Below are 144,179 nucleotides of genomic sequence, written 5' to 3' on the forward strand. Positions count from 1 at the left end.
CTTTTCTTCACCTCACTCAGTGTCTTATAAGACTGTGTACTTGATCCTCTGCTCTTCTTTATGTACACCTCCTCTCTTTGCGAACTCATTGACTCCTTCAGCCTCCACCACCACCTTTACACAGATGGCACCAAAATCTACCTTTTCCTATTTCTCACTTTCTTTCCTATCCAATGTGTCTAAATGCCTCTTGGGCCATCTCCACTTGGATGACCCAAAGCTTCCTGATACTTAACATGTCCAAATCTGAGCTCATTATCTTTCACCAGAGCCGTAACCAGGCCTCTTTGTGAGGAAACTGGAAAAAAAATAGATAGACCTTAAAATCAAACTGCCAGCCGCCCGGCGTATCCAAGATGGCGGCCGGCACCCAACTCCTCCTAATTTTTAACTCTGCCCTCTGTCCCTGCAGCGTCTGAGGTCATGATGATGCTGGGAGCAGAGGAGCAGAGAAGTACGCACAGGTGGTGAGGAAGTAATTTGCACCCCACCAGACCAGAGAAAATGTCACAAATGGAGAACATTTGGCAGATTGAATAATGACCTTATGTATGAGTTGGGCATTTATGAAGGAGGCACAGATCAAAGACATTGCATGGGGTATGTAAAGGATTTTATACTTGATAATCACAAACTGACTGCCTTACAATATCATTGAATGTGCTGCTATCATGGAGGGGAGGGGGGAATGTATGCTGCTATTATGGAAGGGGGATGTATGCTGCTATTATGGAGGGGGGATGTGTGCTGCATGCTGCTATTATGGAGGGGGAGATGTGTGCTGCATGCTGCTATGCTTTATTAGGCAAGGGGGGGTATGCTGCCATAATGTGTGAGGGAGGTGGGGATGTATTAATATAATATGTGATATGAGGGTAGAGAGGCTGGGTATCTTAGTACATGGGTGGGAGGTAGGCTATTAATTTAATATTGACGTTTAGTTGGGGGCTAATTATTTAATGGGTACTATTTTATTTGTGGGGTGTTGTTGGGTCAATTTAATTTATTGATGGGGCTTTTTTAATTTAATAGTGGGGTCTATTATTTAAGGTGAGGTGACGGGACCTTTAATTTAACGCTGGGGTGGTTTGGGGCTATTAATTAACTATGGGGCTGAGTTTGGTGAGGAGGGCTATTTATTAAATGTGAATATAAATTATTTAATTCCGGGATGGATGTGGGAAATGGTTATATTTATTAAATGTAAATGCTATTTAATTTATTGCTGTGGCTGTTTGGAGGGAGGGAAATATGTTTATTTATTAAATAGGAATACTATTATTTTAATGTTGGGGCTAATTATTAGTTTTCTATATTTCATGCACCCATTTTTTTTTCAAAATAGGGCCCGTAACATTCCAGGATCCAGATACTTCCTCTGCACTGAGGCCATGCTGTGCTGTCCCTGGATATCTTATGGTAAGTAATTTTTCAGAATCTACAGTTACACACACTGAGCACGCACACACAGGTACAGATACTGGGCACACATGCACTGGTACATACACTGGACACACTTACAGTGACAGACACTCTGGGCACACACACATACAGTCTTTTGATGAGACTGAAGAAGATAATGAGGGGGTTTAATGAATATGAATGAAATTAATTTATGATGTGGGGATTAATGATTAAACTGGATGCGGGAGTTAATGTTGATAGGTTTTTTTTGATGGTCCTGGAGTTAACAATTTTGAAGAGGGGTTCACTCTGATTAGGGGGATGGTATTGTGAGCCAGTCACAAAAAAATGCTCTTTGTATTATATGGGGTCACTAGGATGGTATTTGTATTGCGGTCACAAGAATGCTCTCTGTATTGTATAGCGGTTATAGGAATGCTCTCTGTAAGGTATGGCAGACACTTGGATGCTCTTTATATTGTATGTGTGTGTATATGTGTTTATTTATTTAGTGTGATGGTGATAAGGGGGCACAGTGTGATAAAGATGGCTCCATGGCACAGTGCGATAAAGGGGAAACTGTGATGGAGGACACAGTGTGATGGAGGGGAAGTGTGATACAGATGGTACCATTACAATTATGTTTCAATTTGTTTTAGTGAGTTTTATTTCAATAAGCAATTCATTTTTTATACAGCTAGCATGTGACGGCTGCATTTAAAGCACTTTGATTCTATGGAGGCTCATTACATAAAGATCCTCACAAAGCCAGAACGTGAAGAATGGGGAGGGAGGGGGTTTCAGTGCAGTCTAGAACTTGTAAAATGTTAGCCATGCCCCCACAGTAGGTAGACCACGCCCACTCGGCGATTGTCACTCCCACTTAGATGGGGGGCGCCGGTGCCCTGTCTCGACCAGGGCACTAAAATGTCTAGTTACGGCACTGTCTTTCACCCTGCTAATGTCACTACCCCCTCCACATTTCTCTCACAGTTGACAACATCACTCTCATCCCTGTCCCAGTGTCCCTTGCCTTGGTGTCATGCTTGACTAGGCCCCGCTTAACTCCTCACATCCAGGAGGCCTGTCCTCACGCTCACTAAACTTCTTAGGATTTCTCCAGCATGGATGTCACGAGCCTCGGCGGTACTCACAGCCGCCGTGGCTCGCTTCCTGCCTGCCCCAGTGTCACGGCCGTCACCATGACGACCGGGACGTCACTTTCCCTTCCTACCCGGCCGTCGCCAAGGCAACGGCCGGACGCCTGTCACATAGCGCTGCGTCCCGGCGCTGTTGGAAGCCGGGCGCATGCGCAAAAGATGACACAGCCTGTGGGCTAATTAGGGGACTAGTTACAGGCATTAGCCTGCATCTGTGTGCACCTATCAGGGACTAGCCCTGATTGGTCTGGTGCTATGTTTCTCATTAGTCTGCAGGGGTGCATGTAAGTTTTGATTGGGCCAACTGTGTATTTAAGGCAATGAGGTCTGCTGCCTCATTGCCGGTTATAGCGTTCTGTCCTCAGTTCTGCTACCTGCTTGTGCTCCCTGTTTGGTTATTATTACCATTGATTGACTACCCGTGTTTGACCTCTGCTTGTTCCTGGACCTTTGAACCCTCGCTTCTGACCCTGACCATTTGCCTGAACTCCGGATTTTGCTCCTTTCGCTTGTGAACCTGACCTTTCGCCTGTCCCTGGATTTCGTACCTGTGCTAGTGTCCTTATGACCTTGGATCTCTTCCTCACTTCAGCCTGCCAATCACTCCACTCCTGGGTTCTCCTTTAAGTCAGTATACGTTACTCGACCCTCGGTCGGCCCGCAGCCAAGTCTGTCCCACCACTAGGGGCTCCAGCGAATACCAGGCTTTCAGAGTAGTCCCCGAGTTTCACTGTACTGGCGTGGGAGTTCCTAACATTATAACCGGCCAAGGAAGATTGGTGTCATACGGCCATGGACAACGATGAGTCGAACCTGTCTCCAGCCCAGATTCTGGCAAATCAGATACAGGCAATTTCCCAAGTGGTGCAGAATTTATCCCAGCGCCTGGTAGTCCAAGAAGGGGCTTCCAGAGACCTGCAGCTCCAGCAAGTCCCCGCTGGTGACACACCGGAGCCTAAGATGAACTTGCCTGACCGATTCTATGGAAGCAGGTCAGCCTTCCGTAATTTCAAAGAGAGCTGCAAGTTGTACTTTAGTCTGAAACCACGTTCCTCTGGTTCTGAACAACAAAGGGTAGGGATCATCATCTCTCTACTCCAGGGTGACCCTCAGTCTTGGGCCTTCTCCTTGCCTTCAACAAGCCCAGCCTTGCAGTCCGTGGATGCCTTTTTCCAAGCTCTGGGGTTATTGTACGATGACCCAGACAGGGTAGCCTCAGCTGAGTCTCATCTCCGAACGTTAAGGCAAGGACGTCGCTCCGCGGAAGAGTATTGTGCGGAATTTCGGCGATGGTCCACTGATAGTGCCTGGAACGATCCAGCATTGCGAAGTCAATTTCGCTTAGTACTTACCGAGCAGATTAAGGATTCCTTAGTCCAGTATCCGATATCCGACACACTGGAGAAGTTGATGCAACTCGTTATAAAAATTGATCGTCGGATCAGAGAAAGGAAGACTGAACGGGAGTCCTCTGCTCCTATGGATGTTTTCGCTAGCTTCGATAACACCTTGCCCGATTCCTCTGAACCCATGCAGTTGGACGATTACCGCTTGCCTCCGGAGGAACGCTCCAGAAGACGCTCACTAGGCCTGTGTATGTATTGTGGTCAACCAGGCCACTTAGTTCGTTCATGTCCCAACAAGCCGGGAAACTCCAAAGCCTAAGTGCAGGTGAAGAGGTGTGCTTGGGTCTTCAGATTACCTCTTCAGAAAATTCTTTATTAGTCCCTGGACGTCTAACTTTCCGTGGGAGATCCATGGACCTGAAAGCCTTTCTTGATAGTGGTGCGGCTGGTAATTTCCTGGATATACATTTGGCTCAGACGCTTGATATTCCGCATATCTAGTTAGGATCAAGCATCACCACATGTGGTTTGGATGGTAACCCCTTGCCTGGGGGGAGGATTCTCGCTAGGACTCCAATGTTTCGGTTGTCTGTAGGAGCCCTCCACACGGAGGAACTCTCCTTCTATCTTATTACTTGTTCCTCTGCTCCTTTGATATTGGGGTATCCCTGGCTTCACAGTCATAATCCCCTTATTGACTGGAAAAGTGGAGATTATTCGTTGGAGTTCCGAGTGTTCCACGTCTTGCTTGACCCTGCCGCTTAGAATCCTACAGCCTAGTCCAGACTTTTTGCCGGTACCCTACCAGGACTTCACTGATGTGTTCTGCAAAAAGAAAGCTGATTCCCTTCCACCACATCGAGAATATGACTGCGCCATTGATTTAGTCCCGGGTTCCAAGTTGCCCAAAGGGCGGTTATACTCCTTGTCCATTCCGGAGACTCAGGCCATGGAGCTATACGTAGAGGAAAACCTGAAAAAGGGATTCATACGTCCTTCTAAATCTCCCGTAGGAGCAGGTTGCTTTTTCGTGTCAAAAAAAGATGGCAGTCTTAGACCTTGCATTGATTTCCGTGGACTGAATAACATCACTATTAAGAATATGTACCCGTTACCGTTGATTTCGGTCTTGTTTGATCAATTAAAATCTGCCACTATATTTTCGAAGATTGACCTCAGAGGGGCTTACAATCTTATTCGAATCAAGAAAGGGGATGAGTGGAAGACCGCTTTCAATACCCAGTCGGGACATTATGAATATCTCGTGATGCCATTCGGGTTATGCAACGCTCTGGCGGTTTTCCAGGACCTGATCAACGATGTTTTGCGAGAGTTCCTGGGTGAAACAGTAGTTGTATATCTGGATGATATTTTAATCTACTCTGAGTCTTTACTTCAGCACCATCAGCATGTTCGCCAAGTTCTGTTGAAATTACGGGAACATCACCTATATGCAAAAAGGGAGAAATGCGAATTCGAGGTGGCCACAGTGTCATTCCTCCTCATCAGGATTCGCAATGGACCCTGCCAAAGTTTGAGCAATCCAGGATTGGGTCCTCCCTACTAATCTGAAGGCGATCCAGAGATTCCTCGGATTCGAAAATTATTACCGTAGGTTTATTGATTCTTTTTCCTCGTTAGTGGCTCCTATCACTGCCCTCACTTGAAAGGGAGCTAACCCAGCAAAGTGGCCTTCGGAGGCATTGGCGAGTTTCTCGGCACTCAAAGCTGCTTTAATTTCTGCTCCAGTGCTGAGACATCCTGATCCGGAACTTCTGTTCATTGTAGAGGTGGACGCTTCAGATATCGGTGCTGGCGCCATCCTTTCTCAGAAAGACCCAAGGAGCAAAAAGTTACATCCCTGTGCATTTTTCTCTAGAAAATTTCTATCTGCCGAATGTAATTATGATGTCGGCAATCGTGAATTGTTGGCCATTAAGTTGGCACTGGAGGAATGGCGACATTGGTTAGAGGGAGCTACTCATACCATTACCATCTTCACGGACCATAAAAAACCTCCAATACATCCAGACCGCTAAAACCCTGAATCCTAGGCAGGCCCGCTGGGCCTTATTTTTCACCAGATTTAAGTTCATTATTACATTCCGTCCAGGTTCTAAAAATACTAAGGCCAATTCCTTGTCCCGAAGTTTTTTGGCCCATCATCCTCAGTCTCCGGACCCGTTGTCTATTGTTCCTACAACTGCTGTTCATCTTGGACTCACCCAGGATCTAGGAGCAACTATCCGGCCCTTCCAGAGAATCTCTCCAGTTCAGAAACCGGTCAACAAATTATTTGTCCCCGTCCATTTAAGGAAATCTGTTCTCATTGAAGGCCACAACAACTGCTCTGCTGGCCATCCGGGAATCCGTAGGACTATTGAGGTTCTTTCTCGTTGGTTGTGGTGGCCCACTTTGTCAGACGATGTGGAGAATTATGTTCGGGCTTGTCCTGAATGTGCTAAAAACAAAACGGATAGGAATCGTCCTTCTGGGCTATTGTTACCCTTGCCGGCGCCGAGCAGGCCTTGGACCCATTTGTCGATGGATTTCATTGTCGACCTACCAGTATCCGCAGGACATAACACCATCCTGGTAGTTGTGGATCGGTTCAGTAAGATGGCACATTTTATATCATTGCCCAAGTTACCGGATGCCAGGACCTTGGCCACCTTGTTTTTGACGCATATTTTTCGTCTTCATGGGACTCCTGAAGATATCGTATCAGATCGAGGATCCCAGTTTATTGCCCGGTTTTGGAAAGCCTTTTGTAACTCCATCAGGATCTCTATCAGTCTGTCCTCAGTGTATCATCCCCAGTCGAATGGACAGGCAGAGAGGACGAACCAGGCTCTGGAACAGTTTCTGCGCATCTATGTGTCTAAATTCCACGATAACTGGTCCTCTCTCTTGCCCTGGGCAGAATTCGCGTACAATAATTCTTGCCATTCCACTATTCATACATCCCCGTTTTTCTGCAACTTCGGGTTTCACCCAAAATCCAACTCATTCTCTACTACTGTTCCCTGCGGGGATTCCGGAATGCCTGCTTTTACGTCCAGGCTGAGGTCCATCTGGAAAAAGGTGCACGCTGCACTAGGTCAAGCTTCCCGAAAATCCAAGGTCTTCGCTGACCGTCACCGTAGACCTTGTTCATTAAAAGTGGGGGATCAGGTTTGGTTATCCACACGGAACATCAAGTTGCGGCAACCTTGTAGGAAGCTGGGGCCCTGATACATTGGACTGTTTCCAATTGAGAGGAAAATTAATCCAGTGGCATTTAGATTAAAACTACCAACCTCCTTAAAAATACCTGCGACCTTTCATTGTTCGCTTCTGAAGAAAGTGGCTGCTCCCAGCAAGTTTAATCGGTCTCTCTCTAACAGGCCCAGGCCTCTGATGGTGAACGGAGACCACGAATATATTATTGAAAAAATCCTTGACTCAAGGAAGGTTCAAGGCCAAGTTCAATTCCTCGTACATTGGAAGGGTTATGGCCCTGAGGAGCGTTCTTGGATACCGCAGAGACGTCTGCACCCTGGAAGACTCATTAAAGAATTTTTTAGGAAGTTTCCCACTAAGCCTGGATGTCGGGGTTCCTTAACCCCTCCTCAAGGGGGGGGGTACTGTCACGAGCCGCGGCGGTACTCACAGCCGACGCAGCTCGCTTCCTGCCTGCCCCAGTGTCCCGGCTGTCACCATGATGACCGGGACGTCACTTCCCCTTCCTACCCGGCCGTCGCCAAGGCAACGGCCGGACGCCTGTCACATAGCGCTGCGTCCCGGCGCTGTTGGAAGCCGGGCGCATGCGCAAAAGATGACTCAGCCTGTGGACTAATTAGGGGACTAGTTACAGGCATTAGCCTGCATCTGTGTGCACCTATCAGGGACTAGCCCTGATTGGTCTGGTGCTATGTTTCTCATTAGTCTGCAGGGGTGCATGTAAGTTTTGATTGGGCCAACTGTGTATTTAAGGCAATGAGGTCTGCTGCCTCATTGCCGGTTATAGCGTTCTGTCCTCAGTTCTGCTACCTGCTTGTGCTCCCTGTTTGGTTATTATTACCATTGATTGACTACCCGTGTTTGACCTCTGCTTGTTCCTAGACCTTTGAACCCACGCTTCTGACCCTGACCATTTGCCTGAACTCCGGATTTTGCTCCTTTCGCTTGTGCACCTGACCTTTCGCCTGTCCCTGGATTTCGTACCTGTGCTAGTGTCCTTTTGACCTTGGATCTCTTCCTCACTTCGGCCTGCCAATCACTCCACTCCTGGGTTCTCTTTTAAGTCAGTATACGTTACTCGACCCTCGGTCAGCCCGCAGCCAAGTCTGTCCCCACCACTAGGGGCTCCAGCGAATACCGGGCCTTCAGAGTAGTCCCCGAGTTTCACTGTACTGGCTTGGGAGTTCCTAACAATGGAACAGAATGCTTTGTACACACATTCATATGACAGAAGGCTTCTTGTAGACTATTTTGTCATTCATTTTTGTAGCTTCTGCCTTTCGAGTACACATAAAGGTGTGTGAGGTAATAAGTAAAATGAATGTTACTGTACACTGGATAATAAATTTATATTGATTAGTATATACAGATCATGTGTGTGTGTGTGTGTGTGTGTGTGTGTATATGTATATATGGATTAGTAATGTCTCTTCACTATTAAGCGTCTCTGTACTCAGAGATTCAGGGAACAAAGCTTCTTATTCCCACTATATACTAAATATAGTAGCGGTTTAGTGGACCTCTTCTGTCTATAATAAGAATCAGTTTTACTACTTGGTTGTTGTTTTTAATTCGTTTTTTTTAATATTAATGAATATTTTATTATGCAAAATTGAGCCATCCCCTTCCTATGCCTCTTCTCTTTTATTAATAAATATTTTATCATGCATGTTTAATCCACCCCCTGCCTCCCTATTTAAATTACCTTGTCATTTCTCTGCATCTCCTGCTTCTTGATGTGATGTAGTAGGGCTCTCAGTCACTGGTAGACTGGGAGCCACTACATCATCGTAAATGGGGGGGGGGGGGGGGGGGGAGTTAAATTCAAGGGGATATGGGAGGCAGGTCACTGCAGCCATCTCTAGAGGGCCTACACCATACCACCCTGATGGCAGACTTGCCTACCTGGCACTTCATTTGTGGCCACATAAGTGTTGTAACATGCAATAGTTAGTGACCAGGGAAGGGAGTAATCCATACAAATTCGAGACCACTGTGACTGTCAAAGTTTACAAAACAAATTTTATTATTTTTAATTAAAATGTGTAATAAAGCTATTATTTACTCCCCAGTATTATTTACTCCTCTTTTTTATAATTGTTTTTTATTATTTGCAATACCTTTTTTTAATAATAGTTTCTATGAATCCCAGGAACTGTTTTCTGACTTTGTATCTTTCCAAATTGTAATCCTCTATTCCTGGCCCAACATCATATAGCTATACTTATCTGAAGCTCCAGTCATTCATAGATCATGTGAACTATTACATCATGTGAACTTGACTCCAATCTCAAACTGTAATCCTAATGGGGGTGCTAGGTGCATTCTGAAGTGACATCGCAGCTCTGTATGTAATGATTGTGGCAGAAAACTACATCAAACTAACATTGATAACAGTAGCACTGAACAGTAACTGCTTGCGCTGTGACATCATCACCAAGCTGCATGTAACTTGATTGAATCAGCTAGTGTTGGAACCCTAACTTCACACCAGTAACAATTTCAGAGAAGGAAACACAGAATGAAGTTTGAAATGGAAGTGGGGCCAGGGTAGACAATTCTAGAGCTGTTTAGCAATCTCTGTTACCCAGAGGGTGCCTGTCTGTGTTTTATCTTATACACTAAAGGCCAGAGGTATCAAGTTGTATTGACAAATATATAAATGTATATTTTGGTCAAATAGAATTAATGAAAGTCACTAGTTTGAAAGTGAACATGAAGCGCTATGGAATCTGCTGGCGCTATATAAATAAATGTTGATGATGATGATGTCCTTTGAGATATTGGAGACTGCTTATAGTTGTATTAATTGGCTAGAAGCAAACTGTCTGCTGTTTGTACTAATACCATGCCTCTATTTACTGCCCCATGTCAGTGTAACTGCAAATGGATTTCATGTTCTGCACTCCTACTAATATTTTTATATAAAGCAGCTTGTTGTCTTCTTTTTAGGACTGCATATTTAACTGACTACATTTCTGTGTGAGTCATGTATAATACAAAAGGACTTTGCGTATCCTGATTTCAGCTATAGCCATGCATTAAAGTGGCCACCTCTAGCTTTTACAACCCCCCTGAGAAGCGGAAATGCCTTATTTCCCACATAGCTGTAAAGGGCACAAAGTGAAGAATGTTTATATACAGTTAATGATGTGCAAATTATCTGTGATCTTCAGCTCTACAGTCTAATTAAGGAATTAGCTGAGTTTCCATGGCTATTTAAGTATGTTCAGATTTGTTACACAATTTTAACAGACCAAATTTGTGGGAAAGGAACAAATAAATCCAACATCTTGTTGAAGAAGAGATGTAGCAAAATATATATAGACAAAGGCAGCTACTGAGTTGCAGGATTTCGATAACTTGCTTCCACCATGCTACTTTTTACAGAAAATCAATTTCATGTGCTTAAGCTGCACAGAATATCATCAACATCTTCATCAACATTTATATAGCGCTAGCATATTCCGTAGCGCTTTGCAAGAAACTATTGTGTTATATCTCTGTATGTCAGATTGTTCATTGATTTTCATCTTAAGCATGGTGGATTTCTTTTCTGTCAGGATGAGGGCATAAAATATGATATGATGAAATAGAATATTAAATGTCAGGGCCCAAATAAAATATTACATTGATAAATAGAAGTGACCATGATTGTCCCCTCAGATAAGTTTGTTTCCTTTTTAAAACATTTGGTCAATTAGCCTAATGGAAGGTAATTAGGTTCAGAGTACACTCTGTGAGGAAACTAACTTAAGATATGCAGATCACAAACATCCATTGTTTTTGATCATGTATTCCACTTCCTAATTGACTTCCTTTCAATAGGCATTGTAAAATAACCATTAGGTGTAACTTAGAAAAAGACATATACCTAGGCGAGAATCTTGGAGACAGAAGGCAAAACCAGAAGGCTCTTTATGCAGGTATATAGAAATATGAACTTCCAAGAAAATGCCTTCATATTTTGGGAAATCCATGTACCACTCCATACTAAGGGGCAAAAATCACACCCAGGTTGTGAATTATACTTACTAGCAGTATCAGGGAACAGCTATAATCACATGTCTGTTGGAAAGGTACGTCAGCTTGTTATAATTCCATTCATGTTTGGTATTTAAATGTGTGGGAGATTATGACTGGTGTATTGAAGTGATAGTTATGTCTCTGGGATACAGTTGTGAAAATTTACCAAAGGCCAAAAATTTTGCAATATTTGTGGGAAAATTATAGTGACACCCAGGGGGCATTTCTGACCCCACATTAGCATCAACACTGCCCCTGTGAAGGCTGTCCCATTTCATTTTGCTTAAAAAAACTGTGTTGTGAGGGGGCAAATTGTCAGTCTTTTGGGAAATCAATCATTCATTAATAAGCTATCCATCTTCAAGCCAATTTCCCTTGGCTCAGAATATAATAAAATGTAAGTTATAACTCTGAATTTAATCCCTTTATTTTAAAGTGTTTTTCTTGTGTATGTTATGTCAATTGTTTATTAATTGTTTTTTTTAACCTATAAGCATAGTACTTTTTGTATATTAAATCAAAAGATTTAATAGTTCATGTTCTTTTTGTTCTAAACTAATCCGTTACTTGTTTAAAAGAGAGAGATTGCTTGGCTGGGGTTAACTCTTTAGAAACAAGAGGGTGAAGGGTTAACTGTTTAGCTACCAGAGCACCTTGTGTGTGCAATTGAATAATTGAGTCGTAGGTTTGCTACTGGCCTTTATACATAGCTGGTGGCAGTTGGCGGAGAGGTGTGGAAGTGGGTGTCTGTGTTAAGAAAGGGAGCAGTAAATCTGTAGCCTTAGAGAAAGAGGTGAGTGCGAGATTTGTACTGGAACCCTACGTGTTCCCTTACAGTAAGCTTTTAAGTCACAAGTGCGCAGAGGGCGGTTTGTGACAGATAAAGGGGTTCAGGAGCATATTCCTGACAAAATAGAGGTGATATATTGTATTATTGTTGTAATATATTATAAGATATTAAATCAGGGAGTAGCTAGAGAGGCTTATCCCTGACATTTTCCATAATCAATTACACTTAAGTTCATGTCTCTGTGTCCTTATGAATTTAAGTGTCAGACTTGGTTGTAGAACGCTACATAGTTGAAACTGAAGAGACCATTTGGTTTATGATATCTCTGAGTCAGGGGAGATCTTTTGGTTTATCAAAACTCTGATTAAAGTAAATTGTGATAGGTTAGTTTAAAGGGAGAACCAAGTAAGAGTGTCAGCTCTTCAGAAATAAAATTTGATGATGGCATATTTGTTATGGCAAAGTTAGTCTGTGGGCTAGACAGGGGGCGTTTTAAACATTTTTAAACAGAACAGGTGGTTGTTTTTGATTAACTCTTTGCCACACACACAGGCTCAGGTGAGTGCTAGATCATGACATTGTGAAATAATACTTGGTGTTAAAACATATGCCACCTTTGTGGACATATTTTTTTTAAAAAAAAAAAATATTTATGCGTAAAAGACCCACAACTTCCTCAATATCTATAATTATTGTTTACATACAATCGTTAGAAGATGCCATCTAACATTGTCTTAAATTATCAAAAATTCCTCAGTTGGTTGGTTTGGGGGCTTGCGCAGTAAGGGGATACATAGCATTGTGCCCATGTCCACTGTCATCAGGGTAGCAAAGGTTGTACATTGCAAAAGCTCTTCCTGCTGTACAGTTCAGTGATCTTGGTCCAATGACACAGTATTCGGACACTTTAAAAAACTGAAGGGAAAGGTGAAAGAGGTGGAGGGCCGCATGAGTGGCTCCTCTATTTCTGGCCCAATGTCATGTATACTTGAGTAATTCATAGACCATTCTCTTTGCATTTATATTACTTATTTAAATATTAGCTTTTATGATGCATAAGAACAGTAAATTACTATTCTGCTTTCCTGAACTAATGCAATAATTTTACTGGATAGCATTAAACACAAACTTTTCTGTACAACAACATAAACAAACATCTGTAGATCACATGATAAAATTAAAAAATGATTTAATTATTTTTTTAGCACGTTTGATTGGTACATTGCAAATAAAGTCAAATGTTCATGTTGCCTACATATAAAATACCAACCATGCATAGAAGAAATCCCTACTCTTGTAAAATATTAAAACTTGTTTTATGTATTGCCAACTTTATTAAGATTAAAAAGTACAGAGAACACATTTAAATCTGTGCGTTTGAATAAACCTGAGACAGCCCTAAGGCTGTTTGGGGTTTTTCATTAATTTTGCTTTATTATTACATTTGAGAACAAGTGAGATAGAGTAGAACTCTGTTGCCAAATATTTTTAAAAAAGGATAACATGCATTTAAGGATAAAATTAGGTTTCAGGTTGAATATTGTAAGTAAATTCTGGACCAAAAACGATTAGTTAGCGTTAGTCCAAATGTACCTTTGTGACAAAACAGGATAGGTAAAAACTTCAGTATATACAATCTCTGAGTTCCGCTTTTGCTTGCAATGACATGCCACATTGCATTTGAAAAGTCAGGATTCTGCGTTTTACACATTTATAGTCTCTAAACAGAGCTGGCATGTCAATTTATTCTGCTCTGTGGTGTGCCTCGGGTGTAATAAGAAGAAATCCAACAATGTCTGCCATATTTTCTGTTGTTGCCCAGCTTTATTTTAGTCCGACAGCAGGAGTGTGTTGGAAAGAACAGTGTAGTTGCAAGTACGAGCAAGACATTGGGGGACTTGATGCATGGTCTGTATGCTGGACCCCAGGTAAGAAACTCATATAAGGGATCAGCACTCACACTAACTTGAAGAATGCTGTAAACTGAAGAAACTGCTTGGATTAAAGGGTATCCCACAGCAAAAATATTTTAGGGCACTAACCAACTGTCAGGATCTGTCTTGCTTCCCCTGCAGCATCGTCAGGATGCTGCTTTATCTCAGAAGCTCCTACCTCTGGGATTTATTGGACTTTGTTACTGTGCTCATTGACTGTTTATCTTAGCTACCAGAGGTGCTGCTATTGTGTTTGTTCTAGGAGTTACCTTGCTACATTAATTAATCACCAGCATGTGACTGTCTCTCTACTTATACCTGCCACTCCCAGTATACCATGCTGGTCATTGTTGTAATATGTTGCTCCTCCTTGCTGTGCTTTTCCTTGCTATGCTCCTGATTCATCTGTTCCTTGGGATTTCTACAAACTACCTGTTCATCTGCATAAACCATGTTCCTGTTATTTGATTTCTGCATCCCCCTGCATTCCCTGTTCTATATCTACAGTTTGTACCATACTGCATTTTCTGGAAACATATCTGCCATAAATATTGTGTATTTCACCATATTCTGGGTTCCTTAGCTGTAATTTTCTGCAATGAAGCTGGACAGTATGACCAGCCCATGTGAAAGTTTCTGTTTCAGATTTTTATTCCTGGGACTTTTTCTGCAATTGTTTTTATTCACTTTCTCCTGCAAATGTATGCCTTACAAATCACTGAACTACCTCAGCTACAGACTCTACAAACAGATATAATTTTATTACGATCTCCGCTGACTCAGTTTTCTGCCTTACTTATGGACCCACTAAGGAGACTGTTCGATTTTGTTTCTCAGTGGCGTTATATAAATAAATGGTGATGATAATGATGATGATAAAACATAATTTTCACACATATAAATCAAAATCTTATCTTAAAGCCACAAGAAACTATGATTTTTCAGATAACAAATAAATGCAATTTTAACTTCAGCACGTAAATAGATAAACACAAGACAAAAACAATCCACAAATATTACTAAAAATATCACTGTCCCAAAAATCCATCATGGTGGATAGGTCATAGTTATAGGGGCGTATTCAATTGTGAGCGTTAACGCTGAAAAACGAGCGCTCAAAAAATATTACCAATTATACGGTAATATTGCGCACGAAAAGCGTTAGGCGTATTCAATTGTTAGCGTTAACGCTAACAAACGAGCGCTCAAAAAATCTTAGCGTTAATACAGTAATTACTCGCGGAATTTCAGCTCGAAATTCCGCAAGTAATTACCGTATTAACGCTAAGATTTTTTGAGCGCTCGTTTGTTAGCGTTAACGCTAACAATTGAATACGCCCCATAATGTCTATTTTTAACCAATAGTCCTTTGAAAAATTAAAAAAAGCTTTAAAAAAAAAAAAAAGAGGTCTAATTCTGTATAGCGCAATTTAACTTTTCTATATCCAAAATGTCCCAAGCATATATATATTTTCAGATACCACAGTCCTTATTAGCTATCCCGGATGACATTCTTATTGGTAAATTAAGTCTCATCATGTTTCCTGATGTTTTATGCCTGGATCTTCCTATGTCAAACTCCGATAGTTACAATGGCTGATTTGAAAAGATTGCTCCTTTAAGTATAAAGCCAAATATTCCCTGTATCACCTGTGGAACACATAGGGTGCTTACTGGTCTGTTGCTTCAGTGCTCTATGGGGAAAACATTAACACACCCTGTTGAAAAAGAATATTGAATGGAGATAATTATAAATATTCATATAAAAATACATGGAGATACTTTCCCGTAAAAATAAACTCCACTTAACGATGAGATGCTGAGGCGCAGCATCACAACCTCCATTCAGCTCTGCATCAGTATCATATGCACCAGGTTTACGTCACGCTTATTTACACATATTTTTACTCAGAGGGAATACAACAAATTTATATATACATCAAGCGCTCACATTAATCCATAGAACACAAGATCTTTCTTCACAGCCAAGTGTTATACATTCAACTTCCACAAAATTTTCTAGTGGGGGAATAGCTATAACAGACTGAAAATAAAAAGTACATAGTGTAGTCTGTATCATCAAGAACAAACAATATACATCATAAGTGACAAATGAATCAGGAGATAATTCTTCAAAGCGAGAGAACGAACTCTTGTCCAGATGATATACATCTATCACCAATGCAAAATAACCTTCACGTGATGATATGGAGGCTTAATCCCCCTAGGAAATGTGCTTATAGGAGGATTTCTTGTTATGGTCCTATCAATAACATCGTTCAGTGCTCCTGGATGTCCTAACTTGCAGAATCCAAAATCCATGGAAATCTTCTGAGCTGCAGATATACCAACAGGATGCTGAGTCCAGCAGACGCCTAAACCTCAACGTTGGAGTTCTTCCCAGGATCAAATCAAAAGAAAGACAACCCAGCATCCTTGGCTCTTTCCAATCTACCATGAAGATTTCTCCTGCTCCACGGGCTGGGTCATGGGTGGCCTTAGATAGTGGGATCCGCTGAGAGTGGCTGTCTGCTGTTAAAAGGGGCTGTTCATCGGCGCACGGAGGATTGTCGGGGGGGGGTTTCCCCCATGCTTTTTTGATGTAGCAGGAACAGTGAACGTAGTTTAATATCTGATACTAAGATTTCTGGACTGTGTAGTGGAGTGGCCCCGGTACCCAATTTGGTACTGGGGCCACAATACCTCCTTTATCTGTCTAAATTCCACTGCACAGATGGCGGACACCGGATGCACGTCTAACACCAACATAGCTGTTAAGGCCGCAGTTATCCGCTTTGCCATAGGATGACTACTGTCGTACTTCGTGCTCATGGCAAATGACTGTTGGACGGTCACATAATGCCAAAAAAAGAGTAGCAAGATGGAATTGTCCTTGGGCCCTCCCACCCACATGTTGTTGAAATAGGACATGCGCACTTTAACAAACCAATCATTTCAGTGACAGAGCCTACAAAACTGTGGCTGAAATGATTGGTTTGTTTGGGCCCCCACACAAAAAAAGCTGTTCATCTCTCCCTGTACAAACTAAACTGGCTCTACTGAGGCAAGATGTCGTCCTCATCCTCATCCTCTGATTCCTTGCCCCCTTCAGTGTGTACTTCCTCATCCTCACACATTATCAATTCGTCCCCGCTGGACTCCACAACCACAGGTCCCTATGTAGTCTCTGGAGGGCAGTGCTGTTCTTGATTGAGGAATTGATAATTCATTTTTATGAACATAATTTTTTCAACGTTTTGCGGAAGCAACCTCCTTCGCCGCTCACTGACCAGGTTCCCCGCTGCACTAAAAACTCTTTCCAAGTACACACTGGAGGGGGGACAACTCAGGTAAAATAGAGCCAGTTTGTACAGGGGCTTCCAAACTGGCTTTTTATCCTGCTAGTAAGAATATGGACTGTCTGACATGTCTACTTGGATGGTGTCAGCAAAGTAATCCTCCACCATTTTTTCAATTGTGACAGCATCCAATGCAGCGACAGTAGACATGTCTGCAATGGTTGGCAGGTCCTTCAGTCCGGACCAGATGTTCTCAGCATCCCCGCCAGCTAGGAAAACTGAGCTTTTTCCTCGCAGCCACAGGTGTTGAAGAAAATGGAGGAGCTGTTGGCATGTCACGGTCCTCTTCAGAGGACAATCTCCTGACCAGCAGGTCTTTGCACCTCTGTAGACTTGTGTCCGCCGGAAACAGAGACACAACATACGCTTTAAATCGAGGATCCAGCACGGTGGCCAGAATGTATTCCTCTGACTTTAAAAGAGTGACCACTCTCGGATCCTGGCAAACCCTATGAAGGGCTTCATCCACAAGAGCTACATGCTTGGTGGAATCGCAATGCTTTAACAGCTCCTCCATCACTTTCTCCAGCTGCTTCTGTAACAGCCTGATCAGGGGAATCACCTGACTCAAGCTGGCAGTGTCGGAACTGACTTCTCGTGTGGCAAGTTCAAATGGCTGGAGAACCTCGCACAACACGGAAATCAGTCTCCAATGCGCTTGACTCAGGTGCATCCCCACTTCTTTTCCTATGTCGTAGGTGGCTGTGTAGGCTTGAATGGCCTTTTGCTGCTCCTCCATCCTCTGCAGCATATAGAGGGTGGAGTTCCAGCGCGTCACAACCTCTTGTTTGAGGTGATGGCAGGGCAGGTTCAGCCTTTTTTGATGTTGCTCGAGTCTGCGGTAGGCACTGGCAGAATGCCGAAAGTGTCCAGCAATTTTACGGGCCACCGCAAGCATCTCCTGCACACCCCTGTCACTCTTCAGGTAATGCTGCACCACCAAATTAACGGTGTGGGCAAAACATGGGACGTGCTGGAAATTGCCCATATGTGATGCCCGCACAATGTTACTGGTGTTGTCTGACACCACAAATCCCCAGGAGAGTCTAAGTGGGGTAAGCCACTGCGAGATAATTTCCCTCAGGTTCTCTAAGAGGATGTCAGCGTTGTGCCACTTATTAAAACCGGTGATACACAACGTTGCCTGCCTTGGAACGAGCAGCCGTTGTGGAGATGCTGCTACTGATGCAGCTGCTGCTTTTGCTGCTGAAACCAATGCATCTACCCAGTGGGCTGTCACAGTCATGTAGTCCTTCGTTTGCCCTGAACCACTTGTCCACATGTCGGTGGTTAGGTGGACAGTGGGTACAACCGCATTTTTCAGAGCACTGAGGACACTTTTCGTACTTCTCTGTAGATCCCGGGTATCGCCTGCCTAGTGAAGTGGAATCTCGACGGGATTTGGTACCGGGGACACAATACCTCCATCAACCGTCTAAATCTTACTCCACTGATGGCGGACACCGGACGCACGTCTAACACCAACATAGCTGTTACAGCCACAGTTATCCGCTTTGCAATAGGGTGACTACTGTCGTACTTTGTGGTCATGGCAAACGACTGTTGGACAGTCAACTGTTTGGTGAAAGACGTATCGTTCTTGCGACTTCCCCTCTGGGAAGATGACCGACTACCAGCAGCAACAGCAGCAGTGGCAGTAGTAGGCGTACCGCTGCAGGATTCCTCGGATGAATCCCGTATTGAAGAGGACTCAGTCTGGCTGGTGACATGGCCTGCAGGACTAAATCTGATGGAGATCGTGGAGGAAGTTGACGAGGAGGGTGTTGCTGGTGTGTATCCAACAGGACCAAGGGATTTAGGTGTCCCTGGACTGCTGACGGTCCTAGCCACAGGTCCTGAACTAAACACTGAATTATGAAGGTTCTTCAGGTGACGTATAAGGGAGGATGTCCCTAGGTGGCCACGATCTTTACCCCTGCTTATTAGAGCTTTACATAAGCTACATATGGCCATACATTTGTTGTCCGGATTGGGATAAAAATAACTCGAGACAGAAGAGGTGGATTTTTTGGTCTTCTGACCAGGCATGACGATGGGCTTTTTCATCCCATGGACAACAACTGTTTCCCCCCCTGGTGGCTCATTTATGATAACCACATCAGCCTCCTCCTCGTCAAGTTCCTCCTCAGCGCCAGCTACATCAATATCCTCCTCCTGGTGTACAACATTCACACCTTCATTAGCCAAATCTGTAAATGGACTGTGGGTGATCCTTCCAGCATATGCAGAGGGCATGCTGCAAATGGTGGAAGGAGCCACCTCTTCCCGTACAGTGATGGGATGGTCAGGCTTCGCAACCACCAACACCCTTTGACTCTCCTTGGGGATTTGTGATGACATTTCTCTAGAAGGCAGAGTTGTTTGCTGTGTTGTTGATGACAGCTTAAGTCTCTTAAATTTTTTAGAGGGGTGGGGAGGAGGAGGGCTTAGATCCTTGGGTGAAGCTGAACCACTAGTCATGAACACGGGCCAGGGCCTAAGCCGTTCCTTGCCACTCCGTGTCGTAAATGGCATATTGGCAAGTTTACGTTTCTCCTCTGATGATTTGAATTTTCTTTTTTTACTAATTGTAGTGAACTTTGGCTTTTTGGATTTTACATGCCCTCTACTAGGAGATTGGGCAGCGCCCTTGGCAGACGACGTTGATGGCATTTCATCGTCTATGTCATGACTGGTGGCAGCAGCTTCAGCATTAGGAGAAAGTGGGTCTTGATCTTTCCCTACTTTATCCTCCAAATTTTTGTTCTCCATTATATGCAGCACAAGAGAGCGTACCCCTAAACCACACACACTTTGGGACTGCTGAAACAGTGAACGTAGTAATATAGATTGCAGTTCCTATTTTTTGGACTGCAGGAACAGTGAACGTATAAATATAAATTGCAGTTCCTATTTTTTGGACTGCTGAAACAGTGAACGTAGTAATATTGATTGCAGTTCCTATTTTTTGGGACTGCAGAAACATTGAACGTAGTAATATTGATTGCAGTTCCTATTTTTTGGAAATGCAGAAACAGTGAACGTAGTAATATAGATTGCAGTTCCTATTTTTTGGACTGCAGAAACAGTGAACGTAGTAATATAGATTGCAGTTCCTATTTTTTGGACTGCTTAAACATTGAACGTAGTAATATAGGGCCTGATTCATTAAGGATCTTAACTTGAGAAACTTCTTATTTCAGTCTCCTGGACAAAACCATGTTAGAATACAAGGGGTGCAAATTAGTATTCTGTTTTGCACATAAGTTAAATACTGACTGCTTTTTCATGTAGCACACAAATACATGATAGCTTATTTGTACACTGATATTTAAAGTTGATATTTGTGTGCTACATGAAAAAACAGTCAGCATTTAACTTATGTGCAAAACAGAATACTAATTTGCACCCCTTGCATTGTAACATGGTTTTGTCCAGGAGACTGAAATAAGAAGTTTCTCAAGTTAAGATCCTTAATGAATCAGGCCCATAGATTGCAGTTCCTATTTTTTGGAAATGCAGAAACAGTGAACGTAGTAATATAGATTGCAGTTCCTATTTTTGGGAAATGCAGAAACAGTGAACGTAGTAATATAGATTGTAGTTCCTATTTTTTGGACTGCTTAAACAGTGAACGTAGTAATATAGATTGCAGTTCCTATTTTTTGGAAATGCAGAAACAGTGAACGTAGTAATATAGATTGCAGTTCCTATTTTTGGGAAATGCAGAAACAGTGAACGTAGTAATATAGATTGCAGTTCCTATTTTTTGGACTGCAGAAACAGTGAACGTAGTAATATAGATTGCAGTTCCTATTTTTTGGAAATGCAGAAACAGTGAACGTTGTAATATAGATTGCAGTTCCTATTTTTTGGAAATGCAGAAACAGTGAACGTAGTAATATAGATTGCAGTTCCTATTTTTTGGACTGCAGAAACAGTGAACGTAGTAATATAGATTGCAGTTCCTATTTTTTGGACTGCTTAAACAGTGAACGTAGTAATATAGATTGCAGTTCCTATTTTTTGGAAATGCAGAAACAGTGAACGTAGTAATATAGATTGCAGTTCCTATTTTTTGGAACTGCAGGAATATATTGCGCTAGAATATTTTTTATACTTTTTAAATTCCTTAGTATTTATTGTGATAATCTACTCTTAAATTAAACTAAGGATGATATTTGAAGTCACCTTGGACTTATATGACCTACTTAATATCAACTGTTGTCTAGTGACTATAGATGGTTCTGGAAATTCTCTTTGACTTCTAATATCCTTACATTTTACATTAGGGGACATATTAGCCTAAACATAAAATAACTGAGTATTGCACACACTGCACATTTTTAAACTTGTGTAATGTAAATATAATATGTATTTTACATTTAAGATGTAGTTGTTTATTAAAATAAGTGGATATAATGAGAACTATTATAGTACAGTACAGTACATTTAGCAAATATTTGCGTAAGATATTATGCACTATCTATAGACTAGATTATTTCTTATCACTAAGCTCCATGTTAGGGATTATACTAAGGGTGGAAAGTTATATAGGACAGTATGCATGAAGTGTGAGAGTCACTCAAACCCATCTTCAATGATCAGCAGGTAATAAGCCATGATAATACTAGTGACAGGTGATAAGTGTTTAAAATCATCAGCTATTTATATCTTTTATGTCTAAACTTCAGTAGCACTGCCATGAAGATTAAATGTATTAGCAATATTACTATAAATTTCAAAATACATTCCTATGGGAATCAATAATATCCTTCTTTTAATTGCAATGCACTATAATTATGTTTAAATTATCTCTAACACCCACTATTCAGAAGAGGCACTGATTCTTATTCTGTAGGTTGCATCCCAAAAATGCTGTTTGGGTTTGATTCCGAACAGGGTCCTATCTGTGGGGAGTTTGTATGTTCTCCCCATCTTTACCTAAGTTTCCTGTAAGTGTTTCGGATTCCTCATGCACTCCAAAATTCTACTGGTAGGTTAAGTGGCTTCTGACAAATATTTATCCTAGTGTATGTTCATGTGTGTTCATGTGGTAGGGTATGTGGATTGTAAGCTCCAATGGGACTGAAGCAGTGAATGATTAAATACTCTATAAAGTGCTACTTAATATGCAGGTGCTATATAAATAAAGTTTAATAAATAAATAATTGTATAATATCAACTAATAAAGTAATGATATAACAATATTTGAGTTTTAACTCTCTAAACTTCAACATTTTTGTTTTAAAAAAGAAATAATATAATTATTCATTAGTCAACAACATTTGTCGTATTAAGCTGGGATACCTCAGGGACAGTGACTGCAGACGTCTGACTTGTTTAAGGTTCTAGTCCACCATGTGCAGGCACTTCTGGGAGATCAGGCGTGTAGAAACGCCTTCCCTTACCTGCTTCTGGTTAGTCAGACTGCTGTTGGAAACATGTTTCATTAATGCTTCCGTTTGAAGTACACTTCTTTAGAGTGGCTGCTAATATATTTCTGCACTGAACTGTTTTTTCATGACAACATCTTAATGGGTATTGTCATATATATTGAAAATGATAAACATGGTTTATCAACTTACACCTTCCCACAATGTCTGTATGTGTTGTGCAAAGGATCCATAATCCCATGATAGACAGCCAAAAAACCCTGGGGGTATATTTACTGAACTACGGGTTTGAAAAAGTGGAGATGTTGCCTATAGAGACCAATCAGATTCTAGTTATCATTTATTTAATATATTCTACAAAATGACAGCTACATCCTGATTGGTAGCTATAGGCAACATCTCCACTCAAACCCACAGTTTAGTAAACATACTCCCTGGACTGAAATTTGCTCTTTGTGGGCCTCCTTTAGAGTTAGGGGCAAAGCAAAACAAAATGACCAAATTTGCTCCTGGACAAACCATGTTGAGATGCAAGGGGTGCAAATGCATTTATTTTTTTATTTCTGTGTGCAGGGAAAATACTGGCTGTTTTTGCATGTCGCACACATATACTGGGTTGCTTTAAATTTAAACTGCAATTAAGAGTTGTGCAAGAATATGCCCCCTCCCAAGTCTAAATTTGTCTGCACATTTTAAATTTGTTCCTCCTGCAGTGCAACATGGTTTTGCCAAGGTGCAAACCTGTTCCTTTTTTTTGCTTTACTCCTGACTCTAAATGAGGTCCTGTGTGTGTGCAGAGTGCAAACTATGGTCGGAGTTAAAAAAAAAAAGAGACATACATTTTAGTAGTGTGCGTACTCTGATATTACCACTAATGCATGTAATACAGTAAGGCAAAACACAATCTTAAAATATTTTTATATATATATATATATATATATATATATATAACATCAGTTGCATCTGGATTAATATTTGATAAGCCATTAGAGCTCAGTTTTGTGATGGCCAAGAATATTGTAAATAAGAGTAAGAATTGTGTTGTTCAATGATTGTGTTTCCCATTGGCACTATAAGGCACCATATAATTACAATACAGAAACATTCCCGCTCACTGACTGACTCTGGGCTTGAATGCTGAATATGGTCCTTTTTCAGCCACTGGGCCACTGTGCAATGGCTCTAAAAGCACTATATATATATATATATATTTTACCCTTAGTATACCCCACTTGGGGGTAAATGTATTAACCTGCGGGTTCTACAACACCCGCGAGTTCGGCATCTTCGGCGTTTATATTTAAAGCGGCGCTGCCTTGTAAAGGGAAACTTCCCTTTACAAGGCAGCGCCGCTTTAAATATAAACGCCGAAGACGCCGAACTCGCGGGTGTTGAAAAACCCGCAGGTTAATACATTTACCCCTTGGTCATTGTTTGGACTTGTGGAAAGGTCACATCCTAGTGTGGAAGAGTTGCAAGGAGATAAACCTGGCTCTATTTCATATTCTTGACATTTTATTGTATTCTATATAGCTGCCAATTTAAACAATCAAATATCATGTTTAATGCCTGGTAGAATACATTTATTTATTTTATACAAATAGATCATTGTGGATGTAGGGCCATGAAGCTCTGCAGAGATGAGAGGGGAAGTAAAAGTGACTTAAGGCAGTAAAAAATAATGTGTCAACTTTGCATTACCCCTCCTATTAATAATGACCTCTATATTTAATCCCATTCAAAAAAGAATCTTCAATATTAATTGTATTTACCTTATAGACCAGACACGTAGGTCATGGTCAATTTAGCTGGTGAATACAATGCACAACACTATCACATCTGCTTAGGGTTGAGTCCACCAGCACTGTCAGATACAGTATGCCGTGAGTCAAAATTAGGTATTAGTGGGAGCCCAGTGTTTTATCATTCCTATTTCATGATGTGAATTTATTTATATACACCAATACTATCCCTTCTTTGGTGGACAGTCCCTATTTTAGACACATTTCCCTCAGTTCCACTCTATATTGTTTTGTTCCTCATTTGTATCTGCTGTACAATCTCTGCGTATGAACTCCTTCATAGGCTCCCAGAAGAGTATTGTCATTGACCCTGAATATTTTAACATGTTTCAATGCTTTTGTGGAGTTCATAGCTGTGTGTAGAAGTCTGTGAGGAGAACAAACTGATATTGCTCATAGGTGAAATACAGACACCTCATTGGCCAGGTAAAAAACAAAAATTAATTGCAAATCTTAAGCTTCTCTCAGACATTCGAAATATTGGGAGGTATGTATTTATATGTTAAACAAAAACAGTTAATTTCATATTACATCATCCTCCTAAGTTTACCATATGCACCGCATATTATGAAAGATACTTGAGCTGGCGCACATTAACATGATTGAAAACTTAATTTCGGTCATTGGTAAATAGCGTTACTGAGCACTCCCCATACACTGTTTTGGGGGGTGCTCAGTAAAAGGAAGAGAGATGCAAAGCAGCAGATATCTATGATATCTGCTGCGATGCTGTGATAATAAATCTGAAATTTCCGGTTAATTTAGGTTTGATAAATAGGCCTAGAAAATAGAGTGTGGGGGATCCGCGCTATCCGCGTGATGGATGAAAATAGGCAGCCGGGGGAACAGATAGAAGGAATGGTCTCGACCCCTAGGAATAAACAACAATGGATTCCCCAGCGCAAGAGAGGGATACAAAGGATAATGTAAATAAGAAGCAATATAGAAATAACAAATATGTAAGTTGTAAAATCAGTAATGGATAACAATATTGGGCTAAACGTGGACTTACTCTTAAAAACAGGCAGGCATCTCTAAAGGATGTGGTATCCGTATGTATGCATAGGGCTGGTTACTGATTGCATATATCCTCACAATCCAATATAGCAACCGCCAATCAAACGGTGCTGTTAAAACAATATCACAATAAAAACAAAAACAAAAGGCCACGAGTCTGGGAAGGTTGGGTAGTGCACTTACCTCCCTCCCCAGATGGTGTGTTCAGATATTCTATGCAAAGATCCTCCTTCCAGATAGCGATCCCGCTCCTGGCCGGTGTGTGCTTCTAACGATGTACCAGGAAGCAACCTCAAAGTCTCTGTATGCAAATATTCACAACGCCATAGTCGGTAGGACAATACCAAAAGTATATCCAGGCAGTGAGAAACTGATGTTGTCTATATAGGGGTCTAACTTCTAGGTAGCGATCCCGCTCCTAGACGTGGTGTAGATCTCATGACAAAGCCAGAAAAACAAACTCAGGGTCCGCGCATGCGCGTATAGGACCATCGGCGATGGTATAAAGTTTGAAGATGTGTCAGTGTGCTATTTCCATATAAAGGGCTTGATAAATAGGCCCCATAGAGCGATTTTAGCATCTCTATCTGACATTAATAAAACATGTCAAATGATTCACACATTAAGAGATTTCTATCATTCACGTCACATCTTGCATTTCTAATTTTGACAATACATTTGCCTTTCCTTAATACTTCACCCCTCAGCAAATAGATCCATCCCTAAATAAAATAACCCCAATTCTTCACCCTTTCCATTCTCAACTGTTAACATCATGTTTTTAAAGTTAATTGAAGCTTTTATAGCTGACAATAATCTCAACCTATACTGGAAACAGCCCTCTCCTGACAGATGTGTAGAATCACTTCTGCATCACACTCCCCTGAATCCCCCGATTCACTATAATGTGCTATATATGAAGAAACATTGTAGTGGAATCAAGTACCATGATACAGGAAAATATTTTTTATGCATATACATTATGGCAACAAGTAAAAGGCTACATTTGTATAGAGTATATTTTTCTTTTAAAAATAATAATAATTTTTACAAAAATGTCAAAAAATAACTTTCTCCTATAATAACTGGTCTCCATTAAAACATACAGATGATGATGATAATGAGAATAATAGGAATAATAATAATAATACAAATCTGTTAGATTATTTTTAATTAAGAACTGAAAATAAGTTTACTGAGCTTCAGCATTTGAGCAACTATTGTATATCTATTTTTAAAATACTTCTCTGTATCCAGGTTAACAAGACAAACTCCAATTTTGAGTAGAACTTTATTCAATTCAGTGAAATTTTTCTGGCCTCAATTACACATTTCTGGCCACTTGCTTATGTCTGCTCTAATTCCTATACCACACAGCGTCTTAGCCTGTCAGGTTGAATTACATGTTCATGTGTATTTTATTTTAATTCAATAGCATGATGTACTCATTACACTTACATTTCCGGTTTGATAAACATTTATTTTCTAACCGTAAAATCTATGAACTCCATGAGAGTTTGTTAGGTATGGGTAAGATACCTGCTACATCCATGGATTTTGTGCAACAATGATATCCCCCCTTCAAACATTTTTCTTTCAATTCCATTTTTTTTACTTTGGTGTACCTCTGGTGTCTTCATTGTATAGATACTGTTACATTTAATAGTCATTTAGAATATTTTTCCTATTAGCCTCTATACTCTTCAGTCTACAGATATAGACAACAGATGGAATCAGGTTTTGCCCCCCTTCTTCTTCCATGGGCAAGTGCAGGGGGATTATAGGGGAGCAAAGCTTCTCTCCCCCTCTGGAACCCTCTCTAGAATAGATTTCTATTATATTACCACTTCAATGCTCAAGCACTTGCAATGTCCCCATTCCCCCCAAGTGGGTGATTTGTAGGGTTTTCATAATGTATTTGCATATGCTGTATGAACTGTAGTATGCAAATACATACTGTCTATATGAGTGTATGCACAATATATTCATATTTCAGTATGAATATTTTGGTAAAAGAAAATTTTAATATCTGCTATAAGAAATCCAATACTTCGACCTGCTATCACCATCCAGCAGCCTGCACTTCTCACCTTGTATAATCATCTCTGGAAATATGCAGCCACACTCTAGAGCTGAACAACAGGATCATTATTCAATGCGGCCATACACATATATTCTGGTATCACTGGGTACATCCACGTGAAATGGGAAGATGGCTAAGTGGTTAGCACTTTTGCCTCACAGCACTGGGGTCATGAGTTCAATTCCCGAACATGGCCTTATCTGTGTGAGATTTGTATGTTCTCCCTGTGTTTGCAAGGATTTCCTCTGGGTGCTCCGGTTTCCTCCCACACTCCAAAAACATACTGGTAAGTTAATTGGCTGCTATCAAATTGACCCTAACCTTTGTGTGTGTGTGTGTTTGTTAGGGAATTTAGACTGTAAGCTCCAATGGGGCAGGGACTGACGTGAGTGAGTTCTCTGTACAGCACTGCGGAATTGGTGGCACTTTATAAATAAATGATGATAATGATGTGTACACATAGGCCAATAGCAGTCATCATCCAACCTAATTTACCAACATGTCTGATAATTGAGATTATCGGTATTGGGAACTGGAGAAAATTTTGAGTCCACAGATTGGGCCAATCATCTTTCAAATTGCCTCCGATATTGCAGCATGTATCAGCAGCATTGCATCTACATAATTTATCTGGTCCTATTGTAAAGATAATTGGAGATATTTTTATTCACTATGGCACAAAGGGTGAGTGTCTGAAAGAACCTGTCAGACGCCGTCCCCGCGCACACAATAGGTGCCGGGGACGGTCACCTTCTGTTCTCTCTGGCCATCCTGTTGCTAGGCAACGGGGCGCTACTTCCGAGATTCGGGCACATGCACTCGAACATCGCGTCTCCGTTGCTATGCAACGGAAACACCTATTAGCGCTTCCTGACCCCCGATACCACGTCCACCAATGAATCCTCATCAACCTGTGTTTAAACCTGACTCTGGCACCACTAGGGTGCCAGAGTATCTAGTGTCCTAGGCTCCAGCACTGTTGTATCCTGCACTCTTGACTATTTGGATTCTTGACCCCAGCTCTGCCTGACAACTCTTTCGTATTCTTCCTTGGCCCCATCCTGATTCTCTGGTTTGACCTTTGGCCTCCTGACTATTCTTTTGCCTTATCCTTCGGTACCTGTCTCTGCCTGCTCGGATTGGACCCTGGTTTGTATGACTTCGATAGTTCACCACTCCTTGCTGGTAGCTACCTGGGAGGGCCGCGACCTGCACGTCTCAGCAGCTAAACCCAAATCTCCTTGCAGGGATCTCTGATGAAGACCTGAGATGTGTTTAGACTCCGCGTCTGCAGGGATTCCTGGTGAAGACCTGAGTCGTGTTTAGACTCCGCACCTCCCAATGTAGCAGCGCCAATACCGGCAGGTAAGGCCATCAGAGCAACCCAGCTTGTGACAGAACCAATACAATGCATGCTCATATGACAGCAAGTATGCAAATCTACATATAACCAATAAGAACAGATTGCTCACCATGTCTGGACATTGGTTCCTCCTCCACTCTTGTCATAACTAATATCAAAATACAGGAGCTGTCATTGGCTTTCCAGCTGCTCTATGCCTCTAGGGCCCCAAATGTCAAAAAAGACACATTAGTGGGGCTGCTCCAGTTTATATCTAGGGGCAGGGTCCATAATATGACAGATAGACCTAAAAATGTAAATGTAAAACATACATGAAATATGATATAGAAAAAGCTAATGAATAAAACTAATGTTTACAGTTATAGTTGGAGTTATCCTTTAAAGTCCAGAAGTGACTTTGCTTGACCATAAATGGAATAATACAGAATATACCAAGCCACTTCAATACAATTCAGTCCTAAACACTAGCTGATTGAAAGTCAAAGCTCTTTAAGTTCCAAATGGGATTAACCCCTGAACTTCTGTTAAGCCTGGGGCCCATTAAAAACATATGTTTTTGGTTGTCTGGTCTCTTGGTCTCTATCCATCTGCTTTTTAGCTGTGGTATTCTATAATAAACAAATGTTTATTTGTGTATTTTTATCTACATAGAGCTAAATGTAAGCAAAATTTTACATAAGAAACAGAAATGATATGGTCTGTTATTGTTTTCTCTGGACTGCCGTGGCTTTTTGATGTTTTTAGTGTTAAACATATTCCCTCTATTGACAAACTGTAAGCAGCTGTGGTCTCGCTGCCACACTTCATCTTGAACCTTAGAATGCTTTTTCTAGAACTTAGATTACCAGTGCATTAACAGGATTAGTGGAAGTAGACCCTTATATATCTGTTTCAATGGATTAAACACACCCAAAATACAGCTTTTAGCCTGAGCAGGTATTATGTGAAGGCTGTCTTCCTGTATTTTTATACTGTAAAAGAGTTAACAATAATAGCTCCATATGTAAGCAACAGGTAAGAACCAAAATAAAGGAATTACATGAGTAAACATGTGATACAAAGTATACTGCAAGCAGGTGTTTCAACATGTGTGGTTATTGAGTTAATAAAGTAATAAACATTCCATCATTTTAACATCCATGTATAAAAATACTGAACAAAACCAGTCCCAGTTTTTTGTTTACCATGATTGGAGGAAAAGACCTCAGTGACTATGAAAGAGTGGTGACTACAGGGGTAAGTTTTACAGGAGCTACAGTGATGGAGACTGTTCAACTATCTGATGTCTCTCAAGGAGCAATGCCTAATGTACTGTTGGCATAGATACTTGAAGAAAAGGCATCTTCCGGTAGGGGGAACTATGGATGTGGGGTTGGGGAGTGTTCAGCTTTGGACACCTCAAGACTCTTTTATCCTTCCCCTCACATAGCAAATAGAGGAAATCCCTTCTTACTGGCTGCTGGTAGCCAGATAATGCCACATAATGGCACACAGTGATGTACTAAAAGGCATTATAAAATATACACAAATGTGGGAGCACAATAGGAATGACAAAACTACTCAAATGAGCTTACGCTCTAAACGTCTATTGGACAGGACTGGACAGATCGAACTCTCCTGCACATTGGCCTCCCCCACATAAACAGCTCGGTCTGGCTTCTAGTGGCAGGTTACAAATGGTATAGGGAGATACTGGGCAGACAGTTCTTCTTTGAGACAATTACCTATAAATAAACTGATTTACCAGTTAGACAGACTGACAACTCTTTCCTAGAAATCAAACACCGTAAAACATCTGTATTCCCCTGCAGAGTACTAACAAAATACAATATCAACAGCAATAATAAAATCTTGGTAAAGCTCTCCAATCAGGAAGCAGCATTTGAAATAATGACACCAGGTCTAAGAAGAGCAGATTAAAAAAAATCAGTTAAATATATTTCATGCATAAACTGTAATAACAATAGGCTTCTTGTTTGAGTCATATATTTACATTAGTTAAGCTGAGTGTGTTCACTAGAGTGCACAGTACTTAAGTGAGTATATAATGCAATATCCCATGCTCATTTAGCTAATGAGATGGGCACTTAAACGCAACTATTACTTGTTATCAGTGGTTCACTAGAATAATGTACTTGTAACCAGTTCATTACGTCTCATAAAAGCACAGGATCAAATACAGACTTGCATATTTTGCTTTGGTTCTGTTTGTCATTTTTATCTGATGTAGTTTCTACATTTTGACCATGGTAGATAAATATGTATATTTCAAAAGTTAATCATATATTGTTCATTTTAATGTCTTATATTCCATAAAGGTACACGATCTCACATTATTTTGTAACCATTTACTGTTATTGTAACCTATTACAAAATGAAATGATTTATTTAGGAACAGCACTTAAAAACAGCATTCCTTTCCAGTTCATAACAGTCCACATTATGAGGTTCATAAACATGAGAATCTAGTTTGTGGTCATTTCGTCAAATTGTGTTTAGAGATTTCCCAGATAAGAGGAGCATCATGTTTCCGTGGTACTCCCATTTGCTGCTGCTATTCTGATTGATATATGGCTGCAATGCCTCTTGTCCTTTTGACATTCACGTTACCCCACTCTGTAGTCTTCTGCTTAAACAACAGCTCTAACTTTTGTGTGTTACATACGAGGGGAGGAGATTGGAAGAGAAGTGAACGAAGAGATATAGACGTGAGAGAAGGGAATAGGGATAGAGATTAGAGGGAAAGGGAGATTGAGGAAAACTTGGAGATATGTTGAGATAAGAGAACAGAGAGAGCGAGAGATATTAGCAGAGGGAGGAAATTAAGAAGAGAGAGAAATTAAAGGAGAGGGAGGGAGAGAGATTGACGGAGGAAGGAAATTAAGGAAAGTGTGGGAGAGAGAGAGGATATTAACGATCGAGAAAGAGAGAAAGTAGGAATAGACCCAGAAAGATTTATCGAACCTCACATTTAGATGTTCCACACGTCAAAATGTTCTGACTTCTAAGGTACAGTGTGCATGGAGAAACTGCTTGTAATTCAGATGGCTGCGGGAGATTTGCAACATCTGTTAATTATAAAGTAATATCCAACCTGCTATAATGAGCATGACCACTGCATAGCAGTGAAACGGACAGACCCAGTTCTCCTAGGTCTTTCATTCTCTATATCTTTCAACAAAAGTTTGGAATGCTTCAATGCCTTTTGTTTTCAAAACATGCTCTACATTCAAGGGATTTTCTTGCTCATTTAAATGAGCCTCTTCTTTTATGCTTACATATGTTCTCTGATCTCTTGCACATCGTCTGCCTAGGATATCTGGGATGACTGGAACAATAGGCAAGACTTATTTCAAGCTATGTGTGTCATGCTGTGCCCCTTGTTTTAATTTATACAATAATATTTATATTAATGTTAGGGGAGCTTTGTCATGGATTGAAGTGCACTGGTTATGGATTAGAATGGATTTCATGTGTGCCTTTGATTGGCTGCTGGCTAGGAGGAAATATACAGTGTTTGTGTTGGCAGTACCTCTGAGAAGTATATTTAGTAGTGGACTTAGTTACTGGGGCACAACAAATGTGAAGTGTGAACTAGGCAGCTTGTGTGTAACAGGCTAAGATGCTAAGTTCCAGGTATTGATTTGAGACAAGGAACAAGTGCAGTGCAAGCAAACAAATTGCTGAAATTATTTTTTTTTTTCTTTCTCATAGTGGACTAATACTATACGATTTTTAAAGTATTCCTGGACTACATTTTTTTTCCTCAAACATTTGGATTAAAGATGGGAATAATATACAATTTCTGGGAGACATGTTAAACAAGGTAAGGCAATCTGATTAAAAAAGGCTATTTTGGATGATAATTATTATATTTTAAGTAACAATTAACTGAGGTACATATTAATATTATTGTACTGTGTCTATGTATTAGTGGAAGCAATCAATCAATAACATTTTATGAATATATGTTCACAGCTAAATGGTTGTTCTGAAATCAGAAGTGAGTGAATTAAAAAATGACATGTTACCTGTTCCAATAGCTTGAATTGCAATGTGCAGAATTTCAGTATTTAAGGTAGAGATGAGCGAAATTTTCAAAACTGTTTCCCGAAATATCTGCCTCATTCCCTGTTTGGCAGCAATATGTTGCACATTTTGTTGGCAGAATTTGGCCTTAAGTGTACTCAGTCCTACGCCTACCACACCACAGCAGAATGAATTGACCTTGACTCGCACAGCTCTATTCATGAACTATAAATTTCAAGTAATTCAGACATATAAATACAGTGCAGAATGGCATTCTGTAGAATGAAGAAACAAAAGTGGAACTGGAAAATTGTATTGCGGGATCAATGCACTTCTGTGAAGCAGCCTGTTCTGCCACGGTGCTTAATTTGCTAGAAATTTCAGCGTAATTTTGCTCATCTCCAATGTATAGTTTATTTATGTAGCACCACTGTTGTGCTCATAGCATTGCAAAATAACATGTTACAGACATGGGGAAAAGTGATGCATGTCAGGGAAATGTATATTGCAGCGGCAAGTGAACATAGGAGCTCCTTGTCTAGCAGAGCTTACAGTCACAATGATATATTGGAAAATTATACAGGCACCCTAGACAGAATTATAAATGCTATTTTGAAAACAAGTGCACATGAGTGATCATTCAGTGCTGCAGGTTTATTGTGACAAGTATATTTCAATAAATCAGCTATCAGCACTCACTACTGTAAGAATTTATTTTATTTTTTATTCCATTTTTTGGAGGAGACCCACATGTCACGTTTTACTCAATACTCATGTAAATTAACTTGCATGTCCATTCATATTTTTTTGGTTGTTATGACATTACTGTTATATATGTTTCATCATTATTCATATACACTGACCAATTCAGCTACAATTACTACATGGTTCCACAAAGATTTTTTTTACATTAGTAGACGTGCATGTTCTAATTGTCAGTGTTGTGTTTGTCAAGCACTCCTGTCTTCTGTCATCCAGTTAGGTCCTATGTGCCTGTGGTACATTAGCCAATATAACAAAGCAATAATTTTTCAAGGTATAACAGCAATACCTCAAGGTTATTGAGAAATGCTGAACAGAATAAATACAGAGCTAGTACAATAAGGGCAAATAATGTTTGTTGATAAATACTTTTTGTCTATAAACACAAAAGATGGAAAAGTCTGCTAAGTGTCTCATCTCGGCAGAATGCTTTGTAAATAATAATGTTGAATTCAGACAAAGGCATTAACATTACGGCACTGGCACAATTGGTGCTAAATACTTTGGAGTTTCCATTGGATACTTAAATTCTGATGATCCCCAGATAAAAGGGCAGCTGTAGTTAGATTACTCCTGCCTCCCTGTGGGTGTTCAGCTCTCCTGGATTTTCCACAGTTCTCCAAATGAGTGTTGTCAGAGATTGCTGCCTGGGCTGATTCTGATCAGCTGCTATTTCCTTTTTATGTATGTGAGTGTGTGGAACATATTAACATTTCTGTATAAACATGTGCTATGTTTGGAATCCCTCTCATGCCCCACCTCTAACTGAGCAGAACAATAAAGGAGAAGGTTATGAGTCTTTAGAACAGCTGGCTGTCTGTACATGCCCGACATTGAACCATTCTAATGGGCAGCACTTCAATCACTTCCACTATAGCTGCATGCTTAATGTGCCTCCCAGCCTTGTTTATTTTCTTTGCCTCTTTTACAAGCTTTGGAGAGGTATTAACGATGGAATAATTTACATGGTTTCTTTCATTTTAAAAGACTATTACTGAACTTTGAAACCTTTATTGAAGTTTATAGGTCAAAATCTAACTAAATGGGTTTATGTGTCTTAGGTCGTTAAGGCAAGCACACGCACGCACTAAAGCTTGTGTGGACACACAGAGAGATATACAGGAATAGTCACTTAAACAGGGATATGTATCTATTCAGCTAAATGAAAGTTGGATATGCTCCAATTTTACAGATGAGTCAAATAAATGTATGCATTGGTATTTAAATATCAGGTAGCTTACATCTATTACACATGTTACACAGAAGACTGAAGTTGCCAATAAGGGCTAATATCCTGATATTTTGCATTTGGTTTTTAACAGGCGCTGTTCAGTTCTAATCAGTGATATTTGGAAAAATGACTACAAAAAAAAAATCTTTACTCTGAACAATGTCTGTTAGGCCATTACCCACTGGCATTAAAAATCAAGCTTTTGTTAGCATTTTTTAACGCTAGTTAAACCATATATACAGGTATGAGGATGGAACCCCATATCGACTGTCGCTTGTGCCTTGGTTCAAGAGTGGCACAAGTGCAGTACTATGTTTAAAACACTAGGGGGTATATTTATTAATCTGCAGGTTTGAAAAAGTGGAGATGTTGCCTATAGCAACCAATCAGATTCTAATTATCATTTTCTTTATTTATTTATTTTTTATACTGCATTCTACAAAATGACAACTAGAATCTGATTGGTTGCTATAGGCAACCCAGTTTAGTTAATATGCCACAAGGAGGTCAATATTTTTTATTGACCAACCACAACCTCAGATGTAAGCGCTATAAATCTGTTCCAATGTTGTTCCAATCATGCAGTGTGTATGCACTCACAATCAGGATCTCCATGGAATTTACAGAGTCATGATTTTTTCAGCCGACAGATATGATAGATGAAGAGCACAGATCTGAGGGTAAATCTTTTAAAACATGTATAGTGAGTATGCATGACTTTATTTTCAGTCGTTGGTACAATTGTTGTAGATAACACATTGGTGGGAAAATTCTGTAGTGTGTGCCCAGCCTAACTTGGACCTCCTATATAGCAAATGAGGTACACACTACAGAATTTTCTGACCAATGAGTTATCTACAAAAATTGTACCAATGACTGAAAAAAAAAAAGTCCTGATCATCATGCTGATTCATCTGTACACACTATACATGTTATAAAAGATTTACTCTCAGATCTGTACTCTTCAACTGTCATAAACCATACTTGCCAACTCTCCTGGAATGTCCAGGAGACTCCCGGATTCCAGGTAGGTCTCTCGGACACACGGGAGAGAATAGCAGTCTCCCGCATCTGCCCACTTCCTAGTGAAGTGGGCAGAATTAGATTCAAAGTGCTGCGTTTCTCGGGGAATGGCGGCATTTGGCCCCACCACCCGCTGTAAAATGACACATTTACATCATTACGTCACAGGGCTGGGGACAAAATAGCGTGCTTTGCATAGCCCTGCTCCAGAAACGCCTGCCTCCCCCGGGAAGCTCCCGGATGCTGACTTAAGAAAGTCGGCAAGTATGTCATAAACGTCGGCTGAAAAGATCGTGACTCTGTAAACTCTATGGAGATCCTGATTGTTAGTGCATACACACTGCAGAATTGGAAGGACTTTGGAACGAGATTTATAGTTCTGCTGAACAATCAAATTAAATGATGATCGGTACTTTGGAATGATTGTCGTCCATTGCTCAAGTATGCACACTTATGCGATATGGGCCCAAGCGGTCATTTATCGCTCGATTGACCCAATAGTCGGCTGAAAAACCTGTAGTGTGTACCCAGCCTTACTCGCCGATACACCATTATCTCTAGCCAGAAGCTGCTAGGAGCCAAATGGGCTGAGTATTTAGTGTGAGGAGAGGGAGTCTGTCATTGCTATTCCCATACAGATCACAAGACAGCACTATTTGCTAGATGGGGTAGGCAAGGTTAGAATGATGGCAAGTTCTAAAAAAAAAAAAAAGGGAAATTTACCTTTAAAAGAATGATTGCTTTATTGATAAAACTGTCATTACATCTTACATCTCTGAATAAGAGAGCAGATATTAGATCTACTGTTGGCCTGTGCACAGACTGACATTGCTCCCAAATTATTTAAAACATTGGTAAAGTGACTCTTTTGCTTCCCTATTTGTACTGATCAGCATGCTGATTCATGTGTACACACTAAACACATTTTACAAGATTTACCTTCAGATCTGTGCTCAGCATCAATTATAACCATCGGCTGAAAATATTCTGCAAATTCCATGGAGATCTATGGACACTGTCGGTCATGAGTGCATACACACTGAAGATTTGGAACGATATTGTCCGGTTTAAAAATCAAATGAAACAATACGATACAATGTGCTTTGAAACGATAATCATTCTTCGCTGCGGCGCACACATTAATGCGATATTGGGCCGAATGGTCATTTATTATTTGATTGGCCCGATAGTCAGCTGAAAACACTGTAGCGTGTACCAAGCCTAAGGCAGTGATGGGCAACAGGTGGCCCTCAAAGCCTTCACCTGTCACCCCAGCTCCTTCCTATTTTATTATCAGATTTGGTTGCTATAGCTTGTAACAATTGTTTAAAATGTCTCTTGATATGTTATTACTTATAGCTGTCTCTTTTTTGATTAAATATTTTGTTTTAACTTATTATTGAAATTAAGGGTAATGTGCAGAGCTTTCGAAGGTTATCAGGCTGCCAATGAACTGTATCAGGTTGCTTATCACTGGTATCATCCACAAGGTAAATGAAAAGAATATGTGTATTACGGGGCATTCACAGGATAGTTAAAACTTTTACTTACTGTTTATTGATATACATTAAAAACGTTTGGCACCTAAATTATGTTGTCTTATTTCTTAATTCAAATTTTCATTAAAATCATTAATTAATTGATTTAATTATTTTCCTAATAAAAATTTGAATTAAGAAATAAGACAACATAATTTATGTGACAAATGTATATCAATAAACAGTATGTAAAAGTTTTAACAATAGTGTGAGTGCCCCATAATACACATATTATTTTCTTTTTCCTTGTGGATGATACCAATATAATACATGTGGTGGGTGCAGCTTCCTCTCTAATATCCAGGTTGATATTAATTAAAATATAATATGTATGTGATTACAAAAATGAGTGAGTCAATGAAGGGACAGAGGATTGGCCCAGTGCGATATATATGTTTTTCTGCTTATCACTGGTGTAAGTTATCGAGGTTAAAAGGTGTTTAAACTTTGGTGTAACAGGCAGGACTGCATTCTGCACAAACCCTAGTTATACATTGCTGTACCCTGAATGTTTTCAGTGTTAATGCTGTTCAGTTTAACACTTAAGTGCAGACGGCATGGATGTACTGTAGACAGTAGTAAACATTCATATAATCCTCCAATGGGCTATTCAGAAATGCTGCTGGTAGGGTTCCCATATTTTTTCAACAGATAAGGGTTACACCAATATGACATGAGGTTTGCTTAAATTGGCTTGAGACAGTGTGTTTTTAAGTACAACTGTTTTCAATCCATTATTTGAAATACTAAACAAAGAAAGTTTTGTGTACAATAAAGATACAAATGTAAATGTACATCTAAATAAATCTCAAGAACTGTACATTTACAAAAACAATTATTCTTATATAAAGAAATACATGCCTATGTAAACATATTTAATACCAGTATCTCAAAGTTGGACTAAGATATGTAAAGCATGCCAATAAAATCATTTATAAGTGGCAAGTGTAACTTTAAAACAGTGCACATTATGTAGGATATACATTTTATAGAGCCTTCTGATGCCTGAAGACACTGATGGATCTACTTGGCAGCTTTGCATTTTTCACCCTGTTATTACTATAATGGTAGTGCTAATACAAGCCTGGCAAACTTGTGGCTCTCCAGGTCTTATGAAACTACAAGCTCCAGTATGCTCTGCCAGTTATTGGCTTGTTATCGGCTAGCAAAGCATGCTGGGGCTCGTAGTTTCACAACACCTAGAGAGCCACAGGTTGGCCAAGTCTGCTGTAATAGGTTGCTGTGAAAGTGTTAACATGTTCTCCCTGGATATTGTCTATATCATGGGCCCTTTGCCTTAATTCCTTCTATCATTACACCACTGTAAAACACTTTCAAACTTTGCAATCTTTTCTCTAACTGTGTGTAACTTGTTTGTTTCCTAGTATGTATGGTCCAGAGATGAGTGAAATGACAGCAGAATTTCATGCAAATTGAGTCTTGTGTTGGGGCAGGACATTTTGCAGAGGTACAAAGTTCCAGTGATACAATCTTTAAGTTCCTCTTTTGCTCCGTCATTCCGTGGAATGATTTTCCACAATGTATTTGTAATGTAGCATTTTACTGAATTAATAATCTATAAATAGAGCTGAGACAATGCCGTTCAATTCATTCTGCTATGTGGTGTGTTTAGAATGGGAACACTTAAGGACGATATTCGCTGTTGAAATTTTTGCTACCAAATGCGAAACGTGGCAAATATTTTACAGAACAGTTTTGAAGATTTCACTACTATGGGCACAGAGACAAATCTACTGGGTGCAATTTTTTAGGGACAGATACACTTGAACAAATTGCTATTTAAAAGACTTTACACAATACTTAACAACTTTGGCCTCACTTATGGAGATTAGGCATGACAGTGCAATCGTGTCATTATGACCACACACCCGATCGCTCAGTACCGAGATTTACATCATTGCACATCGGAAAGTCATCAAGCCCGACCAATGCCAGCCCCTCTTCACTGGGCATGGGTGGGACCGGGGAAGGTGTGATGCTCTCTCGGGAGTCTGCAAGAAATTTTCGAAATTAGGGTGTCCCCAAGACATCTCAGTCGAGTAGACAGGTATGCTATAAACATTTTTTTCTACATTCTCAAAACTCACAAATAATTAGGAATAGTCCTTTGTCAATAATTTACATTCACAATAGAGAAGTATGGGGTACATGCATTTTGCAAGCATATAAGAAAAACACTGCAACAAATGGTGTAGAGTTGTTGAATGTTGCACCTACATATATTGGCAAGCAAGACCATGTCCTTTTTGTTTATTATTTTTTTTCACTTTATTTAAATTATTACTTGAGAATGTTATTACGTTTGAGTCTTTAATAGCAGTATCAATCTAGAATGGGTGAATTCTTATGATTATTCATTAAAATCATAGGGAATCAAAAATCATTATACTGTGTGATTTGCTTCTCAAGTTTGCAAAAGTTGGGTTGCGTTCTAAATAGAATGGGGCGGTGGGGTGTCTGGCGCACAGTCAGGTAATGTGGGTAAGTGATAGGGATAGATAAATAATTTTTGCCTCACTTCCTGGCTTGCTGCCTTAGAAGGAAGCCTAGTGGTGGCAAAAATGCTTCTGAGCAGTTGAAGCGCAAATGTTCTAATACTGACCCTACGCGTTTCGTCAACCTCAGGGGTTGCAATTGTGCCAAGGTAAGATTATATTAGGATGTTAATTAAGCAATGACTTTAATTAAACAATAGAGCAATGAAAGCAGACTAGCCTACTTTCCCAGAGTGTGTTGGAAACGTCCGAATTACAGGGAGTCCTCCCAGACTCCCAGGAGAGACGAACCATCACTGGTTTACTGAATACTATATTTTTTTGTTGTATATCTTCAACATATTTTGTTGACATATTGTTTTTTAATTAATACTCTCTGTACAATATTTTGAAATTGGAAATAATTATAGCAAATAGCATCTTCCTTGCAGTGATGAAGTTAGGCTCTCCTCATTTCATAAAAAATTGCAACAAAGGTTCTTCTGCCATAATGCCAAGATTAGCATGTTTGTATAGACATGGCCAATTAGATGACCAATTTGTTTATTTTAGACCAATTGCAACACAGATTGAGTAGGGCTCAAAATGTCCTCTAAGCCGATTTGATCATTGCTCACTGTCAATGGATTAACGTATCCACTAAGCAAATTGCTTGGCTTAAACACTGAACAGTCCAATTTGTCTATCAATTCCAATTTGTCTATTCACATGGTTAATCAAGTTGGTCACAGAGCAGCCTGAGTGCTGCGTGACTAGATTTACCTGTGAATGGTTAGCTTAGTGCTATGGCTCTGCATGACAACTGGTCCTGAAAGTAACATCTTCAACAATATGAAAATCAATGTGGAGGTCAAAAACTGACATAACATGTATTGCAAGTCAGTGTAAATAATATTTCAAAATTTCAACTATACAATACTATGAAACTTCCTAGAAAGATGGAAAAATAATGCACACAATATACTAAAAGATGAAATCAGTTGAGTGGGGGGTTGAAACACATTTTTAGTACAGCAACATTAGAGTTCATTCATAAGCATATTTAAAAAAAAGTGAATCTGCCAAAAAAACAGACACAGAGTGTACTGCAAATCATCCTATTCCAACTAAATCAGTGTGTAACTTATAATTTAAAATCAATGAAGCATATTGTTATTCATGACAAACACTGAACAAGTCATAATGTGTCATCCATTCATCTGTGAAAACAAATAGAATTCAACATAGAATGCTGCATATCGAGCAGCATTGTATATATTAATGCAGACAAGTTGCTGATCTAAAGACACAGTGATGTAAACATCAAAGCAAAATACTGCAGGCACATAGTTGAGTGTTGCTTAAGCATGTCCCTGTGTACTATTGTTGAAGAAACACAATATAGCAAAAGCAAAATATTACAGACTGCTGTGTGCTGTTTAAATGTTCACAAGTAATGTATTAAAGAAACAGTATTTGATGAATACATAAACCCACTGTGGAAATGTAGAAGTGGTGGTATGGAAGATCATCATCATCAAAATGTATATATAAAGCACCAGCAAATCCACTTTAACAGTTTGACAGATTGGTCAAAATGCTACAAAGTTGACACTGGGGAGAGCATTGTGGTTTATGTTAACTCTAATTAAAGTAAATTGTGATAGATAGATAGATAGATAGATAGATAGATAGATAGATAGATAGATAGATAGGTTTTAAGGGAGAACCTAAGGCTTCCTAAATAAGAGTGTCAGCTCTTCACAAAAAACCTTGGTGATGACATAATTGGTAAGGCAAAACTTGTGTGTAGCATACATAGGGAAGGATTTAATCATTTTAGACAGACTGGGTGGTTGTTTTTGATTAACCCTTTATCACACACACGTCACACAGGCTCAGGTGAGTGCTGATCGTGACAAATTGGAAGATGTAAGTGAATGGAATTTGATAGTTCAATAATGAAGGCAGTAGGAGAAGTGCTTGTATAAACTGTATACCAGCCCACTTCAAGCATATATTCTGAAAATCATATTAGTTTCAAAGGTTTTGAAAGTCATTGGGGCATATTCAATTTTCCGTGTTACTCGCAAAAATAACGTGGCGTTCTTATGGTAATTCTAACCCAGATTTCAGTTAGCAGATCCCTGAGCTGAGAGAAGAAAGCAGCTGTTAAAGGTACTGTAATAATGGTAATAGTGCGCAAGCCCCGTTACTTTTGCGAGTAACGCGGAAAATTGAATATGCCCCATAGTTACATAATTAGTGAGATTGTAAAAGTCCATCAAGTTCAACCTATTAATTTAATTTCTACATGTGTTCTTTTATAATTTATTAATATGTTGATCCAACCCCCACAAAAGCATTTGCCAGTTTTTTGACACATTCCTGCGTAACCCCATATTTGGCATTTAGATGGATAAATCACCCCAGCTGCTTAGTTTGTTAATGATACTACATAACTATTGATAACTTTCATTTTAAGAGAAGCACCCAATCCAGTTTTAATTCCGTCCTGTGAGTCTAGCATTACTACTAGTGAATTCCACATTCTAGGTACTCTCACAGTGAGACATCACATTATATGTTGGGAGTGATAATATCCTTTCTTCATGCACAGAGGATTCCCCTTTGGCATCTGAATATTCCTAGAGGTAAAAAAAACTTGTCAGGGACATTTTAATATACCTTTGTTTATCTTCGTAGACATTTAAGGCACCTTTTTTTCTAAAGCAACCCAAATGTGACAAATAGAGGGATGGTTACAGGCATATGTGACAAATAGAGGGATGGTTACAGGCATATGTGACAAATAGAGGGATGGTTACAGGCATATGTGAAAAGTAGAGGAAGGTAGACAGGCATATGTGACAAGTAGATGGAGTGTGACAGCTATATGTGATGAGTAGAGGGAGGGTGACAGCCATATGTGACAAATAGAGGGAGGGTTACAGGCATATGTGACAAATAGAGGGAGGGTGACAGGCTCACAAAGATAACTCTTGGGGGTTCAAGTAATCAACTTGATTACTTGCGTGTAATCTCCATGTGTTTTCTTGATAATTTGTAAAATATTGGAAGAATTCTTAATTATTATTATTATCATTTATTTGTTATGCGCCACAAGGTATCCGCAGCGCTGCACACAGTACTAATAGTAGACTATACAGGGTGAATCTCTAATCTCTTGTAATATAGTTTACAGTGTATGTACGCCTTGCTCACCCTATCTATCTTCTGCACCTTATCCATATCACTCAAATCATTTACCCAGAGATCTTTCAAAATTGTGACCTTCTAATTCTAGTGACTTGTCCTTAAGAAAGTGATTTAATTGCGTTGTACATGAATCCTCCAGTGGGAGGATACTGCCGGCCTATGATTATTCTGGATGATTCATTGTAGCATCTGGTTTTAGGAAAACTATTACAGGTGACATTTTCTTCAGAGTGCTATCATGTAGGTGCGGTGTTTGTTTCTACACAGAGATATTTATGTTTCATACATTGATTTAATTCGGTACATTTATGAAAACTGGTGCACATGAAGAAGGTTTTGTAATGTTTTAATACCCACAGAGCCCAGGGAAAAATAGCTGCCCGGAGAAGCTCCAGGGGCTCACTGAAGGAGTTGTAGCTATAGCGCTCCACTTCCTACCTAGCTGGTAGTGCAACTTTAAAGTGTACCTGTCACCCACAAATAACAGAGACACTCTTTTTGTGCTATGACTTAATATGCATGACAATGAATTCACAAACCACTACCTCATGAATATAAGTCAGGCTCATGAATATTAGTTAATATGATGTCAATGGTTCCTAGCAAATTGTTTTGCTACATAACAGTCCAATCCACAATGTGGAAACTTACATATTGTGTAGATGATAGGTGCATTTTCAGTAGGGGAATCTGTGTTTTTGTTTAGTTATGGATGGGACTACATGAGTTGTCTCATACATATATTTTTTTATAGTTTTCCGGTCTGCTTTTAATATTTCTTCTACCCAAGGAGAGCAATTGAACTTTGTAAACCATACACAGAATTCTGGTCAGCAGAGGATAATGCATACCTCACAATTATCCCTATTTTTACTTCCCAATTCGCGGCCTTCAAAAGGGACGGGGCTTAATGGGACAGTTGATTTTTGCTAGTAAATGGCCACTTGTGGGTGTAATTTGGGTGTAATTAGGTAGAGTTTGGGTGGTGTGGGAACAGGCTTTTCTTGTCATGCTTTGGGGAATCTGAATTTTGGGAGCCATGATAACTTGTCCAACACAACGGTATTTGCAGCAGAAATTTGAAAGGTATGAATATAATGTCTTGGACACAGACCGCAGACATCATTCCTTCCTCTTTCAAACTTTCTAATGTGGACATAACAGCATTGTTGCTTGTAAAACCTATTACCCAGTCTCCTCTTTTAAATAAAAAGTTATTTTTCTGTACAAATTGTATTCTGCAGATGGAAGCTAATAAAATGTGTATTCAACCAAAACCCTTTCCACCATTCATGGGCATTTTTATTTTACGCTAACACCACATCATTTTTAGCAACAGAGACCTGAACTAGCTGTTCTATATTTATTTAAATTTATCTCTCCCTCTATGTTTCCTATTAATCCTTTCATTTGTGTTTTCCACTACTGTTGCTACTAGACTACAATTATTAAGACATTTATCATTTTAACAATGAATGTGTTGATTTTGTTTATTTGCAATTCAAATTTAACATTATTAGTGCCCTTTAGTTGCCTTCATATTTCAGTGAACATGTATGTTAACTATTTGCAGGATGCAACAATGTATATAATTGTATTGAAAGTGTTATGCAAGTGGTATTTTGTCTTGTATAACATGTATAGGGTTAATGTCACCTATGTAGAGGACACAGCTATTTTCTGGGCTTTGTGTGATAACCAGTGAACTGAATATTGCATCAGCCCACAAATGAATTGTCTACACTGTAATTCATCAGACATTAAGGGCCTAAGTCATTAAGGAGAGTAAGGCAAAAAAGGCGTAAATTTTCTCCTGGACAAACCAGTGCTACAAATTTTGCAATTCAAGGGGTGTGACTTTTACACTGAAATTGAAAGTCGATCTAGGACATCCCCAACCCCAACTTTAAATCTGTCCCCACATTTTAAATTTACCACCCTTTCCAATGCAATATGGTTTTGCAAAGGTGCAGAGTTACTTATTTTTTATACTTTGCTCTCTTTAATGACTCAGGCCATATAAGATCATGGTATTAGTTTTGTTATTGTATGTCAGTTATGCACTATCTGTAAGCATAGACTACAATAGTTCAGTAGCATACAAGTGATTTATGAAAGCCTAGACAAAACATATATTGCATTGATTGAAATGAACAGTTGGAAGTCTACCCTGAAATGTCAAAAGCAGACAACATTGATTTTTTTTAATTGAGGTTTTTTTTAACTAATAACACTTTATGTAAAAGTATATTTATTTAGTACGGTATTTTGGCTCTGAGCTAAAATATTCTAAATAAAATAAATAACAGACATGCTTATTTAAAGCATTGCTTCAAACCTTCAACTGTATTGGGAGGTGTGGCTAAAGACTTTGAGTAATCAATTTTGAAATTAGAAAGTTTCCCAAACTTTTGGAATTCCTGGACCAGATTTGGGTATGAAATCACAGGATTAGTGACCATTGCTAAATGGTCATCCACAAACAGTGCCAGTTGGAGGTCAACCTCACCTACCTGAATATTTTATTTCTTTTATATTGCACATAAAACAGGAAACTGATGGAGTGTTTCAATTCTGTTTCTAAAACACATTTTAATTATGTACTGCATGTAATTTTCACCAATTCTTACAGTTTCAAGGTTACTTTTTTTGCACAAAAACATGTTACTACCATAGCGTTTTAGTTTAAAATTTTCACATATTGTGTAAACATCTAAAAATGACTTTAGAGGTACAGAAGTCTGCACAGACCAATTGATAGGGTTAGACAAATTGAGGATGAAATATAAATTAGCTGCCCAAACGCACCAATTTTTTACTAGAGTGCAAACAAGAGATTTCATTTTCAGGGACATGATTATTTAAATAAGGTACAGGGGTAGAGAAGGTGCATTTAAAGAGGAATTGCCCGATTTGCAGGAAGTAACACAGTTTTTTTCTCACCACAAGAGGCCTTGGTTTCTCTAGTGTAATTCCCGTACTTATAACGGGATGCACTTTGCACCAGCCATTTGCACTTCTGTGGGGAAACCCATTTGTACACAAAAGTGCAATCTGCTGTAAAGACAGTCTCAATAGCCACACACACTCATAATTATTTTAAGCCAAAAGTGAGGCAAAACCATGCAGTATTTTAAAAAAAAATCATAAAAGCTTAAAAATAAATAAATAGTGTTTTCGCAAAGTGGTAGTAGGATGGACTTTGCGGTAACACATATTTTTTTTCTACCCTTCGTATTTTCTGATTTATCCAGCAAGCTGCAAGACACATTACAAAATGCTTTTATGGGAAATTGACCCTAGTCTGTCTGTGTGTGTGTGTTAGGGAATTTAGACTGTGAGCCCCAATGGGACAGGGACTGATGTGAATGAGTTCTCTGTACAGCGCTGCAGAATTAGTGGCGCTATATAAATAAATGGTAATAATAATTGTGAAGTGGACTAAAACTTGAAGTGAGCTGCATTATGCTCCATGGTGTTCCTCTCCAACTTGGTTTATACATTACTATTGTGGCTTATGCATTGTTCTGGCTTTTAATGGTCACCACTTGGTTTCCATTTATGCATATTGGCACATAACCATGACCTGAATATAGCTGTGACCTCTGCATGGCAAACACACCTCATGACAAGTAATCTTGGCTTGTTTATAATTAGCTGAGGGTATTGCTTCATAGCCTCCTATGCTTTAGGCAAATTTTGTGTATTATTCATCCCAGCTATTCAAGAGTTGTGTCACTGGAACAAGACCACTGCACTATATATATTAGAATACATACAATACTAATGTGGAATAAATAATCTCAAAACAACGCACAGAAAAAAAAAACATTAAGCAATTAATGTTACCTGTCAATAATATAGTAATTTATGTTTATTAATGGACATTTAAAAAAAAAAATAAAAAAATTTTTGTATCATTTTTTTTTTACCTTGGGAAAATATTTACTAGTCTGTCCTTAATGTCTACAGTACATAATGGACATTTTACAGTTTCTCCTGATTGCAGACACATGTTATAGCATGGATATGATACTGCCATCACTAGGACTCAGGACTTAGACTAGCTCTATAGCTGGTGTAAGAGATACAGCACAAAAACAAGTAACTTTGAAACGTCCAGAGCTTGATTCGGACATTGCTTTGTATGCTCAAGCTTGGCACCTCCTTACTGTAAATTGACTACGGCCAAACGCTCCTTCCCAGCCAGGGGAGGCCTGGCAAATTTCAGCCCAAGGGGCAAAATTCGACTCAGCAGCCTATTTTAATGGAAAAAAATGCAGGTGTCCCAGTGACCCAGCCCAAGGTAGCGCACTATGGGACCGGCCCAGGGGGCAGATGCCCTCCTGCCTCCCAGCCCAGCCTGCCCCTGTTCCCAGCATTGTTCCATCCCCAAAATTGTAGACTGTAGTAAGTGTCCTTTGCGTGGGCATGCTCAGACTGATTTTGCATACTATACACTCAAAATTGGCAGATACATGCCATAATCACTCAGGCCCAATGTATCTATATTCTAAACTCCTTACCAGGGCCTGATTAAGGGTTCTGGCCGCCCTAGGCTAATACGGCCGCAGCGCCCCCCCCCCCCCCCCTCCTCCGAATATATAGGTGTATAGGAACACTCCTGAATATGAATGTGCAGGTGTATTCTCCAGCATTCAAATTTAGACAGATTGTGCCATTGTCTCTTACCTGTTCTTGCTCTTCTCTCTTGCAACTTTGTTATCCTCTCGCTGGCTTCTGGAAAGTTGGCATCCTGTTTTGAAAATGCAAAAATGTATTATAATGCAAACCCTGAATGATTAGGCCCTTTAGTTAAAACAAAACACTCCATTATGGCCAGCTAAAAGTACCCCATTGGACAGGCATATATAAGCAATATCTGAATATTTGTTGTCAATCAAATACAAACCTCTACCAGCCCCATCTCACTAATATTTAGTATTCTAGTGATTGCTGAGACCACCCATGTGACCACCACACAATCATGAGATTCTGCCCCCCAAAGCTGCTGTATTTTTTAAATACCCCCTGCAGCCATTTTCCTTAACCACAACCCCCCCACAGCCATTTTCCTTAACCCCTGCTGCAGCCATTTTCTTTACCTCCCATCCTGCATCCATCCCCCTTGCAGCTATTTTCCTTACCTCCACTCTGCTAGCTAGCTATCCCCCCCGTCACATCAAAACTCCCCCAGTCACATATATCAGCCCCCCTCCTCTGCCCTCCTTCATACATATCAACCTCTCTCCCTCCCTATAGATTTTCATGGCAGCCCCCCCCCTCCCACCCTATAGATTTGTATGACAGTCCCCCTCTCCCTCCCTATACATATGCATGACAGTCCCCCCTCTTCCTCCCTATAGATATGCAGGGTAGTCCCCCCCCTCCCTATAGATATGCAGGGTAGTTCCCCCCCCTCTCTATAGATATGCAGGGCAGTTCCCCCCCCCTCCCTATAGATATGCAGGGCAGTTCCCCTCCCCTCCCTATAGATATGCAGGGCAGTTCCCCCCCCCTCCCTATAGATATGCAGGGCAGTTCCCCCCCCCTCCCTATAGATATGCAGGGCAGTTCCCCCCCTCCCTATTGATATGCAGGGCAGTTCCCCCCCCCTCCCTATAGATATGCAGGGCAGTTCCCCCCCTTCCTATAGATATGCAGGGCAGTTCCCCCCCCCTCCCTATAGATATGCAGGGCAGTTCCCCCCCCTCCCTATAGATATGCAGGGCAGTTCCCCCCCTCCCTATAGATATGCAGGGCAGTTCCCCCCCTCCCTATTGATATGCAGGGCAGTTTCCCCCCCCCCTATAGACATGCAGGGCAGTCCCCCCCCTCCCTATAGATATGCAGGGCAGTTCCCCCCCTCCCTATAGATATGCAGGGCAGTTCCCCCCCCTCCCTATAGATATGCAGGGCAGTTCCCCCCCCCTCCCTATAGATATGCAGGGCAGTTCCCCCCCTCCCTATAGATATGCAGGGCAGTTCCCCCCCCCTCCCTATTGATATGCAGGGCAGTTCCCCCCCCCCTCCCTATAGATATGCAGGGCAGTTCCCCCCCCTTCCCTATAGATATGCAGGGCAGTTCCCCCCCTCCCTATAGATATGCAGGGCAGTTTCCCCCCCCTCCCTATAGATATGCAGGGCAGTTCCCCCCCCCCTCCCTATAGATATGCAGGGCAGTTTCCCCCCCCTCCCTATAGATATGCAGGGCAGTCCCCCCCCCTCCCTATAGATATGCAGGGCAGTTCCCCCCCCCTCCCTATAGATATGCAGGGCAGTTCCCCCCCCTCCCTATATATATGCAGGGCAGTTCCCCCCCCCTCCCTATAGATATGCAGGGCAGTTCCCCCCCTCCCTATAGATATGCAGGGCAGTTCCCCCCCCTCCCTATAGATATGCAGGGCAGTTCCCCCCTTCAATTACCTGTAGTTGTGCCAGCGTCGCTCCTCTCCTCAGATCAGCAGATAGGAAGTGAAGACATCCTGCTTCCTGTCTGCTGCACAGCAACAGGCAGCCTGGCGATTGGCTGTGTGTTGCTAACCACTGACCACCATTGTTTTTGATTGTCGAGCCCTCCATCCCCCCGCGGCGACCCCCCCTCCCCCACCCCGAAAAAAAAAATGAGTGAAGAAAAAAAAAAATATATTTTTTTTTTTTAAAAAAATACCCACAGGGCAGCGCCCCCCCGGGACCCAGCGCCCCAGGCTGCAGCCTGGTCAGCCTAGTGGTTGATCAGGCCCTGCTCCTTACACCGTAAGGATCAACCAACCCAATGCATGGACCTAGTCATCTTCTTCAACTGTTTGGCACATTGGAATAGATTTCTCAAACCTTCTAAAAAGGAAGAGTGGAGGTATTAGCCATAGCAACTAATCAGATTCTATTTAACTTTTATCTAGTACATTCTAAAAAAACAGAACAACACAAAAAAACACGTTTCCTTTAAAAAAGTTTGATACATCTAACTCATTACCTATTAGTGTGCATCTAATGGCTCCAGCCTGATCAATGTTTTTTAGTTTGACAGGTGTAAGCGTATGGACTGAGGGGGAACTCAGTATATATAGCATACTTACCTACTCTCCCGCAATTTCCGGTTGGCTCACGAACTACGGGAAGTCAAAAGAGTAGGCAAACCTCCCGGATCCTAAAAAATGCTGATATTCACATTGAATAGCGGGGGCGGGGTTTAATCACGTCATTAAGCCCCCCCTCCTTTTCAATGCCGCCCATTTCGGCATTTTATAGTGGGGGCGGAGCTATGGTGACGCAAAGACGCCCCTCCTAGGCCTGTCTCATAATCTGTCCTCCCGGAGGACAGAGTCATAAAGTCAGCAAGTATGCTATATATACCAAACTCCCTGGTTCATCATGCCATCAGTGTCGCTACAGCTTTAAATACCCACAGAATGCCGGGTGTTTCTAACAGCGGTCACACTTATTGTTTGACATCCACAGCAGCGCAAAGATGTCAGGTATATCAGTCATGAGGACATCAACAGTGATTTCCTCACTTGTGGTAAAGCCTGGGGAAAAGCACTGATTATACTGCATCTAATGCTGCTAGTGTGCTGGGGGAAATCATATCACTCAATATAGTATATAGCTCGTTCTCTGCCTCGGAAATGGTTACTTTCACATACAAATCGAAATCATATTGTATATAGCTCGTTCTCCTGGTTACTTTCACATACAATTTGAAATCATATTGCTGAATATATTACATATATGATTAATGATTAGCTATTTCCTCCATTGTAGATTATAATCTTATCTCTTCTATTTTTTACAAATGTAATAATAAATCTTTTAATTCCAGTTTTCTATTAGTATAGTTCACTGTATCTCGGTTATGTGCCGAATATCTTATAGTGCAGAACACAGTAGTCAATAGTATTAATGTGGGATACAATTGATGTATGAAAGGCTAGACAGAACATATATTGTATTGATTGAAATGAACAGTAGAAAGTCTACCCTGAAAGGTCGAAAGCAGACCACATTGATTTTTTTTTATTGAGTTTTTCTTTAACAAACATTGGCTGGTATTTTCCTTAGAAACCTTGAATGTTTTGCTTCTGAGCTGAAAACATTCTAAACAAATTTACAGCATCGCTGTCAGTCTCTAGACCACATTCTGCTTTAAAAGCGATATAATTAAACTCTAATGATGTCTGTTGTTCCTATGAGTGAAATAATATCCTAGCTATTATGAGGCAAAATTCAACATATATTGAATTTCTTTAACACCTTTGCACTATTTATTATAGCCAAAGGGACAATTAATACTGCTATAAACGGATGTATTTTTTCTTTATTGTTAGTAAAACATATTTACAATACAAAGCACAAACAACATAGATCATTTAGGGATCCAGTATATAATAATTAGTATCAAAACGAGGGGCCTAAAGGAAAAAAGTGATTTAAAGGTAGCTCTACTAGAGAAGGATTTAGTATTTTTGCTGCTATGAAAAAATGTAGTTGGAATAGTGCAAATATTAGCACATGATTCTTTTGAGAAAACTACATTGCTATAAATTCAGGAGCAGTTATATGAAATAAAAAAAAAGCCTGAGGCAGAAATCATACTGGACAGGGATCACATGGAAGCTATATGCATCTCTATCGGTGGTACTCGTTATTCCGAGTCCATTACCGACACCGAGTACATAGACAAAAAAATTCAGATTACTATAACAGCAGTGTGGATTAAATGCAGACTTACCATAAAACAGACTGAGGACATTCCCGACAACACTGCCATCCAGACTGCTAGAAATTGTGAACATAGTGCATGCTGAAATTTCACTTCTAGATCACAAAACAGAGCGACATTGAGATTTCTGAATTTAAAGCAGCAATCGCTGTTACAGTAATTGTAATTTTTTTTCCTGTATACTCGATGTCGGTAATAGACAATGTCAGAATAATCTACCCCACCCAATCTCTATAGGGATATCTAGGTGGCCTCTTACCTTAGATGCCAATTACCGGTTATAGCTTATTGCTCCTTTTCACCACTTACTGCAGGGATAGCTTACTAAACAACAAGGGGAAACAGAGAGAAGGGTAAATATAGAAAGCTAATGAGGCTGAGCCTCTTAGTAAACTGCAAAATTACCGCTGTCCGATTGCTGATCCTGAAAATTGTGCTTATAAAAAGAAGTAATATTGAAAAATTCCTTCAAGTTGTCCACCCTGGTGAATTGGGATGTTAGGGGGCTTGATGGTGTTTTATGACCAGCGAAAACTAAAGGCCTTCTGTCTGTGGGATGAAAATGAGGACTGGGAGAGACTGGGCAGAAGTTACCTCTGGAATTCATAATTCTTCTTACAACTGGCACCAGAGGGGGATAGATAGGGTACTATTCTGGGGGGTGGTATGATACTCTGCCCCATCCAGTTCTTGACATGCCATGGGTGTCTTTGTTTGGCTCATACTTACACTTTCCTCTTCCGGGGCTTACTGGCTATATTCCACTGCGCCCTCTTCTACACAACTTGAACAGAGCAGAACAGAGTAGAGATTAGAGCTGGTTCATTCACAGATCATCGTAATTTCAACTGAAATTAAAAATGGCAGCTTGAGGTCAAACATGTTGATTGAATATGTTAGACATATAGGGCCTGAGTCATTAAGGAAAGCAAAGCAAACAAAGGAGTAAGTTTGCTCCTGGACAAACTATGTTACAATACAAGGGGTACATATTGGTGCATTCTTTTGCATGTAAGAAAAATACTGGCTGCTTTTTCATGTAGCACACAAATACTTGATAGCTTTATTTGTACACTGAAATTTAAAGTTGATCTAGGACATGTCCAATCCCAACTATAAATCTGTCCTCGCATTTTAAATTTACCTCCCCCTCCAATGCAACATGGATTTTCCCAGGTGCAAAGTTACTCCTCTTTTAGGCTTTGCTCTCCTATGGGCTTGAGTCATACTGGCTGCTTTTTCATGTAGCACACAAATACTTGATAGCTTTATTTGTACACTGAAATTTAAAGTTGATCTAGGACCAGGCCCGGCGCTCCCATTAGGCAAGGTTAGGCAGTTGCCTAGGGCGCCGGGCTCTGGAGGGCACCTGGAGGGCACCACAGATTAAAAATTTCTTTAAAGCTGTGCGGCGACAGCCCGCTGACCATACCTTTCACGGCCGCCGCACAGCTTCAGATACATCCACAGGGAGGGGGGGAGGGACTATTGCTCACCACCGCCGCCTGTCTACTCCGTCTCCTCCCCTCCCCTCCACTCACTGACTGACTGTCGGGCGTGACATCATCATCACGGCCCGACAGTGTCAGTGAGTGGAGGGGAGCAGACGGAGCAGAGAGGAGGCAAGTTAAGGTAAGAAAAGACGCACATTTTCAAAATCGGCGCCCCCACCCTGCACACTTACACACTATTTTGTAAGTATGCAGGGTGGGGGCGCCAATTTTGAAAATGTGCCGTGGGGGGCGGCGATTTTGAAAATGTGCCTAGGGCGCCACGGACCCTAGCACCGGCCCTGTCTAGGACATGCCCTACCCCAAATATAAATCTTTCCCCTCATTTTAAATTTACCTCCCCTCCAATGCAACATGGTTTTGCCCAGGTGCAAAGTTACTCCTTGTTTTTGCTTTACTTTCCTTAATGACTCAGGCCCATAGTGAATGCGTTTGATGTTCAAACATCAAACAGGCTTAACAGCGGTTTGAGACCTTTTGATGAGCCTTCTACCAGCTTGAACTGACTTGAAGCTTTCAAAGTTTGAGATTTTCCTGTAGTTTTTCAAACTTTTGCATAGATTTAATGAACTACTTTGTGAACTGTTCTACCTCTTGTAAGTATCTGTGGATCTGGTGCAGGAGACACACAACTAGTCTAAGTTGTGTAACTACACCCACTATAGATAACCACAGATGCAATCTATACCTTATTACAGAGTATTCCATTTCGTAGAAAATTTTTAATTCTGGAATGGAATAGTCAGTGTGGTTTTCAAATATCTAATGTGATAAAAGCATATTTTATACCCAGGGGAGTAAGTGTATAATTCAACAGCACAGTGCAAATAGTCATATCCAGTTAGCACAATTTCAAGTGCATTCTCATTCAGTCAGCTTCCCTGAGATAGTCTGAGGAGGGGCATTTATGCATAGACGCCAACACTTTGCTGCTGTGCCAGGGTATCTAAGCTCATAATACATGATACTGTCTCTGTGGACCTTGGAACACTTCAATGCCCAACATATGGTATTTCTTCAGTTTGATTACACAATACTCTTGAATTTTAAATAGTCATCAATATTCAATGAATACCAACTTATAAAGCTCAAAGTAGTTATACATTGTAAAAGTTACATCTGAGAGAAGAAAAAGAAGGATTTTTATGTAATTGGGCAATATTAAAAAATCAGGTAAATCTCCTTGGGCAAACATTTTCAGATACAAATGTCTAAATCCTGGGACTGTCCCTGTACAAAATTAAGTACAATTGGCAAATATGATTTGTGCACTGGAAAAAGTGCAAATCTGCAGTGCTCCTTTATGTGCTCACTTGTCTGTCTAGACTCTAGAGCTTTTTGAACCACTTCTCAATCTTCAATAAAAGGAATGTACGCTTATATTTTTAGGTTTGCGGATATGAAACATATGCTGGGTGGAAACCTTAAAATGTCACTACAAATGGCATCATATGTGCACTTTAGAGCACTCCATCCTTCATTACATTTTCTCCTACAATAGTGTTCATTGTAGCCTTGTTTGTGTCCAAAATTGATCAGTAAGATGAGGGGACATTGCGACTGTCTTTATTTTATCTTTTTGCGCATTTGAATGTTTTTAATACATTGGTTGAAGTGCACCTATAAATGAGCTATTCCACTAAAGTGCAAACTGGATAATGCAAAATGAGTCATATTAAACATATATATATAGGAACAAAGTTGTGTTTTCCTGTACCTATAACTAGTTAGATAATTCAGGCATTTTGCAGGGAGTATAAGGCTGTGTGCTTACCGGTAAAACAAAGAATGCCTCCCTAGGTGTACCTTCTGGAGCCCCATATCTTATTTAAATAATCGTATACCAAAAATGAAATCTAGTTTGTGCATGTGAATGTAAAATTAAATGCATTCATGCACCTAATTCAATCTTCAAAAATTGTCCCCAGTCCACCCAACTATTTAAAGCAGAGTGCAAACGTTGTCACCCTAACAACCTCAGCCGTCTTTGTCCACAAATCCCCATGTGCTTCCCTGTAAAAATGAAGCACAACAGAAGGCATGTGAGACTGCAAAACCACATTGATACCCTTTCTGACTGCAGACTCGTCTTGAATCACAAATGGGGTGGTACTCTGGTGGTGGCCCCACATACAGGGTCCTGGGGGATAGGTGGTTGGAGACTATTTCAAAAAATGTGTTACTAGAATTCACCTTTCACAATAACTCAGAAATGCAAACAGCAACACAAAGCAATTGTCACAACTTCAAAGGAGCATAAGCAACATATAGGCGTATAGTTTGGCACCAGTAAACCATTAAATTTAAATGAAATAAATGAAGTAAAGACAAGTATAGGAGAATATACTGTATATATTTGAAGAAAATACTTTTAATTTAATGCGGGGGCAGCCCCACTAGGAAAGTATGAAGTATTTTACCCTGACCTTTGTACCTTATTCACAAGGGCAAAAAAGTGTACAAAGACATCTGCTATATGGACAGTGCCATGGCACTTTACAGGCATCACAATACCTGCTTTTACTAATGTTTTTGCAGCTAGTAAAAGAACAGGTATAGAAATGGAAACCATTGGTTCCAATGACTAAATACCCTCTAGAATTTGTACTTGGAATAATGGCCCACCTGGCCTTAGCACAAACACTCAGCTACCATGCTTTGCTAAGGCGTTTGTCATGTGGTGCCACTGCTTCTTAAAGCAATTCTAGTGGATAATCAGCATAAACGAGTCATCATTTATCATGCACTGTCTGGCCGTAAATAATCCTAGTGACATCTTTTCCATTTTTCTTAAATAAACACATTCTAATATTGGTAATGTAATATGGTATCTGTCTTTTTGTTACATGGCATGGCTTTAAGAGGCAAGCAAACATGGACATTTGTAGGCAATCTACAGTCTGTCCCCATACTTTTCTACTTTTACACGTCACCTCTAATTAAACTCTGAAAAATCTTTCACTTGAGCTGAAACAAAACATTTGGAGCATGAAATCATGAGCACATGAGCCTGCAGCGCTTTAAAAATATACAGATATATTTTCTCTTCTACAAGTGATTAGTACTGTTTTGTCTGAATTATTGTTTGAGGGACTGATTAAACCAAATAGTCATTGTCATTTAGAATACATTTAACTTGACACATGTGTAAGGCTGGAATGCATACATTCCTAGAATTCATCCTAGTTAGTTACAGATGTAGCCCCATTCACCTTTACTGGAACTGCGTGAAAAGGAACTAAGGCAGCTGCTTCCCCTACCGCCCACCACTGCTCACTTCCATGTCCCAGAAGAGATTGTGTAGCGCAGGGAAAAAGGGGATAGGTTGCCATTTTAGGTGCTGTAGTAATATGTTTCACATGTGTCCACTATTTACAAAGCTAAGAAAAAAATGTTACCCTGTCACATGCTGTGTAGTGTCAAATCTAGCAGTTTTGTCAATATTGCACATAACTGAACTACAGAAAAACATAATCCTAGCCTAGTCACATTGGCTCCAATACAAAACCATTAAAAGCTTCAGTAAATTAAAATAAAACTTAAATAAATTCCCTTTATGTAGGAAAAAAGTAACATAATATTGGTGACTGTGTACCACTCAAAAGCTTAATTAGGTTTTGGCAAAGACAATTTCGATTTTTAAAAAAAAATAAAAAAAAAAAATCATTAAGGGCTAGATTTACTAAGCTGCGGGTTTGAAAAAGTGGGGATGTTGCCTATAGCAACCAATCAGATCTCAGCTTTCATTTATTTAGTACTATCTACAAAATGACAACTAGAATCTAATTGGTTGCTATAGGCAACATCCCCACTTTTTAAACCCGCAGCTTAGTAAATCTAGCCCTAAATGTGTTAAATGAAAATGACTGCAGAGGTTACACTTAGGACTTCCGCAAGATCGTTTTGCCCACCACTACTATAAAACCACAAAATAAAATAATAATTGGGTGAAAGCAGATATATATTTTTACCTACACTGCAGATTTTCTTAGTACCTCTGTAGTCCTTGTTATTATAGGGAATATAACATTTTTAATAGATACATTTTTGTAGTAAACATTTGAGGTCTTCTGATCTTTGGTGTTTTTTGAAGATACAAACATAGGTCAAAGTGCCAAACATTTTATTTACACATCAAAACGTAATTCATCACGACTAAGTTAAAGCCATAATACATTGTGACTGTAACGTAGACAGCCTGTGTAACTCATCACTTTATGCTTTACATATGCATATGTCATTAAGCAGTGAGTTACATTTTTCATGTGCTCAATACACAATAAACAATTAAACCACATGAAATATTATGTTTTATGTGGAATGCCTGATGCAGTTGCTAAGGTGTCATATTATTAACATGTGGTAAGAACCTCTATCAAACCTTGATGCTGAAAACAGTCCAAAATCTTTATAAACAAAGTTGCAATAAAATAAATAAAAGGTAGTACTATTGTATACGCAGATGGAGCTTAAAGAAAAATCATTAAACAGCTTCAAAGTTCAATAAGGTGCTGGTCTTTAGTATAGATGTTCACTGACCCCCGTGTCCGTGTTCTGGTTTTGGTTTTGGATCTGGATTAACATCGTGTTTTGGTTTTGGCAAAACCGCCCTTGCAAGTTTTGGGTTTGGTTTTAGACCCCGATTTTTTTCTTAAATCCCTATTTTTTTTTTGTGCTAAAATCACACATTTTTGCTTTTTTCCCCCTACCTTATTATTAACCTCAATAACACTAATTTCAAGTAATTTGCAGTTAATTTTGACCACTTCACAGGTCACAATATTATTTTCATACACTTTCAAACAAAGACTGCAGTGACTTGGCTGGATGCTAAGCGACAGAGCAATGATTCAAACACACGGCAGTTCCTACCACATCTAGGAAACATTGGCACAGAGTCAGTAAAGAAAAGTGGTGCAATTAGCAATGGAGCTCTCCTCTTTGTATGTTACCTATATAACACAGTACAATGTGACTGCAGATTTAGAAGACCAAGCCTGCCAGACCTATTATTTCTATTTCAGCAATGACAGTTAGCAATGGAGCAATCGAGCTCTCCTGAATGTCACTGGAGACTTTGAAGAACACTGCTACACCTCCTCTTTCTATTCTACCTATGACGCTGCCCAACTGCACTAGAGACTGCCAAAAACTGTGCTACCCCTTCTGTGTCCCTCTGTGAAATGGATCGCCGTGGAGGGTGGTACTTATAGAATTCAAAGCTAGCGAAATCCGAGATGCAACAATGACATTTTGCCTCGTTTTCAATTCCAAGTGCGCGCGGATCTGCTAAGTTCGAGTGTGTTCGGTTCTCGGGGAACCGAGTCTGAGCATCTCTAGTCTTTAGTGGTTTCATTACAGGAGGAGAGTCTCTGACAAAACAACTAAAGAACTGTAGAGAAATGTGGACTTCAAATGTGGATTCAAGAGTCAAAAATTATATCTATTGTTAAATGGAAATCTATATTATGAATACTCTCTGACTAAGGTTTGAATGAAACATTGTAGAAGATACTTTGTTACTTCCATAAAAGACTGCTGCATTTTAAAAAGGCTCCTTAATTGACAATTAGACTTACCTCGTTTATGGCCTTTTATTGCCAAGGTTGAAATAATATTTTGATGTGTGACCTAATTGAATTTCTGAGCTGTTTTAATTTCCGCATATAATTTCCTGAATAATAGTGCTACCATTTATTTATTTTTATCATGGTTCCGTTCATAAAGATCCTTATGTTTATAATTTCCTAATTTTTTTTTTGGGGGGGGGGACCTTCGCACCATGAATGTTATTTATGGGAACCTAGTTGCATCATGTTATAATTTACTAGTCGTGGAGACTCCTCTGCATATTTCTCTAAGGGCCTATTTATGAAACTTTTTTTTTGTCTTGAAACCTGGGAAATGACTGTTTTCACAGATTTATAGCAAATGTAAGTATAATAGCTATTCGTCAACAGTCCAATGCTGGAGATATCACAGATATCTACGACATTCACTAAAGTTATGTTCAATACCGGCAGATAAAGATAGAGAATGTAAATAGAGGTCACCTTTTAACAATTGTACTAGGAAGCTGACCACATCTGAGACTTTGATTATATGCTAAACCCCCGCAGCCTGATGCATATATGTCATCTAGGTGTAATTCTTCTCCTAATGTATCTTTCTGTGCTTGACTTTTGGACATGATGGTTGGGGACAACATTGATGATAAGCAAAGAACATTCTTAGGGGCCTATTTATCAATCACATTTTTCAATAAAATCCCCCGAAAACTGCTGTTAGCCGCATATTTAAGTATCCTTTTAATTTATGACTAGGGCATCGCAGCAGATATTGGATAAATCTGCCGCTTTCCCTGTCTCTTAGAAAGCAAAAGCAGTCCACATATATGACTATGGGGACTGCTATTTTGCACCATTTAATAAATCAAAGATTTTTGGAACTTGTGCCCCATGGCTAATGCCAACTGAATCTCTCGTTATCCATTGAAGCCTATGGAGAGAGCATTGCGGTAGAGGGATCTTCTGATCCCTCACTGCAAGTTACCACTTACCTACTCTCCTCTCCGGATTGCAAAGATGACCACTTCTCGATAGTGACCATAGAGGTCATAGGAGGCAGGTCTTCATAGACACAGCAGTTTTTCAGGACTGCTGTTCCTAGTGGAGATTTTTAATAAATAGTCACTATATTATATATGTTATCTTTGCAATAAGGAATGAAAGTGATGCGGTTCATAATACACATCCTCATATTCTGCTCCAAACACTTAGGGCCTCTTTTAGTGTTTGGTGCAAAGCAATAAAAGGAGCATATTTGCAAATTGGGTGGTGTCCTAGCACAACTCTAAATTGAGGTCATGGAACTAGGACACCACCCATCAACTCTAAATGTTTCTGCACACTTTAAATTTGTCCCCCACTCTCTCCAGAAGGGTAAAATGGTTTTGACAAGATGCAAATTTACTCCCTTTTTTGTTTTTTTTATAACTCTAAATGAGATCCCTAAGCTCTCTTAATTCATCAGCTCTTGAACTGAGCCTTACAATACTTACTCTGTGGTATAGATGACCGGTGTCACTTAATGTAATATATCCTCAGAAATCTTGTAGTTGCTGGCAATGACAAAAACCCCAGAGGAGACATGCCACATATAGGGTGATAATGTTAAAAAATCTTTGTTCACCCTCACACTAAAGTAATGTCACAAACCCGTTGACCCAAAAATATACTTCACTATAATCGAATGTCCATATACCCAACATTACATTTTTAAACAACTAGTGAACGGTAGCACTTTTTTCAGAGGTGTTCCCTACCAGCGCTAAGATTTGTCTCCTCTCTCTGGTGACATCATAGGGATCACTTTTAACAATGATCGCAGCAGCACCTGTACCGTCGTCATCCTATCTCTGCTATCACTAAGTCTGGGCTTCCAAATCCAACTGCACATGTGGGACCTGGTTAGCCAGGTCACGCATGTTCATATGCCTGGACACTCAGGTATGTCACTCAGCTGCCATGGTGAGCTGTGATAAAGAGAGGTAGAAAACAATCCCTACCACCACTTTTTAATATAAAGGCCATCTATATGTTCTATTAGGAAGATTGGCCAAAATACACTGTGCATGCACGCACTGAATTATTTTTAGACATGAATGAGACAACTAGGTGTTGATATGTTACAGGCTGGTATTTTTATTTGTGTGTTGCCTTTACCTTGAAATAAAGAACAGTTAAAAATAGAAACCTTTAAAAAGATTGATCGAAGCATATACAGTTTCATTATAATATATACGATATATGCAGACTTATATATCAATATAGAATATGACAGCAGAAAATTGATCTGCCTAATCTGCCCATTTACGTACCATTCTTTTCGTTGTTGTGTTTTGTTTTTCAATATTAGGGGTATGATTTCTATTTTATTTGTTTTGTATAGTAATGAGTCACAATACCCTAATTATTAAGTTGAAACTGGAAACAGTAAGCAATTTTTAACTTACTAGTAGTAATATGTGACCTTGGTGAACTCAATTGATTAAAGATGAGCCCCACTACAGCAAAATTTGCCGTAAAAAGAGTTTTGCAACAGAACAGGCTATTTCTCAAATGTGTGATGTTTCAGAGATACAATTTTTAATTTTCTGTTTTCGAATGCCATCCTGCACTGTATTTGTAAATTCACATTTAGTGGGATTTATAGTCAATGAATAGAGTTTGGGCGATGATAGTCAATTTATGCTGCAGTGTGGTTTGTTTGGGGTAGAGCAGGAAGCACTTAAAGTCAAGATCCACAGCTAAAATAAGCAACATGGTTACCAAGGAAAATATTTCACAGAACAGATCTGAACATTTCTCTCATTTCTAAAAGTAATCTACATCATACTTCCCTACTTTTGAAGTCAGCTATCCGGGAGGGGGTTCGTCGAGATGGGGCGTGGTCACGCGTGATGCACCGTTAGGCTCCGCCCCTGTCAATCTTAGGCAATTCTAGCGGATCGCAGCAGAGGGCGTGGCCACAATGGTGCATTTAAACCCACCCCCACAATCTACAACAATGGGGACAGCTGGATCCGGGATTTTTGCCTGCTCTCTCGGGAGTCCGGGAGAACTCCCAAAAATTCGGGAGTCTCCCGGACATTCCGGGAGAGTAGGCAACTATGATCTAAATTAAATTTTTGGGCAACACTGTTACCAAAACAAAGACAAAACATACTTCTCGTGTGACACACAGCACACTATTGCTTTCCTATATATCCAAGCTTATTTTATTACTCATTTATAAATGTATGTATAGTGTAGGTCTTTATATGTCATAGCTAGCAATGGCTATTTATCTGCGCCCACAGTTTCACTCCGTTTCCATGGCCTGGAGCAAGCTTGCATTTAAGGGCTTGCAAAAAAAAATTGAATAATATCACCCTTGCCGTAATGAGACTGACACAATATGTGGAATATAATGTCCCAGCATAATGCAAAGAAAAAAACCTCAATTACTGTCACCTGTTAATACTATAGTCGCTAATTAAAAAAAAACATTGATTTTATTTCTCTCTCCATGATATACATTTATTAGGATGTTAATAATGTCTACTGTAGATAAAATGCATTTTTACAGTAGTTCTTTATTTCAAACACATTTTCTAGCATGCGTATGCGACCGTCATCACTATCAATTGCCACTTACACCTGACCTGTAGCTGATGCAAGTGATGCAACAGAAAAACACATACCTTAGAGATGCCCAAAGCTTGAATCTGATGCTGTTGTGCGCACTCAATCTTGACCCGCCCTTACCGTACATTGTCTACGTGCATACATCCATTCCCCTTCCAGTTCCGCCCATGGTGCATATTCTGCATCTGAGTATGCGCACAGCAATTTTACATAAAATACAGTACGTATCATCATTTGTGTTCCTCAATGAATCAGGTCCACTAGGCACAATAGCAAACATTTGTGTATTTGGCTGTGTATTATCAATATACAATATAATAACTGAAATAAATAGAGATTCTTAGTGAACATTTTGATGACATTGTGAATGTTGATCTTCTACGAAGAGAGGTATCTAACCATGTTATAGATATTAGTTGCTAGTCTAGGTATCCCTTTAAATGAGATCATCTTGTCACAGTAGATGGACATTGTAAATTTGCATTCTACAGACAGTCCACAGTAATATGGACCAAAACAATGCATTTAAATTAGAGATGAGCGCACTCGGATTTTGTGAATCCGAGCCCACCCGAACCCTTCCGATCCGAGTCGGATCCGAGACAGATCCGGGTATTGGCGCCAAATGAAAACTTGAAACCGAGGCTCTGAGTCATAATCCCGCTGTCGGATCTCGCGATACTCGGATCCTATAAATTCCCCGCTAGTAGCCACCATCTTCACTCCGGCATTGATCAGGGTAGAGGGAGGGTGTGTTAGGTGGTCCTCTGTCCTGGTAGATCTCGTGCTGTGCTGTTTAGTTCTGTGCTGTGCTGTTTAGTTCTGTGCTGTGCTGTGCTGTGCTGTGCTGTGCTGTGTTCTGCAGTATCAGTCCAGTGGTGCTGTGTGCTGTGCTCTGTCAATTTTGAGTTCAGTGGTGCTGCTGGGTCCTGTGCTGTGTCCTGTTCAGTCCAGTGGTGCTGTGTCCTGTGCTCTGTGCTTCTAAGGGCATAGTCATTTCCCCATTATTCCCAAGTGTTTAAAAAATTAAAAAAAAGTTATAAAAAAAAATACAAAAAAATAATTTAAAAAATAATTAATTACAACCAAATTTGCAAAACCAATCCTGCAGTATAAGCCCATTGGTACTGCAATATTACCAAGTTCACACATTCAACAGTAAAAGTCCAGTGGTGCTGTGTGCTGTGCTCTGTCAATTTTGAGTTCAGTGGTGCTGCTGGGTCCTGTGCTGTGTCCTGTTCAGTCCAGTGGTCCAGTGGTCCTGTGTCCTGTGCTTCTAAGGGCATAGTTATTTCCCCATTATTCCCAAGTGTTTAAAAAATTAAAAAAAAGTTATAAAAAAAAATACAAAAAAATAATTAAAAAAAAAATTAATTACAACAAATTTGCAAAACCAATCCTGCAGTATAAGTCCATTGGTACTGTCTGCAATATTACCAGGTTCACACATTCTGCAGTATCTTGTGCTACATATAATGGAGACCAAAAATTTGGAGGATAAAGTAGGGAAAGATCCAGACCCACTTCCTCCTAATGCTGAAGCTGCTGCCACTAGTCATGACATAGACGATGAAATGCCATCAACGTCGTCTTCCAAGCCCGATGCCCAATCTCCTAGTACAGGGCATGTAAAATCCAAAAAGCCCAAGTTCTCAAAAAAAAGCAAAAAGAGAAACTTAAAATCATCTGAGGAGAAACGTAAAGTTGGCAATATGCCATTTACAACACGTAGTGGCAAGGAACGGCTTAGGCCCTGGCCCGTGTTCATGACTAGTGGTCCATCTTCACCCAAGGATCTTAGCCCTGCTCCTCCTCCCCCCCCCCTACAAAAAATTGAAGAGAGTTATGCTGTCAGCAACAAAACAGCAAACAACTCTGCCTTCTAAAGAGAAATTATCACAAATCCCCAAGGCGAGTCCAAGGGTGTTGGTGGTTGTCAAGCCTGACCTTCCCATCACTGTATGGGAAGAGGTGGCTCGGGAGGAGGCTATTGATGATGTAGCTGGCGCTGTGGAGGAACTTGATGATGAGGATGGTGATGTGGTTATTGTAAATGAGGCACCAGGGGGGGAAACAGCTGTTGTCCATGGGATGAAAAAGTCCATCGTCATGCCTGGTCAGAAGACCAAAAAATGCACCTCTTCGGTCTGGAGTTATTTTTATCCAAATCCGGAAAACCAATGTATGGCCATATGTAGCTTATGTAAAGCTCAAATAAGCAGGGGTAAGGATCTTGCCCACCTAGGGACATCCTCCCTTATACGTCACCTGAATAACCTTCATAGTTCAGTGGTTAGTTCAGGAACTGGGGCTAGGCCCGTCATCGGTACAGGGACATCTAAATCCCGTGGTCCAGTTGGATACACACCAGCAACACCCTCCTCGTCAACTTCCTCCACGATCTCCATCAGATTGAGTCCTGCAGCTTAAGTCAGCAGCCAGACTGAGTCCTCTCCAATATGGGATTCATCCGAGGAATCCTGCAGCGGTACGCCTACTACTGCCACTGCTGCTGTTGCTGCTGTTAGTCGGTCATCTTCCCAGATGGGAAGTCGTAAGACCGCTAAGTCTTTCACAAAACAATTGACCGTCCAACAGTCGTTTGCCATGACCACAAAATACGATAGTAGTGACCCTATTGCAAAGCGTATTACTGTGGCTGTAACTGCAATGTTGGTGTTAGATGTGCGCCCGGTGTCCGCCATCAGTGGAGTGGGATTTAGAGGGTTGATGGAGGTATTGTGTCCCCGGTACCAAATCCCGTCGAGATTCCACTTCAGGCAGGCGATACCAAAAATGTACAGAGAAGTACGATCAAGTGTCCTCAGTGCTCTGAAAAATGCGGTTGTACCCACTGTCCACTTAACCACGGATATGTGGACAAGTGGTTCTGGTCAAACGAAGGACTATATGACTGTGATAGCCCACTGGGTAGATGCATCGCCTTCCGCAGCAACAGCAACAGCTGCATCAGTAGCAGCATCTACAAAATGGCTGCTCATGCAAAGGCAGGCAACATTGTGTATTACAGGCTTTAATAAGAGGCACAACGCTGACAACATATTAGAGAAACTGAGGGAAATTATCTCCCAGTGGCTTACCCCACTTAGACTCTCATGGGGATTTGTGGTGTCAGACAATGCCAGTAACATTGTGCGGGCATTAAATATGGGCAATTTCCAGCACGTCCCATGTTTTGCCCACACCATTAATTTGGTGGTGCAGCATTACCTCAAGAGTGACAGGGGTGTGCAGGAGATGCTTGCGGTGGCGCGCAAAATTGCTGGACACTTTCGGCATTCAGCCAGTGCCTACCGCAGACTAGAGGCACATCAAAAAAGCATGAACCTGCCCTGCCATCACCTCAAACAAGAGGTTGTGACGCGCTGGAACTCCACCCTCTATATGCTGCAGAGGATGGAGGAGCAGCAAAATGCCATTCAGGCCTACACAGCCACCTACGACATAGGCAAAGGAGTGGGGATGTGCCTGAGTCAAGCGCAGTGGAGACTGATTTCCGTGTTGTGCAAGGTTCTCCAGCCGTTTGAACTTGCCACAAGAGAAGTCAGTTCCGACACTGCCAGCTTGGGTCAGGTCATTCCCCTGATCAGGCTGTTGCAGAAGCAGCTGGAGAAAGGGAGGGAGGAGCTGGTAAAGCATTGCGATCCAACAAAGCATGTAGCTCTTGTGGATGAAGCCCTTCGTACGCTTTGCCAGGATCCGAGGGTGATCACTCTTTTAAAGTCAGAGGAATACATTCTGGCCACTGTGCTCGATCCTCGGTTTAAAGCGTATGTTGTGTCTCTGTTTCCGGCGGACACAAGTCTACAGCGGTGCAAAGACATTCTGGTCAGGAGATTGTCCTCTGAAGAGGACCGTGACATGCCAACAGCTCCACCCTCATTTTCTTCCACATCTATGGCTGCGAGGAAAAAGCTCAGTTTTCCTAAAAGAGCCGCTGGCGGGGATACTGATAACATCTGGTCCGGACTGAAGGACCTGCCAACCATTGCAGACATGTTTACTGTCGCTGCATTGGATGCTGTCACAATTGAAAAAATGGTGGAGGATTATTTTGCTGACACCATCCAAATAGAAATGTCAGACAGTCCATATTGTTACTGGCAGGAAAAAAAGGCAGTTTGGAAGCTCCTGTACAAACTGGCTCTATTTTACCTGAGTTGTCCACCCTCCAGTGTGTACTCGGAAAGAGTTTTTAGTGCAGCGGGGAACCTGGTCAGTGAGCGGCGAAGGAGGTTGCTTCCTCACAACGTTGAAAAAATGATGTTTATAAAAATGAATAATCAATTCCTCAATGAAGTACAGCACTGCCCTCCAGATAGTACAGAGGGACCTGTGGTTGTGGAGTCCAGCGGGGACGAATTGATAATGTGTGAGGAGGAGGAAGTACACACTGTAGGGGGAGAGGAATCAGAGGTTGAGGATGAGGACGACATCTTTCCTCAGTAGAACGTGTTTAGTTTGTACAGGGAGAGATGAATTGTTATTTTGGTGTGGGGGCCCAAACAAACCAATCATTTCAGCCACAGTTGTTTGGTAGGCCCTGTCGCTGAAATGATTGGTTTGTTAAAGTGTGCATGTCCTATTTCAACAACATAAGGGTGGGTGGGAGGGCCCAAGGACAATTCCATCTTGCAACTATTTTTTTGGCATTATGTGACCATTCAACAGTCATATGCCATGTTCAAAAAGTAAAACAAAATGTCAACAAATTACAAAAATTTAATCAAAAGTTAAATGCCCTGTCATTATTTAAAACAAGAGGGTTTGACGTGCTAGAATTAGTGTAGTGTTAATATGTTATAAACACTACACTTGGAACTTGGAGGAGGTATTGTGGGCCAGGTATCAAATTTAGTACCAGGGCCACCCCACTACACAGCCCAGAATTATTTTTTTGGGAAATTCAGACCCGTGGAGGGTTTTTTATTAATTATATTGTGGTGACCACTCCTCTATGCAGTCCAGATACATTTATTGGTGCGAATCATACAAGTTCAGGGTTTTCAAATTATATTGTGGTGACCACTCCTCTACGCAGTTAAGATACATTTATTGGTGCAAATCATACAAGTTCAGGGTTTTTAAATTATATTGTGGTGACCCACTCCTCTATTCAGTCCAGATACATTTATTGGTGCGAATCATACAAGTTCAGGGTTTTTAAATTATATTGTGGTGACCCACTCCTCTACGCAGTCCAGGTACATTTTTTGGTGCGATTAAGACCAGTTGATGGTTTTCTTATTATATTGTGGTGACCCACTCCTCTACGCAGTCCAGATACATTTATTGGTGCAATTCATACAAGTTCAGGGTTTTTAAATTATATTGTGGTGACCCACTCCTCTACGCAGTCCAGGTACATTTTTTGGTGCGATTAAGACCAGTTGATGGTTTTCTTATTATATTGTGGTCCCCACGCAGTCCAGAAAGATACCTCGTTGCAACGTTTTGGACTAATAACTATATTGTGAGGTGTTCAGAATACACAGTAAATTAGTGGAAATGCTTGTTATTGAATGTTATTGAAGTTAATAATAGCGTAGGAGTGAAAATAATCCCAAAAACTTGATTTTTGAACTTTTTATGCTTTTTTCAAAAAAAAATCCGAATCCAAAACCTTAAATCCGAACCAAAACCTTTCGGCAGTTGTTTTGCGAAACAAATCCGAACCCAAAACATTGCGGAAATCCGAATCCAAAACACAAAACACGAGACACGAGTCATATCTTCCTCTGCACAAAGTCAGCTCCACCATTTTGCATGGAAGGTGATTTTGGTCCATCCCCACACTCTCTACTTTAGCAACTCTCAACCTCTGATAAAGTCCTATTAACAAAAGATGTTGGCTTGCACAATGATTTAGACAGTCAAAATAGCTCCTTCTGGGAGGAACTGGGAATTCCTTGACGAATGTGGGCTAAGAGTAATACAACTTATTATGTGGCCAAGTGCAAATGTAATATGTAATTTTGTGGGACAAGATGTTTTAAGAAACTCCAAAACATAAAGACTATACTTGCTTACTCTTCCAGAATATTCATTTCTGGGAGTTATCCTGGACTCCCGGAAGTGTAGATCACACTCCCAGGTCCTGGCCAAACTTCTTGCGAAGTAGGTGGAATGGAGCCGTGGTGAAGTGATTATCTGCAAATTGTATCATAATGACCTCACCCCATGCTGCTCGACTATGCAAATTGCTCAGTATGCACATCATGCCCTCTGCACTTGCCCCTTGGACCTCTCCTCCAAGATCTCCCAGAAGAGCAGTATAAAAATTAGGCAAGTATACGTGTATACAGGAGCTGATTCAAGTCCTAATGCACATTGGCCATTATTTACAGGTTTAACAAGAATATGCAACTTTTGCGTAGTTCTGTCCGTATCCAAATCAATGTATTTCAAAATCATAAGTTATGATTTTAAATATGGGTGAAAATAGACTCTTTCCATATGTAGACACTATCTATATGTAGAATACTTTCCATATGTGGACACATATAGCAGAATGAGGTATACACATGTGTGTATGTAAAATAATTTCACATTAAGACGCACTTAACTTTTTGATCATAAATTAAAATGAAAATTGCTAACAATTTAAAAAATGAACAAAAATATCTATATATGTTTTTTATTTTCATAAATTATTTGAAATGAAATAATTAGATAATTAGTATTTGTATGTGAAAATACATGTTAAATATATAAACTTGTTCTGTGATAGTTACTGAGAAGCATATGTATAATTATTTAATCAAAGCATATACCACGTCGGTCATCACTATCCCACGGCATTTACACCTGTCCTGTAGCAGGTCTAAAAGATATGGCAGAAAACAAGCGTACTCAAGATAGACACTGGCTTCGAATTAGCCGCATCTGCTTTAACATGCCCTTATTTTACGTGGCCTACATTAATCTACCCCATCCCTATTCTGTCTTGTAAGTCAGGAGTCGTAAGTGTCCGATGCGTGCGGACATGAATTTCATGCAATTGTGTTCACATAAGTAAGTTTGATTTCTGGGCATATGCAATGTGAAGTCATGTAAGACACACCACACAAAACCGATTTATGTACGAACTTGAATCAGATCCTTAAGGAACTATTCTCAGTTTAACCTATGCCCTCTAAGCCCATTTGGACTGTCCAAATAACTGGTTATTTATTGGAGTCTGATATAGGGGTGATAGAGTTCCGGCCATTACTTTAATAAGACATCTTCCTCAGGAAGCATGATACATATTAAATGGAACATTAATATATGCAAATATATGCAAAGTCTTTCCAGGGCCGCTTTTAATCTGTTTGTATTAATATATAGTCCTGGACATGAATTTGCCCATACTGTTTTATGAGAGAATACAATTGAAGTATAATTACTTAATATAGTTTGTTATATGCCTAATATATGATGATTTGTTATAAAAATATCATTATTTATTAATTCATAAAACGTACCCTTCTGCTTCCAGAAGGTAATAAACACAATTTTTACATCCTTGTAGCACTCTATAAGAGCACTGCTACTCACAGTCAATGACAGTGATTGTAAATAGCTGCTACTGCTGATGATGATGAACAGCGTTAGTGAATCCTTCTGGTCACCTGATTGCTTTCTGAACACAGAGTGAAACCATCCACCAATACATCCTACAGCAAGTATTTGTACTAAGACCCCATTTGTACTAAGGCTTTGCATGTGGAAGCTTCGCCATATAGTCTTCATGGGCAGAGGGGTGTGTAGTGAGAAGCCCTAAATCTGGTGAAAGCTCTGTTTTTTCCCCATTGTTAAATAGACCCCTTAATGTTCTACACAGAGTAAGATTTGTGCAGGTTAATTCAACCTTAGCAGATTAAACTCCTTACTACACGTAATATTATTATTATCATTTTCCTTGAATTATTTTTCTGCTCCTAAAGATATTTCATAACTCTTCAAATCAGTTGTTGTTGTTTGATAAAAAAAAAAAAAGGAAAAGAAAAAGAAAAAAGTAGCAGCGTTGACATAAAATAAATTCATGAGGGAGCCAACATGCTGCTTTTGATGCACAGCCCAGTTAAGGGTGTAAAGCCAAAAATTCCATCTCATAGACAGCCATTTAAATCTTATTAGAGTTAATCAATACAAGCTCTGAATTCTGGCGATATGAGATCAGCACTGTCTTTAGAAGAATACAATATAATACAATATAATGTATACTTTGTATTTAGTAGGGATAAGCAAAGTTGCAACAAATACAATGGTAATTCCATTTCACAGCAGAGCAGACCATTTTAGAGCGGTGCAAAGTTTTGGAGACACAATCTTCAAGTTCCGCTTTTGTTTCACCATTCTCACTGTATTTGTAAATTTGCCTTGCATGGAACATATAGGGGTATATTTACTAAACGACGGGTTTGAAAAGGTGGAGACGTTGTCTATAGCAACCAATCAGATTCTAGCTGTCATTTTGTAGAATGTACTAAATAAATGACAGCTAGAATCTGATTGGTTGCTATAGGCAACACCATTTTTTCAAACCTGCAGTTTAGTAAATATACCTCATAGTCTACGAATAGAGCTGAAACGACAATGGTCAGTTCATTCTTCCGTGTGGTGAACTTAAGGCCAAGGTAATCTTTTGTTTTTTTTCTGTCACATTTTGCCTCACAGGTATAAAATGGAGGTCAGTAAAAATGTCACTCAGTATTGACCACACAGTATTGACCACATCAACATATGCTTTCATTTTTACGTTTTGATACATTTTAGATATACATATTTAGTTATTAACATGTCTTTACAGAGAATATTTAATAATTTACCTCAGTCTCTGCCCCAGTGGAGCTTACAATCTATATTCCCTACCACACAGACACACACTAGGGTTGCTTTTCATCAGAAGTCAATCAAACTACCAGTATGTCCAGCAAGTCTTTGGAGTGTGGGAGGAAAGTAGAGCATCTGGAGGAAAACCATGGAAACACGCAGAAAACATACAAACTCCACACAGATTGGGCCCTGGTTGAAATAAAATCCTTAACCCCAGAGCTGTGCAATTCTAACCACATCGTCATTAAAAAAATGTTGGCCCTCAACAAATATGTATAAATTTGTCAAGAAGTTTGTAAATTAGAAAATGTACAGGATATTATAAGGATGGGCAAACCTGGTTCTTGTCTTTTTGTTATTATGTAAGCAGAGAATAGGCCAGGGTTTCCCAAACCCAGTCCTCAGGGCTCCCCAACAGTGCAGGTTTTCTGGATCACATGTGACATAATTAGGACCACGTGTGGATCTATAACAATGTGTCAGTCAGTAATGAATACACCTGTGCTCCAGCAAGGAGATATGGAAAACCTGCACTGTTAGGGAGCCCTGAGGACTGGGTTTGGGAAACCCTGGAATAGGCAAAGTATTCTGAAATCGAGACATAAGAACGAAGGGTTTCATTCTCTGACGGTTTTATAGATTTTAGTCTCCATTTATTAAATCTAATTAGATTGTTTGAGCTACCATATGTGTTAAACACTAACACAAATCAAAGTTGCCAGTTTTTTCTGTTACCAGTTTAGGAGATCCCGAAGCGGAGGTGAAGTGCAAGTTACATGGCAGCAAGTGCCCCATCAACTGAGATAGACCAGTGGTTCATTTGACAATTGTTCCAAGGGATTAACATTGACTTTATTTTTACTTGTGCTCAATAAATGAGCATTATTCTTAAAAATGTAAATGATTATATATGAACCATGCAGGTAAAATATACTGTTCAATGTTAACATGACACTACAGGTCAACTCTAGTAAAAATCAACTATTACTCTCCTCCTCACAATGACTAGTACATTTAGCTCTCACAATAAAGTCTAGTTTGTAAGAAATTGATTTGTTAAAATTGATGTATCTAAAAATAAATAGGTTTGAAAAACACATCAGCTTATAACCTTACGGTTTACCATAATGCCTTTACTAAACTACTCTGTTGTGTCCCCCTATTTGTATATATGGTCAGGAGACCTCTGTTCCCCAAACACTAGGAATATTGTAGAGTTGTTCTAGTGTAGAAGTGTGACTTGATAGTTTTAGTAATAAATGTGAAAATCGCATTAGCCTATTCGTACACTATATAATAATGCAAGGTGGCATATACACAGGAAAGACTAGTGTATTGTGACTGTCCTTAATAAGTACAAAAGTCATATTTACTATATAAAATATGATTAAACACAAAAATGAAATTCAATTAAATAGAAACTTCTGTTGTTTCCACCTTTAAATATTAAATGGTAATCTTTCCAGCCACACTCCAAATAGAAATGTCAATTAAGTAATGCAAATAGACGGATACAACTTCATATAATTGACCCTAGTCTCTCTGTCTGTGTGTGTGTGTTAGGGAATTTAAACTGCAAGCCCCAATGGGGCAGGGACTGAAGTGAGTGAGTTCTCTGTACAGCGCAGCGGAATTAGTGGCGCTATATAAATAAATGGTGATGATGATGATGATATAATGTAGCTGCCATGCTAATGAATTAAGTACTATCTGCTACAGGGTACAATCCGCACTCAGCTAATCAGAAGCGGCTAGCTTGTTCTGCTGATCATCACCACCACATCTCATAGCATCAGCCCTGCAGGACCAGTAAGAGATACAGGTGTATATGCACCTGAGTCTAGGTGTACCTGTTACATGAACACACCATTACTGTACTCGACCTACACTAGCTTGCCCTTCTTTCTCCCATTATCCCTCTCCAAGCAGAAGGGTGTCACAAGGATAAAAGGCAAAAAATCTACCCATGATAATACACGTTTCCATTTGCAGTATGCATGCTAAGTACAAAATGCATATTTTAGACAAACAGGCATACATCCAAGTCTACATGAGTCCATTTATATCTAAGTTTAATAAACTGTGTGAGTAGTCCATTTAGTACTTGACTTTTTACACTCACATTTATATATATATATGGCTGGATCCATGCTCAAAACCTATACTACTCCTTGTATAAAAGTAAACCTTTGATTCATCTGTTTCTAATTTGAATATAGCCTTTTAACATGTCAGTTGTGAGGATGTGCCAATGAGCAGGGGTCATGTATTATTTATTTTCATTCCGGGCTAGTCTGTGACCCAATGTTTTCTGGTAGTGATTGTTTCATTCATATGCACACACCCATATTGTTTTCTCAGATTCCAAATACATTTTTTGCCAAGTGCTAATAAAAAACATTTTATGGGCTAGCAAAGCATATGGGGGGAATTATAAGAAATATTAATAAATATGCCTTACAAGGGGTTTGGTTTTAAAGTGGATGTGTATGAGTTTAATGTTTTCCACAGCTCCTCAATCCTGTAGACATGCAATATATTTTCAAATATCCTTTACTCTGCAGTTCATAATGACTCTTTGTTCCAAACAATTGTAGTTTTGTTTAGCTTTGTTTATATTAAGATTGCATTAAAATGAATTGGCTGTAATTTAAATAAGCATTTAACATGATTAGCGATGAGTGAAACAACGGCAATACATTGAGTGAATTGAGTTTTGTGACAGAACAGGTAATTTTACAGGAGTGCGAAGTTACAATCTTTAGGTTCCACTTTTTCTTTGCTGTTCTATGGAATGTCATTCAGCACCGTACTGGTAAATTCACAATTTTGGGATTTTATAGTCTATGAATAGAGCTGGGATGTTGACAGTCAATTCTCTCTGCCGAGCGATGGTGTTAGGGTAATAGTGGGAGCACTTTAAGTCCAAAATTTGCTAATAAAATGTGCAATTTTTTACAGTCAAATGCAAAATGAGGTGAATATTTTGGAGAACACTTGTGAATTTTGAGTTTAGAATACTTGTGATTTGAGTTTTTAGAATACTTTTTTTTAACTATATGCTAGTTCAAGTGCGAACCATTATATACAATCACCCATGTCAGGGGCGCACGCAGGATTTTTTTTAATAAAAAACGCGAGAGAGCTGCTGCGCTTGCGTACCCATGCACAGAAGCTCTTTTTCGGCAGCACTGTACTATACAGCAGCTGCAATATAGTACTGTGCCGCTATGTAGGGGCACTTCTTTAGCGGAGGGGAGGGGTTTCTGGAGACCCAGAACCCCCCCCTGCGTGCGCCCCTCTATGTCCTGTCTTAAACTCTAAATCAGGTAATCTGTATACTCTTTCTCCTCTAAAAGGAACATGATGTGATCTTCTTTATGGTGATATAGAGCAAATCAGTTTCATTTGCATGTTAAGACATTTTATATTTAATATGCATTTATTTCTGTAGATTTTCCACTTATTGTGCATAATGATGGCATATTCTTTCTTTAACATTATAGCAAAAACAACAATGGATTACCAGTTTGTCATCCAAAGGAAGCATCAGAACCAATGGCAACTGGGAAGATAATGCAAGAAGTTGACATTATTCTGCAACAAGCACACAGACTGTGCTCCTAGGTCCTGCAGTTCAAGGTCCTCATTTTGCTGTGTCTGAGAAGAATTGTAGAGAACAATGGGAAACTATGTCCTGGTAGCATGGATTTCTGTACTCTCAGTGGTGGGAATTTTAATTAACGCCGACAGTAAAAAGAGCAGTGCTTTCCTCACAGAATCGGACCCAGACCGCTGTATGAGGCATCACTATGTGGATTCTATTAATCATCCACAGCACAAATGCACTGCAAAGGTATGGAAAGATTTATTCCATTTCAGTAATTTAACTTTACTGACTAATAAGTGACATTTCAATGTATGTAGTTTACTGCAAATTAAAAGCATGTTTTATTATTTCTATTACAGGGGTTTTATATTGTAGATGATATGAAACCATTCCTTGTGATATAATTTTAATTTATATTGTTAAAATATTCCATCTTGTTGGATGAACTGTTTGAGAAAATCGAATTCACAGTTCAACATCACCTGCTTTTATGGTAACATTGGTGAGATCATGTATGCAAGACTGCAGAGAGTAACATTGTGCCCCGCAGCGTTTTGTGTCTCAGGGCCCCCATTAGAATGCACACTCAGCCTTGCCAAAGCCGGAACAGCGGATGCAACTTAAGGTTGGCGTATTTGTGCAAAATTAAAGCTCTACACGTTTTGACGATTCACAAATGATGTTTACTACATCAAAATGAATGGAAGAGACACATTTGGAGACGCAATATGATGCTAGCTTAAGAAAATGTAAGCACACAAGTATGTGTGGTAATTTGGGGTAAATGAAGACACATTGATTAATTCATGACATGCAAGATCATGTGATACCAGCGTTCCTGGATTTACATATTGCATCAGCTGTTGCATGGCAAGATGGTAATTATGCATGCTATGAAGATGGCTTTGTGTATGCACATAAGATAGGATGATCCACATATGTATAAATGAGTAGACACTTCCTTGGCAAGCCTGGTATTTAAATATGTAAGGTATGGATGTCCTTTATTTGTTTAAGATCACAAGATAAAAAAGACGCATGTTTTAGCACTTTTATATATGACAAAAAAATAAGCAATATGGGTAAGAATTTTCCACAAAGCTAATCTAGGCTAAGTTCAAGGGCATGGATAAGACTAGTCAAATTATATTATTTAATGCACTAATCAAGGAGGTAAAACCAGCCAAAAAGGGCAATACAGGAGCAAATATAAACATCATATGATTTGCTGACCTGCACTCAGGTAAAGCCATTTCAGCCAGGCACGTCTTCCGCTGCCAAGCCTCACGCCTCTGCTTTAAATGTTGTGACTTGATCTGTAGTTCTATAGCTGTCAAGTGGAACTTAAGTTGTATAATTGCAGCTGTGGGTGGTTACATTTAAGGACAGACAGTGTACTGATGACTGTCTCTATTATACAGTTGTTCTCTTGGATGTTAGACTGGTGTATAAAACATTCATCATTTTGTTATGTAGAAATGAGTATTGCCAATTGTAATAAACCAAAGTATTCCTTTTTTATAGCCTTTTACCGCTATGAGATAGTGAATAATACAAAATTCCTTCAACAATGTTGCAGATCATGTTTTCTTATGTTCATGGCATGTGCACCTTCTGCTCTATCTTGTGTCACATTGGCCATCATAATGCTCAAAGGACATAAGAATTAGGCCTTGTTCATAGCCATGCATTTGGTGTTTTCAAGTAAACCCACCAAGAAAACATCAAACAGCACAACTTTTTTTTATATGTTGAGCAAGACTCAATCCAACTAAATGAAAGGAAAAACATACATTAAAATAGATCTAGCACCTGCACATAATTGTACATTACAAAAAAACAAGACAATATATAAACAAACATATTAAATGTAATGAATTCTATCTTACAGCTGTATAGTTTATTTTAAATTGTTTTCTTAAAACTTTCTGCTTGATGTTAGTCATCTTGTGGGTAGGTATGTTTGACATGAGTATTAAGGTATGTTTCCACTTTAAACATCAATTTACTAGAGACTTTCCATTCCCAATAATAATAATTCCCTTTGGATCCCACCATTCACTGTAATAAGCAGAGTCTCAGCATTAACATGTAGCTTGGATCAGGGCAGGAATATAGCCCATGGGCACCCTATTTACCCCACCTTTGGAGCGATAAGCAAGTACCACTCCCTCCACTACCGTCTTAGTAGGTGGGAGGAGATGACGGGGGCGGTAGTATCTTCTGCTTCCAGCTGAGTGTGAACGTGGCACTGGGAAGTGACATCATATCCCAGTGCCATACTCTAAGCCAATCACAACATCAAAAAGCAGCTTCCTGCAACCTCACCGGTAAGAATATACAACTCCTCTTGCATGTCATTGGCCGGCACTCTGTGTAGGAGTTCAGCAGGGAAAATAATGAGTGACATTATGTTTTAAGTGCTCCATAAACCTTGACGCCTTTCATCAGAATTGTAATTGCTGCCACTATTTTGTATTACAGAAAGTTGGTTGTTATCACTGAAGATAAAATAAATGTTATTACAGTTCTGGAAAGATTTCTTACTATTAAATATCCAGAACCCTAGGGAGAATGTTTACAATACATTACTTACTGTGCTTTAATATCACAAGTTAGTTTAGAGGTTCTTGTAGTCATTTGATTTAGCTTGAAAGTAGTTTTATTACAAAAAAAAACTGGTAACAGATATGAGTATTTTCACAAACTTTAGGAAGTAAAAGCAAATATTATTCTTGGTGATGAACTGATGATAAAGATTGTTGAATAAGGATCTCCACTGGGTCTGTTATAAGCACAAACATTGAATTTTCATAATTTCAATAAGAATTAAAGGCAGTAAGCATTAAAGGTAATTAAACAGAATATGCAAATTGATCGTATAGAAATGGGCTGGACAGAGCTCATTTTGGTTGTCTTTTTATGTACACATTATTGTTTTATAAACTGTTACACTTTAGATTCCAAGATCCATCAATAGTTTAGAGTGCACTAAAAATGCTTCTCTCACAGCTATAGGCTTTTTTCAGTTATTGTTTTTGTTTCAAAACGTTCCCTAAATAACCCTGTCACATATACCTAGTGTAGACCACCGTTCTGTTGTATGATAAAGCAGCCTCACTAGGGGGCACATTTATCAACACTCGCAAAATATGAAAAATAGTTTTCAATCCTTATCGCATTGATAAGGTTTGAACTATTTCTCATGTTTATTAAAAAAGCAACACAGGAAAAGCAGTTCCGAAAAACTGCTGTTCCTGTGAAGAGGAAAACATACTTACCACTGCCTCTTTGTTCCCGAAGCAGTATGTGATGAACGGGGTTCTCTTCTGACTCCGGTGCGCATAAGCCGAGTGAAACCCTTGGGCATGCCCAGAGACATCTCCGCTCTGTCTCTGCAACTATAGTTGCAGAGACAGAGCGGTGAGTGACAGGGAGGGATCATGTGATCCCTCCACACATGCGCTGTCCAGCTCTGCTCTTCGAAGCAGAGCTGACAGCACTGAAATTTTTAATTTTATGATAATGTACGCCAGCTGAAAGGCGTACATTATCATGACAAGTTTCCGAAAAAATTTTTTGGGGGGAACTTGTTAGATTGCGGCCGGGACCAATCACCATACTGTAGTATGGTGACTGCTCCCAAAAACGAAAAGGAATGCAAAGCAGCAGATATCCCCGATATCTGCTGCGATGCACCCTTCTTAAATATGCGGGACACACAGAGGGACGTTTTTTTAATGGTAAGTGCACAATAGTGCACTATCCTTATTTGTTAAATATGCCCCTAGGAACTTGTGACATCAATGACCAGTATTCAGGAGACCCTGCTTCCTAGTGAACTGATTGGCTGCATTCTCATGAATATTAGCTCAGCCTAGATACTGGCCACGTCTGCTTTGTAGAGGCGGCAGATGTTCTTTAACTGTTTTATCATATTTGTCTGTCACATTAGTCCTTTTTAGTGAGTTAGTTTAAGTGATTTAAGTGTTAGTAAGCCTGGGTGTTAGACAAAGATACAGATTAATCACCCAGCTAGGATTCATACGGTAATAAAGTATCACTGAACAGCTCTGATGCACCTTCAAGAATATTTTGGCTCATATTAGTATTCAAACTGATATTTACTATTAACATCTGTTCACCAAACGCATCCAAAATTTGAGCATCAAAAATATTTTTTTAAAATGTTTTTGACACACCACAAATTGATAAAATTCAAGTTAACACATAGCTCCAGATGTTGGGCATTCTCCTGCCATAGTTTAGAACAAAGAATTCTGTTTGCAATGTTGATTTTATAAAAAAAGAGGCCATAGTAGAAGACAAACCATTAGAGGTTCGTTGATGCATAAACTGTCATGTGAAATGTTTTTAGCACATATCTCTTAGATTTGGCATTGAGTGTTAGCCAGAGATTTTTTTTTCTCATAGTGCAGGCAACTGACCTCCTCATTGCTAAATAGAACAGCAGTATGTTGTATGTTGAGATGTAAATACTTACTATAGTTTAAAAGGAATGTGTTTAAAATTGGGGTTTAATGTTGCATAGTTAGCAAGGTTAAAAAAGGACAACAGTCTGAAAAGTTCATTGTATTATAGGATGTTGCCGTATTTTTGTCTTTATGTGAAACGTTTGTAAAATATATTGATTTTTCTTTGTAGCTGCATTTATTACATGTTCATTTTGGAGATTAAAAAAATATCGTCCTTATATAAACATGAATGAGTGTATGACTGGGCAGGGGCGGATCTAGAAAACTGGTGTACCCGGGGCGATTTAGGGGGGGGCGATTTAGGCCCCGCCCCTTTCTAACATCTTAGGCTGCCGACGGCTGCATACTATGTGCAGGTCCGTCCAGCCGTGACAGGCAGGGACAGTGTGCTGCCCGGCTGCTCTGATTGTGTTTTAAAACACAATCAGAGCAGCCGGGCAGCACACTGTCCCTGCCTGTCACGGCTGGACGGACCTGCACATACTGTGCAGCCGTCGGCAGCAAGTGTCTGCTAGGGGGGGCGATCGCCCCGATCGCCCCCCCCCTGGATCCGCCACTGTGACTGGGCAGACTGTGAGTCAATGGAAGAATGCTTGTTTAGATTTAGGGGTCATATATAGATGAAAGGTGTGAATCTTAATTGTGATGCTGCTAATTGCCAATTTGCGCCTGCTTCCTCGTGTTCCAATTGACAATATATTAGTCTATGTTTAGGTTTTGCATCTTGTAAACTCCTAAATGTGGTGTGTTTGAAAATGTGAAATTGGGAAGTAAAAGAATTGTCTCCTTGTACATGTAGAATTAGGAGACCAAATACAATAAAACCATCCCTCTTCCAATGTTATACCAGCAGGGGTGCCATGACTCGTGCCATCCAGAAGATTCCCCTTACCCAGGTCCGGCCATGTCATTTGTGGAAGTGCTGCTCACATTGCGCATTGTTTTATTTATATTTATTTGTTTTTGGTTTATTTTTTATATATTAATAATTACGTTTTGAGGGCTGAATTAATTACATAACTTTATGTTATATAACAGGCTGGTAGTAGAAGTTGAAATCATGAAGAGCTCTGTCCAAAAGGGGCTGGATGGCAGGGTAACATCTGCTGGTGTTTGAAGGGTGTTGCACACAGGTGACAGCAGGCAAGGTCAGGGGGGGACACTGCAGGAGGGAGGTGTGATAAGGGTATGTGGCCAAGCAGTGTAGCATGAAAATGCGGAGCTTCACTGCTGACCAGTGATGTGGGGGCATGAATCTATAAAAGATTCAGGTTTCCGCCACTAGAGGGAGTGTGCATGCTTGGACCCGGGAAGTAAGAAGGAGTTCTAACAAGGTGGTGCGTGTTATGAGCCGAAAACCCACAATTATTTAAATAAGCCCAGTGGAAGATCCCCACCTTCAGGGGTACCACATAGAAGGCACCAGAAGGGGGTGTACATGGTGGCTGCCACAAGAGGACATTGTATAAAGAAGGGAGGAGAGTCAAGCAATTAAGTGTCCCCAACAACTAAGAGCACTTATATAAGAAAGAAGCTTCTATCCTGAAGTGTCAGCACCTTGGAAGTGGGTTTGTAGCCTAATGCCGGGTGGAGGCAAATGTAAATATACCCTGAATGGGGAAGATGTTACAGGATGCAGTAAGAGGGGAAAAGATGCCTCTGAAGAGCTCCCTGACAACATCCGCCATAGAGAGGGACAGAGGCAAACAGAAAACTTACCGTAATAAAACTGCAGCAAAAAACTTTTTTTGTAGTTAAACTGTTTAACTTCCCATAACCACACAAACATACACATAGCAGGATCATTGTAGCCAATTAACCTACCAATATGTACGGAACAGGGGAGAAATCCCACGGCCCAAAGACATACATACAACATTGCTTTGAGATGAGGGTAGACTGTATAAGAGTGTAAAATATATACAAGGTCATTGTTAGTTTCTCAAGTGACTTGGGGGCCAGGCCGTAACCAAGCTAAAGACATTTGTTGTCACTCCCAACAAATACACACTTATATGAGGATTCATACAAGCTATTTATCAAGCTGTACTGCAAATGGAGTGCAACTCGAGAACATTGCCAGATAAACAGTGCAGCCTCTAAATACAGTTATCCACAGACAGCAGTGATAAACACAGATTGGAAGTTACCTCTCCTGTGGACAATCCTTATATAGTTACAAGAGACACCTCTTACAGCTGCTCAGGTGTCATGCAACAGTGTAAGTATGGGTAATAATCTGCTGTTACCTGCACAGATTCTGGGTTCTATTTCTAAAAAGTAATTGCTTTACCATGCAAAGCATGGGGAAGCCTATTTATCAATGATACAGGTAAAGTCACAATCCTTGTTCTGTTATCACCATCTCAGTCGGTGGTAGTCAGCATATCGATGCGGACAACCCCGACAAGACTTACCCAGACTTCTTCACACCGAAGGGCTCCATCCCAAAGATACTGCAGGATGACTGATGTGCCTACCGACTGCAAGCAGTCGCGATGAATGAAAAAGCCGGCGCGACTTGACGTTAGTATGGTGATAACACACAAATATCTTAGAAAAATGTTTTATTTAATTTTAACAAGCTCCATACACATGACTCCATCATAATTAATGATAACCCTTAATAATAATTGAACAATCCAAGTATGTAAACCCAGTACTAATTTTAAGCCATGCCACATGAATTGAAACCATTCAAAATTAATATCTCACCCCTGATAATGACAAGTAAATATTAGGCCCTTCAAATAAATTTAAATAGCTTAAAATGAATGTATCTCCGATGCTACATAATCCCCCTTTTCTTATTAAATGTAACAATTAATCTAAACAATTAAGACTTACCTTCCAGCTTATGTAATATTCATTTGCTCAGGATTCACCTTCAGGACTGATCTCTGAAGTTGGCTCATAGGTGCAGTTGCAGTCATGACAGTTATAGTGTTAAAATGTTAGGATAGGAAGAGTGGTATTTAGATTTTTATCCCACCTCACACTGTACAGTAGAGGTAGGGAGGTTCACTCTGACCTGGGAGATGTTACAGTCTGTGTGTATGAAGAAGTAGTAGTGACTGTGAGGTGATAGGCTGATTGATTAGCCTATCACTTTACTCTTTTTCCTTCCAGTAGGTAGGCATTGCCGGACACATAAGTGAATTACGCCCAATAAGAAGCTTCCACTCTCTGCCCTGCTCCTCCCAGCCCCAGGAGTTTCACATTACAATGCTGTATTTCCTGCGACTGGGAGGAGCAGTACAGAGTGTAGGCTCCTTATTGGGGGTAATTCACTGATGTGTACAGCGATGCCTGCTTATTCAAAGGAAAGAACATAACAAAATAGTGATAGTGTTCTGTACAGATTATGTAATTCAAGCACAAGGTGCTCATCATCATCATCATCATCATTAGCTATTTACTGGGCAACGGGACCCATCCCCTAAGTGAGGAGGGGGGGGCAACATGGCTACAGAGAATCAATTTGGAAAGATGTTCCACATGTAAAACCCTAAAAAGATCTACACATGCGTTCTGGACCAACGGCATAAAGATGACGTTATCATACAATTTTTTTTAATTTATTCCACAAAATGTGAATGTGATTTTAACAACTTACTTGAATACATTTGCCTTATGGTACTTCACTATGTTTGTTCCTCTCCTTTTCCCCTATGCATGTTTTTGCTAACTGGATGTGAAGATTTCCGACACCGTTAAGGTCATAACACTACACCTAACACTAATACCGGACAAATTGAACATTTTGCTGCAATTAACATTGAGCTGATTTAAAATACTAATTCTGGACTGTTAAAACATCTCTAATCGCTATGAAATAGTGGAGTCTTGCAATAATGTTGAGTGGTTATTGAACTAAACTAAATTGGCAATTTAGGCTACAGAATCCCGGTTATGTGGAAAATTTTGATTATAAGTTCTTTAAGTGATTGTTGATGTATAGACACTGCTTACTTACTCATAAAGGTTTGCACTTACTGTGTTTTACAAAGTGAACAACATCTTATACATATTGTTCATCAAAACTATGGGGCATAAATCAAAGATTTTCGTAACTTGTGCCCAATAGCTAACACCAGCTGAAGCTTGCGTTATCCATTAAAGCCTATGGAGAGAGCATTGCGGTAGAGGGATCCTTGCAGGTACAGCAGTTTTTCATGACTGCTGTTCCTAGTGAAGAATTTTAATAAATAGTCACGATATTTCAATGCTAATCTTTGCGATAAGGATTGAAATGGATTGTGTTGAAAAAGCGATGGTTAATAAATATACTCCTATATGTTCCTAATGCATTTCTAGACACCATAAGCAGTGAACTAATTAAGAACTGAGCCACATTACATCATCGTTCTTTTTCATTTCATTACACTTAACCTATCCCTGACCCCAATTCCTTCCTCATTGCGCCCATGCCACATATATGTTTGCTGATCTATAATCTCAAAGGGAAATAAGGCACCTTAGGGTCTGTGGGATCATCCCTATTCCCTCTCCACCAATCTGATGTAAATTTGTTACTTCTAATTATTTGAATCAAGCTCATCAGTTATATAGCTTCTATGCTTGACAAATACTTGAGCATAAGGTAGATGCTACTATACACATAATTAAAATCTAATATAAATCATCATCATTAGCTATTTATATAGCGCCACTAATTCTACACGGCTGTACAGAAAACTCACTCACATCAGTCCCTACCCTTTGGAGCTTATTACAGACTAAATTCTCTAACATACACATACACACACAGACGAAGAGAAACTAAGGTCAATTTAATAGCAGTCAATTAACCTACCAGTATGTTTTTGGGGTGTGGGAGGATACTGGATATTGGGCAGCATGGTGGCTAAGTGGTTAGCACTTCTGCCTCACAGCGCTGGGGTCATGAGTTCAATTCCTGACCATGGCCTTATCTGTGTGGAGTTTGTATGTTCTCCCCGTGTTTGCGTGGGTTTCCTCCCAGTGCTCCGGTTTCCTCCCACACTCCAAAAACATACTGGTAGGTTAATTGGCTGCTATCAAAAATTTACCCTGGTCTCTCTCTCTCTGTCTGTGTGTGTATGTTAGGGAATATAGACTGTAAGCTCCAATGGGGCAGGGACTGATGTGAATGAGTTCTCTGTACAGCGCTGCGGAATCAGTGGCACTATATAAATAATGGCGATGATGATGATGATGATGATGATGGAGCACTCAAAGGAAACCCACACAAACACTAGGAGAACATACAAACTCCTCACAAATAAGGCAATCAAACCAATGCTGTGAGGCAGAAGTGCTAACCACTAAACCACTATGCTGCCCATAAATAGTAAATACTGTAATACAAAGTAAATGAAAGCTAGCTGGTTGATTATCAACAAGCTCATAATGGAAATCATGTTAATATAGCATCTGTTGGGTTGTTAACTGCATAAAATATACTTCACAATTGATAGAAATAAAAGTTTGGCATCAACATTTGGCTCAAATAAAAAAAATTTTTTTTTAAATGTCTTCTACTAGCATTTTACTGTGCTGACTATTTGCTTTTTCATAATATTCAACAAAATATTTCATGTTACTTATGAGGATTCGTGCGGTTGGAACTGTGGTTCTCTAGATACCCGGATCTCTAAGTTTATGGATCATGCTGGTAAGTAAGCAAGAAAGAGATAATAACCTCTATATATAAACAAAGTGTACACACAAAGTAAATGCAACAGTGCTCCCCAAGGAGAAACGTGTGCACCCACCAAATATAACCAAGTGTCAGTAAATTCACCAGTGTCAGTAAAAAAAACAGCAAAGTCCCCAGTAGGTTACCTCCCAGCTCAAAGTCCTAACAGGCACAAACTCCAGGCAACAAGGTCCACAGATGGCAATCCAGGTTGGCCAGGGGTCATGATCCGTTAGGTGGGTCTGTGTGTATTGCTGATCCTGGCCACTCTACCAACTCTCCACCAGCTTGATGGGACTCTGGGTATCAGTCTTCCTACTGATGTAGGCTCACCAATTCCACAAATTCTGTGATGCAATGTCTCTAGATGCAGTGATTCAGTCTTAGCAGTTCAGTACCTAAGCTAGCTGAATAGGTTTCTGGTTCAAACAGTTTTCTCTGGCACTGATAGTGTATGGCTACTCAACATCAGTCCAAGTTCTCTCTGTCCAGAATACCCCAGCAACAACAACCTCTCTCCTCCAGCTTTCCCCTATTTGTTCTTCCCCAAAATCCCCCGATCCCCCCCCCCCACCCCGTGCCATTCCCCCGTGCCATTCCCCCGTGCCATGATCTATCTTAATTTAAACTCATGAAATCCAGGGGCTGACTTGGCGGGGGGTGGGCAGGGCAGTATATGGCCCCCTGGGCGAGTCCCATATGGGCTACCGTGGGATAGATTACTGAGATACCTGCATTTATTTTTCCTTTAAAGTGTTCCTAATAGGCCGCTGAGCCAAGTCTCGCCCCCCCCCCCCAGGCTAAAATTTGACAGTCAGGCCGTGATGTAACCTCATCTGAATTTAACAAAAAGGCCCTACTCTTGGGCTGGTATGTAGCAGAGGGTGTTAAGACATACGTCCCATCTGCCCTGATTTAGGCAGGACCCATATCTTTATGGACCTTCGCACTAGTTAGAAATTTTGTCCAGACTACAAGAATCTTGGGAGATATGTACTGCTCTGTACATCTGGGGGCTGTATTTAGGGGAGGAGGGATTTGGCCTGCCTAACACTTCAGAAGGCACCAGGGAAAGTGGCATGCCCACAACATTATGCAACCACATCCCCAATGTAATATGATCATGTATCATCATCATCAGCAGCTATTTATATAACGCCAATAATTCCGCATATCAGTCCCTGCCCTATTGGAGCTTACAGTCTACATTTCCTAACACACACACGTCAATTTGATAGCAGCCAATTAACCTACTAGTATGTTTTTGGAGTGTGGGAGGAAACCGGAGCACCTGGAGGAAACCCACGCAAACATGGGGGGAACATGCAAACTCTCTTTCATAGGGAGCGTGACCATGTCCTGATTCCATAACACAGAGGGCCTCATTCATTAAGGCACGCAAATGAAAGTATTGTGTGTGTTTTTGAAACGCATGCAATTCGACCATACGCACGTTCGTATTCAACTTCAAGCGGATCTGAATAATCTTTCCTTGTTGAATACGGGTCTAAGTACGCTCTGCATTTACAGCACTTGCTGTATTGAGACAGACACAATACACTGCAGTACAGTACATATGTGGAATATAAAATCCCAGCAGAAAGCACAGGAAAAAAAGTATTCAATTATTGTCACCTATTAGTAATAGTCAATAATTAATTTCTTTATTTTTTTCCCCATGAACTACATTTATCAGAATGTTATTAATGTATACTGCACATAATGCATTTTTACAGTTGTTCTTGATTGTAAACGTCCTAGCACGCGTACGTGACCATCAACACTATCACTCGACACAGGTGAAAATGATATGACTGAAAAACACATAGTTTAGAGATGCCTAAAGCTTGAATCTGATGCTGTTGCGTGCGCTGGACCTTGGCACTCCCTTACTGTACATTGACTATGTGCATACACCCCTTCTCCTCCCCGTTCCGTCAATGAATTTGTAGGCTGTCGGAAGTGTCCTTTGCGTTTGAATATGAGTAGCATATACTTGCGTTCACTGGCGTATAGTCCATTTCTGGGCATGCACAGTGCAATTTAACACAAAATATGGCACATATCAACATTTACATTCCTTAATGAATCAGAACCAGAATGTTGGGAACTTGTGATTTTGATGGTAAATTAGGCTGTTGTAGATCTAATTGACCACAAATTGCAGCATGTAAATGCAGTCGAATGATAATTACATCTTAAGGTGTATATACTTATCATCTTACAATGCTGATATTGCCCTGTCTGGTCAATCTGTTTGGCCCAAGAGCTGAATCTGTGATTCTTTTATATTTGATTGTCACAGATTGAAAGAACTTCTGGATTCCCAGGAGACCAGGCAAATTTCCTAGAGAGTATTATAATGTGGGTGGGGGATGTGATGCAAATAACGTCATCATGCCCACCCTCCCCAGTGGCCACCAAATGCCAAAGGTGTGCTGACACAATTTACATTATTGTAAACTTTGCCCCATCCACTTGATGAAACAAATCACTCTATGAAGCAGTGTCCCATCTATTATTTCCACGCCCTTCCTCTGCATCTCCCTGAAGCCAGTAGGCAATATTGCATAGGGGCACCTTTTGTCTTTTTCTGCTAATCCTGCTTTACCTACTTTTATATTCCTCACTATTCACTGTATTTAGCAGGGTCCTGACACTCGTATATATTGTATAAATACTGCTTATGATACCTGAGAATCCCATTGTGGAATTATAAGCTCCAACATGCTGAGACTTGTTGTTCCACTACTGCTGGAGAGTGACAGGTTGCTGGAGCAGCATTGTACAGAGAAAGAAACTTCTTTATTTTGGTGATGGTGTCCAATAAAGTTTAGTGTAATACTACCCAAATTTCAGTTAGTTCTCCGGACCCCCGGGAGAGCAGGCCTTTCTCCCAGATTCCACCCACTTCTTAGATGGATGCTCAGTGATGCTGTTTGCTGCGAATCACAAATGTCACAATTTGTGATAACAGGCTCCCCTGCACTTGCCTCTTGACCTCTCTTCTGGATCTCCCAAAACATAAATTTTAAAAGATGACAAGTATGGTATTTGTTTCATTTACAGTTTCACCTCAGCAATTTGTGTATTGTGGCTTATTGCTAAACAAAATAATAATAATAATAATAATAATAATAATAATAATTGCAATACAACTCACTCCAAAATGAAAAAGCCACAAAAACAAAATGGACACAAAATAAGCGCATTAATAGCGGGCTAGATTAACCAAATTTCTGAAGTCATATATAAAGTGTGACACGATGGGTATGACAGACATCAACTTACGCATCTGTCACTTTGAACATTTAAGTGTGCGTGCATATGGACTTGTGTTTCCTGTTTTATTAATCTACTCTGTGTAACTTTGACAGTAGACACAAGTTAAATGGACTGAGTAATGCCACCTTTTTCTTACATAAGCCAGGTGGGTTACAACTGTTCATCTCAGTTGTTTAATTGGACTGCAAAATGGTGGAGGAACTATTTCCATGGCCTCCATCCACCCTTCCTTTGGATAAACAGGAAGCCGGCAAACTCATGAAGCTCTTAAAACGTCACAAATGCTTGTAAGGGGTTAAAATGAGGAGTTGCTCTTGATTAACTGGAATCAGGATGCTAAATAACCAGTCTAGACCACTATTGTTCTTCCTTGGACTTTAACAGACACCGAGGCAATCGTGGTTGCTGCTTTAAACCTTGCGTTTTCTTCACATCTTGAACACATCTGGACATACTGCATCAGGAAAAACTGTGCTCCTACAGGTGCTACTTGTGAGTCTGCCCTCCTCGTGTGCCCACTAGAGTAGGGTGACTGGGGTCCAGACTCCTACCACAGTGGCTGAAAATTTAAGGCCAAGTTGCCGGACCCAGTAAGATACAAAAATAAGGACTATAGCTTGGCAGGGAAACTTCATAGCTGCAGTTTGGCCGCACACTGTTTAATCATTACCCCATAGGATTTTCCAACTTTGCCTGGAAACATTATAACTTATTGAAGTAATTTATTTTATTTATAAAATGGTTATTGTTATATTGACTCTGCGACACTGTGGGGGTTCTGTTGAGTTTTTGGTGAAGGAACTGGTGATTATTTAGGATAGGTACACACTGCAGAAAGTTTCAGCCTATTTTATCTACAACTATTGTACCTATGACTGGTCCGATCGGTCAGTCGATTCATGTGTAGACACTACACATGTTTTAAACGATTTTTGCAAGACCAACCGTCCGACCAGTGATTTTTGACAGGCATAACATTGACTTTAAAGATTGTAATTCTGAACATACTGAAATGATATATGGGCTCTCTACAGCAATATGCTGCAAAAATTTAAATGAAGGGCGGAACATCGCCCATTTGCCTGACATTTGGACAGGCACGACGTTGGAGAGGTAGAGGCATCTTAAATTTACATACACACGCCCCGAAAGGAGTCTCTGCTTGAGGAATTACTTGTGAATTCATACAAACTGCAAGATCAGAAGGCAGTTGGAATGAGATTTTTCATCAGGACGAGCAAGCAAATGAAACAACAATTGGTACTTTGGAAGAACTCTCTTTCATCGTATAAGTATACATACTAATGCAATATCTGGCCAAAAGGTCGTTTATCGGATGATTGGCCCGATAGTTGGCTGAAAAAACGGAAGTGAGTACTAGCCTTAAAATTATTTTTGTTGTAGTATTAGCTTTGTTTACAGGTGTGTATTATCTTTCTCTTCTTGCCTGTGTGATCTAAAGAACCCTAAGAGGCCAGGATTAGTTAGTGAGCTCCAGATCTAACACCCAGGTATCCTGACACTATGTTTCTATGTAAAGTTTAAGCCTACATAAATGATCATTAATATTGTTATTATTAATTTCATGTTTTTGAGGATTTCTATTTCTCTATTTAAGGAAAAAGCAATGAACAGAAAGTTTACAATGCCAGCACAGCTTCTAACATGTCAGAAACAATTACTCAGGAAACGAGAATTGGTACAAAAAGAAGAGTTGAACATTTCTTAATGAATTCCCCAGCTGATGAGCAAAGTCTTTCAGCCATGACCTATATTGTCCCATCTTTGAGTTATAATTTAAAACAGCAGTTTATTTTAATCCAGCTTTCTACCAGTAAAACATAAAATGTTTTTTTTAAACAAAACCCATAAACCACATATACAAATCTTAAATTGAAATCTTCAAAAATCCTATTTATAACATATATCTCTACTCTTGTTTTTTTCAACATATCAAAAGATTATTTTTATTAAATAGCTAAATCTAACCAATTACAATGTAATATGCTTTGTGGGTTTTCAGGGAATCATCGGTGCAATAATAAAGCAAAGAGACCTGGAAAGAGCATATCACGAAGGATATTACGCTAATAGCAATCGAAGCAATTATACTAAAATGAAGCTCCAGCTGCACGATTCATTAAGGATCATTTACAAACAGTATATGTATAAAACTGCAGCACAAATGTTCTTTTCTTATGTCGCAACCACTTTGGAGAAGTAAATTTGACAAATTGGATGAATTTCATTTTGTGGGACAGGATTGTTTAGAGGAAATAATGGGTGGAGATGACACATTTGTAGGGGGGTTTCCTGCTTTGTGTGTGTGCACATAGGTAGTTTTTCCACGCAAAAGGTTTTGAATACTCTGCACATGTGAGGTCCCAGAAACTGTGTCTTGTATCTCCACCCATAATACAACACACTTTGTGCTATCCTCAGCTATCCACCCCTGCCCCCGAGCAATAGAGCAATTCTCACTATCAAACATGCAATGAGGGAGGGTGACCTCTCATCTGGGAGTCCAGAAGAGCTTCCCAAAATTCGCTTCAACCAATGTAAGGCAAAGCTTCAAATATACAAAAATTACATATGTCCCAATGTCTCTTCAATATTGTTTGTGAGTAATGGAGACATCCATGTAGTGTTACAATGAATAAATGTGGTTGTTTGAATGTGAAATTAGGTTTTATATTATTGTGACTTTTTACTGTTGCCATCACATTCTTAGCATCTACCAACCCACAAAGATAGGTACAGATTGCATTTACCAGAGTGTTTCCAAAGATTGTGAAATGGGTGTGCATCTTGAAATGTGCTAGGCGGCAAGTAGCGACACTTGCAAACCTAAAAAATAATCCCTCATCCACAGAGTCTGCGGCTTGCAAATTACCTTTATTGTTTCTGGATTTCTAGTTTACACTGAGTTATCCCAAATGACTAGTGCCATGCCTATTTAGGACATAACGTAGAGGATTGCCATGTTTGGTCTTGGAGATAAACCCTCAGGAATGTATCTTAGTACAACAGCACCACATGTTTAAAGTGACATACAATTATAGGTATGTCAAACAGCGACATGTGATGGGTTTGCAATCAAACAGTTTTTTCTCTCTCAAAAGCCCTGTAGGCAATTCTGATGTGGTTACTAATCTGGGGCAGAGAGATACAATTAACAGCTATCTTGGCACTATACAAAAGCATGTATTACATTTTCATATTATTACTCTGGTACCCACTGTAGGGGCCCAGTGCTAATTAGCATTAAGCTGTGCCTCTCGAGGTGCAGGGGCCCGACTGTTTAGACCTCCACCCCCAGAGAACCGTGCCCAATGCCTTGTAGCACAATATAGGGTAAAAGAGGGTGTTTCACATCTGGTTTTACCAGGCGTTTTTGTCTAAACCACAAGATTTAGACATTTTCACACCGAAAACACATTGCCAGTGGTTTGAGTTGTCACCCTCCAAAAAATGCTGGTTAGTAAATTTACCCTCATGTGATATGTGACTAATCAGCACACTAATTGGTTCAATGTATTGTGATTGATATTATCTTCTATTCATGTAGTTCAATCTTTTTCTAGATCAATCTGAATTCCAGTGGAAATAATATATTCCAAAAATGGAACTGTCCATTGTTCAAAAATAAAAATGTTCACTTTTGCATGGAGACCATTGTCTTGTAGGCTTTGCAGTACTATGTTGATATGTGTGAGGATACCGGGTTTATCTGGCCCAATTATACCTATTTCCTGCTGGCTGGCCACGCAGGGGTGCCTTACTATGCCAGGAAGCCTACTCAGTACCTTCTAAGGTTCTTCTAGTAACTCAGGCAAATGTAGTTAGAAAAGTACAACAATACATTTATTGTAATGTACACAATCATAAGAATATTATATACAAACAGTAAATAAGTACCAGGCAGGTTTACCACATTGTCTGCCCCTTACCCTACTAGCTTAAGAAGCTTCGGTCACCTGGATGTCTTCACTTGAAGAATCCAAGACCCATGGAGTTCTTCTGAGCTGTAGATGTACCAGCTCATTCCAGCAGCAGCCTAGACCTCAACGCTGTAGTTCTTCCCAGGATCACATCCAAGACAGCACAACCACCTTTGTCTCATTTTATCCTCTATTCCCTGTAGTTTTCCCATCCTCCAAGGACTGAGTCAGGGGTGGCCTTAAATAGTGGGATCCTCTGAGAGTGTCTGTCTGTTAACAGGGGTGTTACAGAGTTGTCCCTTCTTATCTCATTGTCTGCTGAATACAACCTGAAACATTGGGGACATACTCAAGTTAATAAAGGAGCAAGACCAAGATGATCAAAAGGACACTCGCAGTATTAACCCCCCTTACAAGCTTTTTCAGCCAGGTCTAACTTTGAATATATACAGCCCCCTCATGTGTATCCTGGAACTGGACCACACCCATTCCTTACCCATAGTCCACCTGGCTTCAATTTGAGAACAATGCATAACAGCATCACTGAAATAACAATATATTTTAACAATGGGTAACATGCAGGCCCGGCGCTCCCATTAGGCAAGGTTAGGCACTTATAAAAATAGTCAGGTTCTGGGCGCTTGTAAAGGAAAGATATATCAATTTAATATGGATAGGTCCACAATACGCTCCGGCCGGAACGAGACAGCTTAGATGTGTTAAACAATTAACATGCATCAATTGACACTGCCGAAAACAATGATAATGGTAAAAAACACTATAAACTCAGTGTGATTGAAAATATGGTTAGAGTGCACTTGCAAGCTACTAAAATATGAAATGACAATTGGTATGAACCGCAAAAAGGGAATGTAAGGAAATATAATGTCCAGAGTTGTAAAATAAAAATGTTGGTGATGATGAAAAATGCAAGCAAAAATGAAATTGGTAGCCGTTACTCACATGAAGCAGGGATGTCTGGCTGTCTATAATGCAGACAGGCACTTAGTAGCGGTCCCAGAGTCTGTGCTGATGAGGTTAGATATAACGTTGATTTCAATGATAAAAAGCACCCAGCAGAATGCCAATTATTAAAACAAGAATGAGGAAGAAAGTTCTTCTAGTTCCTAAAGGGAAATCCTCTCCTTGTTGAAAGAAAAAATGATCCCGCTCAAATAGCGTGTGCACGCTGCGGGATATCTTCGTGTTGAGATTAAATGTATGGATATCAAAATGCCTCCAATAATGGACAGGTACCCAGCAGAATATAGGTGGTGATGATCCAAATGTAGTCCTCCTAATCCCCAACGTAGTCTCTCTCTTTCTCATAAAGTTGAGGCTAAACAGGGGAAGCGGTAGTGCCGCTACGGATGAGCGCATACACGCTACAGGCTGGTCTCCGATGTGGATGTCTGTATATGGTAATGTAAGATGCTAGCATGCTAGTAAGTTGAATAAAACTGAGTTGAGGGACAGTCTCCAACGCGTTTCGCCCGGTGGCAATGGCCAGTGGGCTTCCTCAGGGATAGTAATGTCCAACTGGTCTTCCTAGCCAGTTTTTAAAGAGATCCGGATGTGCCAATCAGCCAAGAGGCAATGGAGTAATTAAGTAATTAGTGAATAAATCTGAGTACTGGTGATTGCACAACAATCCAACAGGCATGATGGAAAAAAACAAAAGAAAACGATAGTGCACTAGTTGCAAAACAAAAAAGAGCATGTTTGAACATATATAGAAAAATATATATAAATAGATCTGGTTGCATAAATATTAATTGGTGATGTACATGGTATATATATGAAATGAACAAAAATAAATAAAAATAAATAAAAATAAAAATAAAAATAAAAATAAAAATAAAATAAAAATAAAAATAAAAATAAAAATAAAAATAAAAATAAAAAATATTATTATTTTTTTTTTTTTTTTTTTTTTTTTTTTTTTTTATTTTATTTTTATTTTTATTTTTATTTTTATTTTTATTTATTTTTGTTCATTTCATATATATACCATGTACATCACCAATTAATATTTATGCAACCAGATCTATTTATATATATTTTTCTATATATGTTCAAACATGCTCTTTTTTGTTTTGCAACTAGTGCACTATCGTTTTCTTTTGTTTTTTTCCATCATGCCTGTTGGATTGTTGTGCAATCACCAGTACTCAGATTTATTCACTAATTACTTAATTACTCCATTGCCTCTTGGCTGATTGGCACATCCGGATCTCTTTAAAAACTGGCTAGGAAGACCAGTTGGACATTACTATCCCTGAGGAAGCCCACTGGCCATTGCCACCGGGCGAAACGCGTTGGAGACTGTCCCTCAACTCAGTTTTATTCAACTTACTAGCATGCTAGCATCTTACATTACCATATACAGACATCCACATCGGAGACCAGCCTGTAGCGTGTATGCGCTCATCCGTAGCGGCACTACCGCTTCCCCTGTTTAGCCTCAACTTTATGAGAAAGAGAGAGACTACGTTGGGGATTAGGAGGACTACATTTGGATCATCACCACCTATATTCTGCTGGGTACCTGTCCATTATTGGAGGCATTTTGATATCCATACATTTAATCTCAACACGAAGATATCCCGCAGCGTGCACACGCTATTTGAGCGGGATCATTTTTTCTTTCAACAAGGAGAGGATTTCCCTTTAGGAACTAGAAGAACTTTCTTCCTCATTCTTGTTTTAATAATTGGCATTCTGCTGGGTGCTTTTTATCATTGAAATCAACGTTATATCTAACCTCATCAGCACAGACTCTGGGACCGCTACTAAGTGCCTGTCTGCATTATAGACAGCCAGACATCCCTGCTTCATGTGAGTAACGGCTACCAATTTCATTTTTGCTTGTATTTTTCATCATCACCAACATTTTTATTTTACAACTCTGGACATTATATTTCCTTACATTCCCTTTTTGCGGTTCATACCAATTGTCATTTCATATTTTAGTAGCTTGCAAGTGCACTCTAACCATATTTTCAATCACACTGAGTTTATAGTGTTTTTTACCATTATCATTGTTTTCGGCAGTGTCAATTGATGCATGTTAATTGTTTAACACATCTAAGCTGTCTCGTTCCGGCCGGAGCGTATTGTGGACCTATCCATATTAAATTGATATATCTTTCCTTTACAAGCGCCCAGAACCTGACTATTTTTATACGTATCTAACATTGTTGGGAGTTTAGGGGTCCCCCACACACTCTCAGGTTCGCATTTGGCTGCTTCATATATTTGGAGGAAGCGCAGCCTATCCCTCTTTTTCAACCAAGGTTAGGCACTTGCCTAGAGCGCCGGGCTCTAGAGGGCGCCTGGAGGGTGCCACAAGAATGTAAATTACTTTAAAACTGTGCGGCGACCGCTGACCATACCTGTCACGGCTGCCGCACAGCATTCAGATGCACGGGGGAGGGGGAAGAGGCTATTGCTCACCACTGCCGCCTCTCTGCTCTGTCTCCTCCCCTCCACTCACTAGTGTCAGTGAGTGGAGGGCAGGAGATGGAACAGAGAGGCGGCAGTGGTGTGACAAGGTAAGGAAAGACGGGGTGAGGGGGGAGGAGGGCGCCGATTTTTTCAAAATGCCTAGGGCGCCATGGACCCTAGCACCGGCCCTGGTAACATGTAATGAAGAAGTAATTTATATAGGCATGGCTACAATGTAAACTTATCCACATGTAATTAGACACTTCAGTGGTGAGCTGGGGCACAAAAACAGGGCTATAAAAAGTACATGTTGTTATGCTCCACATTTTGTGAGAAACGAAGAACAGGATAGTTAAGGTGATATCAAACTCATTTTGTGATATACATATTACTAATGAGAGATCAATTCCGGAGAGAAAATAGAATATCATCCAAGTAGACAATGTCAAAGCCATACTGAAATATACAAATAAGCTACATATAATGCCTTTCCAATTGGAATTTTTTTCTATTTAATTCCTTTTGTTTTACGGATTACATTTCAAGCTCCGCCTAATTTGAATTCTGTGAAACTGAAGCTCTACGGATCCAAAGTAAACCAAAGATGCAGCACTATGAAACTCACTATTGCCCAGAAGACACAATCAAAAAATATTCCTTTACAATCACCAATTGATAAAAACATAACATTTATTAATCACTATAAAGCATGCATTACTAAAAATGGTGGATAGTTTGTAGGCTTTGAGGAAAAGATGAGTTTTGAATGCCAGTTTGAAGGAGCACAAATTAGGGGACAGTCCTCCTAATTCCCTTTCTGTATATGTCATGTACGGTGCTGCGGACCCTTTGTGATGCCTTATAAATAGAAGATAATAATAATAATAATAATAATGGAGCATGGGAGGTCGTTCCAATGAAAAGGGGCTGCCCGGGAGAAGTCTTGGATTCTGGAGTGGGATGAGGTGATCTGGGTGGAGGTGAGGCGATAGTCATTGGCCAATTGCAGGGAACGGGATGGAGTTAGGATTTGGTTGAGTCTCTGTAGTCTGGTCTCAGTGTGTGTATCTATTTAACATTGCTCTATTTTTCCAAAACAATAATGGATATACTCGGCTTCTATAAGGAGAGGTATAAGACAATAGGTCAATGGCAAAAGGTCTCAGAATTGCACTTAGTAAACAAGTGGTTTACTAAGAATAATGAGTGTGTAACCTGAATAAAAATGCTGCATGGTTACACATACAAAATTGATATTTGGATTCCAGCCTCAACTTTAGAGGATCTACCTGAGCAAGTAAAGATACAGAAAATTAGTGAAGAAATAAACATTTTGTAGGTTATCTTTGGCTTTATGGATGAACTTCTGGCTTTTTTGGCCACTTCTTCTGTTATTACGGTTTAAAATACTAATTTAATCTCTGCATTTATCTTAAATAGCCCTGCAAAAATTGCAGTCAAGCTATTATTCGCTCTGCCTCCTTACTACAGTGAAGATCCACAGGCTTGTAAGAGGTTTTTGAATCAAAGTTTTTGAATCATTGTTCTATTTACTTTTAACTACCATCTTGAATTCTGAGGCTACAGGAAAGTTTGTTGAATACAATTTTTGTCTGATAAATCAATATACCAAATGTTACTCTGGAAAAACACTAATCCTCAGTGCTATAGAAGTTTCATATTCTGGTGCTTTCATTTATCTCCACATTGATCTTCTCATAAGAGACACATTAATTTCTTGTGATTCTTAAGGCTTTTATCCTTTGTTACTTGTCTTACCTTGGGTACAGAAACACTCATATTAGTTAAACTTCACTTGTACTTTTTATTTCAGTCATTGTCTGGTCAAAATTAAACCCATTGCCTCTCCATATCAAGCCTCAGAATTACCATCTCCTTACTTTTACCATGCACACGTTTGTTGCAAATGGAATGATCATGCCATTGATTTAATACCTGGAACATACCACCCAACTGACATATTACCCAACTGTCCTTCCAGTCAGACCAAATACTGACTAAGTTAGAGTCTCCAAAATTCGGGACTGCCCCACCAGATTCAGGACAGTTGGCAGACTGTCTTGCTCTCTCCTACCTGTTCTTGTCACTTTCACCACCTGTGTCTGCTGGTGTCTTTAGATCAGTTGCTGCTTGTCTGGATCCTGGAATATTGGGGGCCCTATTTGGAAAAAAATGAAATTAGAAAACCTCAACCAGCCCCGAAAATAGCGCCCACATTTTAGAATTAGGCTGTAGTGGATCCATTCCAACCGAAAGTCATGTTGTTTCTTTTGCCTTTTCCTGTCTAAAAAGCAGACTTTATCCACATGGAATCCAACTAAAGTAGACTTTAGGGGAAAAAAATGGTACGTCTATGAGATGGAGCTTATAACTAGCATTGCTAGGAACTCATCTGCTTCTTTCTGTAAAACCTGGGACATACGGACTCAATTTAATAACATACTACTTCCACTCTTCTAGCTCTTGACCATATCACAAGAAAGCTCATCCAGAGCTTATAATTTCCTAATGCTATAACATTGTTAGAGAGGTAAGCTCCACCTCCCCCCATCCCCCTATACACCCGTCCTCCTTCTCCCCAATCTGCCACCTTATTTTTCATTAATTACAAAAAGAAAACCGGCATCAACATATTTTCTCTTTCTCCTTATTGTTATTGTACATCTGTACTGACTTAAAAATGTACTTTTATATATCTTTTTTGTAAATTATTAATGCTGTGAATAAAATTGTGACTTCATGCAGAGTTATTCTTCTATTGTAGCTCCTATCATGGCTTCCACTAAGAAAGGGGCCATAATGTATAACATCACCTTAACAAAGCCTTTTCTATTGCTTGTTTTACAGTATCCCGGTCCATCTTCTCCTTGAGGTAGATGTTGCTTCTATAGGCAAGGGTACTGTCCTCCAAAGTCATACATCTATATCTCACTTTAGCTGCTACTGCACTTTCTCCTTCTTATGTAGTATCTGGAAGAACTCCATTGTCTGTGGGTCTTCATCCTAAATTATAGCATTGGGCTCACATTTCTCACATTTACAGGACATCCAGGAGTTAAAAAGACTTTATTCTGACCACCCCGACTTGTTTTGACTTTATTTACCAGTGACTGTAATGTCAGCCTTGCTTACTGTGGTGGCTTTCCTGACCTTTCGGTTTGTATAACCTACTGGAACCTTGTGTTGCCAGTTCTGACCCTGGCCTGTTCTATGACCTCCTCTGCCTATTGACACTAGCCAGGGTGCTGTCACATGTGGGTTCCTTCCTTGCAGTGAAATCTGTTACTCACTTGCAAGTGAACCTGGTGAATACCAGCATTTCAATTATGTGCCATACCTCAGATTTGCTAGTGGCTTCCTTACATCATAGCTGGCCAAGATGTAGTAGGCTAAAATAAAATCACTTCTTATACAGAAGAGTAAGAAGGAATTGTTTAGACTGAGTGGAACCTCCTGGAATGAGATCTCCTCCTAGGAGAGATGAGAATGATCCAATGCATGGTCGTAAAGGGCCAGTACATATTATTTATTTTTACTTCTAATGGTTTTGTAAGGCAGTTGTTAGTGGGTGAATGGTTTCTGGGATCTTTAGACCAGTACAAATGGTTGATAGTGTATACTTGTCAGGGGTCTCTGAATTTTGCTTTCTCTATTTGGGAAATATGTTGTCAAAATAGATATACATGTTTACATACAAAATTAATTAGCATTAATGTGAAAATATTTGTTGAGTGAAATTTCCTAACAAAGAGCTATGTGCTGAGTGGGTAGATATCTCTTATCATGACCATACTACTATTAACAAAATTGCAGGAAAACATCTGGCACATATGAAATAAATGTATTATGTTCTGCGCATTTGATCCTCTTATCTATTTTTTCCACTGTTAAAGTGAATGATATAGGAAGGTGGTACACTCTTGTCCATGTGATTATTGTTTTACAGAAATACCCAATTTTGTCATAGAACATAATTTCCTGGAACATTTTTTTTCCCACTGATAATGCTCACACTTAAAAAAAGAAATACATTGGTTAGATGTGAAAAAAAATTATATAGGTTCCACATATTTGTTTTTAGCAGAGTCAATAGTAATATCTAGCTTTAATAAAAGCAAAGAGAAAGGTTTCTCAATAAAAGTCATTTAGAATTCAATTTGCTTTGTAATCTGTATTTGATCAGGAACATTGAATAGTAGACTCCAGGTGGTTGGGTTGCTTATTCTATCCACCAGTCTTTCTTAATTTCAGAATTGAAAGCTGTTATTTTTGTAACTGCTTTTCAATAATTTAGTTATGAATTTCATTATTTAAGCTTACATTTTTTTTTAATCTTTGGTGACAAATTATCTTCATTTTGTCTTTATTCATAGACTAAAATAAAATAGCAGTGTATTACTATAATTTTGGAGTTCATAGTCCTAATATCTTGCAATGACATAATTATTTTTATTATATTGAAATGCCTCATGGCTTAAAAGTTTGTCACATAAAACAACATTTCCATTTACTTCTGCATAAAAACATAACTGCCTTTGTAAAAATACAGCCAATTTCTTTATCTAGGTCACTAGAATTTTCTCTGTATTGTATATAGATCACTAAAATGCACACTTTATTGTTTAGAGGTTACTAGGATGTTCTCTTTATGGTTTATTGGTCACTAGAATGCTCTCTGTGTTACAGTTGTAGACAAAATATGGGTACAATTTTGTCTAATAATGCACAATTCAGTCCAGAAAAGTGTTGAAATTAAACAATGCAAAAAGCAGAAAAATGTACACAGGAATCCATAAATGATCTGGACAAAATTATTGGCACTAGTAGTTTGAAATAATTAGATTTCAAGCAAAGGATTCTCCATTCTCTTTGGAACTGAACTCACCTGTCTTAAGTAGCAAGTGTGTGCAATATAAAAATTACTCATTACATAAGCTTGAATAGCATAAAGGACTCATTCTCCTATTTTGTGTCACTCTGTGTGTACTGCAGTTTGCATGGATTAATGAAAAAAAAAGCCAGAGAATTGTTTGAGGAAGTCAGACAGATGATTGTAGTAATGCATGGACAACTGCAAGGCTACAAATCATAGACCTTGTTGTTCCTGATTCCAGTGTATGTCATTTTATTAGGAATTTTAAGACACAATGGCACTGTAGTGATCCTCCCTAGAAAGAGGAAACTTGATCAAAGATTGTTAGAATGGTGGAGAAATCACCTTGAATCAGATTCCATCTGACCTTCAGACACAAGGTATGTCAGTTTCACCTCGCACCATCTGTTGCCAACTCAACGAAAGGAATTATATATTAAGACAACAGAAGAACACAATTTAATGTGGAAAATTTACACTAAGTTAGAGCTTTTGGTAAAGTACATCAACCCTATGTTTACAGAAAGCAAAATCAAAAGTGCACTTTTCCGACAGTCCAAAATGGAGAAGGTTCGGGGATGCTTTAGCGCTGCTGTGCTGCAGATAGTACTCTGTGTCTTGAATGTGTGCATGGCATCCATCTTGTTCCCAGTGTCAGAAAGCCGGGCCTCTGTCAAAAATCATTGGTCTTCCAGTAGATAAATTACCCTAAACACACTTTAAAAAGCACCCAGGAATGGTTCCAGGGGCAGATTGGGAAATTAAAGTGACCCTGGAAAAAATTCTTGAAGTGGCCTCATGTGGGTGGCTCCAAATCGACTGTGGGTGGGGCCAACAAAAAGTAGGCGGGATTTAGAACTACTGGAATTCAGTTGTAGTAATATTTAGGAAAACCTGGATGTGATGACTTAAGACACAGTGGGCCATTTCTAAAGCAAAGCAGGACAAAATCTGCCAGTCCTGTGCTATAAAAATACCTGAATCCTTTTACATTATCTGCGACTGGTTTATGTCTCTGTGCTCAAACTTGTTTAGTTGCCTACTAACACATTCTTCCAAAATTTCCTTCATAGAAACATATCTGACTTTGTTTAATAAGTTTAACTATTACAAAACTTTTTAGCAGAATCCTATTTGATCAGTCTGCCACAGCATCATATGAGCACCTCACCGCACTGTTGCATCTTTCCCTGACATCATGAGCTATAAACTATGAGTCAAAGCTCTCTCTTTAATATATAAAAATGTGTACTGTGTGTTTGAAAAAATGCATTAAAAATAATCCTTATGATAAATGGCTATCCAGTGCGATCACCACAAAGGTTACTTCAAGCATCTGCAAGAAAACACTTCTTTTGTAACAATTGTGTATGAGTCCTAAATGCGCCCTGTGATTGGTGGTGGTGGTGGTTTGATTTAATAACTGTGCAGGGAGGGTTGGCAGACAATGGTATAAGTGAAAGAGAGAGCTATTCCAAGGGTTTGCAGGTGATATGCTAAGTACAAAGGAGGAAGTATTAATGATATTGTCAGTGCAATGGGGGCTAGCTATATGTTCAGCAAAGTGATCTGAGAAAGGGACCAGTGCAAGGTAGAAGGCAGGCAATGGAATCAATGCAAAAACCACTAAAGTATCGCTAGAGCTGGAATAAGGCTCCAGAGGGGCCCGGCGCACTTAAGACGGGGGTTATCATTTATAACAAATACACAGGCAAATCTGTGTGCACTACTGTTAGGTGCACACAACTCTGCCTTCACGAGAAGTACAGTGTGAAGCAGGACATACCTCTCAACTGTCCTTTCAGTTGGATCAAATCCTGACTAAGCGAGACAGTCACCCAAATTCAGGACTGCCCCACCAGACTCAGGACAGTTGGCAGATTGTCCTGCTTTCTCCTACCTGTTCTTGTCACTTTCACCACCTGTGGCTGCTGGATTAGTTGCTGCATTTCTGGATCCTGGAATGTTGGGGGCCCTATTTGGGAAAAAATGGGTACATGAAATTTAGAAAACTCCAATCCTTCCTGGCATTTAATCAATAGCACCCACTTTAAATAATAAGGCCTCCCTCCAGCCCCAACATTAAATTAATATTATATAAATTTTCTCTTTTTCTATTTAACCAACCTCAACATCAAAGTAATACTATTCTCATTTAATAAATAAATCTATTTCCCTCTCTCCAAACAGTCCCAGCAATAAATTAATAGCATTTATGTTTAATAAATGTACCTATTTCCCACAAACATTAAATAATTAATATTAATAAATAGCTCTCCTCCTCAAACTCAGCCCTACATTCAATTAATAGCCCCAAACCACCCAGCATTAAATTAAAGGTCCCTTCACCCCATATTAATTTAATAGGCCCCAGTATTGAATGAAATTGCCCTACCAATAAATTAAATTGCCCCACCATCATCCCACAAATACCACCCATTAAATAATTAGCCCAAACCTAAACTCCACCATTAAATTAATACCCAACATCCCACCCATGTACTAATAAGACAGCCCCCCTCCCTTCCCTCATATCACACAATTTATTAAGACCCTCCCATTCCACACTTTAGCAGCCCCCTCCTATCCTACACTTCCTTTAGCAGCCCCCCTCCTATCCTGCACTCCCCTTTATTAGCACCCCTCCTATCCTTCACTCCATTTAGCAGCCCCACCCCTCCTATCCTACACTCCCTTTAGCAGCCTCCCCTCCTATTCTACACTCCCTTTAGCAGCCCACCCTCCTATCCTACACTACCTTTAGCAGCCCCTCTTCTATCCTATACTCCCTTTAGCAACCCCCCTCCTATCCTACACATGCTTTAGCAGTTCCCACTCCTATCCTACACATCCTTTAGCAGCCCCCACTCCTATCCTACACTCTTTAGCAGCCCCCACTCCTATCCTACACACCCTTTAGCATCTCCCACTCCTATCCTACACACCCTTTAGCAGCCCCTACTCCTATCCTACACACACTTTAGTAGCCCCCCCTCATACACACTTTAGCAAAGACACACTTTAGCAGCCACACACACTTTAGCAGACACACACACTTTAGCAGTCACACACTTACCTTGTTCCTGCTGCAGACTCCTCTCACTGCACACATGGGACGGCAGCTGTCATGTGACACGTCCCATGTGACCGCTGTGTGGAGACTGTAGGCACAGAGATAGGAGGAGGGAGAGACAGAACAGCAGAGGGATCCACGGCCACATTAAGGTGGGTGGCTGGTCCCGGAGGAGGGGCCAGCTACCTAGTACCACACTGCCCCCCCTCCGGTCCGGGGGGGCGCTATACATAAAATTTTTTTTATTAAAAACCCTCTAATAAGATACTAGTCAGCCTCCTGAGGCCATCAGCCTACTGGGACTTTCCTGGTAGGTTACATGGCCAATCCGCCCCCTGAATGGTTCAAGGTTAGGTGCTGGACTATCTTGAAGTAGCCAGCAATGGCTCCAGATCTAAATCAATGCCATATCTAAATCAAGACAAAACTACCAGTAGAAAGGTGCATGAAGCTCATCCATGGCTATAGGAACCTGTTGATTTTAGTTATTTTGAGAAAAGTCTGTGCTACCAAATATTAAGTCTAGGATGTCAATAATTTTGTCAATATAATTTTTTTCTGATTTAAAAGGTTATACAATATTACATTCAGAATCAAAACCAATGTCTTACGCATTGGAAAGTCTCTGTGATATAGGTCTGTGGGGACCAGTGCCTGATTATATACACCAGTTCATGACTAATAGCAATTACATAATTTTGTTAAATATTTTAAACCACTATATATTTAATAGTGGTTTTCTAAGTTTATAATTTAATTAATTCATAATTTCTTCAAAGGTATAAAAGTCAACACTCCCCTGCCCCACCCCCAAATGTGTACATTTTTAAATATATTTAAACTTCTCCTTTAAATGATGTTGTTTTTTTTTTATAGATAAACAGTTAATGTAAAATATAATGAGACAACCAATCCTGTAATGCACAGGGTTACAATTATTAACTTTATTAAGTATTTGTATTGAATGTGAATGGTCTAATTGCAAGCATGTTTTCTTTCTTTTTCCCTTTAGATGGTACTTTTAGCCCGCTGCGAAGGGCGGTGCAGTCAAACATCCCGCTCTGACCCACTTGTATCCTTCAGCACAGTTTTAAAACAGCCCTTTCGCTCTACATGTCATTGCTGCCGGCCACAAACATCCAAGTTGAAGGCTATTCGGCTCCGCTGCTCCGGAGGCATCCGGCTCACAGCCACGTACCGCTATATTCTTTCCTGTCACTGCGAAGAATGTAATTCTTAGGGACACATTTAAAAAGACAATGGGATTTGGACATTTTAAAATCTGAAGGACAATCACCAAAATATGTGATATATTTTTATTAAGTGGTATTTGTGAGATAAAACAATTGAAAATGATACAAATAATGTTGTCATACAGTGTGCAATGCCTACATGAACAGTTTTCTTACTTTAAAGGTTTATCTGAGGATCTGTTACTTTTTTGGCCCGGACCTTATAAGTTCCAGTATATGGACAATGGCTTACAATATGCTTATTTTCTGTCACTCTATTATAGAGTATTTAACTATGTATATTTTCAATCATTTCATTCCCAGTTTCATTATTGTTGGAGAATGTGGATGAATGATGAAAATTGAATGGCAAGTTTGTTTGTTAATTTGTACAGAACAAGCCGGCGTACAATGATATACTGACAAAAGCAATAAAATATTATTTAAAATATTATGTTTGCACAATTAAGGCATTTCTAAAGATATTTTTCTAATTTATGTCATTGAAGTTCAATAGAATTAACAATCAAGAGATTATAAGTTGCCACATACTACTAAATAGTTGTTACTTACAACATGTTTGACACACCATGGTGTAACCCCTTTTAGCCCAATATACCCCCAAGTATTGAAAATAGATAAGACCCCTCCGGAGACTTTCACTGTTACATGAAGCTGAAAGCCTTCTCGCATTGGGTCTTTTAGTGCTGGAGTACTCAACTCATCAATAACTTCTCAATACCTCTTGCATCGAGTGTACCCTATGCTTCTTAGAGTGTAAGCTCAGATGACAGGGCAATCTTTACCTTCTGTTTCATGTCATTTGTTTTTTATCATGATCTGCTTATTGTACAGCTCTATATATCATGCTGGTGCTTTATGAATAAAAGCGAATAATAATAATAATAATTATAGGGCTCATGGAAGCTCTTCCTATGGCTATAATGAAGACCTACGGATGAAGTGTAATACACGTGTGTTTCTAAAACTGAGAACGTTTTAGTGATAGCCATAGCTGCCTGGCTTCAGGTAAATAGGGGTTCTAGAAAAGACCACCTATATGCTATACATGGGGGTGTGTTCATTTAAAGAGTTGAACCCTCTAAACATCAACTTAGTGCTAACAGTTTTGGTCTAAAACATTAAGGTGTTTTCTTACACCACTTCAGGAAAATTTGTGTCACTAATCATTAAAAGGAGCTGTCCTGCTATTGCGACAGTAGCATGCAGGGCCGTAACTTAGAATTCTAGCGCCTGGGGCGAGAAAGACAAATGCCGCCCCCCTAGCCCTCAATTGTAACCAAATGAACCTAAAATATTCCTAAATTGCGCCCCCCCTTCAGCGTTGCGCCCTGGGCGGTCGTCCCTGTCGCACAGCCCTAGTTACGCCCCTGCTAGCATTTATTTGCTGAACACCACAGCTCCATCTCATTTGCAGCATGGAAATCTCACCATGGGTGGACATTAAACTAACCATGGTTACAGAAGCCTAAAAGACTTATTTTAAATGCTGCTTAAACTAATGGTTAATTAAATAGACTAAATAATCAAGAAACAAGTTGTATTAATGTAAATGATAACATGACATTCAATATTACAGAAATCTTTTTTTTTTTTAACTACATTTTACCATGAATTTAATTATGCAAAACATGCTCTTAGAATGGAAAATGCAAATACTCTTCTCAAAAAGAGAATATTTTGGTTAATAGAGATGGTCAAATTATTTAATTAATTCCTAAACTCAATGTAATTTACAAGATTTGCCGTTGTGTAATTAAATTGCAAATCAGTCCCGATTTGCAGAAGATTCAGTGAATAGTTAACACGTACTGTAGAATGATTCATTTTGCACTCTCACTTCAACACACTGAATGCTGCAAAACACAATAGTTTTCAGTACTAGTCTTCTGTACTTGAATATTTTCTGTGTCATTGGAGCTATTAGGTATCTAGGTGTAGAAATATACAAGACATTTTACTGTGATCTCAACTGGCGTATTTGTCAAAAAACAATGACTGGTACAAATCAATTTCTGTTCTGTTGTTGACAATAGTAGTATTAGCTATCTAGGTGCAGAAATATATAGGCAGTTCATTGCAATATTAACCGGTGTATTTATTAATCACACAGACTGGGGCAAAACCTCATGAAGCCTGGTGATGGCGTATTATAGGTATTAACAAACAAACAAAGTGGGCCTTGTTCTCAGGCTTACAATTTATAGAAAATACAAGTTTAATACATGTAAGTGCCACATTTTGCAGATTGCAATGAGTAATATTTCTTAGTGGGGCTATATGATCCAGTCACATAGCAGTGTTGGTTTGGGGTCAGTAGTTTAGTTAACTATAGAAAGAGAATAAATGTATGTTTTGACTTAACTGTGTAAGGGGGTGGTAAGTGGATAGAATACTTCAGGGAGATTAAGAAGGTTGTTTGGGAATTTGATTATCTTGCCTAAAGAGCTGAGTTGTCAGGTAATACTTGAATATTTGGATGCAAGGGGGAAGTGTTATACAGGGGAAGGAACCCCACAGTCAGAAAAGAGCTCTTTAACTGGGAATTGGTGGGAGTAGTGATAAGAATATCGATATGAGGCACAGTTCTTGGGAAGAGTGGAGGGAGATATTTTGAGACAAGGGAAGAGATGTATGTCGGTGTCATTTCATTAATGGTTTTGTATGTTACTAGAAGTATTTTATATTGGACTTAGTAAAGTACAAGCAACCAATGTAGTAGAAGAACATTTTGCATGGAAAATTAGTCTAGCCACTGTATTCAAAAAAGTAAGGGTGAAAGTCTTAGGAATACATGGCAGGAAGAATGAGGCTTTTTTGCATTGTGAAGATACCAGGTTTTCTGGCCAATTTCTACCCACTTCACTCTGACTGGCCACCCACAGGTGCTTTTCTAAGCCAAGGAAGCCTACCCAGTACCTTTTAAGGTTCTTATTAGTCACTCAGGCAAATGCAGTTAGAAAAGTACAACAATACATTTATAGTAATAAAAACAACACTAGAATATTAAGTACACACAGTAATAAATGCCAGGCAGGTTTACCACTTCATCTGTCCCTTACCCCAATAGATTAAAGATCTACAGTCACTTGGATCAGGACCATCTTAACAACATTATGGGCCCCCGGGCAAAGCAGTGCACCGAGGCCCCTACATATATATATATATATATATATATATATAGATATAGATATAGATATATATGTATAGAGATACAGATATAGATATAGATATATAGAGATAGATAGATGTACTTGCTCAGTGACCCTTGAAGGTTTTTTTTGCAGGTTTTTTCTTTTGCAGGATTATTTATTCTAATTAAGAGCCCTGCCTATGGGGCCCCCTTGCCCGTAGGGCCCCCGGGCACCTGCCCATCTCGCCCAATGGAAAAGATGGCCCTGACTTGGATGTCCCGTCTTAAAGACTCATGGAGTTCTTCTCTTAGCTGCAGCTGTAGTTCATTGGTGGAGAACGAAAGCTCAAAACCAGCTTCACTGCAATTTCCATAAATCAATCCTCAGAATCAATATCACCTCCCCCCTGGAGTGGCTCCTTATATCTAGGGTCAAATTTCCACAGTCTTTTCCCTTCCCTGGGCCTCTCCTCGTAAAACATTGGTGAGTGCTGGACTAGAGGGGTTGGAGAGTGGAGTGGAGATGTGCTGTACTTACACAGAAACTCCCCTGCTAGATGGAATGTCTGAAATAGTCTTGTGAGAACAATGCAGGATTATAGCTGAAGCACAACAGTAAAAAAGTGGTGAACAAGAAATATCAATATACAGACAAAAATGGAGATATGCGATGTAGCAGGAAATCTCTGGCAGTTGACAGTCACTGGGTCCATGGTAAGGTATAAGTGTCTCTGACACAGGGGATAATGCAGCAATGTCTTTGACACTGATTAAAAATATCAAACAGGCAGAATGTACCACAGTCCAATATGCAGATGAGCACTTAGAAACTACAGCGTCCCTAGTGAGACAGGCCGGAGCTCCTCAATGCTGAACCATGATTATGTACTCTAGTAACTAACTCTATTAAACCCACCTGTGATTAGCATGTTGAAGAAGGAGGAGGTGTTCAAAAACCAAGCTGACTGGTCTGTGCCAGAACTCACCTGAATCCAGAAGCCAACATAATGCTGAGCTAGGGATCAGGAGTCACAAGTTACCCATAATGTAGAGCCAGTACTCAAGACCATAAATTAAAGCCCAACGTGCGATGTTCTATAACACCCAGTGCCATAAAAAAAACAGTGCTGGGCCTTTGGACCCTTCCCAAAGGAGAAATGGCCCCATGGGGAGATCTCCAGATCTCCCTTGCTAAAACAAGAACAGGCCACTTTAAAATTCCCCAAACTATGGAACCACACAATTGGCTGAAGCTTCCTTAGGGAAGGGTGGAAGCTTCACCCATAAGGAAGGAGCCTCCAACAACTTGGGGAGAGAAAATAAAAATAAGACATCCTGCAGCGCTTCAAAATAGACTGTTACCTTGTGTACTTTAACCCAAGCTATACATAAACTTAAAGTCAAGAAATAATAGAAAAAACGAATAAAGTAAACTAAGTGCTCTCTAAACTTACAGTGTCCAAAATATGCAAAATATATAAATGATATACACTTATTTTAAATGCAGTGGCAAGATCTCTATATCTTCTTATTTTCCATATCTTCAGTCCAACTCAAGGAACATGTACATAGAAAATAAAAAAGTAAAAAATACCAATAGTGTGATTCTGTGTCCTTAATATATTAGATCTTCATATTAATGCACAGTGCAACATATTTTCCAAAAGTAAAGCCCCCTAGTGGTAAAAATATATGCCTACTCTCCCGGACATTTTGGGAAAGTAGGCAACTATGATATATGTTGCACTTATATATTAAGGACACTCGTGAACACAAATCCTTAGGAGTTTACTTTATATTTATTATTATTATTTATGTCACAGAACTACACTATTGGTATTATTTTTTTCTATGTACCGCATGTTTACTAAGTTGGACTGAATATATGGAAAATAAGAAGATATATCTTGCCACCAACATGAAATAAGTATATATTTTTAGCATTATATTTGTACTATATTTTTAATATAGTTTAGACAGCTTTTGGCTCACTTTATTCATTTTTGCTGCTATAAATTGGGGAGAGAATAGCCTATAAGGCTGATCCAGCCAAAAGGCTATGACCAAGAAATAAAATAAGGTGATGCAGGATTCTCAAATGCATTGTGCTCATGCCTTACTCAGTGCCAAGCAATTGTGACTGCTGCCACCAGTGCATTATCAGAACATCTCCAGGACCTGTGTGTATTACATAGTATTGTCTTATTAATGTTTGTTCCCAATTGTAAAGCGCTACGGAATTTGCTGGTGCTATATAAATTAATGATGATGACCTGTCCCCTGAAAGCACTGGCCTTCTGGCATCAGACAAAGGTTTCCCACGGCACTTTCAGGGGGACCAAGAACCCTTTACCCAGGCAGGTACTATACTTGATCTCAGCCAAAAGGCAACTTATTTGATTACAAATGTATCTTTATTTTGTATAAAGGTACAAAAAACATATGATATGTTACATTCAAGCTGAATGCACAATACATTATGAAACATAATCATTTATACTTTTTAGCACAATACATAACTTATGGTACAAGATATGACATCCTAGACATCCTACACTATACATCAAAAACTGCACTAACCATGCAACACTTAAACAGCCTGACAGTTTCAAATAAGCAGTGGTTGTGAGGGGACGGTTAGTGAGAGCGGTAGGATGGGGAGATCACCGGCCCAAAGCTTTATTGAGAACAGACACAAATATAGGGGGGGTGCATACATTTAGGCAAGACATTTCAACAAAACTGCAAACATTGATGGGGAAATGGTTTGGAGGGGGAGACACAAGCCCAAAGCTTTATTGTAAAAACAGAGATGGAGAAGAGGCAGACAACAATCACTCATCTTCCTCTTCCTCAGGACTGTCAATGGTGTTATAGTCTTTTAGCAGGCTATGGATCTGCCTTCAACAGTCCTGGATGGTCATATTCTCCCTTTTCAAAATTAGGCAATTCTTGGCAAGCCATATAGCGTCCTTAAAGCAGTTCATAAGGCAACAGGCCTCCTGGATTGCCCCAATAGTGTGGGTCCCAGGAAATAATCCATAAAATACAGAATGGTATGAAAGGCAAGTCCTGGGCACACTGCCCTTAAGTTCATGTTCCAAGGCATCCAACGGTGCCTGTGCAGTGGGGCAGTCCCAAAAAATATGCTGTGGTGATACAGAAGGGGCAGTGGACATATCTGCACAGGTTCCGGGAGTGCATGAATGTCCTGAGAGCCAGAACTCCCTGGATAGCCATCCTTGCAATGTCTTTGTGTCTATTAGTCAGCCTCTTAAAGGCCACATTCTCCCACACGTGTTTTGCTGTAGCACCAGTGTTCCCTGGAACAGATTCCATAACGTCTTTGGCTCTGATGAGCTTGTGGACAGTTTTTGGTTTCCACAAGTCTGGTTTAATTCTCTCCAGATGGTGCTCCCTCACGAATTGTCCAACATCCAGGTAAAACCAAGGTGTAGTCCAATTGTAAGGGAAGAAACTGTCCCACTTGTCCCAGCCTAGGGGCCTCCAAAGAGACAGGAGAAAAAAGTGAGACATGGATTTCCCAGCAGAGCAAATGTTCTTTTCAACCAAAGTTCTGCAGATACAATTACAAACGAAGAAGTCTCACAGCATGGTGGGGATTTCAGGTATCCCTTTTCCACCTTTGAGGGGCTCCTTGTCCATAACCGCCTGCTTCATTCTGTCCATTTTGGAGCCCCAGATGAAGTGGAAGGCTGTCCTTGTGATGGTCTTGAAGATGGCAGAAAAAGGTGGCCAAGCTTGGACTGTGTACTGCACAACAGGAATAATCTTGTTGCGCAGCACCAGTGCTTTCCCTTCGATGGTGATGTCTCTGAGGCTCCACAAGCCAACTTTCTACCTGACTGTCGCCAGTCTCTCTTCCCAACACTTCAAGGCTGCTCCCTCTCCACCAAACCAAACTCCAAGAATCTTAATGAAGTCTGACTTGATTGTGAAGGGAAATGTAGCAGGGAATGACAGGTGCCACTGCCCGAAGAGCATCGCCTCTGACTTCCAAACTTCCCGCAGTTGACCTTTGTCCCTGAAGCTCAGCCGAAGTTCTCACAGGTCTGGAAGCGTGCTGTCACCGAATGCTGTGCAGAAGACAGTGACGTCGTCCATGTAGAGCAAATACTTGGTCTCTAATTGGTCTGGACCCAGTGCGATGATGCCTCTTCTTTCTGGATTCCTCTTGATGCACATCGCAAAGAGCTCTATACAATAAACAAAAAGAAGAGCCGAAAGAGTGCAACCTTGTCTGACCCCAGACATGACTGAAAAGGGGACAGTCTTCCAGCCATTCGCTAACACCGATCTGTAAATGTCAAGTTACATAAGGTTAACATATGTACAAAACATAATCACTAGACCAAACCATCACAAAGCCCTACGTATAAAATCATTGGAAACACGATCAAAGGCCTTCTCCTGATCAAGACTGACCAGGGCTGTGTGTGCATGGCGATCTTTGATGTAATGGACCGTGTCCCTCCGACCAGGAATGCCACAAGTCTGATCCAGATGAACAATCTGCCCAATGACAACCTTTAGCCTGTTGGCTAGTACCTTGGCGAGGATCTTATAGTCCACATTCAGGAGAGAGATGGACCTCCAATTTTTAAGGTCACATCTCTCCCCCTTGCACGTGTACAGGATCGTGATCAGTCCCTCTCTCAGAGTAGGAGGCATTCTGCCCTCTACCACCATTTCCTCGCACAGCTCTAGAAGGTCTGGGCCAATGAGGTTCCACAGTGTTACATAGAGCTCCACTGGGAGACCATCACTGCCCGTGGTTCTACCCGGCCTAAAAGATCTAGTGGCAGAGAGCATTTCCCCAAACACCAGGTGGGGCGTCAATGGCTTCTTTGCATGCAGGATCAATAGTATTAATGATACCTGACAGGAATGAATCGGTCTCATCTGTGTCAGTAGTCTTAGGTGAGTAGAAGTTGCTGTAGTAGTCTGTGATGACTCCCATGACGCTCTCTTTCCACTTTTTCGGAATGCCGAACTCGTCTCGCAGCTCAGTCAGGGGCGTTGGGCCGAGGTGGATTTTTCTGAAATGAAAGAGTTACATTTCTGACCCTTTTCCAGGTTCTCCACCTTGGAACGGAAGATGATGTGCCTGGCTTCTTCCTCAAAGTCCCTTTTCAGGCCCCCCTTGGTCTCCACCATTTCATCCTTCACATCCCAGCCGCAAAGTTGGAGATCCATCAGCGACTGCAGTTGTCTTTGCAGCCTGCTGAAGTTTCTCTCTTTCTCACATGCCTGTTGTCTTCCCTTAGCCTGAAAACTGCAAATTTTAACCTTAACATATTCCCACCGGTTAGACATACAGTCAAAATAACATTTATCATTCTTCCATGTTATATAGGCATCCCTCAGTTCCTCCAACACATCCACCCTTTCCAGCAGAGCCCAATTCAGTTTCCAGGAGCCTGGGCCAGGGAGAAAACTGTGGCACAAAACCCCCTCAAAGAGAATGGCACTGTGATCTGAGAAGAAGCAGGGAACCATGACATGCCTTTTCTGCCTTACTGATCTCGAGGTAAACACAAAGTCAATCTGGGAACACACTCAGCCAACAGAGCGGCTCCAAGTATAATTTACAGAGCCAACCCCCATGCATCCCACTGCATCCCACAAGGATGCTTCAGCTACCATCTCCTGTATCAACCTAGAAGTAACATCTAGCTTAGCAGTGCTGCTAGTACTATGTCCCCTTTCCTCTATAGGACAGTTAAAATCCCTGCCCATCACTACCATTTTGCAGGGTCTGGAAAAGCTCCAAACACTCACTCTTACCAGGGAGAAGCATACACACAGTTTAGCTTGATAGTCTCACCCGCTCAAGAGCCATCTATGATAAGCAATCTGCCACACAGAAACTCCTAAACAGAATCTAGTGTGAAGTGTATGGCGACCCCCGCAGACTTACAGTCGCTCCTCCCAGACCAATAGGACCAATAAGACCACTGCCTACCGAGATGTCTATAAGACCTAGAGAAAGGCAAAGAACATTCCTGCAACATGTAAACATCACATTCCTATCAAAAAAAGTAAACACAGACTGACGTCTATTGTTATTCTTAACACTCCTCACATTAATGGTTTAAAGGGAAAAATTAGCCATTAGCTGGGAGAAAGAAGGAAGTTAGAACATACAGTACATTAGTTACAATCCTTGTCAGGTGGGTCTTGGTCCGATCTGTCTTTGTCCCCATGTTGAGATGGGAGCAGACCTCTCTCTTCCAGCTGATCGAAAAGGCAGATGTCAGGCAGCTGCCGGATTTTTTCCACCTCCAACTCTGTTTCCGAATTCCTAACTGCCAGCAGCTCATCCACCAACTCATCCACCAACTCTTCCAGCGGTCCTTGGCAAACTCGACCGCTGGCTTCTTGAGTTTAGAGTTGGCAGTTGAACTGTCAAGCTCTTTCCTCATTATACTCAATTTATTCTCCTTACCTGCAGCGGAAACAAGAGGGGAAATCTTCCAGGGAAACGGAGGGAGTTGCAGTAGCAGGGGAAGGGGTTAGTGCTACTGCAGAGGCGAGAGGAGGGAGGGTTGTGAATGAGGGAGGGGTGAAGGTGGGCAAAGGAAGGGAGTGGGTTGGGGAGGGAGGGGGGGTTGTGAGAGCAGGAAGATGCTGTCACAATGGGAGAGGGGGAGGAAGGATTGGGGAGGGAGATTGGAAGGGGGGTGAGAAGAGAAGGGGGTGGAAGGTTTCTTACCCACTTGTGGCTGCGGTAGTTGCTTCTGCTCCTTCCTCTGTGCTGGCTTGGGCTGCTGCCGGTCCACTTTCCAGAAGGCCTTTACTGGCTGTTGCAGGATAGGTCTGGCCTTCTGGCGGCAATCCCTGTAGATGTGGCTGGCCAGGCCGCAGAGGTTGCAGATTGTCTTTCTTGGCCAGTCTTTGGTGTTGGATATCATCTGTTGCATTGTCACTCTTCCTCACCCTCATAGTGATGGACCACTAGCTTGTCCAGAAACTGTTGGCATTGAGGATCTTGGAGTGGTCCTTGATCATAAAGCAGAAGTTGTTCAGGAAGCTAGCGATACCTTTTCCTGGTGTGTGAGGATTTCTCATGGAGACTGTCATCCTTCTATCCTCTCTCTGGATAGGACAGTTACCCACAAAGCGAGGAAATGGGGATTCAGGTCTTGCAGACTTCACTTCCTCCCAGTATCAATTGAAGATCGCTATTGAGGTGAAGGTGATGTAGCAGTTCACCTTCAGGTATTTCTGCACACTGAGTTTTTCAGCCTTGGAGAAACCCTGATTGAGGATCATTTTCTAGCCAAAGGTCTCTGCTGTCATATCTGGAACACTTCCATCCACCTCCTTGATCTTCAGGACAACGGTCTGCCTCATCCAGTGTTCTAGGGTGGGAGTTCTCTGGGGGGTATCCTGGCTGGGCTGTCCTTGTCCTAGATCAGCTGGGGCTGTGAAGCCAGTGGCCTCAGGGATATGCTTTGGAGCAGACATCTTTTCTCCGTTCTTCCTAGGGACAGGAATGGGTGGAGGCAAGAGCTGCAGCAGCTGAAGCCATCTTCCTGGCTCTTCTTCCTGAAGCAGGAGGGCTTAAAAAGCTGGTCTGGAGGGTGATCTTTTTAAAGGGGGTGGGGCTATGCAGATTTCTTTCTGAGAAGGTGGGTTCTTCCTCTGGGGTTGATCTCAAAGTTTTCTTCCAGCAGGCAGGATCTAGCAGAGCTTCTTTCACAAAGTCAATCTTCCTCATCATCTTCTTAATTTCTCAGCCAGGTATTTATAGCAGTTTTGCTAATCCCTGAGAAGGACCTTTGCAGCTAGAAGAATGCAAGATGCACCACAGTCTTAAACAGTTTGAACTTTCACCAGTGGAATGGTACAGAGCCTGCCACAATCATCATTATGACCACTGGGTGTTGAGCACAAACATATCTTTTAGTATTGAAGCCCAAGATGCCCTAAATCACACAGTGCCATGAAAAACAGTGCTAGGAGCTTAAGTTCCTCCCCAAAGGAGAAAGGGATCAGTTCTTCCTTTTCCCTCCCCAAGCCAAAGGGCTCCTTAGGGAGATGGGGTTTTCAGACCACCCTGTACCAAAGCTAGGTGGGTTTCTTTTATATCCCTAACACCTGGAGCCAAAGGACTCCTTGAAGGAGCAGGGATCTTCTGGACTACCTCCACCACAGGGATCAGCAAAAGCTTCCTTCAGGGACTGGATCTTCAGCAACCCCCACACAGAGGGAGCCTCAGACAACTTGGGGAGAGAGCAGACCATATGGATCGTGCCCAAACCCAAAACGTGCAAATAAAAATCAAACTAACAATAAGAGAAATCTGTGCAAAAAAAGTGCATAAATGCCATATGTTCAATAAATAAAAAAGTGGCTGTAGGTGTCAGCCTCATGGCCAGAGATTGTAAAAATTATTCTGGCCCAGCCAAAAAGCCGGGACAAAGATAGAAAAGTGGTACAGGGTTTGCTCAAGTGTATTGTGCCATGTGCCATACTCTGTGCAAAGTAATAGTGGGTCACCGCCACCCATGCATTTTCAGGTCATCTCTGGACCCTGTCCCCAGGAGGCGCAGACACGTGAAGCTACCAAATCACCACAGGCCTTCTGGCATCAGACCAAGCTTTCTCATGGGCTTTTCAGGGGGACCATCAACCCTTTACTCAGAGAAGTACTCACTCGATCTTGAACTTAGCCAAAGGCTGACTTTTTTTGTTTTTAAAAGCCCAGGATCAGTGCTTTCATGCCCTAGTGCAAAAAGAGTGTATAAACTTGCAGAAGGGTGCCCTTAGGGGGCAAGGGTCTTCAGACCCCCTTCACCACATGGCTAGAGTAGCTCCTTTAGCCCCTGGGATGCACTGAGGCTTCACCAACTGGCCCACAGCCCAGAAAGATGGGCAACATGGGGGGCAGAACCTGAGGGCCACAACATTTGCGGGGCATGTAACGGGGCATGTAAATATGAATAGATTCCCAACATAGATGCAAAGGATAATAACACACAAGCTTTATGCAAGTGTAATGGTCTGCAGCCAGACAGGTGCAATACACATCTATACGAAACACAAGTCTGTGATGTGCGGATAACGTCCCATGTGGGACTGGTACAGGCATCACAAATTTACATACACACGCCCCTCCCCCCCCCAGGTCGAGGAAGTATCGGAGGATTGTCGTGGATCAGTCAGAAGTTTATACACACTACACAACGGAAACTAGATTGGAAGGAAAATATTGAACGGTACAACCAACCAAATGAAGCGACAATCGTCCATTTGTGCAGACTTTTGACCATCATGTCACTACACACACTGACCCGACTTTCGAATGAGCGGTCGTATGTCAGCTGGTTGAGCTGATTATTGGACAAAAACCCTGTAGTGTGTACCCAGCTTTAGTCAAAGATAACACCTTGTTATATTGTCAATAGAAATAGATATGTCAGCTAAGTATCTTCTATTGTCTGGTAGGAAGATTGTTAGATCAGTGTTTGAAAGATTGAATGTTAGGTGGCAAGAGGACACCCAAGATGAAATAGCAGAAAGACATTTAGTAATGCTGGCCAACCATTGAAAAATACTGCTAGATAAACTTGGGGGTCATACACATAGAGCTGATACTGAAATCCAAAGGTGCTTAAAAAATGTGTTATAAAGAAGAACAGAGGGGCTAGGACTAAACTTCTGATACTGCAATTGACAGAGAAAGCAGTGGTGGATCAAGAGTAACAAACACTGAATGAGCATTTTGATAAGTACAATAAGAACCAGGATAGGATAGTATATTGAACATATGGATTATAGAATTTGTATGTGAAGTGAGTGGTCAGCAGTGTCAAATGTAACAGTGAGAACCAGGAGATTTAGAAGTGATAAAATCTGACTGCACCTATTAAAATAAACAGGACGCTCTCAGAGCTGGTGTTGATTGGTAACGGTGCCAGACATGGCTAGCCACTCTCCCCGCTAATTTTTGTGCTCTGTAAGGAAGCTTTAGCCTGGTCCATTAGAACAAATCCTGACATATCAGGTTTACGATTAGGAGGCATTGGGGCATATTCAATTAGCCGCACTACTGTTAAAAGTAACGTGGCCTACGCATTATTACCGTTATTACGGTAAGGTAATAGTGAGTGTAATTACCGTTATTACAGTAGTTCTAACGCCAGCTTCTTGCTTGCAGTTCCCTGGGCTGCGAGCAGAATGCCGGGTTAAAACTATCGTAATAACGGTAATAGTTTTAACCCGGCGGTACTTCAGGGGGAATTGAATTCCCCCCATAGAATATAAATTAGTTATGTTTGCGGATGACCTCCTAGCCATGGTCACTAACCCGATTATTTTGATCCCTAACTTGGTCAGGGAATTCCAAGGTTTTGGTTCCCTGTCTAACTTCAAGATTAATTACTCAAAATCGGCGATCCTTAATATCTTACTACCTACCCAAGTAGCTGAGGGTATCCAACAAACGTTTCCCTTTCAATTGCACCATCACATTAAATACCTGGGTGTGTTGATCCCTAATGATCTGTCACGTCTATTTGTCCTCAGTTTTGGTGCTTTAATTACAAGGCTTTGAGCGGATATGGGAAGGTGGAGGGGAAAGGCCTTCGCCTGGATAGGTCAGGTCAATATAATTAAGATGAATATTCTTCCCCGCATCCTCTATCTTCTACAGACACTTCCAAACCACATTCCTGATAGAGAATTCATTGACTTACAGAGACTGTTGAGAGACTTCGTATGGGGAGGGAAAAGACCCCCTTCAAACATGACACCTAGGAGGTTTACAGCTCCCACATTTTCCTACATACCACAATGCAGTCATGTCAAGAAGGATTGTGGAGTGGACAATCTCTAATGGTGAGAAACAGTAGATTGACATTGAGGGTCTAATTCTGCCCTCCCTGCCCCGGTTTACCCCGTGGCTTAGCAAATTACCTTCCATTAAACATCCCATTATTGGTCCTACTATTTTAAGGTGGGCTAGACTCCATTCATTCATTCACATATTCTCGCCTATATCCTCTTTGCTTCCAATCGTTCACAATCCATTGTTTCCGCCGGTCGAGCGAGTCGGTCCATTCAAAACATGGGTACGGGTTGGGATCACACAGGTCGGTTAGCTGATTAGCTCCATGGGTGTGTCTCCCTTTGCTGTAATTCAAGCCAAATGGGAACTAGCAAACTCTGAAATCTGGAGATTTTTCCAAATTAAGCATTTTCTAAGCACTGGACCTTCCCTCAAAGACACAACAAAATATCTTAAAGCCTTTGAATCGATCTGTCAGGTCTCTCTATTTTATATACTTTTCTTATTGAAAATTTGTTTAACTCCTTACCCAGATTTACCAGAGAGAACAAAATCTGGGTACCCAGATTCAAGCTGCGGATTGGCGAAACATTTTTGAATCCACCCATGCATGCTCTACTAGTGTATCAGTCATAGAAAGTCATTACAAAGTCTTGTCAAGATGGAATAGATGTCCGGCCCAATTAGCAATAATCTATCAAGGAGTTTTGAATGTTTATTGGAGATGCCAGGAGGCTCCAGGCACACTTCTCCATATATGGTGGAACTGTACAGTGCTTTGGACTTTCTGGACTCAGGTCATAGCAATCTCTACATATATTTTGAGAGATGAGGTCCCGATTTCCAACTTTAAAAAAGCAATTTTGAAATATCTTATATCAGCCGCCAAAGCAGTTATACCGATCCTTTGGACGACAAAAATAATAATGTACAAAAATCTGACCCCATCCAATTATGTACTAGCTAGCACATGTTGGCAGTTCAGATAATATTGAAGCTTCTGAAACTTTATCAGTCTCTTTATTAAATCATGACAAATATATTTTTCGGTTTATTGTGGACTTTGAAACAGAATATAAGGTCCTAGCAGTAGTGAAAGAGAAATACATTAAGTGCTAGGGACCCTTTGCAGCAGTTAGAGGCTGAAGATCATTAGACAGTAGTATAACAATGTGACAGCTGAAGAGGACTTTTGTTGCATGGTCAATAAGGGGCAAATGAGGATCGAAATGTACCACAAAGTGGTAGACCAAAATCTGGTATGGTTAAAGTAGGGCAAATGTGCCAAGACAAATTCACATTGTACAATAAAATAAACAATGCTAATTGTAATGACGCAAAGAAAAATGCAGCTGGTGCATACGCATCCAATGTGTTTAGAATTCAAAAAAAGTCATGGGTGTTAAACATTTCTCAGTTATACACAATGCAAAAAAATATCTGTGTTCATACATACTGATGATAATGCATTATAAAATTGACATAATAAAATTACATTAGACAACTTATTTTCAGAAGGGCGTGTGAAATTCTATCAAGTGGGGATGTTGAAGAGTAGACTGTCATGTAACTAACACTCAGCAGGCACATATGCATTAAAACTATTTGCCTGCCCCACCAACTGCATCTAAGAAGTCCCCCCAAAAATCCATTACCAGGGAAGTCCATGTACCAATTTACGGTGACCTCTTCATTTAGGTTAATTTTCTAACATTTAGGAATCTCCTAGTTTAACAAATTTGTAGCATTTTCGGATTTCCATACTTTAGCTATTTGTATGTTCTTGGTTACTTCAGGTGTGCTCCTGCTCCTTTGATTATTGTATATATTCAGTCACTGCAGTGTGGCACTTTCTGCAATGCATTTAAAGTGCACACGCCACAGCAATATGTATTATAAATCTGAGATATGAAATATTCTTAGTATTGTTAGCATGACATACATCTAGGTTTCGAGTTCTATTGTTTGCAGTCTGCCAAAGCAAGCCAATGGTATTCTGATAATGAAATACTGTAGATAAGTGTAATGGCTCAGAAGCTGATTTCTAAAAATGTTATTTTTTTTAACAATTCTACATCATACTTGCCAACTCTCCCTGAATGTCAGGGAGTCTCCCTGAAATAGGGGTGACCTCCCTCACTCCCTGATGCTGAGCCAATACAAGACATGGTTGGGTTCGCCATCTATGGCATGATGATACAGTTCAGAAAGTGTGTCCTATGTCCATGTATTGATGCCTATGGAGGTGGCCATTTTCATGGCGGCCAATATTTACTCAAAGACTGACAGGTCAGACAACATGACTTCAGTAATGGAGACTAAAAATGTAAAAGACACTTCAGTCTCTAGAGATTCATTAGCTGCTCTTCTTTAATGTATAGTTGCCTACTCTACCGGAATGTCCGGGAGACTCCCGCATTTCTGGGAGACCTCCCGGGAGAACAGGGCAACCTCCCGGTTCTCGTCCCTGCAATAGATAAGTGGCGGGAGCGGGACTTAATGACGCAAATATTGAGTCATCTTTGCCCCGCCCTCTGCTGTAATTGGCCAAAATTGTGACAATTGTTTAGGGGGCAGTGCCAAAATGATGCAATTCATCAAGACCCGCTCCCGCACACCCACCTCCACCGGGATCTCCCTGAATCCAACGAGGAAAGGTTGGCAAGTATGTTTTTTAGTTTCTTGTTTTAGCCCAGGAGTGTAACTCACAGTAGCAGATTCCATATATATTGAACCCTAAACCCAACAATCTGTGCTCACCTGGGATATTATGGCATTAGATTAATATTTGGATGGATGCAGAGGATTACATTTTTGTTTGGACGAGTTGGAAGTTCATTTGCAATGCATAAAAATAAATTTTTCCATGCCCTTGGAAATTCGTCCATATTTAGAGTTGGGTGGGAAGTGCCCTTTCGGCACCTTGCTCCCAGAGAGGTTGAATGGGACTGTACAAGTGCTGCATATACAAATACGCCTGTAAAGATGCTTATCTTTTGCAGCTAGTATAGTATAGTATAAAGATACATGTTGAAGAGTATCGTGATGAGGCAGCAGTCTTACACTGTATTTTCAGTTGGATAAATGTTAAGATATGCATGAAAATAAACATGTAAGAAAGCAATTTTGCAGTCGATATTTTACATGTACATTTGATCCACAAAATTGGATTCAACTCTAAATGAGACCCAAAGTATTTACAGTGATGACTTCTGAGGCATCTATGTTCAAAGCAGGCGTGGGCTGGGAGAGGGAAGCCCGGGGGGCACTCAGGTGGCCGCATCGCCTGTCACGCGATGCGGCCGCCTGTGCGCTGACGCGGCCGCATCCCATGTCATCCGATGCGGCTGCCGGGGAAAATGTGGTATATTGCATCCGGGGGGGCAGCCGGAAGGCCTTCCCCCCGACCCTAATAGCGGTCTGAGTGAGAGGCCCGGGGGGCGCTGCCCCCCTGCCCCCCGGGCCAGCCTGCCCCTGGTTCAAAGCTACGTTCCAGTAATGCTGCAGCGGTGTAAATAGTAGTAGAAAAGGGTTCCCTATGAAGATGCTGAAACTGCAAGAACAATACTTATTCAGGTTAGCACTGCTGAAACTGTTTCTGCAGGTTGCTACAACATGGGCAGTATCTACATCCACTGGTATATCCATTTATGTTACTGTTAATGCTTGTAAAGTGATGTGAATTGGCTCATCATTACTAGCAAGAGAGGTGACCAAGACTCCACACTGTCCCAGACAGGGGCTGAATGGAAAATTTTAGCTTGGGGTGAGACTCATAGTCATTACTAACGGGTTGGGGGATCATCTGGCTGAAAGCTAAAATTAACTTTAAACTTCTATCTAAAGAAAAAGTACAAAAAGGAAACTAACAATTAAATAAATGACTGAACTTATAAAAAGTACGGCTCAACTACTACAAACAAAAATGTTAACTAAAAAAACACAACCCTCCCAAAGAGTAGTATCCTCCCTAACTTTAACTAGCTGTGTTCTGCTCCCTGCATCTCATAAGATAGTTATAGTGATAATTCAGCATGGGGTTCTGTAAATTGAAGACAATTAGTGCAAAATAAGTAGAAAAATGCAATTTTGTTAAGATTCACTAGTTTTAAGATTGACAAAGCAAATTTGGGGGAATTAATAAATAACTACTGGTTAATGTTGTTTACTTGGCAATCCTTTAAGTCAGTGTCCCAAGTTCTGAGTTATTACAGCTTGGCAAGGACTGCAGTTATAGGATACCCCTTAACTCACCGGGTTACTATGCATACTATGCAAGTGGTATTATTCCTTCTACTTTTGAAGGGTTATATAAATACTGTATATATATATGTGTATATATATATATATATATATATATAAATATACTTATTTATATTTACAAGTGTTATGTGGATGTTATTTGTTAGCACAAGCCTGTGTCTGCTTTTAAATCTCAGTGGATGGGTCTTTCAATGAGGAGCTACTATGAAACTGGTCACTTAGAAATAAATTATTGTATATATTTATATAAATTATATCAGATGTATAGCATTGCAAATGTACTGATTTTTGTATTGAGATGTATTTATTTATGAGGTAGTATGTCGCTTGGAGGCAACTTGTTTTTGTATATGGAATATGGGCAACATGGTGGCTCAGTGGTTAGCACCTCTACCTCATAGCACTGGGGTCATGAGTTCAATTTCAAAAGAAGGCCACATCTGTGTGGAGTTTGTAGGTTCTCCCCTGTTTCCTCCATTCTCCAAAATCATACTAGTAGGTTAATTGACTGATGACAAACATAACCCTAGTCTGTGTGTGTGTGTCAGGGAATTTAGACTGTAATTTGTGGTGCTATATAAATAAATGGTGATGATGAATAATGAAACAGCAAGAAATTTGGGAAATCACTGATTGATGTGACTTTTGTTAAGTTTAAATTGCATCCAAGTGTAGAGAATATTGCATCCTGATGCTAAACATTGAATGTGATATCTCAGACGTGGTGGTGCCAGGTATGGGGAGGGGGCTGTATTACCCCCTGCCAACATGTGTGCAGGAACTGTAGAAAAAGAGCTGTATTGTGTATTTCAACTGACATATACCATCTGTACTTCTGGATGATCACTAGTACCTTTAACTAGTGTGTAATGGTTCTTATAAGGAACATTGAGCAATAAACCATCACTGCTTCAAGATTCTGTCTGACACCTATTGCTGCTTGGATAAATGTGACCAACAAATACAAGCTTACGCTCTAATCTATTCACAGCTGTCCTGCTTTTTAACCCAGCATATCTGTGTCAATGCTCTGCCCGCTACGCATCTTGATCGATAGTAAGCAGTCAGGAGGTACTAGGTTGCCCACAGCAACGAGTCGCTGCAGCAGCTATACCCAAAAGTAAGCAGCTCCAGGTGCTGGCAAAGGAGCTTGGTGATGTCAGCACTATCCTCCTACAACAATTGCACAGTTAGCATTTGCAGCCGGTCAGTAACAGTCGGTTACTGACGTCGAGAAACAAGCCCAGATAAACTGTGAAAGGTCCCGCAACCAAGGACCACCACCCCCAAACACCGGGTGGCAAAGTAAGCCCATCCCGTCACTCTGGCTTAACCCCCACTTTCCTTCTCCTTTTCAAAATAATTATTTGCATATTTTTCCTAGAGGGTAAAGCCTGGAAATATCCTGAAGATTCTTAATTGTTTTAGTAAGTATATAAAATGTATATTATTAAAATATGTTTGCAATAAGTCGTATATGAAATAATCAAAAATCAAGAGAGTATCACTAAATGCTTACAAAAATAAAATACAAATAAATGATTTTACATTGTAAAGCGCTATGGAATCTTCTGGCGCTAAATAAATAAATGCTGCTGATGATGATGATGATGTTAATGATAATGATTGTACATGCTAAATTTAATACTTTAAAATCCAAATAAACAGTTAAGACTTTATAAACTGACCTCTTAAACAACTGCTAAGCTTACCATACTGGGATACGTTTTAAGTTGCCCCATAGAAAATGTATTTCACAATATATACTGCATAGGCTAAAATTACATGGGTTTATAAACACTGTATATTTATTAGATACACATGTGTCAGTTAGAGAACAGTTAGTTAAAAACCATAAAGTATATTTTAAATCTGTCTGCTGGGATGGAAACTGGAAAAGGTGGTATGACTTCAGCAAACACATATTAGGTATAAAATCTATAATCATTATATTCTAAAATATTGTACAATTCACTATAAGTTGCTACATAAATAGAAAGTATTGTTTGATCACAAGGCTTTTATATTTTACTTCCCAACATAACAGGTAGTTCTCGACTCAAAGCAGTGGCGGAACTACCATGGGTATACAGGGTGTGATCAGTATGAGGCCTGAATGTGAGAGGGGCACAGCAATGCTAGGTCCACCTATCTCTGAAGCCCCCACAGCAACAATAGAGCAACATCACCAGGCCCATACCTAATCTCTATTGGGCCAGGCAATGCACTTTTCCACCATGACTAAAGGGGTATTCTATATACCATGAACCTCCTCTAAAATTGCTTACTGCAAATCACTTGCTTCAGCTTAATACCAGAAAAATGGGCTCTCTATGCCGTGAAAGGTTTATCTAAAAAAATGAATATCCATAGATGTAAGCTAAAGATTGTTGCCTTATTAAAAGGAGATAGATCATTTTATTGCAGGAACAAATCCTTACAGGATGTAAGACCCGGGTATAGAAAGAGGATACTGTGCCTTTAATTAGCCTTCATCAAAGGACCCCACACCGGGATTAGGACTCCCCCTGAGAGGTTACCACAGGGCAATGTCCCTGAAGGAGACCCACCATGAAGCTGCTGACTACTGGAGAGTAAGGTACTGAATCACCATACAAATTACAATTCAGTAAAATAGTCTACATTAAGGGGAAGACAACAGTGATGCAGGGTCATAAAACATGTCAAGAAGTAGAACATTACAAAAGCGAACAAAGTCACAAGGAGTAGCCAAAGTCATAATTCAGAGAAACCAAGAAGATTACCTGTTACACAGGAATGAAATAGTGGCTAACAGATAAATGTCATAAAAAAGTACTTTCTGTCCTTCATGTGCTTAGAAATAAATGTGAGATTAAAAAGCAATTCTGGAACCATGAAAGTATGTGAAGCCTTGAATGGCTTAAATCCCTATCTCTGTTCTATAAACATCTAAAACAATACAACATGAGTTATGAGATCATCACAATTTGCTACTCTACTTATGGCACCCACTAAGGATAATGTTTCTAAGAACTGGAGCCATAGTGCCTAGATAATCACTCTTTCTACAATCAAGTACATGCATAGCGTGACTAGAAAGAGTGAACTTTTATTTTTCTGTTTAGTTGTCCTTTAAATCATTTACTTTTTCAGTTTAGGTGACCCAGCGTGGTCAAACAGATAGATAACAGCTAACAAAAATGATATATGGAAAGGAATGTGTGTGTGTGCTAGACACATGTCTGTCTTTCTAGTAAAAAAAGGACCATGAAATTCACCATCTCAATCCGCAGTAGCTATAAAAACGTGTCCACTGTAAATTCTACGGCAACCAGAAGCTTTCAATCAATGACCAAAGGACTAAGGGAAGATACATAAAGCTCATAATTATATCTGGAAACATCCCAATTCATGTTGTAAAATACCAGATTTTCATCCAATCCAACAGGATGAAACAATGGTACAATAATGTGACATTTTTACTGTCATGATGAAACGAACATAACATACAGTATATTTTGTGTCCTTGTTGGGCTGTTTGTTACAAAACTTGCACATTCTTTCAAATTACATGCACTTTCATGTTTATACAACAATCTTTCCATTAGTCACAAAGCAGAGTGCTCCTGTGGCTTATTCCTACTTTCTCTCTTTTTTTTTTTTGTTGTAAACATCTGGTTTGATTTCAAAATGTTCCAGCTGTCCAACTCCTTCAGTTACGTTGCTGCTTCCCAGCTCAAAAGCTCGTTAAGTTTAAATTAAATTTACACATTTATACCATATTCTACTTTTATGAAAAATTAAACATGACCACATTTATTTGGAGAAAAAAATATGTATTGTTTTATGAGTTTTAAAGCGAATAGTAAACTAGCACTATTAAAATAAATAAGGTACTATATAAGACTATAAAACATTCTACAAATTATTTATATTGTAAAATATTATTTATTTTGCAGACATCCTGCAAACATGTTTTATTTCTATGGGACTATTGTATTTCAATCATTATTTCTACACTGAAAATAATACATATGACATTTAAATTTGTTAGGGTAGAGTGCATTAAAATGTCTTTTCGGAGCCAAATATTTTTAACAGAACAGGGCACACAGCTCAAAATATGATTAAATCAGATCATATTTAACTTGGATGCAAACATGAAGTATTTGAAGATATTTCCCTTTTTCCTGCAGAGGGCAGCATTGTACAGCTTGTGTAATCACAAAACAACAAAGTGTCTGTCAGACAATCTTGGCTGCTTGTGTTTTGCTTGTGTACATAGGATTTAGTCAAACGCTTTCCTTTCTGTGACCACACACTAAGGCTTGTTTACAAATACTGTATTCACTTATCTAACCACATTGTTTTACATTGGATAAAAATGAATAGTAACTAAGTAAAATGAAATTATCATTTTAAAAAAATTATGTATGCATTAAATGTCAACTATTAGAAATGTAATGTAAATTCTTAGGATCAATTGTCATACAGTTTAAATCATTTTAATTTTTGAAATTATTGAAAAATGCTCTCTAGAAAGATTTAAAATCAGTGTAAATATGCAGTGAACCATAGCACAGAATTATACATTTACTTTTATCTAACTTGCATTATATTGTTCATTGATAATTGCTGCTGACAATAATAAAGAGCTCCCATAGTTATTTTCACAAAGTTATCTATAATAACCTATCAATCTTATTCGTCCTTTTCTGCCATGTCTCCCAGAGCTGTGCGTCAGTATTTGCCACCACTAATTCCAGGAGGCATGGGCGCAACTAGACATTTGTGAGCGCGATATAACATTTGTAAAGGCCATGCTGATGGGTTGGTAGACCACATAGCAGCTACACTCTCTGCTACTATGGCAGTTCACTAGGGCTTTAGTGATATATATATATATATATATATATATATATATATATATATATATATATATATATATTTATATACACACACATATATATATATATATATATATATATATATATACTTCCTGTGATCTCTGCAGACATTTGATGCAACAGTACAGCTAGACTGAGTATAAGGAATGGGAGGTTTCCAGTGTAAAAATAAATGTAGATTTTATTTAAAAAAGGTTGCGCCAATTTTGAGTGAACTTCTATTTAAAACAAAATGGGTAACTTGCGTCCCATTTTTACTTCAATTAGTCGCATAGAAAGTCACTGATAATTGCGAAGTATGAATATTGTCATGTGCATGTGTATTACGCAAAAATGTTCATGTAAAACACATAGGGGCATATTCAATTGTCGGCGGAAACGCCGAAAATCCCGCGGCATTCCTATACAATGTAACTTGTTTTGTATGTATAGGCATGTACATAAATGGTCATGTATGAAGCACACCCAAGGCACACTGCAAAATTCTGTGGTTTTACACTCATGCATATCGCTGGTTCATACGGCACACCTCAAAGTGCATACCTATGCTACATTGTCAGGAACTCTCTCTGGAAACTAGACATGCGTCTTAATGTATGTAGAGGCAAAAAAATCTTTGGAGGTGCATTGTGCAAAAGGTCACATCAAAGTCCAACCTTGTACACGTTTAATACCCTTCGTACACCTTTAATACTACCTCTTTTAATCAAATATTCAAATATACTTTATATCTTTTCTCCAAAGTAATGTTCAGCTTAGCCTCAAATGGGACTGATATTAATAATGAGAGTGTGGGTACAGTTTTTTTTTCACAGGTGGCAGTTTTGCCTGTTAAGTATTCTGTTGCCTTACTTGGAGTGCATTGGAAATGTGCAGCTCTGTCTAGGTGCAAAATGCAGGCGCAAAATGGGTTTGATTAAAACCTGATCTCAGTCAGAATGAGACCCGATATCAGTCAGCTCTGGGCTGGTGCAAAATTCCAGTCCTTTTGGAGTGAACATGGCTTTGTGCCCCTCCGCAGGACAAGTAGCACCCCTGAAAGTGTACTATATCCACCACTTTATCTCATTTAAAATAATTCCACACATTGGGGCGCACTGAAGAACCTATTCTGTTTTTTGTGCCTTCACCCTGCCCAACTCTATCTCTCTGCCTGTGCAAACTGCTGCTCCTCTGCATATGCACCCACCTTGCTTGGCAAACATATGTGCTCAGGTGGATATCTAGGCACACTGCGGAAAATCAATGCCGGTCAAAAGTTGAATTCGGGCTGTTTTGTGCTTCATAAATGACATTGTGTACCACTAGTCCACAAGTACTATACACATTTGTATAGTATGCAGTATTAATATAATGCACATTATCAGTGCTGCCAAGAGGAATTCAGGGCCCCGGTACAACAAATTCATGCCCCCCCCCCCCCTTCATAGTCGAGTAAGGTAAAAAAAAATTGCCGCAAAATTTTTCAGGGATGTGGTCATACAATTGGGGGCGTGGCAATGCACCATTGGGGCGTGGCTAGCACATCAAATTCAGTAGGTCCTGAATTTACCAGAGCGTGACATATGTTCAAGCACTCCTGACTTTCAGAACATCTAGCACCACAGTGTAGTATAGAAACAATGCAGTGTGTACAGAAAGAGTTCAGTCTTGCCCTGCACCTTACATTGGGCACAACAATCACCAACAATTGGCATTGTTCCTACTAGAATCACAACATTTCACACACTCTGCTGCTCTCTCCTACCTGTTCTTCTCACTTTCACCACCTGTGGCTGCTGGTTTCATTAGTTGTGGCTTGTTTGGATCCTGGAATGTTGGAGGACCTATTTGGAAAAAAATGGCAACATTTAGAAAATTACAGCCAGCCCCAGCGTTAAATCAATAGCACCCACGATTAATAATTAGGCCTTCCTCCAGCCCCAACATTAAAATAATAGTATTCACATTTAATAAATAAACCTATTTCCCTTCCTGTAAACAGCCCCAGCAATACCTATTTCCCGCAACCATCACTGCCATTAAATAATTCATAGTCACATTTAATAAATAGACCTCATTCTCCCCAAACTCACCCCCACATTCAATAGCCCCCAAACCACCCCATCTTAAATTAATAGTCCCCACTATTAAATTGCCTCACCATCACCCTACAAACAAAATAGCACCCAGTAATTAGCCACCACCTACCTCACACACACTACATTGCAACAAGCCCCCTGTGCCATTACGCACACATTACTGTGCCCCTTCATCACAACTACACTGTGCCCCTTTATGCTCACACTGCGCCTTCCCTGCTGCTTTCCCCCCTTCTTTTTAACTCTGTGCCTTTTTCACCCTTTTTTTCACTCTGTGCCTCTCTCCCCCTTTTTTTTTCACTCTGTGCCTCTCTTCCTCCTTCTTTTTCACTCTGTACCTCTCTTTCCCCTTCTTTTTCACTCTGTGCCTCTCTCCCCCTTTTTTTCATTCTGTGGGGCATATTCAATTGTTGGCGGAAACGCCAAAAATGTCACGATCCGCGCACTATTACCGTAATAACGGTAATATTGTGTGTAAATACCGTTATTACGGTAGTTTTGTATGTATTGTTTTGGTTTTTTCCCAGCTCCCCCCACCAACAAACGGGTAAAATGTAATCACCCCCCCCCCCTCTCAGCGGCCCTGTACATTATCAACAGGATGTGCAGTTTGTTGCCTGCTGTTAATACTTAAATGTATCTTTAAAAACACTTACAATGTAATATAATTTTATGCTCAAGATTCAACTAAAATATACCGGTACTTTCTCCCTCCATACATACTAATAAAACCACATGGGTCCCTTTTACCAGCAGAACTGCCTGGAAAATAAACTCAACCTGGTTGCTGCAGTGCAAGGAACTGCTTATGGTGGGAGTCCTAGTAATGTAGTCCCTGCAATTTTACACGTAGGAGGGAGGCATTTTAAAGAGAATATTTTAACTGAAGTTACCTTTTAAATTACAAGGGTACAATTTCTTGTAAAGTTCTAGATTAGCATATATCGAGATCACGGACACCCATGTAGGGATTGCCCAGTCTATAATTGATTCTCTTTTCTTAATTTTTTAGAATATATGTGATATACATATGTCATATGTTTGTATCATTTCAATGGCAAATGATCTTGGAGTACATGTTTTATGCAGCTAGTGTAAATCACAATATGCCAAAGGGTTGTGGTGGTAGGACAATGTTAGATGTGTAATAAGCATGATGATAGTAAACATACACATGACATATAGTAAATAAAATAGAAATATATAATAAAAAATAAAAATAAGTTGATGTTGATATGTATTTTAGTAAATATGTCATGGGATCAGCAAGTAAACAGTGTGAGAAAAATAAACAAGTCACACAAGGTAATATGGAAGTTGGCATAAAAATGCAGTCACACCACAAAAAATAGTTCAAATATCATTAAAAACACAACACACATCTAATCATAAAAAATATGGCATGCAATTAAAAAAGATCTTTTCAACAGCACTACTGTCAAACTTACTTATAAAAATAATAATAATAAAATTCAAATGAAGCCCAATTTATAAGCAATAGTCTAAAGTAATATGCTATTCTCTAAAACATATAACATCTGCATTACAGACTTCTTTTCTCTGTGATCTGGAAGACAGAAACACCTTTATCACTGGTATTCACCTCAAAGTGAACAGAGCACTGGATAGTGTGTGTGTGTGTGTGTGTGTGTGTGTGTGTGTGTGTGTGTGTGTGTGTGTGTGTGTGTGTGTGAATATATGTAAGAATTCTGATTCAATATAGAAAAAATTCTGATATCGTAGACCTTTCTGCACTGACAACAAATTGTAAGCCTATATTATATAATCAATCCTGACAATATTATCCCAATCATTAATAAAATCAAATAACTGGGTCATTGATATATATGGTAAAGGTCCTGACCCATTATATATCATCGCTTAAATGTCTCCATTGCAAGTGTGTGAACATGCCCACTGAAACCCCAAATGGAGAAAACTATATAAATAAGAAATATATACATATATGTATACTAAAAAAAAAATGAATAAATAAAAATAAGAGGAAAGCATAATATATATAAATATTAAAAAATGCAAAACTAAAAAATAAAAATGAAAATAAATATAAATGTAATATTATACATAGTATTAGTCTACATATAAAAATAACTATAATTATCTAATAAGGGATAATACCCCATGAAAATAATCATAATCAAATAAAGAATAGTTCAAGGAGAAAGATATTATATAAAAAAGTTGATGGCATTAAGGGAATAGATTTCATTATTCTCTTTTACAAAACAATCGATTTATGTGTGTACATATCTCGCAAACATATATTAGTATGATTTGAGAAGGTTCCGGAAAATAGCAACACTAATATCATGAGTCGAAAAAATATTTTTTGACTCATGATATTATATATTAATATTAATATTTTTTTAAGAGAGAATTTCATTTAGCTCTAACGCTTCATTCAATCCAACTGGACTTAAAGTGTTTAGTTGATGTATCCAGAATACCTCCTGTGTACACAATCTTTTGAAAACGATCACCTCCTCTTATGGTATTTTTGATATACTCTACACCAAATACAGACAGATTCTCAACCTCACCATTATGAACCAAATTAAAATGACGAGAAACACTATGATTTTCTTTCCTATTGAGAATGTTTCTTCTATGCTCCATGGATCTTAGTTTCAATGCTTCTGTGGTTCTCCCCATATAAACCAAGTCACAACTACATTTTAGTATATATATTACATCACATGTGTTAAAATTAATAAATCCTCTGATCGTGTATTTCTTATCCATATGTGTATATTCAACCAATTTGCTACTCATATGTACACATGTTGTACATCTATTATTTCCACATATGTAACACCCCTCCAACATTTTGTGAATCCAATTAAATACTGATGTATGTCTTAATGCTTCAGATGGACAACTTTGAATAAGGCTAGGAGCAAATATATTCTTTAGGTTATTGTTTCTCTTAAAAACCACTGTAGGATTTTGAGTCAATAACCTTCTAAGTGAGTCATCGTGTTGAAGAATGGGATAGTTCTTTTTAATAATCTTTCTAATCTCCCAGGTCTTCTTGTTATACTTTGAGATAAAAGCAACTGAAGTTGACATCTCCCCTTGTTCCTTCTCTCGATCTCCCTGATCTAAGGTCTGTTTCCCTTTTAACAACATATCCCTATCCATTTCCCTAACCTCATCTAGGGCTTTATTAAGAAGATGATTCAGATATCCCTTACCCCTAAAGTCAATCATCCACTGCATATCAGACTTTAAAGTACAGTTCCCTTTAGGACGCATTAATTGCCCTTTGGGTATATTGCGTTTCTACTTACTATAATATGCACTTTTATAGGGAAGGTAATTGGCCACATCTACTCTTTTCTTAAAGTTAGATGTTTCCAATCTGCCATCACGAACTGAAACCTGCAAATCAAAAAAATCCATAGTAGTTTTGTGATACCGATTTACAAATTTTGAATTAAATTTATTCTTATTAAGTGCAGAAACAAGAGAAAGAGCCTGTGATTCTCCTCCACCCCAAACAATAAATAAATCATCAATACAAAAGCCACAGAGGATCAGGCTAGATCCAAACTCGCCCCCCACACATGAGTCTCCTCGAAGGCTCCCATGTATAGGTTGGCATAACTTGGCGCAAACCTTATCCCCATGGCTGTACCCATCACCTGTAAATAATAATTGTGGTCAAACAAAAAATAATTTTGAGATAAAATAAATTGGATGGAGTCAACAATAAACCTACCCTGTTCTTGAGACAAAGAGGGATCTCCCAGACACAAATGTTCCATAACCTCAATCTCTTTATCGTGTGGTATGTGACTATAAAGTGCCTCCACATCCAAAGTCAAAAAAGCATAATTATCATTCCATTCTAAATACCTCAATAAATTCAACAAGTGCATAGAGTCACAGATATAAGATTTAAGTTTCACCACTCGTGGCTGTAAAAAGTAAGAGACCCTATTCCCGAAATTATTGGTCTCCGCGGAGGTGAAGCAGAATTTATGTGCAATTTTGGTAGATGGTATTATATCGCAGTCACTGGATGTAATGGAAAAAGGAATCTAAACTCATCTTTACTTAGGACATCTTGATCTACAGCCCTATCTAATAATACTTTCAAACCCCTCTGAAATTCCAAAGTTGGATTCATATTCAGACTTTTATAGAAAGTAGTATTTTTATATAATACAATAGATCCTGAAAAACAACACTCCCCCTCCACTCTTATCTGATACTCTAATCAAAAGTGAGGGATCGTTTTTGAGTTCTTTCAGAGCTTTTCTCTCAGATATACTTAGAGAATTTGTCCTTCCTGTGTTTTATCACAAAATTCCTTAAAATTATCGAAAGTAACCTGATAAAAACATACGATATAGGGACCTTTGCATGATGTAGGGAAAAACTCAGACTTAAGTTTCAATTCATTTTTCAGAATATTCCCTGTATGCATACTTGTAAGGTCATAGATCATTCTTTCTTCCTCTAATTCCAGTCCCGCATTTTCATATTTAAGATCTTCCAACATTCGTAAACACTCAAAATCTTCACTATCCAACACAATAGGACCAAGATTTGTATTGATTTTTCTCAAAGATTTATTTGCAAAGTATTTCTTCCTACATAGGGTTTGAACATACCGATTCAATTCTAAAAATAATTCAAATAAATTAGGTTCTGCTGTAGGAGAAAAACCTAAACCCTTAGCCAGTAAAGATAATTCAAAATCACTCAATTTTTTAGAGGAAAGACCTTTTTTAGTTTATCTCAACCTTGTTCTTCTGCCCAGGGGGTAAATGTATCAAGCTGAGAGTTTTCCGACGGGTTTGAAAAACCAATCAGATTCTAGTTATCATTTATTTAGTACATTCTACAAAATGAAAGTTAGAATCTGATTGGTTGCTATAGGCAACATCTCCACTTTTCAAACCCGCCGGAAAACTCTCATCTTGATACATTTACCCCCAGATCTCTTTCCTCTTCTCTTACCTCTAACATATCCATTGAGTGTTTTGGCGTCCTTCTCCTCAATACTTAATAAGGGTCTGAGACATTATGAGCCCCAATTTGGTGGAGGGCTGGTAATTCAATACTTGCAGCCAGGGCCGGACTGGCCATCTGGCACTTCTGGCAAATGCCAGAAGGGCCGATGGCCAGATGGGCCGGCCCGACTCCTCCTGTCTTCTTGGTTATAATGTGCCTTGATTCTCGGGGGAGGGGGCGTCGCGGGGGTGCCGCGATTATCGCAGGGGGGAGGGGGTGTCGCGGGGGTGCCACGATTTTTGCGGGGGGAGGGGGGGTCACGGGGGTGCCGCGATTTTCACAGGGGGGGGTGGTTTGCGGGGGTGCTGTGAGTTGCAGGGATCATGTGTGAGAGAGCAAGGGGGTAGGGGCTGCTGGGAGAGGGGGTGAGAGAGCCAGGGGGTAGGGGCTGCTGGGAGAGGGGGTGAGAGAGCCAGGGGGTAGGGGCTGCTGGGAGAGGGGGTAAGAGAGCCAGGGGGTAGGGGCTGCTGAGAGAGGGGGTGAGAGAGTCAGGGGGTAGGGGCTGCTTGGAGAGGGATGAGATACCCAGGGGGTAGGGGCTGCTGGGAGAGAGGGTGAGAGAGCCAGGGGGGAAGGGGGTGCTGGGAGAGGGGTGAGGAGCCAGGTGTTAGGGGGCACTTGCAGAGGGGGTGAGAGAGCCAGGGGGTGCAGGAAGAGGGGTAAGAGAGCCAGGGGGTAGAGGGTGCAGGAAGACGTGTGAGTGCCAGGGGGGTAGACAGTGCAGGAAGACGTGTGAGAGTGCCAGGGGAGAAGGTGGTGCAGGAAGACGTGTGAGAGAACCAGGGCAGAAGGTGGTGCAGGAAGACGTGTGAGAGAGCCAGGGGGGAAGGTGGTGCAGGGGGTGAAGTGAGATGGACAAAGGAGAAGATGGTGCAGGGGCATAGGTAAAAGAAAGTGTAAAGGGAGAGACATCTTAAGAATGGGAATGTCAGGGATGCAGCCATCATAAAACACAAGTAATAATGAAGAATGGGAATGCACAGAGGGGACAAGTGTTAAAAAAAAAATCAAGCCTTCATACTCCATTCACTTATATTTTCCATACCCCCACTTCTAAATTTCCGCTTCGACCACTGCCCTCTGTTCCTGCTCCCGACTGCCTGTGTGAGCTGACAGCTGCTGATCCCTCCTCGCCCAGCACGCCCAGTAGGAGAACAGAACACAGAATGCCATAACCAGGTAAGTTCATATATTTTCTCGTGTGCAATGTGTTTTTAACCATCCTTTCAGGAACTGGGGGCACTACTGTGTATCCAATGACGTTTAAAACACTATGTATTGCTCATTATAGCGCTGTAATGTTTCTTGCATATTTATCTGTACAGAGATTTTTAATTAAGAGGAAAAAAAATTGCTTGTCATAAATTTTATATGTGATTGTGTAAATATATCTATTTTTGTTTGCATTGTAAATAGTGTATTAAGCTGCTCCTGGGAATCACACTCTCAATATCTTATATGCTGTACCAATTTTTATTTGTCAATTAGTTTTTGTCTGGGCACTACTAATGGTTTGGGGGCACTACTATGGCATAATGTTATTTGGGGACACTATTGTGCATAATATGACCTTGGGGAACTTCGATGTGGCATAAAATGAACTGGGCGCACTACGGTGTTGCATAATATGAACTTCTGTCAAAGGCAAGTCTTTCATTGTTGAATATGATGTGAGCCCAAAGAAGTTGCTGTATCGTGGCCCAAAATTCCTCTTGTCGGCCCTGCCTGTGAGTCAAGGGGGTAGACGTCTCCAGGTAAATAATCTGAATGTTTCCCATCTGTTTTCCATCAAACTGATGGATCACAACCAATGATCTCTCACCCAACTCCAATATACCCTTAATTTATATACTGTGTTATTTAAAATGAATAGAAAAGACGCATATCCAGTTACTAAAAAAAAGTTAGTAAAAAAAATATTTTTCTTTGACATTTTGCTGTAGATGGAAATACTTTTAATGCGGCCATGTGGGTTCAAATGATCATTCAATAGTTATGTTTTTTTTTTAGATATATGTTAGAGTTTTATTTCATGTGGAATGAGTCATGAAAATTCTGCCATTACTATTTATTTGAGGGAAAAGGGTACCTGTTGACTATATGTGTGTAAGTATTCTGTTGTTGCTATTTTGTGGGAGATTTGAAAAAAGCAAAACATTGGTTTCCTACAGTGGCGCTTGTATAATTGTTGGTATTGTTGTAGTATGGGGTGGCGTGGTGGCGGCAGTGTTGTAGTGTGTTTGGGGCTTAGTATTGTTAATAAGTAGGAAAGGGTATTGCTGTAATGTGGGGGGTGATGCTGGTTGCTGTAATGTGGGGGGTGATGCCGGTTGCTGTAATGTGGGGGCTGATTTTTATTCCCAGTCTGGCCCTGCTTGCAGCTGTGTAGACCTGTGTGATCTCAAATATCAAACAAAAAAACCCCCAAATAACAGCACTGGAAACTGAAGACACCATCGACCAATTAATGAATCTGTGAAATTTGATGATAAAATAAATTTGTTAGATGCAATCATAAAATATAAAAAATATACAAATAAATGTGAAAACACTAAAATGTAACCACAATACAAATAGTATGAATATATATATATATATATATATATATATATATATATATATATATATATATTTATATATATATATATATATATATATATATATATATATATATATATTTATATGAATATATTTAATCGGTGCACTAAAATAAAACTTATTGAGATAAGCTTTGAAACTTTTATTCCTCTTAATACTGATTTTGTTGGGTGGGGTACGAAATGTCGATGACCACAATTCCGACAGCAATTATAGAAACACTAAAATGGCGATGGGTATATAGGAAATGCAGACTTACATAAAAACTGATAGGCAACATTGCCAACAACCCTGCTATAAATGTTAACATCAGAAAATGCTGGCAGTGTGATTTTCGTCACTTAAAATGACAACAGTCACATTGCCGATATTAAGGGGACAATGCGAGGATCCAGCACCTGCATAATGTCTAACCCTTAGAAAAAAAAAAAAAAAGTGTGGGCGAGCTTGCTATAAACACTATTAATCTTGGCAATGTTAGGGTTAATAGTGTTTATAGGGGGACCTGCACGATTTTTCAAAAATGTTTTTTTACTGAGGGTTGGACATTACACAGGTGCTGGGTCCTTGCATTGCCCCCTTAATACCGGCAATGTGATGGCAATCACACTGCTGGCGTTTTCTGCTGTTGGCATTTATAGCAGGGCTGTCGGCAATGTGCCCATCAGTTTTTAGGTAAATCTGCAGTTTGTACATGTCGGAATTATACCCATAGGCATTTTAGTGTAACAATAACTGTTGTCGGAATTGTGGTGATCGTAATGATGACTACTGTAACGCCCTCCCTGCGGGGAAACAGGGACAGACGCAACACAAAAGAACTTACCTTGAAAACAATGGTCACCTCCAGTCCGCTTCCGATATCCCAGCTGCGACCCGACCCTAACAACGTTCTAATGGTCGGCAACGCAACTAAGTCAAACCACTATGACTAACTAGGTGTGGTGCACTAACGGAACTGCTCACTTACACACTACGGGGAACACCAGCCGGTGTTCACGGACTAAACCGGAGGGCGGTTCCTAACCCCCTCACCCAGGTCTAACCAAAGAGACTGTCTCCTTACGATGGGGTCACCCACGGACCCTAAGGATGGGCTGCTTCAAGCCCGGCTGAGGCTCAGTGGAACAGCACACTAACCCGCGGGCCGACTGCCGCACGGAACAGCCGATCGAACTGAACCGCCCGACTGCCTGTACTCGGGTATCTCACACGTGTCCTTACGTCCGGAACCACAGGTCCACCTGCACGGAACCGGCCTTGGGGACCCTCAATCAGAACCACGGCCACCCCTGGAACTGCCTCAAGGTGTGCTGCACTGCCACCAACTCACTCAGCCACCCCTTCTGGGAACCAGTGTGACCCCGGGGACCTAAGGGACAGGAAAACTACGTGTGTTCTCCCCTGACTATGTGTATGCTGGTAACTACACTTGTCCCCACAGCACGGGTTAGCACAGAACAACACAGGAACAAGAGCCTACCTTTAATGGGGGCCTGACGTCTTGCCCCTGGACACAATTACGTAGCACACCCAAAATACCGTAATTCAACAATACCCGCCGCACAGACAGAATACAATATACAGTACTTTGTAAGCTACTTACCAGAGCACACCGCTGCTAGCCAACCAGCAGGTTGCTACAGCACCACAGGAGCCTCCGCTCTACTGTACCTCCTAACTACGTCTGCTCACCTCACACAGGACCGCGCCTACACTCACGAGGCTCCCACGCCTCTATCACACCACCACCAGGGCCTTCTGCCCTTCACACCATGGGCCTCTTGCCCAGTTGCACACAGAGCCTTGTGCTCTGATTAATGGGCCTCAGCCCCCTCTCTACCTCAGGGCTCTGAGCCCACTAACTAGGGCCTTGTGCCCTGCTACCCAGGGGTACTAGCCCCTGCCTACTCAGGCCTTGTGGCCTCCCTAACTAGCTGAGGGCCTTGTGCCCTTTAAAGCCTACGGGCTATCAGCCCCTACTTAGGCCCTCTGGCCTTCCTATGGCCTCTAACTACCTAAGGGCCTTGTGCCCTTTTAAACCTGGGGCTCTCATGCCCCCTGCCTAACTAACAGGGGCTTGTCCCCTTTATCAAAAGTATTATGGCCTACTGGCCTTGTGCCCATAATTTACTCCGTGCCCACGGGCCTTGTGCCCGACCGTGGCCCCGGGCCTAGTGCCCGAATTCAACGTTGAGTATACTTACCTGCTCTGTGCAGGAATCTCAACTTGCCACGCCGTCTTCTTCCTTCTCCGGGTCTTCCAGACCCTCCAGCCGGCGGCGCCTCTTCTCCTGTTCGGTGCTGTTGAGGGCTGCTTGGCGGGGGCCCTTACAAGGGCTCCTCGCCGACGTTCTCCGCTCCGGCTTGCTTGGAGTCTTCTTTCTCCGCCGCCGCTCCAGACGTCTGCTTCCTTCCTCCGCCGACGGACTTCTGAGAAACGGGCGCCACCCGGCGACTTATATAGTCGCCGGCCTGACGTCATTAGCCGGCGCGAGCGCTGATTGGCTCGCGTCGGCGCCAATCTTTTAAATGGCCGGGCGCAAGCCGCGATTGGCTCGCGTATCCGGCCGCTGATTGGCAAGCGGGGAAAGATGAGCCCTGATTGGCTCATCCTTCCTCCACGGACGGGACCTGCAGGAAAGAAGACATACTTACCGCCGCTGGAGCGCTGGACGATTAAGTCACTTCTTTCTTCCTTCTTCACCCTCTTTTGCTGGGCACCAGAGCTGGGGACATCTTCTGTCTCTCCAGGGACGCGGCGACGCCGGAAATCTTCGCCCTCTTCACGGGCACCGGGCACATCTCTATACTACGACCGATTTAATTTGCATTACTACCCTCTGAGGTGGGATTTATGTCATCCTTCTGTTGTTCCTGAAGGTACTTGCTGCCTTAGAGGATCCAATGTATTTATTAATCTCAAGTAAGCACACATATGCATAAAGATATTATCTGGTGCCACAATTTGTAAATTATATTGTACTCTTTCCTTTGTTTTTATGAAAAAGTATTACAAAAAACTGTGGAGGTCATGGACACGGAAACCCATGGTTATGTCAGGTGGAAACAGGTGGGAGTTAGTTTTAAAAAACAATTAAACCAGGTTTAATTATTTTTTAATAATAGTATATAATTCCTGCATTGATAGCATTACTAAATCTGCTAACTGAGATAGTAAATAGCTGCTACTATAAAAGTGACCATTCTGTGTAATTTGTAGAGATAAGTGGTTCAGATTCCAAAGAATCCAAGAATTTGGAACTCATGTTGACTTGGAATTGCCTGCTCATCACGGATCTAAAACCAATGCAAAATGTCACTTTCCCATGATGTCAGAATCTTCAGAGCTTCGGACTCTAGCAATTTGCAATGTGTATATAAATACACCATAGGCGGGAGAGGGCTGGGCTCTGATCACCTATGTCATTTATGAACTATGATCTTTCTATCTGTGATAGCTCTTTCTATCTGTTTATTTTATTTTCAATGAATTAGTAGGAAATTCTGGCCTTTCCAACCTGTATCTTTTTTTTCACTGCCATCTTATCTTCCATTGCTCCACCTCTCTTTCATTTGCATCCAGTGCCATCTTATAGTATTTCATATATAACACTAACTTGGGACTACAGATTTGCTCTCAAGGAAAGATAATTACCAACAATTTAATTTCCTTGCAATACTCCATGGCAGTCCTTACAATGGGTTAACTCCTTAATTAGTTGAGTAGAGAAAGGAAAAGAAACATGTGTGGAAGTTATATAAGGTGACTCATCCATCCTCCTTGTTTATTTGAGAACTTCTCAAACTGTCCAATGAAACATAAACACGAGTGGGTTTATTGGGCTTCCATTGAATATTTAAAGGAAATTAAATTAACAGTAAGTATAATTTTCTTATTTCATTATCATACTCACTTGCAGCTTCTACAATTATATGTGCTAAAACAATATAGTAGGACTTAAGAACAACGAAACTAACAGTGCATAATTTAACTTTTAATTTCAATTTTATTAACAACTTCTTGAATCATCATCATCATCATCATCCATTTATATAAGATTACTAATGATTTTCCTTACAAACTGTGCATCAGTAGAGGACGTAACATCAAAAAGATAATGTCTGGTAATGGAGTGAATAGGTGACCATCCAGCTGCTTTACAGAGATTGTTTGCTGTGGACTGAGCTTTGCATGCCATGATGTTTGTTATCTTTGCTTGTATAAATTGCCTTTATATTTCAGGCATTTTTCGTCTCTTCCCCTTATGAGCCTTTATTGTCCATATAAATGTTTAGAACAGGTTTTTTACACCACAAGGCGTGTAGTTCGACAAGCAGATGTGATTGCTGCAATAAACAGTACTTTAAGTTTGAGCCATTTGAAGGAGATATCTCGTATAAATTCATGTGGATCCAATGTTAGGGCTTCCAAGACCAGATTAAGTTCCCAAAGTGCTACAAAAGGTTTGAGGTCATATTCTTTTTACTGCTTGAAAGAACAGACCAATAAGACCTTCAGATGCTAATTTAGTATCCAGAACTATACTGAGTGCAGATATTTGAACTTTAAGGGTAGAGAGAGCTTGTCAAACCCATCTTTAAGAAAATCCAAAACAATTGCCACTGTGGCATAGGTGTGCTTAGATTTACACCACAAACTGAATGTTTTCTAGATTCTGCTATAAACAGTAGAAAAAATATTTTTTTCTTGCTCTAAGAAGTATTTCAACTAGTGTATCAGAGACAGCTTTGTATCTCAATATTGCTGAATCACCATGTCAAAGAGAGTGAAAGTCCAGATTTGGATGAAGAGCTGGACAGTGATACAGAAGATATGATTTGCGTGGCAGACCAAACCAAACCAAAAACACTCCAAACCACGGATGATGAGGCCAACATGGAAGGATTACTATAACCTCCACTAATTCTTTTTGTATTTTCCCTAGGAGGGAACACATACCCTAGCATGAGTTGTTGTTGCCATCAGATCCATTTGAGGCAGACAGAATTTCTGGATTAATAATTGAAAAACGTCTTTGTGCAGAGACAATTTTCATGGATGGATTTCACATCTATGGAGGTAATCTGCTATAGTATTGTTTTTGCCTACCACATGAAGCACAGAAAGTGACCTTAACATTTTTACATGATTGCTGTTACTTTTATCATTGTTGCATTGCTTTTGACGACTCATTGTCAATTTATAAAGACAAATACTGTTCTGTTGTCTGAAAAAATCTTGAGATATCTGTGTCACAGGAAAGACTTAAATAAGACTTAAAACCTTCCCAAACTGAGAAAAGGATATGTCTTAATCTTCTGTGTGTGGCAAGTGGTTGGACTTTGAATCACAGAATCAAGCTTTTGACCGAAAAGAAAAGAGCGTTTCAAAACGAAGTATGTCGATTTTTGATTGTCGATCCATTGCTGATATATGCAGCCAAAGAGTCTTTCTGGCTAACACTGCTGCTTAAAAATATTGGAGCTAGAAATGCCTCCCAAATTAAATCAATACCTTTTTGCCTAACTTCAACACATTTAAGTAGATATTGTCTGTTAATCGTCTCTTCTATGTATGTATGCATCATCATCATCATCATTTATTTATATAGCACCAGTGCTGTACAGAGAACTCACTCACATCAGTCCCTGCCCCATTGGAGATTATAGTCTAAATTTTCTAACACACACACACACACACAGAGAGAGAGAGAGAGAGACTAAGGTCAATTTTGATAGCAGCCAATTAACCTACTAGTATGTTTTTGGAGTGGGGGAGGAAACCGGAGCACCCGGAGGAAACCCACGCAAATACGGGGAGAACATACAAATTCCACACAGATAAGGCCATGGTCGGGAACTGAACTCATGACCCCGGCGCTGTGACGCAGAGGTGCTAACCACTAAGCCACCGTGCTGCAGTGTATTGACCCATGACATGATTGGTCTTGAAGCCGTAGCCATATCAGATTTGCAATCCCATAACAAAAATGCAATTTTTTTAAACAGCTTTCCCATTTTCCTATTATCCTATACATCTATTTTAGACACTAAGCTCCATTTAGTGGTGTCCCCTTCCTCTTCATTTTAGGATGACCTTAATCCAACAGCTGCCATGCCACAATAACAAGCTCTTTAAGAACAAAGTGTATATGAAAATCTCTGCTCACTTTCTGATCATCTTGAAAAAGGACATCTTGAAGGGAAACAGGA

At 40.1% G+C, this 144,179-nt stretch overlaps 1 protein-coding gene across 2 annotated transcripts; it reads left to right on the forward strand.

The window, feature by feature from the left end:
* Positions 1-31,566: 31,566 nt before the first annotated feature.
* NDP (norrin cystine knot growth factor NDP) lies at positions 31,567-105,942 on the forward strand. Of its 2 annotated transcripts, XM_075198176.1 has the most exons (4): positions 31,567-31,911; positions 32,617-32,728; positions 74,968-75,317; positions 104,900-105,942. In XM_075198176.1, the coding sequence occupies exons 3-4, from the start codon at positions 75,144-75,146 to the stop codon at positions 105,125-105,127; spliced, it is 402 nt and encodes a 133-aa protein (XP_075054277.1). In that variant the 5' UTR covers positions 31,567-31,911; positions 32,617-32,728; positions 74,968-75,143; the 3' UTR covers positions 105,128-105,942. The 2 variants fall into 2 exon arrangements, with proteins under 2 accessions (XP_075054277.1, XP_075054276.1); XM_075198175.1 differs by lacking the exon at positions 31,567-31,911 and having other exon boundaries at positions 32,075-32,728.
* The last annotated feature ends 38,237 nt before the right edge of the window (positions 105,943-144,179 follow it).

This window comes from Mixophyes fleayi, chromosome 2 (assembly GCF_038048845.1).
Source record: "Mixophyes fleayi isolate aMixFle1 chromosome 2, aMixFle1.hap1, whole genome shotgun sequence".
Lineage (NCBI taxonomy): Eukaryota > Metazoa > Chordata > Amphibia > Anura > Limnodynastidae > Mixophyes > Mixophyes fleayi.

Excerpts from the sequence above, each read along its gene's own strand:
- NDP (XM_075198176.1), top strand. The coding sequence starts at position 75,144 with ATGGGAAACTATGTCCTGGTAGCATGGATTTCTGTACTCTCAGTGGTG. Across the intron at positions 75,318-104,899 it reads AGCACAAATGCACTGCAAAG|ATGGTACTTTTAGCCCGCTG; the intron begins GTATGGAAAGAT and ends TTTTCCCTTTAG.